At 41.3% G+C, this 144179-nt stretch overlaps 4 long non-coding RNA genes across 17 annotated transcripts; 3 read left to right on the top strand and 1 right to left on the bottom strand.

Annotated features, from left to right (window-relative positions):
- Nucleotides 1–1296: 1296 nt before the first annotated feature.
- Nucleotides 1297–6993, top strand: LOC111247298 (uncharacterized). 2 transcript variants are annotated; one of them, XR_002672072.2, is made up of 4 exons: nt 1297–1985; nt 4272–4542; nt 4915–5091; nt 6557–6993. It is a non-coding gene; the product is annotated as an uncharacterized LOC111247298 (long non-coding RNA). The 2 variants fall into 2 exon arrangements; XR_002672071.2 differs by lacking the exon at nt 6557–6993 and having other exon boundaries at nt 1300–1985; nt 4915–5240.
- A 16439-nt stretch (nt 6994–23432) lies between these two features.
- Nucleotides 23433–25006, top strand: LOC147756668 (uncharacterized). Its single transcript, XR_015324023.1, has 3 exons — nt 23433–23564; nt 24197–24405; nt 24758–25006. It is a non-coding gene; the product is annotated as an uncharacterized LOC147756668 (long non-coding RNA).
- A 26646-nt stretch (nt 25007–51652) lies between these two features.
- Nucleotides 51653–53933, top strand: LOC111247415 (uncharacterized). The gene is made up of 3 exons (XR_002672115.2): nt 51653–51793; nt 52230–52295; nt 53107–53933. It is a non-coding gene; the product is annotated as an uncharacterized LOC111247415 (long non-coding RNA).
- A 10685-nt stretch (nt 53934–64618) lies between these two features.
- Nucleotides 64619–124026, bottom strand: LOC147756667 (uncharacterized). Of its 13 annotated transcripts, XR_015323146.1 has the most exons (8): nt 111505–111830; nt 109625–109890; nt 107342–107420; nt 103201–103331; nt 85864–86162; nt 85088–85485; nt 82811–82876; nt 64619–65909 (listed from the first exon to the last, which is right to left on the bottom strand). It is a non-coding gene; the product is annotated as an uncharacterized LOC147756667 (long non-coding RNA). The 13 variants fall into 13 exon arrangements; XR_015323147.1 differs by lacking the exon at nt 111505–111830 and adding an exon at nt 123896–124026 and having other exon boundaries at nt 85088–86162; XR_015323151.1 differs by lacking the exons at nt 85088–85485; nt 85864–86162.
- Between the last annotated feature and the right edge of the window lie 20153 nt (nt 124027–144179).

The raw sequence follows: 144179 nt of genomic DNA, 5'->3' as shown, positions 1-144179 counted from the left end.
TCGTCTCGAACACGAAGATAAAGTGAACGAGAAGGCCACGAAGTCAGAAGTCCGATATCCCGGGACTCGGTTGCTGTGTCGTCAGCTCGGATTGTGCGACTGTATCAGATTGAAAGGCGCTCTTCGTTTCTTTTTCATTGGTACGATCCTTGTTACACTTCTCGCAATAGCAGATGACCTGAGAAGGTCATCAATTTCGACCCTCGTTAACGCAATTGTCTGTCTGTATGGTGAAACTTGTCGCCTTGAAATGTTCGAGCTTTCCCGGTCCCTACTTTGCAGAAAAGCGCATTGCGAGAATTCAGAAGTGAGACAAAAAAGTAGTACAAACAGAAAAAAGCGATAAAACACTAACTATCTGGGTCACACTTTTGAGTATACCAACCAGTTTAGAACGAAACACATAATTTGAAGCAGTGAGAACTAGAAAGAGTGAAAGCTACAAAGAACGATACTTGCCTTATTATGAATTATGATGAAGGAAAGATGCACATACGAGACGTTCATTTAATCATGTATATATCAGCATTAAAAACAAATTAATAAAAAAAAAAAACACGTATATGAAAAAGCACAGCAAAACTTTACTAAGCGTGAATGCAGCTTCCAGACTGGGCACAAGTATTGCGTAGTCCATTGAGTTCTTGGTTTTTTTAAACAACCTTCTCCTATATTTCAACCAAATGGTTCAGGCAATAAATATTCATTTTTGACAGCAGCTAGTACTGAACAAATAAATCTCGTACCAAACCAACTGCTAGTAATGTTTTCACCAATCTAACACTCATGGAGATTTTGGCCTGCATTGACCTACTCTAGAAAGTCTCACAGCTGAATTTTTATAGATAATAATTGATATTTTTTCTAAACATTTTCAGAATAGAGACGACCTTTTTATGTTAATTATTACTCGCACTTAAATTTCCTCCCCTATGTAGGTACTCGACATAGTTTGAACTGGTTCCAAGAAACAAAATCTGAGCCACTGATTTCTCATACTTTGAAGGACATCTTACTGCCTCGATGAATCACCACTTTTTCTCTTGCGAGTTGGATGCCTTTGACGATCGCTTTGATATGTTCAAAGAAATGTAAAATTGTTCCCGTATCTAGTGCTTATAGTTCACTGTTATGTTTTCTCTCTTTTGACAAAGCCTCTCTAAAAACATATAATTATGTACAGCATAAACCAAATAGCTCCTGCGTGAGCATGTAGTCGCGATCCGGACAAGGCAGGCACTATTGCCAAGAACATATCCCTATCCTCATCAGAAGTAAGCGAAGTTTACCGTGTTCGTTTAGAAACAGACTTCAACCGAGATAGGCCTATGTTCCTAGAATGTGCTCTGTATCTATTCCTGAACGAGATTTAATCGAATGTGTCTGATGTTTAGAGAAAACGAATCAGCTTTATCCTATGGGCTCTGTGTCGCACGCTCCCTATCTTACAGATTCGCATGCTACTCAATACGACAAGCTAGTTAAAGCTCTTCAAATGTTGAGGAAACCTCATTTTCCCGTGGCTGTTAGTTTTGTATAAGCCTAATATTCGTTGTAGCAAATTGGAGCGTATTTAAAAATGCGTTCAGACCGCAACGGCCGCTGCACGTGTTCACCCACTAAGGTAAACAAAGTCGCGATTCAAACTGCTATAGCGCACCACCACGACCCCCGCTTTGCAGGGAAGTGCAGTACTTACCCAGTAATCTTGCTGTAGACTACAGACACCAAATAAGATGATCCTACAGTGGGGTAGTACGACTATAGACGATGGCGCCATACTGAGGATTGATCCGTTTGTCCGTGGTTTGAAAGGATATTTTCGAGTGGACCTGCTAAAGCATGCTCATTGGCAAGAAAGGTGTTGTTCATTCCACTCGGTCTGCATCGGCTAAAGGGAGCAATGGGTTATTCTTCGTTGATTTTTTTGCATTCCTTGCTGATCTACTGCGTCATGCAGAGTGCCAACGCCAGCCACCTAAACAGTAAGTAGACAGGCCTTTCCTTCGTGTGACAATGTCCTTGTGTAGTGCATATACAGTGTAAAATAGGTAAACTGGGATATCTATCTTCATTTTAAAGAATGGAAAAATGCTTAAATTTGTTTGGCGAAAATCTTACAGTTATCAAGTGACGCTTGATTATGTTAGTGCCTCATGGCGCGGGCTTGTAAGTGCCCTGTCATGCCTTGTATATATATATATATATATATGTATGTATATTACAATTATAGAATATATTATAATTATATATGTATCCATATGAGCAGCGATAGTTTCAAATCCACCAGAAGGCAAATATGCACTTCTGCATTTTACTTGTCGCGATGCTATCGTAGGCTGTATAAAAGTCCATGTACAACTGGATGTGACATTAGACGAATTGATCTCAATGGGAGGCCACAATGAGTAAAATAGAACTATTTCTTTGACGGCTTGACGCGACTCTTAGTTTACCTTAAAGACCTATCTAGTTTGGGACGATAGTATGACCTATAAAGGTAAGTCATTCTAGCTGTAAAAATCCGCCTTGTTTTGCTAAATAGCTTTGGGTGTCTTCGAAAGTAGCGATTGACAACCGCCGCTGGAAAGCACTGTACGGATTTTTATGGTATTATCGTCTTATAAAAAGGTATTCTCAAGGTACCTGTTTGTTCGGTGCAGCTGCACAAGTTTCTTATCCCTATATCGTTTCAAATATGTACCTATCGTTATCGGTATAAAGGATAATATTACGGTCTGCAGCAATAACGCCAAGAAAGCAATTGCAAGAGCGTCCATTGTTTACCGTACGTTTGATTTTGGTAGCCCTTTCTATCCTTAATAGAGCTTAAGTTAATGTCACATTTACAGACGAACTCTTCCATCGTGTACGTTTCTTCCATCGTACACTTCGGCTAAAATGTCTACGAATGAATAATGAACGATTTAAAATCAATTAATCAACAGAAAAATCCCTCTGACAATCAGCTTAAGGTTAATGCTGCATCAGGGGGCGAGGCCGAGGGGTCGCATTTTGTTCCCTATTCGTAGCAGGCGTGAGGCAAGCGGCAGCCAAAAGACCTTGCTTGTACTAGAACCCTCCGTTCGCCAGTGGGATACACGAACCGTTACACCTAATTTAAATTTAATTGTTAAAAAGTAATTTTCTTTCTATTGAACAGTTGCTGAGTAATCTTACAACTGATTTACCGGTTTTTTTTTTCCTACACGAAACTCCGTCATGCGGTATTTTAAGCAGAAAACGAATGATTACTAGTAAGTCTATATGGCTAGTGACAGGTCTACGTCTCGGTCGAACACCTCTCTGCCTCTATCCCCCGTCCGGTTTGTCGCTTACGACTCGCCACGCGTTATGTACAAATTTAAAGCTTTTTTTTTTTTTTCCCGTAAAGCTGTTGCCAGTGGTTTGTTCGGCGTGCCACAATGATACGATTGTAGACGTCAACTACGCATATCTTGAGTGACAACGAGTAGTTTTTGTGATCTCCAATTCAAGCATCTGATGCCATGCTAGAATTTGCTAGAGTCAATGATGAAAATTAAGAAAAACAACAGAGGTACAACGAAAAAACAACCCGAATATTTTAGACAGAATCAGAAGTTTACAGATAGAATATCGAGCGTGAAAGAGGTCTAAAATTTCGCGGGAACTTTCCCCAACTCGGTACAAGTATGATCAATCCAGAACTCTGAAGTTTTAGACGTCTTCAGGCTGCAAAATTGCTCATTGAATACAATACACGTTGACTTCAAAAGACTTACGAGCTTAGAATTACAAGAGCGTAATTTTAATTTTACATATTTAAAATAGGGTGAGTTGCGGCTACTTAAATCGTGCTATTATCAATATATAGTTTCGCTAGAAATCTAGAGATTCTCCTAGAGAGCATTTTCGCCGCCATTTTGTGTAAACAATTATTTAAGGTGCTGCAAAAAGTGATTTTCTATATTTATGTAATAAAGCTACACAAATGCTCACGATTCATAAAAGTTCCGTACGGTACGAATCCCTTGATATACGACCTTTGTTACTTGTACAAATAAATATGTAGAGGTAACTGCCATAGTTGAATAGTAACACTTACTACTCATCTAAACATTTTTATATGGTCTATTTAGTCAACATTTGACCCTTAAATAGGTCATATATAATCTTCTAACAGCGTTAACCTGACATCGATTATTTACTAACGACAAACTCCTTCGGAGACCGCAAACATTGTATTAGTAAGTAAAGTGATAATCGGTTCGTCTGGGTTCCCATTCCAGTCGCAGCAAACAATAAGCCATTCTACTAACATTGGGAGATTATTAAGGCGTACGTTCCAAACGCCAGTATACTCAGTTCATGACCTTTGAAGAACGCCGGCGCCGAAGTCGTAAGACTATTTGACTGTCATATGTACCCATCTAAGTGCTTTGTTGGCATCGCTATTGTTCTCTAGTGCAAGAGCGCATGGTATAGGTCTCACGAGTAACTCGATGATCTGAAATTGCCATTCGAAGACCTGTGTCGAGATTTTTTTCTTTGACTGATCAAGTAAGTGGCCCGCGTACTTAGATTCCGTTTAGCGTAGATATTTATAGACATTGAAATAAAACAGTGGTTTTAAGCTCGGACTATTATATTTACTCGTCGAATGTGCTGTATTCACCACAGCAGAGCGGCCTGTACGGCTGGTCAGAGCTCGAACCTGGCATGGGTCGATCTTTCTGTGATTTTTTTTGTTGTATTTGGAGAGGACCAAAAGTGGACGTATCTTCTATGCATGAACTACAATCGAGCGTCGCATCTAATCAGTCTTTTTCCCAATAGCCTATTGTGTTTCAACGCTAGAATGCATGGTAAGGTGCAGCTCGAATCTAGATGACGTTGATTTAGGCTTTTCGGCGTGCCATTGTCTCATTACAGTTGAGGTAAAGCGGAGTTAGCTGTAGTCAGTCGACGAGGGATATGGGTTGGTGTTTACTGGATCACATCTTCGCAGTGCTATCGGCGGCGTAGTGACCTGAACTGCACCTGTGAACGGTTTGGGTAAAGCGACCCAACCCATTTTAGTGTTGGTCAGGGCTAATGCGCGTGCTATAGGTAACGTTGTGATCTCTTCTTTCGTTTCAAAGGAATAGTGCTAGCCAATTGCGTTAACTTTTTATTGAACAGCAATAGCATATTTATACTTCATTGTCGTGTAACGTTTCTTTTAAGTATGAACATATCGATGGCTAAGCAATAAAAACGAAGCTAAACTAACAGATGTGTACAATTTCCATGTATTTTAGAGTGACAAACATAGCTCAAACAGATTATACGCGAGCGTGCAAGTGGTAATTTATAATAACAATATATAATCAAATGTAAAACGAGCTATTATTTTGTAGAAAGTCAACATAGAACTCTTCTACTATTTCTTAGTTTGACGGGGAAAACGCTGCAAGTATTAACGAAGCTCTTGTCCGACCATGCGTCAAAAAAGTTTAGATGCCTCTTTTACCTAGACCGGTCCATGTTAGTCAGGTCAGAACAGGACTATTGGTAAGCAGCAATGTCTAAAATGCTATCGAATTGTACTGTCTTTGGCGGGATCGGGCCCAAAAAGGGGATGATCATTACCCATTTCAACGAATTCAGCTTCTCCGAAGCGACAAACAATCGATTGAACGAGTGTTCTTTACCCGTAACAGAAGGAGAAACTCGCGGCAAGTACGATTCCGATAGCTACTATATACCCTACAATCGATTTTACCGGTAGGAGCAGTAGATAAATTTATTTAAAATTTTCCGAATAACGCTCGTAACCAACCGTTCGATCATCAGCCATCGCGTAGAAAATAGTACTCCTGCAGACAGATGCAGTATGCGGCCGTGTGCAGTAGCTGCGTTGTCTGTATACGTAGTGTATATTTAGCGGCAATAAACGCTAAACCGTAGATACCATAAACATGCAATGATCAGGCTCCCTTAGCACACACACTACGAGCGGTACCGGTATATTTAGCCTAAAAATATTCAATGCACTGTCGAGGTCCAGTGAAAGATCCATCGATACATTCGAAACAAATTGCAATCTTTTATACTAGCATAGTTCACTTTCTTCCTCCGGAAAGGGTTAGGAACTATCGGATTATGCAGAGCAGATTCCACCGTTAAGATGCTGTGGAACTCCCACCCACCAAATCCTGCACTCCGCATCCCTGATTTTTGGCCATAAAACTGGTCCATATATTATAAACTTCATCCTACGTGTACATTTTTATAAAAAAAAACACGTCTACATTTCATTATCGTACCAGTAGATTTTCACGAACCTTATAAACAAAGAAAATAAGCAAGATGTAAAAAGAGTATAGCTTAAACGTATAATAAAGTATGCAACCTGAACATTTGTGTCACCTACAAGCTTCTTCGCAATGATTCGTTCGCGGCTTTGTCAGGGTATTATGTCAGCATACTGAACGTCAGCATTGTTCCTAAAAAAAAAAAATCCAGCCTACTTATCTTAATTTTCTATTTTGTTGTTCTGTGTATGTACGTTTTCAACCACAATTCGCTATAGCTATCTGCGAGTACGCGTGTCTAAATTCAGTCCATCACAGCGCATGTGACAACGTTTGCAAGACAAGTCACTGCGGCCTAACAAGGCTAGATGAGAGCGGCAGACTACCGTTTGACATTTGTTTATCCGAACGCGCCTTGATCATCTTTACCGATGTAGAGGCTTCTACGATTATAGTATCCATACTTTACGAGTCATGATCTCCACGACGCATAAACTTACGAGTTATGTTCATCGAAGATCAGCGGCCTGTACCGAAGCAGCAGCAGCTTATAGATGATATGCAACCGTACGGCCGTTCGGACGCTGTACCGGCGCCTAAATGCCCGCATGGCTCTGTTTTATCTGGGGCTAATTTCCGATTCTTGAGGGAAACGCAGCGACCTCATCAAGTCTTATTGACCGCGTTTCCGCTCCCATTCTTCTGAGTGTTATGTCTTAATTATTATTAACCTATGGGTCGTAAGCGTAATAGAATTAGCGATCGTAAGCATTCGAACAACACTCGTAACGGTGTTGTGTTCGATTCAGAAAAATAAAATGTATAGAGCTAAATTCGCTGAACGCAGAACTTACTAAACGTTTGTCTATATTTACATATGGCAAGTACTGTATATGAACCCCTATTTAGTACCGTAGTCTAACTTATTTTGGAGGGCAGTAGTCGCATGACAACGTGTGTGTGTTTGTATCGAATCGATTTGCACGATCAGGTCGGTGAGAGTATTTCGAAAACCCCCGCGTCAGGGACGAACGCTCGCGTTCTGAGCAACTCACGCCGGTATAATTATTCCGAATGGATCGAATAACGATATCCAATGCGCCAACCATTATATACTAACTAAAAGTATGTGTTTCTTCCGCCCTAAGCTGATCCGACGCTCGTCCTTCAAAGACTACTCGATTAGTGGATGCATACGTTTAGTACGATGTCTGCTCGGTTATATCGTCCAATACAGTTATGCTTTATTGTCGTATATATTTGCAGGGAAGATACGTTCGATTAATATGGCACATTCATCTTTATATGTACCCAGCGAAATGATTGTTTTGGCAAATAAAGTTAAGTTGTGTTGACCCTGTCGATTTAGGCGTCAGCGGCCTCGCTTGAGACCAGCGTCGTTCGGATCGGTAGATAATCAATTTCTCCAACTCAGATAAAATGTACCGCCCAACTGAACAGCAGTAGTATTTTGGAAGAGCTATACATATATATAATAATACACTGTTATTTCAAGTAAAACGTATACATTTGGTTACTGCTGTAACTTGCTCTTTATAACTTACAGTTCACAAGTTGGGCGAAAAGAAAAAAGGGCCTTACATTCCATACTTGGCCAAAAATAGGTGCTTCGACCGCTACTAATTGGAAGACATCTTTCTTCAACTGAACTTTCAATAAAAGACGCATAGTAACACATAAAAAGTCCTGTTAAAAGAAAAACAGAGGAATGTCTAGTACTAAATACTGTTGCGTCAATAAGCGAGGCATCGTATAAGCAATTTCAATTGTATAACAAACATAGATCACTTATTAAGTTAATAACACTAAGTAAGTAGATTAAACAGTTAACCCATCAATTATCGAGTAGATATTTACTAATTAGGTAAGGTAAAACACCGTTTATCCCAGTCCCAATAAGTCAGCCTATAGTCCGGTTGTGAGTTCACCCAAAACCTATCAAAAGTGTGTCCATCTATAGCTGATTCAGCAGAGTAGCTAGACTGTCTGTTGAAGTCGTGTCGTCTCTTGCCATAGAGCGTAGAGGCAAAAAGCTTCTTCAAGCCGATTTTTGGCACTTTCAGCACCAGCTGTCTTGAAGTATATTCAGTTGTGAAGAAAACAATCGAACCCAACGCATACTCCACACTTTGAGGTAGCACCGAATCTTAGTTTCAATCGCTGTGCTCGCTGTTCTGACGACTTGACGACGAGGCCAGGAAAAGATGCGGCCTGCGACAATTACCAGTTATCCTCTTTTGACTGGCGTACTACAATTGGCAGACAGTCAGACAAATACCAATGTACAAAAGATTCATACGCGCTCACAGATAACGAGCTGCTTCTGCCTGCAACCGTTTGCCGCTTAAGCACTCTATATATATCTACTCATAGCAGGATATATTTGTTGAAGGTCAGCATCGCAAACGGCGGACCTTTGAAAACGAGAACCTTTCGCCATCTCTCTACGGTGGGTACCGATGACCTAGCGCTTGAGCTGATGATTGCAAAGCCATCCGCCTCACAGAATCCTAATAGAGCTTCTAATATCTACCCGAAATTATTTGTTCGCCGGGATGACAATGCAGAGGCAGTCAGTAAGAGAAAACAAACAATATCAAAGAAACGCACTATGATTAATCACTTTGAAACCTGCCGGAACTATCTCTCTGTATATATATATATATATATATATTAGTAGACGAAATACTTTTCAAAGAAAAGCTATCAATATCTAATAAATAAGTCACAGTACAACGATACGTTCCTCGACACTATATACTGTTATGAATGCAGCAGCCTCGAATTGTGGTCAACTTGGCGCTCTCGACCCCAAGTTGACCACAATTATGCCTTAAACTCGATTCGTGTAACAATCCACAGTTTTCTTCACGACCCAGGTCGTTCATTTCAATTAATAATGGGAGATCAATTAGACAAGTCTCGGCTAGCTAAGTCGCCCACGTTGGTTAGGACCTGACCGCCGGAAGCAAACTGGGTCCAATAAACGATGTTCGTATTACTACTCATCTAAAAGGCAGTCCATTGGTCATCTCCATAGCACCAGACAACATCCCAGGGGAATCCGAATTAGCAAATCGGTCCCCTCCGCATTGACCTCATTCTAACAAATAGTCTCTAAAACTACCTCAGCAGCAAGCCGATGCCCCAATAAACTGACTTGACTACGGTAGCGTAACTGCAACCTGACCACATTATGGACACAAAGCAGGGAGCAACGGTCTACAGCGTCATTATTCATACCCCACATGAACACGACGAGATCAAATAAATCGACATAAAAATCTATGGACGAGGTGACAACTCTGTGAGGTTCATCGGAGAGTGCTCTGGGCTAGTTTGCTATACAACCTGGATAAAAGCGTCGGAAGTGATAATTATCATGGAGCCATGTATCCGAATAATCCCGATCCAGTCCATAACGGAGCATATCGTACTGAATTTTTTAATTGAATACTGAATGAAAAACTATTTACCCTGTTTTATCTTTACTTATTATTATATTGTTCCAATGATCGCCAAATTATCTTGGGCTTAGCTGACGCGCACTAAATTGAGTAAAAGAAGCCATTTTGTTAAGCTCTGGTGTTTTCAGTAAATCATTCCTTTTTTTTTTTTTATATGTCTTTTGACATTATTTAATGACAAGAAATGGGCGTGCTGTGTGCTTTAACTTTTTATCGATAGTACTCTCATGTTACCTGAGTATGTTAGTCCCATAAGCGTGACATACACCCTAAAAAAAAGTGAGTTTAAGCACCGCATAGACTATTCGGCGCTTCAACTCACTTTAGTTAGCAACATATTTGCATTTAGTCCCATACGAATAGGGCATCGTTCACACTGAGCGGGGATCCTCGGAAGCGGTAAGTTTACCTCAAGGAAATATGCGAAGCCTACTGGAACAGTTCTCTGCTGAAAACGTATCTCGTACAAAGCGCGTGGCCTAGATGACTCAAGTGACTTTGTCAGAACCTATTTCGTTTTGCGACAGCGGGCCTTGGCTAGTTTCCTATTAAAACTATGCGTTCCTAACTAGCCGGTTGCAAACAACGCAGTGATTGCTCTCTACAAAAAAGGGGAAAAGCAAACGAGTTTTGTGCATATTGAGCATCTATTGAGCATCCATTATATTTTCAAGTTCTCCGTATCTTTGTGTATACGCGCGCTCATATTTGTGCGAAGTGTCTGAGAACGCACGGCTCCTAGATCGACAAATATACCCTATCAGCCCAAGCTGATTTTCTCTATACGCCATCAGTCTAGCGTAATAACACACGTCATCAAGTGTATTAATAGGACAATGTTCGATTATCACTAGCGGCCTGCAACGTACGGGCACTACACCAACAGCTTTTGAATGAAATTTCTTATCAAGCAGATTTCGCAGTTCTAATCGTGTCAATATTCAATAAGTACATTTGTTTCTATTAGGTAAATGTAAAAGTCCGTAGTAATTTTTATCTTGATTGGGTTTACCTTTGACTGATACATCATAAGCGGCCAAGTCCACCTTAATTATTGGACGCAGAATCTCTTAGAATATAATCTTTGAAGTAACCGACCAGCCACTACGTGGACGATACGTTATAAGCGCTAACAAGGCCTGCGGATAGGAAGCCACGTTCTTCATGCCAAGAGATTGGTAGCGCGATGTACCTGACGTAATCGTTGGTCTCATTTGTGGGTCAAGGGATGCGTTAAAGTCTTTGAGTTTGGGTAACTTGTGGCCTAACTACTATTAGAAAATAAACTGCGGTAGTGATCAGAGGTGCCTTACAAGATAATGGAGATGAAAAGTTTCAGATATGTGTTGTCTAAGGAAAGGCGTAGTATTCGCTGTCACTTTCAAACAATGATGCGCTTTGACTCTGGTGCCATTGAAGTACTGCGATATAGTATGAGTTACTCCCGGATAAACTATTTCTGCGGCGAACACTACAAGAAGCACAACATTCTGAAGCAGTACTTAATGCTCAAAAAGCGTTAATGGATTGTACTAACCTGATGAACAGGTGAGCGGTAGCTACCTTTTTGGTAAAATCTTACCTCCGAAAAAACGCCGGTCGAAATGTTATGTCTAATCCAACTACCCTCTGTCAGACTATCACCTGCTTTGTTCCTTATCAAATCCACGCAAAATAATATTCGATGTCTTAAATAGTATAAAAACGTGTCTAGACGTACAATGCAGCTTTCGCTGGAAAGGTTGCTTAGAAAACAGTAGAGGCCCACTGATTTCCCTTCGTGTCACAGTGCATTCTTAACTGCTTCCCTGAACAAAAAATTCATAAAATTTCTGAAAAGCTGGCATTCTGAAATGTTTGTTCTATTCGCTTTGTGCACTCTTGCCCTAGGGCAAAAAAGAGCCGCGATTTCTTGCATCAGTTAATAGAGCTTTATTTTTTAGTGTTATAATTGCTTAAATCGCCTTAAATCCAATCTAAAGGTCAGGCCACTTTTGAACGTTCCATTGTTCTAAGCCTGGATTTTGTTTTTTTTTTCAACACTGAATAAGTGTGTGTTCGTTGGCCGATGCACGACCCTTGTCTTTCTTATACATTATCTATAGACAACTAATTAACACCCTCTTCTGTAGATACTTTCGGCTTCGACCGTAATAAACTCTTCGGCATACTATATAGCCATTTAACATTTATTTACCAAACACCATACAGTACTGTATATCAATTGTTAGCGCAAACGCTCATCATTAAATGTAACTTACTTAAATAAGGAAATTATTTCAAGTTGCACGTTCAGTCTAGTGGTATTTCTTTGATATTTACCTTCTTTGAAGGGCTCACGCAGATAATTGTATTTTGCAGGATATTTTTGGACAGTTTGTCAGGCAGCTCTTAGCAACAGACGCAATGCAAGCAAGACGCTAGAACTTGAAATAGAATTTCTATATAGACAAAAGGAGTAGTTTTGCAATGGTGCTGAATTGTCCTGTTACAGTTCGTAACGATATGGGCTGGAGGTTAAAGGAGAAGCAGCGCCACTTTACCGAATGGCTGGTTCTCACGCTCCAGAAAAGCCGATAGGAACTCTGGAAAGAGTATTCCTGTGTTCTATTGGTTTCCTTTCTCAGCTCTCATGCCAACAGGCGCTGCTGCTACTACCAGCGTCAGCTAGTCTATCTGTCTGCCAACTAAAACAAAGAGAGCGAGGGCAGAAAAAAAAGGGCAAAAAGCAGAAGTAATACCTTGGTACTGCTCTTCGTTCTCGGCTGCTACGTAGATATTCTACGCATTTTGGGGGGTTCGTTCCAGCGTACAATTAGTAAATTGCAACCCTACCTAAGCACGGCAATGAGCACGGTTGCGGTTAGCTTATACCAGCCGAATTCTATTTGCTTTGGGCAAAAACCCAGAGTGCACAGTGTAATCGAACTCGTTCCTTGCACCTCATATTCCCAAGGCCTGTTCCCATACAGTTGCAAATTCTTTCTAAGCTGCTGCTCGCTGCTGCTGCAACAGCAGCAGCGGCAGTTCTAAGTTTGAGGAACCGGCAGAGACGATTCCACGTCCCTGGTGGATAGTGGTTCCGCCAAAAAGTCCGTCGCTGCGTTTCGTCAGGTCGATAAGCTGCCTGCTGGCTGGCTTCCTGGCTGAATAGGTAGCGCACTAGCTGGGGGTTCTAACGGTGTTCCTCTTTCCGATGTGGACGACGCAGAATGCCAGGATTCTGGGGTCCCGTTTCGCCTTGAGAATGAAGTCTCGAAGACGATGATGCCCCACCGAATATTGACGAGCGCAGGTGATGGAAATCGAAAGTAAGACGCAGTAGCAGCACGCTCAGCCAATCAGTCAGTCAGCCAGCCAGCCAGCCAGCGTACGATCTCTAAACTTCAGTAGCAGACTCCAAGGACCCATTCGTCACGTGAAGCTGTGCCAAACTGTCTATCTATTAGCGCAACGAGATGCATTAATGGACTCGACTCGGCAACCAATCGGCTGAGACCTCTATAGCTTAGTAGAGTCCAAGGTTAAATATTGCACTAAAATTGTTAGAAAGTAGATTTTACAGCTACGGCAGCCTGTGCGTGTATACTCATTATTGGAACATATCTTGCGATCCTCTAAAAAGTTAGTGTCCAATTTTCTAAAGATCACTTATATAGAGACACAGGGTGTCAATTATTTAGAGTCGTCCTCAATTGTCCCCGAAGAGACACTGCCACAAGACTGACTAAAGGGATGTTGTGGATTGAAGTAGCGAGGTAAGCTAGGTGTCTTGAAGATGGACAAAGTTACGTGATATTCATAGGTAAAATCGCATGGTAATACTCCCTCAACAACAGCGTTGCGTAGGCGACAATCGGACGACTGTGTTTTGACTAATATTAGCATCTGTGTAACGGCGCAAGGGATTTGTTAGAGCTCAATTCAATGATTTACAATTTGCTTAAAGGATTATCATACATTGTAGTCGCACATAACAACTGAAAATGGACATTATTTTGTCCTTTTTATACATTATATCTATATATGCACAAGGTGATCCAGAAGTACAGTGTACATTTGTTAAGTTATAGCAAAAAAGCTGAAGCAGTTGCATTTTAGACGTACACTAACACTATGGAATTATGTTATGGAACAGAACAAAAGAACTGTTTATGTGGGAAATGATAATGGTATCTAATGAGTTTATCGGTAAAAGATGCTGCGAGAGCTGTCATAGAGGAATAATCAGGTATAAAAGTAACTGTTCCTTCTAAGTTATGGGCGCACGGTTCCATGTATACGTTCATGGAGTCAACTATCGCACGTTGGCATTACAGTTGGCAGTCCGGAAGTTACGGTGAATAGGTGAGGCATGTTTTCGATGCAATCTCTTAATGATGCTTCCTTTGTTATTTACTCCACCGACGGGTTCTTTATAATATAAGTTCATGTGTAAATTCATTAGTCAAGCGGTGCGCATCGAAGGCAGATGTCTATTGAAATAGAACAACGGAAAATAGCAACAAGCTTATAGTCAAGAATCTACAGGAGTTGTACAACACTCAAGCCCAACGAATCCGCTTTGGGCTAGATCGGAAACAGACATCGAAAAAAAAGCTTTGCGTAGTGAGGATTAGGTGCCCAACAGAGATAACTATTTTCAACCGCAACCATTACAGTTGCCTGATTTTTTTACAGCCATAAATCAGCTGGTAATAATCTGCTATGCTTCAGTAGAGCGATGGATGCATATAGTTCTGCTAGTCTAAGCTTTTATTCAAGCTTATACTTGGCGATTTTTCTAAGTCCACAGGACCATAGTCGAAGTTTATGTTGTTGTTGTTGTTGTTAAAGCGTTACTGCCTAGAACATCACTTCTCATCTCTAATTTGTCAGCTTTCGTCTACCGAAGCTGCTTTTACAAAGATAACATTGCTGTATATAATCTATATGGATGTTTTAATTTACGGTTTTTTTTTTTTATCTAGTGTCATATCTTAGTTACATTGCCATGTAAAAACATGTTAAAAATGCTTAGTCTCTAACACATACGTTAGTCGTACTCACATTTGATAACTTCGCCTGCGAAACTAGCGTAATACATTCATATGTTCGAATCTGATGCTATGAAGATTTGTTCCGAGATGAATCGGATCCGTTCTCCTGTTAGCTCCTAGTGTGTCAGCCAGTCACGCCATACGCAAGTGTACGCCATACGTCAGTAACTGTGCTTTCGGTGAAGATTAACAGTCGCTCTTGATTTAGATAATATATATATATATTATCTAAATATAAATTATTATACTATTAATATCTTATATATATATAAGACTTAGCCGTTTTCCTCTAGGTAAAGTCGTAAGCCAGACCCTTTATATAGGAGTTGGATGAAATGAAGTTATGTGTTCATTTTATGCAAGATACTGCTTAGGTTTAATTTGGTTTGTATCCACACCGCTTCGGTGGTCTTCATATCTTATGTGGAAAATTGGAATTGAGGATTGAAATCATGTATGAACGACTGCGAAGTAGAAACAGCGTCATAGGACTTTGGGATTGACTTGTAGTTGAACTTGAGATTCTCTGATTTGCTATAACTGGAATCTGACTGGAGAAATATAGATTAGAGTTAAATTTACGTACTTTCGTTACATTGGACTTCATAAAGAAGCGAGCAACGAAGATTATGCTTGGAGTCCGCACAAGTTTATTGGTACGAATGGTAAAATATTTTTTTGTAAACACGAGATCTCCGGATTTGAGAAATCGGGCTCTGGCTTCATAAAAGACTTTACGGATAGACATTCACATGAACAATGATGCCCTTTGCACCTGAAACCTGATTAATTAGTGCTGGTATCGGTGGTGTTTTTCGGGATAACCTTATTTGTTTTTTCTAAAAGTTAATTTTCTTATTTGTTTTTTTTTTTAAGATTCACTGGCTGTCCTATTGTATGAGAGAAACGGAAACGTTCCAGCATTCGATTTACGCTTCGATGTTGTTCCGACAGTCTGATCATTTCCTTTCCTATGAGGAACTCACGAGCGATGTAGCAGACATCATTCCCTTTTTGAACGTCTTACACTTCAGACCAGTATTAAATACTTCGTCTAATCAGACGAAATATTGACGATCTCTGCCATCTCATATCTTTTGTTCACGAGTCCAGCCATTCATCGAATGCAGCATCTTTGTTACTGGCACAACGAATTTGCAAAAACCTGCAACGTCAATACTCGTTACATCGTTGAGAAGATTTGTTAGGAACGCTAACGGTTTCATGAGCTGTTAACTCCGTTGGTTTCCGCAGTGCAATATGTGCTTCGAATCTGCTGTAGTACCTCTTAACGGGTTCGTCGATTATCATCCTTTTATCACCGACCGGCGTTAGAAAGGCACAATCAACGATTGAACGTAAGACCATCCTCTGAAGCGTAGCTAGATTGCGAATCCGATCTGCAGGGCTTGCTGCTGTCTAATTTTCACTTTGCTATACGACAGATCTCGTTATTGACTCCATAATAGCCTCCTTTTTTTAAACAATGCTGAGATTTGGGTTGGCGAAGGAGGTTATTCAATGTTGTCAGAAACTTAGTCAAATGAGTGTGATTGAATTGTGTTAGAACAGTCAATTGAATATTCATAAGTTTCTTAGGAGTTCTTTAGACTTTTTGCCTACTCTCATCGCCAATTGTTCTGACCTAAATAATATCCTTTATGCATAAGGAAACAGATTAAGACCCAGTATTTCCCCCCGGGGGGTATCACCATAGATTAATGCTATTCGAACCAGAACCAAACCTGAATCATATATATATATGATTCAGACGCAATGATATACTATTATTGTATATACCTATTCGTGGGATATAACATAAGCACGAACCAAAGCTATGCTATAAAAACAGCATTTTTGTACTGCTAAAGCCCATATTGACTCCACTAACTGGTTGTCGAAGTGACGATTTCTACATGCTAACTTATAGCTGAGGTAAAAAGTTCAATTGCCAAATTATCCTTCTATATAGTGCTTCGGAAGAAAGGCTGTCCCCCATGAAACGCTTTTTCTATATTGTACAATGCTGTAGATTTAGTTAGGTAGCACTAAAGGGGTATCGCAGTAGTCTCAGTTAGTTATGATGCTTTTCTTAAAAATTCAATTGTTTTTATTTTATGAACCCATCGTTCGGAACTATCGGATCGTGCGCATTGTGCTAAACGTACGTGTAATAACCTATGTGCAATACGAAAGGTAGCATGGCATAACAATCATTATTTCCTGTGTTTTGTATTGGCTAGTAACATGCTCAATACTAAAGGAATCGTCGTTGCTGCCGTCAAAAAGCAAGAGATGCTCTTGGCAATAACGATTAGTTAACGATCGTTGTCAAGCTTCTTGAACAGAGCGCGTAAAAATTGGATTTCCTATGACACTCAGTATCTTTTCCGAGGGATATTACGTCGACTAGGGCAATCAAGGCTATCTACCGGTATGCATGTCTTATAATAACACTCAATTACTGACAAAGTCTCTAGCCGTTAGAGAAATATTTATATCGATTACGCCATTTGTTTGAGGCGCACTGTGTTTTCTTTAATGACTTACTGCAACGGCACTAACAACCATGTCACATTAGATATCTTCAAAACGACTTCGTTTTCCAGTGTTAAACTCATGTCGCAGTAATTTATTAAATTGAGACCGTCCAAATAAAAACCCGCCATTTTTGGCGTGCGTAACATTTTACCAGCGGAATATAGGGACACTCCTATCTTGTCCATGATTTTCGAACTGACACCCAAAGGGCCTCTAAATAATACAAGATTTCGTGTCGCTCCCCAAAATGTTTGAGTCGTATTCCAGTCTGAATTTGATAAAAAAAAAAAAAAAAGAAAAAACGCGGTAGCGAGAATTACCATACGCATAAACATTTCGTTTCTCTTTATGGTAATGTTTTTTTTTCACGATATTCATCGTTTCAACAATGGTGCTTAGCTATATATTGGCTTCTTGCAAGATAGCACGTCCACCCTGTACCAACCCACTGCCAGAGTCTTTGTAGCATATGCTGGTAAAATTCCTCTCCGAGAACAACCTCGTAGCGATGCTTATTATCGGCTTCGCTCTTGCGTCTTTTTCGACTATTTGTTCCTAATGAACACAAAGCTGTTGTAATTACGGAGCTCTTACAATCAGCTAGAAGTCCAAGTTATTTAAATCTCTATGGGCTAATCACGTTTTTTACCATTCCATTTACCTGAGTAGTCCATAAGAGAATTAGTATAAAGACACCCATTTCGTGCTTTGCTAACGGGCCATACGTCCCAGCGGCTATTCAAAATAGACTTTGTGTACCACTTAAAGCGTTGGGTAGGTTCGTGGTTCTATACGGGATTTCCCACGGTAAGAGCTTACTATAAGTGACCTCCTAAGGCCCGAGAGAATTCTCTTGATTATACGCAAGCATAACCTTATGCCCATGGTACTAAGTTACTTGGCTGCCTCAAACGAACAGAACATGCCTGACCTGAGGATGAGGTGTAAAAACAGTTATTATAAAAATGTTTTTTCGAGGTCACATACTCACCGATAAAGCACCGAGGAACCTTGGAAAACTGTTTTAGTTAGGCCAAGGGCAAGCTAGACTGATATTTTCTCGGGGGTAATCAGAAAGTGATTCCGATGTGAAATATGGTTTTAATCTCCAACAATCACGGCCAGCAGTTCTATTCTGTATGATATTGCTATTGCGTACACACTAGTTACCCTAGGACAAGAAATTTTAAGGCATGTAGCTTCCGCACTTGGCATAGACATAGACTACAAACTGCGCCTGTAACTTCTGATGACCAGCAAGTCGAAGTTCCGTAAAGCAGTAAACACTATTAACACTGCCCTCTCTCAATCGAAGAAGACGTGAAGTGATTATACAAAATGGGGCATCAATCACTCAATGTTTGCACTTATACTATTTTGGGGTTGCGGTAAAAGGATATAAATGTTGTAGTAGCACACAGTGGATATAACAGAATCCTTAAGTGAGCTTTAGCTATGCTTTACATAGAAAGAAAGTTTCAAAAAAGTCCGCTCCAACTAATTTCAGCATAGGAAATACCGTACTCGAACGTTCAAAAATCTTGGTATTTTTGGTGATAGAATCTGTGATAGCAAATAATTGTAGAGGACTAACGGATCAGCGGTAGCACTAATTGCAGCGAGATGACGAGAAAGTGGGTGCAAGACTATCTGGTACCCTGGTACGGAGTTGGTGTGATCGAAAAGCCGAAACAGGAATGCTGAATAAAAGGAAACAAAATGCAGTGTCTTTGCTGAGGCGGGCAGATGAAAGGACTGCAGCGGGAAAGCTGTGTTATGACCATATACATTGCTGAGACGCGCCGCAGCGAGACAATATTGTAACTACAATAATTTCGAGTTCAGATATCGGAGTTGGTTTACGTTCGACTGAAAACACAATCAGTGTATATCTGATGAAGATAGGTAAGCAAGTTTCAGTGGTCATGGATAAAGGTAATCCGATGCTGTACATTTCTCGTGATATTTATTGCCACGCAGGTCGAGTAGCAACGCTTCAAATGATATTGAATTGTCTCTATATTGCCATCTATTATTGTTTGTAAACTTGAACAAAGGCCTCTATGCAAAGCCACTTCACATAGTAAATTAAACGCACCTCTCAAGCCACTTGGATTAACGGTTACTTACCCTAAATACCTACAAAGTTCGTGTAGATAAAAGTCGTGGTCCTGCATTACGTAGACGTTTTTCCGAACAAAATAAATGTACAATTTTATTTCAAATTTTCATTCGAAGTAAATTGTGCGACTTTTCTCACAGCCCCAAGAAACGCGTTCACACACTTGAAAAGTTCCAGACGCGACATTTCTTTTCGAGCGAGTGTTATGCGTTTGGCAAAATAGGATCTTCACACAACGTACATTTTCGGGTAACTCCTTCTCTCTTCTGTATCTCAATTTCGATATGGCTTCAACATCGCAACGAGTAAAAGCAAGATGAGTTTGAGACCGATACCCCCAGAGATTAACTCTTTCGGGAGTGTTCCATCACGACACGTCAGTCTGGCATCTCGGTTTTTGCCGACGAGCCGCCGTCAAGCCAGTCAGAAGCTACTTGGCTAAAAGGCGCAATAAATAGCGATTTTGGGAGACGTTGTAGTAGCATAAAGCAATTTAAAGGTAAACTCCAACCAAGCGCTATGATTGGGAGTCTTGGTCGGGTTGGGATATATTTAAAACTAGGGGAAATAGCCAGGAATAGGATATGCGACTGGAGACATACACAGACACATACGACAGACATGGTTCTGTTGAAGGTTTCGCGCCGGCAGCGGCGGCGGCGGCAGCAGCAGCAGCAGCAGCAGCATTTTCAAGTTGATAAGACCTGCTACCACTTTCCCTAGAAAACCCACGAAAATAAGGATAATGGTGAAGTCCATGAAGCACTGAGGTCCTAACACGATCGAGCACGCAGCCGTCAGCGCACGCTTGAGAAGAGAGCCGAGAGCAGAACAGCTACGAAGCAAGCGAATGAAGCTAGATTCGAAAAAGAAGAAAAAAAAAAAGTCAAATTTCGTTACGCTCGAAGTTCGAGCGATATGCAGTACAGACGTTCTATGACTACGATGGAGGAGCACCGTATCTATGTCCGTTAGAATGAGTCGATGTAGTTAGAAATCGAAGTAGCGCTAAATGACAATGCGAATATTTGGTAAAACACAACGTTACTTTGATTGGAACATAAATTGCTATACATTGACTTATACCGCCACCTAACCTACCACTTTTTACACTATTGATCGACTAGATCGTCCTATTGGGCTAACAGCAAGACTCGGTAATGGGGCTGAAAAGAAATGAAAATTGATCGCAAGAAGCGTGTGGGTTCCACAAGTTGTAAACGACTATTCTAAATAGGGGAAAGGAGAAAGTGGGCTGATGTTTTAATCTCAATTGTGCATAGGAAGCGAAAACAGATCAACAAATATTTATGCACTCTCTAATTCCCAGAGGAATTGATTGGCCACACCAGGCGTATATAAAAAAAAAAAAAAACAAAAACAAAAAAGTAATATTATTGTAAGGGAAATAGATCGTCGTTTGATTCAGCTGACCGATATGAAACAACGGATTATTAGCCTGTATTGTTGTACCCCAGAAGCGGTATTTAACAAATTCGGAATGACCAAGATTTTGATCCATGTTTGTTTCAATTCACGGTTTACAATGGAGACAAATGTATCTACAGAAAGTACTATAAAATGTGTTGACTCAACCTTTATGAACTGATCGTTTTTTACTGATTGTTTACATCTGAGTAGCTCCACGTATGTGCTATGTCGGCACGAGAAAAAACGCCGACAAACATTTTTCCCTCTATTTTCAGCCCAAAGACAGGCACTATCAACCTTAAATCCAATAACTTGCATTTTTAGCACCAACTTGCTAATAGTATTTGAGTTCAAAGCAAGCTTACCTCAACGCATCTTCCCCCACCGCGAGGAAGATCCCTCTGGAATTAGCGGTAACACACAATATCGCTGCATTTCAGAGCAATGGCGAAAACCGGAATTTCCAATAAGCTATTGCTGCGGACCCGATTGCTGCTAGCTCGCTCTTTCCTGACTAGACTAGGCCTTTTATTTGAGAATGTATTCAGGCAGCGAAGACGCACCGGGTCAATACCTACACGCGCAAGCGTCTGGCGACTATTGCTTTAATGTTTTTATTCAGATATATTGTAATTTTCAATTTCATATTCCTGATTCTAATAAAACTTATCGCTACTGAATTGTCTACACATTTTAAATGTCGGTGGATCTATTTGGGCTTTGTCAGTGCAGAGGAACTCAGCGAAGTCCATCATGATTATTCAAGGTAATAGGAAAAGCATTGCGTTTGACTTCTCAATAACTTGGCGGTCATTGTTGACATCTCAGTATGTGTTGTATCGTAGTTAAATGAAGTAATTTCGCTGTTAATATGAGTACCGACTTAGTTTTCGGAAGCTTAGTGAATAGTAATTATTCATCAGTGTTACAGAGTGACATATTCATAAGGAAATAAAAAGTACTAACTTCTATTGTAAAGCACTGGCGTTGGCAAAAGATACTAAGTTTAATGAAGGTTACTATTGAATGAAAACTTTACTGAAATGCGTTGGACATTTATAAATTTACTTAGGTACATCGTTAGTTAGTTAGGTACATCGGCTATTAATCTATTGGCGTCTGTTACATTGGATTAGGTATTACGAGATAAAAATGAGATTTCATGAAAGCTGGCAATGATAAGTAAAACGAAATACTCTGTATATTGTCGGAACCTCATCATGAAATACATTCAAATACTTCGACGTTAAGCAGTAGTTTGTCAGTAGTAGGTTGCCAAACTCCATATCCTGTAGGGGCATAACCTTATTAGAGCACTTCCTTATCGCCAAAGTAGCAGTTGCCTCATGAAAAATTTTATAATAAGCAAATCCAGCCTCTGTATCGAGCTTTTTAGCCAATAATGGGGAGTTTTAGTTTTTCGTCAATTTTATACTATTGCGTGATTTTGGTAAGCAATGATATCTCAGCATATTTTGTAAAACGTTTTCAGTGGAGAGTATGATGAGGCGGTTACCAAGTGATCTCAATGCATGAAAGTCTTGAATGATAGCGCTACACTGGCGGTGCCTTAATAACTACTACGAGGTCTCACGGGCACTTGGATCGCATCAGAATCATTTAGATAATAATAATGCAGCCTGCAACTAGATAAAAATGTTTGCACGCTTCTTAAGTCATTCGCAGGCAGGCAGGCACTCATACATGTGGGACCCCCTACGTCGTTAATTGTTGTCTAAACTTTTTTATGCTCGGTGATTACAGTAAACACGTGTTTTCTAGAGAATTTCATATAACACAAATATTTCTAAATTTTCTAAATCTAGCAGCTTAAATTTTCTTTATATACATTTGTCCTGTGCTGCACATCTTTGCTATACCTCAATATCTACTTTCCGTTATTTACATACTTCTACAGCATTTTCAGGGTTTACCACGACGTCGACTGCCTACATATTGGACAGATGACAATATAGTTGGTCTGGGTCCCGATCAGACACTTCGTTTCGGTGGAGTAGAACGTAACGATGTAATGCTGACATAAATTTTAAAACCTATACTTTGTATCACATACTATTGCGACTAATACATCTTGGAAGTTCGAACTATATTTTTCAAACGCTATAGCACGGCAATGTGTGCGCGCGCTGTTAAAGAGTAAAATAACCCGTGGAACGAAGTTAATGTTTTGAGGGATCTTCTCAGTCAATTCATGCACTGGCCTGACGTCCGTACCTTTAATCTACATCCTCGATGCGCTTAAGCATCCAAAAACACTAGAAAAGTGCAACTGCGAATCTCTGCGTTGCTTTTAACCATCCGAAAAACGTATCTATCGCCGTTTTCAAGTCCGTCTGCTGTTACAACTACTATACACGACTGGTTTCAGTAAACGCTACCGCTGGTCGATATTGTGTCGTCCCATTTCTTACGTGCTTGCCTGGTGTTAATCTAAAACGTTCCTATTTTATATTTATCCTTTAGGAAGCTCCGGAGTGCGGATGTCGATCATGGCGTCACCCGAGGCAGCAGACGTAAATCTTGACGTTACGCCCACACATTGAGATTATGGACGATCGCTGGCGACAAAGCCTTCCTAAAGCAATGGAAAGCCAGAAGAGCGACACGCTTAATGCGAACAGCAGAATAATAATAGCCTTCTAAGGTTAATAAGTAATATCCATATATTATATATATATATATAACGGTAAGAAGATTAGCAAGAGCTACCAGCAGTTTTACATCAACAAATTTGCTATAATGGACCAATTTTCATCGAAAATCATGCATCTAATACGATAATGATAGATATCACCTGAAATATCTTGCCACGCTTTGCCTCTATATCGGAAGGTGCGGTTTGAAGCAGGCTAGGACCCCAGTTGTTCATTTTTCTATTATATTAAACTTTATTATTTGCTTACTTTGGTAAAAACATTGGTCGAGATTTTCGGAAATATAAATCTATCGCATCACCCAAAGCGGACTCATTGAACAACCAGCCAAATTAACCGTGTCAACAATGTTCCAGTGCTTTGAAACTAAAAATGGCGAAGTCTGCTATTACCGTTCAACTAGAATTATAACTATTAGAGTGTAACGGTATACAACACGATGTTGAGAAATATGGATAATATTTTTGGGCAACAGTTATGTTACATTTTAAAACGGATAGAATTAGTTTGATTTGTGTACAATAGAAATGTATATTGCAGTTGCTCCCTAGCCCCATTTTCGAAGGCAACCTAAATAATAATTCAACCAACTAATAAATAAGTTCCTATATCTATCTAATAGTAAACGTCGTCTTTACGTACCGGCCCTGCGAACGACGTACGTTTTGTAAATGACCCAGTTTGTGGTACTGGTGGGGCCCTATTCGAAACCAAATGCTCCTGTCACCATCGACGACTGCGGCGAACCTGAAGAGCAAAACGAGTGACCACACCTTTCTTCCCCGCACCTCTTTCTGAGCCGAGACACAGAGAAGCACCCTAGCATCAAAGGTAGATGATTCAGAATCACGAAAAGAAAAAAATATCGTTTTCTATTTGAAGTCAATAGGCCGGCTGTACAACAAACAGGGAATTAGATGACTTAACACTCAAGTAGCTTGAAGATCACAGTCATGACCGTTATGCTTTTCTATCGTACTTCTAGTATTTCTAGCGTACGCCAAGCCGGCGTATGCTCGCCGGAAACAGCATAAGGCATGAAATAAGAACATACTAGTTTTTTTTTTTTAGCGCCAATAAGATATAGAAACTATTGATACATTATTTTCATTCGGAAGAAGCTACACGCCGTTATATAGGTTAGTTTTGGATGACTGATAGCTCGATTTTGTCGTATCCTCAGCTTTCGCTTCAATTTTTCGAGATCAGCGATTTGATAGCGACGTTAAGGGAAGAGGCGCGGTTGTATGGACTCGAGGTATTATTACAGGTGACAGATTTCTGAATTACTAGCATTTACAATAACTCGTTTGATATACGCTTCAGTCGTTGTGGATTCGTAGTTAGCTATTGGCCTTACGTCAACAAACGAATGAAGTCCTTCATTTTTTGCATTATTGCTATTTTTCCTAGAATCTACATATTTCCTAGAATGAATGAATGCAAATACGAAGTCCTTTAAAAAATCAGAATAAGGCAAAATCAATTAATAATTGTAGACAAATAATGCTTCTTCGAAAAGTTACACTAAAAATAAATGGGTTACCCCTTTTGTTGTAAACTTTCGGAACTAGCACTTATTAATTCCGATCCATTCGACCAGAAAATATGTAACAGTCAAGCACCTCGAGCAACCTGATGTCACAGAATCGGTTCTCCTCTGCCTCTATAATATGTATGTTCGACTCTTAAGCAAGGAATCTGAAATGAGCGTCTGTTTTTGCCGTGCTTAATATGCCTAAGGACAATATTTGCTGAGTGTTTCTATTAAATTTTTGATTCATGGCAAACATTGCGCATTGGCGTGTGTATCGTATCAATAATTTCGTTGATTACGGTGCGATTTTTTGGTTTGCAAAGACACCTAAGAGGGAAAACTCAGCAAATATGCCAGTTATTTCGACGACATATCGCCAGGCGAGACGGAGCATAAGGAGACAATTACGTCACCAACCCCCAGGGCAATGCTGCCAATGATGACCAGAGTCATCACTACAGCTGCCGCTACCGAGAATGAATGTTTTGCATTGATGAAGAGGCACATCGTGGAAAGAATTCGATTTATTCTGATTCACTCACTTTACTGGATCAACGACGGCGAACCGATCGAAAACAAAAGAGAAATGCTTGGGTTGGGCACTTAAGAACTCCGATAGGCCGAAAAAGACTGAAGCAGATCAAGCACAAATCTCAAAGCGAACAAAGAAGGACGGCACAACGGTAGAACAGCAGAATCGTGTCAACGAACGATTTCTATCATTGCCGATAGTGCGCGAAGTGATAAAAGCTTTTCGTCGAATAACGCTTGGTAGACTTACTTGCCTCTGTAAACTCGGTAGGCCACCTATCGGAAGCGTACGCAACTACGTTCAGACAGTCGTACAGTCCCACAGACACATTTCGAGGGCTCAACAATGAGAAAAATAGCTTTAATGTCTAGCGCCAAAAGACCGACTTCAATGCGTCTAAGGATCGAAGGTGCGAACACGTTGACGTTTATCGCTATTACTACCGCCGTCGCCAATAGAAGCCTTGACTATGATGTCTCATCAAAAGCTACCGCTTTTGTATTTGTTTCATTCGTACGGGTAGCACAGATCGTGTCACTAGTTGGCTGAGTCTTCTTTTTCCGTTGATTTGTTTTTACTTTGGTGTGTGTTTTTTTTTTTTATTATTTGGATCCTTGTTTCCTCTGTCGCTGTATATGAACGTAGCTATGCGATTCAATAGAGTTCTCCTTTCTCCTTCCTACTATTTTCTTGATTAATCTGGCACCCGCTTTGCAGAAGCACTGAGGAGCTCGCCGGCAACCGTTTGACCACACCCTCACCGTAGCAGTTCGAAGAGTGTAGCAGCAGGAGTTCCTTGGATAGATGAATAACTTTGACCTGAGACAAATGTCGGCGCACGCCCTCTCAGCACGATCGAAAACTGATGTATAATCTGCAGATATTTTCCGTTTTTATTGTAACATCCCTGCGTTGATAACCCTTATCAAAGGAGAAAGAAGCAAAACAATTGTTTCGGGCCACCGTGCCGAATTTGGTGACAAATAAAACGCAATGGGAACCTCTCGCCTGACTATGCAGCTAAAATAGATAGGTGCATCTATACGTGCGTCGACTTACTGTTGTACTGTTTGGTATGAAACACAAACGGGATAGAATACCGGAGCGTTGTTCATTAAAGTTACCCGTCCGAAAATGGTTTGATCCGAAGCTAGAAAATGGCGTTGACGTTAAAAGAGAAAAAATCAACGGATGGATCTAAATCCTATGAGGCCGGGAGTTATAGGCTGGTACTGCTTGAAAGATGCTATGCTACAGCGCAATTAGCGGCTGCAACTGAATGTTTCTATATAACCTTTTATTTATCTTCTATGCCTGAAAGCATATCGTCATGTATGATTATATATTCGACCTGATGTATACAATTAGCAAATTTAGGAATTAAGCACTCCGGGGTATCAGAAAGTCGACTTGACACACATCTTCGGAACCACACGTGGTAGTCAGCTTAGGACCTACAGAAAGCACCTATTTTTAGTAACGCTAACTCTCACAAAGAAAAGAACATTTGTGGAAAGTCTATAATATTACGTGCGTTTGATTCGCAGATTGAGCCTGGGACACCCTGTACAATCTCTACTAGCGTAAAGGTTAATTGTTACAGATTTTTTTAGTCAATATGATCATTTTGCTCCCTGTACTATGGGCTGTACTTACCTGTGCCCTTAACTTATTTCTAGAATTTGTCCAGATCTAGTTATTGGAAGTATTAAGGAAGTAATTTCATCCTTTCACTTATATTTAGTCTCGCCGAGAAAGAAAATGCCAAGCCTGAATAGCAGTGTATAATGCTAGAGAATATTCCAGCGGAGATCAAGGCAAACCAATTGACATAAGAGTAATCTGCATAACGGCAGAGCGAACGACGTTAACGCGAGCCGTTGAGCGTTCCTAAAAGCGCGTTCCTGAGCGCACATAAAAATTTAGCGCAGAGGAAGCTCTATTCTAAACAGCAGAAGCTGTGCGCAATTGGAAATCACGTCTGTTTAAGCTTTAAAATAGGTATAATCAAGTGGCCGCTAACAATTTAGATATAAATAATAGTGCATTACACAAATGGCAACCGTATGGAAAATGTTTGTCAGGAAAAATCCGGTTTTTCATTTTCCACTAGGAAAATGAACATGAAATCTAAAACATTTTCCACATCACATTTACCATGAAGTTTAGAATCCGCTATGGCGGCAAATTTAAAATATTGGACCTTCCATATTTTCTATTCTATGATCAGGTCAGTTTGACTCGACGTTTGCAGGTAATCGAAGTGCTGATCTAGACTGCTTTTGGCAGCGTATTTATTAATCGTCCCGTTAGCTATTTAAAATAAATTTTATGTGTGAACATCTACTCCGGTGCCTTTTGTACTCATAGTGCCTCGAACCAGTCAGTATACTGCCGTAAAAGGTTTATCGAAAAATGCTAACACATCAAAGATGTGCCAAAACACACCTTAAGCTAGCCATTGTTTACAGAGCTGATTACCAGAGGTTGTAAAGTCTGGGTATAGAATTGGTAAACACTTAAAAATTTCACATTGAGGATAAAAACGATTTTCAGACTCGTTCGGTCTAGGCGCATCGAAATGACAGACGATCGTATCACAGTCACGCTTCAGCTTGAATCTACAATCTCTGAAGCTCTTGTCGATTTTCTTCTAACAGTGATAGACAGCTCTCCGACAGCATTATATGTTTTTAAATTTAAATCCAATTAGTCACTTCTCTTCACATTTTGTCGGCTCACAAACGAGCAGTTATTATCGGGATTATATCGGACGCTCGTCACGAGGGCTAACTGAACCTGGTATCCTAAGTGTAGGCGAGATACTTCAGCTTCCTATTTTTTTTTTTGTTTCTATTGGCGACGATAGCCAACGAAATCTGCCACCAGAAGCCGCATTTACCGCATCAGCAAATACTCTACAGGTACGACGGTGCCAGCAGTAGATCTCGCATCGGCCAGTGATTAATGAGTTTGATCTAATGATTATTATCTTCATAGCTGATTATACACGAGTATAGCAACAACTACTATTCTACTAATAATAGTAGTGGAACTGAAATGATTGAGATAATCCGCCCCGTATCGATAGCAATAAAAGCGCGAAAATGTGAGGTAATTATCATATTTCGATCATTCCGTTGGCTCGTTCAGTTGCTTATTGAAAAAAGGAAAATGTACGCGTGTTATACGGGCCATACATGAAGTTATAATAGGCGGCTATGTAAGAATAGGTGCGGTCTTCAAGTCACGCTCAACGTGGCAAACGACGAGCTCAGGAGCAGCATCAACACACGCATCTTCAGCTCACCTTTTTCGTACATGAGGGATTCTATATTGTAGATGTCCGTACGAAGAATGCAGATCCAAGACTATTTATAGTGTAATAATATATAAAAAAAAAAAAAAGAAGAAGAAAAAGCACAGCGTTACTGCACCTGCTGTTTGGCTTTACAGATAGTTGCAGAAGTAGTGATGTACTACGGTACGACTGCTGTACGCCATTGAAATGATCCCTCAGAAACTTCGGGCGTTCTATTCTTCCTTGTGCGTACGGCTCCGCCCTCTTTCTTTATCAGTGTAAGAGTTCTACTACGTATACAGTAACAAACGGAACGCAATTGGTCTCCTCACGGACTACACATTGCTCTGTGTATGTACATACACAATGTCCGTATGAAACAACCTTCCATTCGCATATCGAGCGCGACAAACCAGTCAATCGGTGTCTACCCATAAATAAAAATGAGAATAAAAAGGGCAAGGAGAAGATTTTGAACGGTAGTGGTGTTAGCAGTATTTCCGAACTCTATTGAAGGTTCTCGGCAGGACGTTTTTGCACGTCGTTTCAACACTTGTGGTGCGCCCGAAGGCCAAGCGAGAGCAATTTAGCCTCTATTAAGAGTTAGACATCGTGTTTTTTTGCGATGATTTGTTGTATGGTTAGTTATGAGCCTTCTGCATATTTGTCCGCTGCTTTAAAACCGAAGATTAGGTTCAACAAGAAGAACCTGAACGATTCATTGCTATCGTATCGACAGCGTCAGGTGAAAGAGTTAGCTAACACCTGGCGGGTTGTTGGCGATTTTGGTTCTGTTGAGAAAAAATTTTTACGCCAAAATGCCGCAGTGTAAAATTGATCGATCGGCTGACAAGTGCAGTGATGTCAGCGAAAGTAGCATTTTCTTGAAACTAAAATCATTTTGGTTAAAAATATCATTTACATTTAGTTTAAATAAAGAACTCGCGCTTTTCGAATACCTTTAGATCAGAGAATAATCAAATTTCACTAATGGCATTACTTACGCAGGTAGGAGGTGCATGCTGAATTACGTGTCTACCCTCCAGATTACACCTTAGAAAGTCGCACGCATGTAACGTTGATGATGTACGAGGGGGGGCTGGATGGGGGGAGTGCGAATGAAAGGACACGAAACTGCATGGTCGTTCAGACTCATAGGAATAAAAATCTTATTAGCTATTAAGCCAAAGATCCTACCTTTCCAGCCAAACGAAACTTCGGAGAAGTGCCTAGTCTGCAGCACCTAACTGTACACGGCGGAAAGGATTTGGCAGATCCATTCAAGAGCCGCGTTCCTGATTAACGGCGATGTCGCATTGATAAGCAAAATGACTGAACGATATAAAGAATCTACAAGAAGCAAAGAACAGACTTCCTTTCTCCTGATATGTGATGGTTAATTTCATTACCCTGATACAGTTACAACGGTGGTCGGGCATACAGTTAGCTGAACGGCGCACCAAAGAGTTCGACCAGAGCTTAAGCATTCATAGCTAGTATGTTCGTGCTTAGAAATCCGAAGGTCTGTATGAGGGACGTTGCAGCAACGAGAAATTAGTATGCAAATGAAGATGGACGCTGTAACGGCATGATGTATAGAATGCTTCACACAATGTCGCTAATTAATTAAAAGTATTTATGTCCAAGCATGCTTTTATCTGACCTTTTTTTATATAATACGTTTTATCATCAATTTGTTTTGTTCACATTTGAATTGCCGACGTCACAAGATGGTCCAACGACAATGTGACACGCCGCACTAATAAACAGCTACCGAAACATCACATTCGTTTAAAATAGGCAATTAAATCATTAATTTCAATGAACGCCGTTGCCATGAAGTGAGCCAGCTGAGGTGTCTTTTGTTTACTCTGACAGGTATTTATGAGCACATTTCTTTCAGAATTTCTCACCAGCTGTTTTCCATAAAGCCTCGTGTAAATGACCTGCGCGCTTCGGATCTTTCGACAGATAATCAGATTTAGTAGACGAAAGAACAAGTTAAAACTGTGTGAAATAGGCAATTATATTAGTTGTTTTTATGTGAAACGTTCTAGGTGCAACAATCCAAAGATATTTCCATAAATACCATATTGTGAGTTATAAAGAGAGGCTCCATAGTAAAAGAATACAATCACAGAAATCACGCCATATGGCTCCTCAGCAGCCAGAATGAAAAGAAGAAGTTACCTATCTTTAAATCATTAAAGGTATTCTGCATATAGCCAAGCTCTATGCCGAAAACCAAATTAAGGAATGCATAAAGGATGGCTAGTGTCCCATAGGCTAGTGGGCCTATGGAGTATATGATAAACTTGCTAGAATGGCGCACATTTTAGTTTCGTATGTCTCGTCGCAGTGTAATATCAACGTTGTTATGCTATTGATTTAAAAGTGAAGCATAATCTTTGAAATGTATCTAATGGCATGAGCATTCAGCACGTACTCTCTTTGTGATCTGGCATGTTAACTTTTTTTTGTTACTTTTTAATGTTAACTTTTTGGGACCTTTCAAATGTATTCAAAAAGACGCTCGTATTACTAAAGAAAGCCAGTCGTCAGTTGCGCACCGTTTCCAATAGATGGCGCTACCGGCTCCACCTACCGGCTCGCAGAAAAGCCGTTCTTTCCAGCAGTTACCTATCACACATGCTTAAATGTTTATTCCGCTCAAATTATTAAAACACTTTTAGTGCTGATGCCCTTGTCGATGCGAGATACATATCTGGGTTATTTGATTCTACTTACCATAGGATCATAGTGCTTATGATTGTTATGAAAGTGATGCAATGAGACACGATGCGCAATATTATGCGAATTCTACTATACTATCAACCAACCTTCTTGGTATTTCACCTTTATTCTGAGACTGCATTCGATTACTACCCTATGAACATTTTCAATAAAACTAGCATCTAGAAGCAGAACAGAAGTTAGGAAATAAAGTCACTAAGTTATATTTTTCTCTGTTAAGTGTAGTCGCTAGTGAAATATATAGCACATCACTCTAACAATCAGTTGACCACGGTTCGAGCTGAAACGGCAGACAAAAGGTCGAAGGAAGAGACCCGACTTCTACTAGTGGGGTGCTACTCCCCTAATGACAGATAGCTGGCTAACAATTCACACCGAGAGTAGGCGACATCAACAGCGAGAGTAGTTTTGCTCCTCGCTCTTTCGCATCGATGTCTCTAAAGTGCACATCGATGTCCCGCAAAGAGCTGCCGAGAGACGAACTGCGACCAGTTTAATCCTGTGATTTATAAAACGGTGAAGCAAGCCTAAGGGCGCGGATATCTCATGATGACACAAAATGTTTCAGGTATATGTAATACTATAATCGAAAGCTATGACTCCCTCGAGAAAGGTATCACACCAGTTGACACTAACTTTCAGTTCTGCTGATGTACGCTCTGAAAGACATGTACTAAAATACCTATCTATATATATTTAGATTAGTAAAACTGATTTACCTTTGATCGCTAAAACTATATTTCTTATAAATATTATATACATACGTAATATATACGCTGTGGCGTCTAAATCTGGCGAAACTTTGGCGGGCTGTTTATCTGAGTAAGTATGCGTTCATCCGCTACTCTTGGTATCAGAAGAAAGTCAGGTCGAGAGAACTGAACAGAGAGAATAGAAAGAACAGAACAATAAGGTCGCCATAGGGAAAAACAGTATGTCGTTTTAAGAATTTGCACTAAGATTAGAAAGAGAAGATTAGCTATTACCCAATGTCCTCATTCGAGGCGAATCGGTAAACAAAACCAAAAACTATCTTTTTCGCCCGAAATTGATGGTCTACGTTATTGTCAGCTTTTGCGTGATTTTTAAAAAATGGCTGAAAAATTTCCATAAGGCAAACCGGAAATACACAATAAGGTTTCGATTTGAAGGCCAAAGAATCCCTCAAAAGGGGCTCAGGAAGCCATTTTTGAGACACCTGGATAAAACCACCATTCTGAAGAGTAAAATATTAGCTACCAATTGGGCCAACGGTTAGCTTTTTTAAGACTTTTCGCGGGTTTTGATCCCTTGCATTTTCACCGTTTTGGCTTGCCTTCAACACAAAATTTAATTACGTTACAATTTTTTATGTGTAGTGTATTTGAGCGGCACCTGCGTATGCATATACCTAGCAGTACCATTTTACTGTTTACTGTACCATTTTACAAATTACTGTTCAAAAGTAATTTGCAAATTAAAGGAGGAATATTACAAAAACAACTAGTGAGTGACTTGGATCTAGTATTGAAGCTGTAACCGCGGTGCATGGTAGTTGTACCAAATACACACGACCGCTAAAAAATACCGCTTTTAGTACATACTAAAAACTGCGAATTAAAAAATATAAACAGGAATAATAAGCAATTTCCTACGCGTTCAATACTGCTGGAACAAACGGTATGATAAAGCCGCATTAAGGCGGCCCAAAAATACAGTGATCGCGCGATCCATGTAATGCTCTTTTAAAATCTATTTATATAAAAGCATTTTTGTGTTCATTTAATCCGAAAAACATGCTTTGGCTAGATATATCTATCTCGTTTATGTCTGGTTCTAGAAAATCAATACTGGAAACAGGTGTGGTTAATGTAGAACAAAATGTATCGCATGGCAATTAAGAGTCAGACTGCTTTATACACGTAAGCATAAACGATATACAGATAGGTTGATAGAGTAGTTAAGGCCGGCTTGGGCGTTCGTTCAGACTTGTTCGTCTTTACTTATGTCGAAATAAGCTTGATGACGCCTGCTGTAACTTGTCCGACATACGTACGCCCGCCCAATCTAGCTGATCTGATTTGTTCGATTAAGCAATACAGATATGCTTCATTTTACTTATCTTCTAACTGGGTGTATAAAGACAATACAAATTCAATAGGCGGACACCGGTAACAACACATGTATCCATGTAAGGCGACATCATCGACAAAATTAGTATCCAGCGTTGTCCACTGGCACACGTTTGCTTCTAATACTTCGACTGTTCTCCTTCGCAGATATAAATACATTTGTTGACACATGTCGTTATACTTCTTATTTAATAGGATAAGTATGATAGACATATACACATACAGATATACATAGAACAAGGTAGGTTAGGAAGAGGATAGTCTCTTGGAAGGGATGGATAGGCTAAGTTTGAGAACATATGGTAGTCTATATGGATTTGAAACATTTCGGTTACGAAGAGGATGATACAGCGAGGCGCATATCCTTTGTTTATACTGATTAAAGATCCGCGCTCAACGCCAATTAAGTGTGAGGTCACAACAGAGTAAGTCGTTTATGCCTATGCTTATGGCATTTACATTTTCAAGCTTGCCGTCCACAATTGCGAATCAGCTGATAGGGTACGCTGTTTTTTTTAGCTAAAGCTACTAAACGCATCAACCAACGTGACGATTTTATGCCACTACCCGGTTTGTCTCTATATTAGGGTCCTTGACTGGCCAAAACAGCCAAAGGTACTTTTGAGAAGGTTGTAGGCGAATGCTGTATACAGACCGCGCTTTACCGCTAAAGTGGGCCCCTAGTGAGACGCTCACCCACTATATTTAGGACCACGTATACTTAGGCCGTGATTCGTAACTGGTTCAAATATTACCTCAAACACAGCAGCACAAGATTTGGATACAATGAAGCGAATATTTTCAATGCCATATCCTAAAAACAGCTCCATTATCCACATAAGTCTCAAAATGAGCATGTCATAAGAACAAAGATGAAATAAATAACCCCTTCTATTCAAACAATAGTACATCCAACGGTGCCATGGCTTGAGGTTTATTGCCGATGTGTGTGTCTATGCTACAATGTGCGATGTCGTTTCAAAGTTTATCATTATTAGTGTAGGAATGTCCTCTAATTTAATATTTTCTCACGTTACGTTTGAACAGTATGTAAGCACGGCCAGTACGCGAAATGCTCTAGTCGTATAATTGAACGAACATATTATATTAACATCTATTTTGTGAATTTTCCGTCTCATGAGAGAAAATCAGTCGGGAGTCGATCATTAACAAAATCCGTAGCTCAAGTCACAGAGGATTCAACCACAAAATACCTACGAACCCATTCATGCGGGCAGGCGTTTGCTGTTCCTTAAACAATTCCAGGAGGAACCCAGCAACCCACGAGATCCAAGGTTGGGCTATTAACCCCTCTGGCAAAGAAATTGACTGCTTCATACCGTTTAACCCCAGCGGTTTTTAAAGAAATTGTTCTCATCTTGATCCCCACTTAGGCCGTGTTTGGTTGGGAACTCGTGACGGCTGCCGTCTCCTTACACGGTCTATTTTCAAGGCTGCTTTGTTCTTTTGTAACTTGGAAACGATAGTTTGACAGTTTGCTTTAAACACTGGTTAAGGCCTAAGCGAGCCTCAGATCCGTCGGACCACGAAGCACTAGCGCTATATCCTCCCTATTCGCAGACCTCCGGCGCTTCAACCGGACCTACGCTATCCGCAAGACTTTCGGCTCCTCATGTATTCGACGACTACTTTACGTAGGAGCCATAAGCACGGCAATGAGATAATAGCTATGGGAGTGGTTATACCGCGCCTACGTCGGTAGATGGCTTGCCTATAGTATAATGTATCTGACGCAAGGGTACTGATCGCAGTCATTGTTGTCGTTGAAGACGAAAATAGATCCTTAAAGGGGCCTCAGTTTGTCTCCAATGTGATGCGACTCACTGAAGATTACTATCAAGGATTTCACAATGTGGTAATATAGACAAGGTGGATGACATTTAGTCGTGTTATTCGTATATGTATAATTAACCCAATTAGATTGGATATGATTCAGTGAAAAACTTCGCTGAACACAAAAATACTTGGCTAATACTTAGAAATAATGTCACTATTTCGAAAAACACTAACTACCTAAGATTAATTGAATAATGTCGAATCATATCACATATAGATGTCGGTGCAGTGTCTTGGACGGCTGAATTTCTAGTTGAGCCAGGGATACTGCTAGACCTAGACCTGTTAATTATATATACTACATGACATGTGTGGTTAAATGAAAAGAAGCAGATATTAGAATATTGTATATAAATTGTATAACAACTTGTTGGCAATAACTGCTAACTGATAAAAACCGATAAGAGCAGAACTGTCACATGTTTCGTGCACTCGTTTTTTTTCCGCATTTGCTGATTATCAAAGATATATGAGCTGCAGACACCTAAAAAAATAAGGCCGAAACACACAGCACTGAATAATGTATGCATAGAAAAAGAAGACACTGCTTTCGAAAAGAGCCTAAACATGAACTAAAAAGTTAAGCTTGTACGGGGTTTATGGTGAAGAACTATAGAACTTTCCTTTTGCTTATGACAGGCCGTATCTTGTTGGGTTACATTACCTCTAGGCTGGTGCAAGTAAGGTTATGATGGTAAAGTTTTCTTGAGATGAACGTTATTTAATTAAAAACTGAGAAGAGTATAGATTCTATATTGAAGTATTACTGATACACTTTATTTAGTTGTACAAATAACGCAGTTACATTTTAAGGTCAGAATACGCCCATCCTTACATTTGTTGAGGAGCTTCAAAAAACTTTTCAGGTTTACTCACCTCTCCCGGCGATTAGCATATAAAAAAAACACACACTTTGAAGGCAGTTCTTATCAATATAACGATATCCTTTCTTCACATGGCCTTTAGATTCGTCTGTGGCCTTCCATTCCAACGACCCTCCGTACCGCGACACCATGCCCAGCCAGCGTACAGTGTAACTAAAAGGAACTTACTATACGCTCGCTTACATACACGATAGCACTAAATATTTGACGTGCCTTGCCCAATAGCAAATTATCGCGTTCAATATCATGGCAGTCCGTCCACACCAAAACCTTTTTCCCTCCTCTTTGGTGTGTTGAGCCATGCTTTATCGTAGTCATCCATTATGTAGCAGTCATCGATCAACCAGTGGGCCGACCTCTGCCGTTCAGGTCTCTATAACGGCCGTTCAGACAACAACGACGGCAATTCACTTGTTGTTCTTATGCCCCACCTTGCAAAACTACCCAGCGATGCATTTCAACTAGCATGAGAGTGCCTGTATCTGTTGTGAATGTCAGCGTGTGTACTCGCGTACGGGCTATGCCGTTCTCATTTTTTTATTCTAATTCTTGGCTTTCTCAGTTGATCGCCAGTGTCTGAACTGACCGAATCTTCCCTTCGTCTACTCTTCTGCTACCATCTTACGTGCTTACGCGACCTGCGCAGAGAAAATAAGCATAGAGCATTATTGTGGCTGTCTATAGCATTGCAAAACAGCCAGTCAACAGTGGTTGGAGGATGTGATCACAACCGTATGTCATACGCCACTGGAACAACGACGAAGACGACTTATACGCGATCCTCGCTGCTAAACCGCCTCACAAATATCTCGTCCTTCGGCCCCTTAATAGCGGCCTCTATCAGCTACGAGAGCGCCGTCGAAGACATCGAAGCACTTGCTATCTATGGCTAATGTTAGCACCGGTCCAAGCTGTACCTAAGTCTGTCTAAGTGAGTCCTAGACGCGGTAGTGGATAAATTCGACTGACGTAAAACGGCAACGTATTGAGATGGTTCAAACCAATGGTCGGAATGATGCAAAGCGACCTGCCTTAAATTGGCCTTTTTTTCAACCGCCATTCAGAGGAAAGATCTTTGATAGGGTATGGTCACTTCATTCGTACTTTTCATTATCACAGGTTGTTAAGTACAAACGTTTACTGCCTTTATAACTGTCTCATGACTGAATACGACCATTTGAAAAGCCTACTCAGCCGCGCCCAGACTTCATGCACGAGTCAAATGCAGCAGCAGAAATAAAAAGCTGCAGGTAGGCAGACTTGCGGTAGCATCTAGAATTCATATACTACAGATGGAGTTGTGACGTTTTAGCAAAGACACAAATTTGGAGATTTAATACCCAAGTAATTATGCTTGTAGAGTTAGCAACTTAATGAAACAAAAAAACGCAAAGTCATTTGTGTATTTAATCTAAGGTAAATAGTTTTGGTGGAACAGCTTTTCCGAACCTGCTAAGGTTTTACTATCACGCAGCTTACTTACTATGTAGTTAGCAGTTTTGAAGACATGATTGTCCCAAGCAGTTTTAAACGTAAAATTATCAATTCTAAATAGAAAGTCCCTATTACACCATTGGCTAATCTAGTATAACGGCAAAAATGTCGCGCAGGTCATCATGTTTGTTTTATCTTTACCACCACCATACCAACACGCTGCAGGCTGATAGCGAATGCATTTTCATCGAGCAAATCTGAATAAAGGGCTTTTGTGCATTTTGAGTAAGATCAAACAATGGATTCCGAACTATTCTATTTCAACAATAAGTTTGAGGATAAGCCTTTCGATTGATTTAACTTGAGTTCAATAAAGGTGAAAAATTGTACAATCGCAATTCTCGGGCGTTATTGAAGATGGGCCTAGCTGGCAAAATCAGGCGCAACCCGGTAACCTCCTCTTCTTTTCTGTCTTTTTCACCTACCCCGCACCTAACGCCGAAGATTTCTGAGTATTTTTTCTGAGTATTTAACGCCTGAACCTGCTGCAGTGGTCGTGCACTCGCAGGCGTTGGAGCATCAATAGGAGTTGAGACGTTAACGAAGCAATTTGCTTCGTTTGTTGTCAGTGAATCGCATACAGAGCAAGAGTTTGCGAAAACCTCAGAAAGATCACCACGGCTCGCAAAAAAAAGCCGCAAAGGAACGAAGGAGAGGAAGAGCAGACGACACAAGACGCTGGAAAAAGAGGACGAAGTGATAAAGCAGGCAAACATAGCGACATACAATGGCACAGGGACGCTCACTGAGGAAACCCCAGTCTAAGCGGCAATTCCAACGCTGCTGCTGCTGCAGTAGGGGAACGCCCGAACGCCGCGTAGACATCGTGACGACCAAGAGCATTGCAATCCCGGCGCTACCCCGAACGGAGGCACAAGAGAGAATCGAGAGGGGTTTCGCGGCAGCAAGTGGATAGAAAAGTCTTTGACCCATCGTACCATTGAAACGAGAGTTGGGAATGAAGAGAAATCGGGAGCGGTTCTTTGAGCTGAGACCCGTAGTAAATACACGAAACGCCACTGCACGCATTGCAGCCTACTCGCACCGCTGAACAGGACTGGGAGAACCAGCGGGGAAGTTGAGAGATCTAGTCAGTTGATGTTCGGTGAAATATCACGGCAACGCGGCCTTTAGTGCTGATGGTGGCGGAGTCAAATAGTAGCCAACTGCTACAAAAGAGGCTTCAGCATCTTCGGTCGTCATCTGCGGTAGCAATAGGGTGTCGAAAGTCAGGGAAATTAATGAAGCAAATATTGTATTATACGGTATAATATAATATTTGCTTCCGTATAATAATATATTACATAGTAAGGAACATGCCCGCGTTGGCACATCTTTCTTGAGCGATGCGTATTTAGTGAATAACCATCGACAAGTAGATCGCATACATGGAGATATATATACATATAGTTATGATATGCACGAATGGTCAAATACTCTGCGCGTACACCATAGAAGTTAAAAGCAGTGGAAGTTGTCTCACACAATTCGCGGAAAGTAACTTTAAAGAGTGTCGCTAACAAGATAATAAAAAACCGTCCCAGTTCATATGCTGGAGTACGCAATTATTTCCAAATATTTCTGGTGATGAGAAAGAAAAAAATTTCTTGCTTTTGGCAAACCTTTCATCTCCTTTGAACTAGTTACAGGTATTCTGATGACTTTTTTTATAGGATGATTTCAAGGTGTAAATTACTAGAAAGCGCGTAGTGATTGCTAAACATGCTCATCGGTTCGTCCCAACTTGATCTACAACGTGTTTAATGCGGCCCGATACGAAGGTTTAACTCGAGGTTTCCTATAAGTAAGTTGAGTGGTGTTAGTTACTTACGGACAAAGTTAGCATTGGTAATTTGCCCCAATAATGTTGCGGCCGCTGGATGCCGAAAACGCGTGAAAGTGCAAGGATAACTGGAATACGATGTTCGCTGAGATAAACGACACTAATGACGATCCGTGCTTGAATATGAAATTTTAAACTGTATCCTACACTTTTCTTTCGGCAAACTTGATTTTTGGTGCAATAGAAGAAATTTCGACTCGAAAAGAAGGAAAGTGTCTACTGTTTGGGGCGGGTAAATGGGTGGGCGATTACCCACTATGACAGCGCCTGCTATTGAAAGAGGAGGGCTGCGCGATCTCATCGATATTCCTATCAGGACGGAAAGATCACATTGCCACAGGAGCGAGTAGAAGCTTATCAATCTCGATCGTCGTGGTAAAGGAAAGTAGGTAGACACCCAGTCAAGCAATTCGAGATCATTGTTGGATCGACCTGATTTAGGCTAGCGCGACCTCAGAAGTTGTCTTCTATATTTCTGTACTGCAGAAGCCTACTAGTAGGCATTGCTTTATGATAAATAACTTAGCTACCCGAATGGCTGTAAATATTACGCTAGCGATAGGGCCTGGTTGCCGATGTCCACTACTATTGAAAAGACCTTATTGTAGGTATACATAAAGTGCTGCTAAAAAAAAAAAAGACTAATCAGAAGTAACTTGTACTCCTAGGGGATTTTTAAGTGTAGCCTTAAATACAATTTTCAGTTTCGCAATTAGTTAAATCTCAATGTACGAAAGGATAGCAACGTGTGGCAGAATATAGCCAATGTTCCTTCTAACCCTCTCCTATATAGCAATAGAAGACAAACTGGACTGGAATACAATGGGCCGTATAATTTGCATCGCTTCTATACACTCAACCAATCAATAAGTTAAAGACAAAACCCTTAAGGAACTGTAGTTGTTAAAATTATGTTACCTTCTGGCAAGTTCTGGTGGACAAATGGATGTGCTACTGTCTTACATAGTACTCAGTCACAGCTTATCCTTAACCCCCACTCTCGCAAATCATCCGAACGGTTAACCGTTGGCGTTAACAACTGATAAAATTCTTTTTTCGGTTTTTATAAGCTTATAATTTACCATAACGCCTGAAATAGGTACAACGATCACAAATGGTTAGAGTGTTGATGTTAGCACTAGCCAACATTCAACGCAAAAAAAACAATGTCAAATACTAACTTTTAAAAAATAAGAATCTTTCCTTTGTTGGCTTGAGCTGTTTCTATTTTGCTGCCGCCCCTACTCGCAAAGTCTCTATTTCTCTATCGGGTACGAGTTTCTGCAGAGGTCTTCTTCCTTTTCGTTTGTCGGGATGGTCGCCATCTCGTCGATACGGAAACGGGCGAGCGGTCGTTTGAAGAACGTGCCACGGCTCAGTTGTGACAGTGCTGTCCAAGCAGTGGGACGGCGGACAAGAGCCAGCCTCTTCAGCCGTATCTAGCTGCCTTTATGGAGGTTTTCAGGTTCCAGTGCACGCACTCGAGCGCGGCAAAGAAGCTTAGGCTCAGCTAAAGCGATTGCGCGCTGGATTTGCATTCACGCCTTCTCATGACTATGGCCGTGACGCACCAAGGGCCACCAAACTGGTGACTCGACACTTCGCTATCTCACATGTCGCAGCAAAGGCTCGTTCTTAAAGTGGAAAATGGCGGCGGAAACGGACTCAAACATCTCTCTAAAAAAAAACTTCCAAATTGGTAACTCTCGATTTTGGAGCCGACACGAAAGACACTGGACGGCAGTCACACAAAACCGTTTCGAGGTCATGTGGGGCGAGGATGGGAAATAAGATTCTTAGAGAGCTGGGGCGGACCCAAGTCAACGCCGCCATATCTTCGACAACAGCATTTAAATTCCTCCACCAATAATACAATATGCTATCGTTTTGGTGTACCTTTGAGAAGTAATCCGTCACAAACCTTGTCATGTGCTATTAGCTTATGCAGAGAGATAGAAGGCAAGAAATGGGAAAATGATGTTGAAGCAAATTAGGTGACCTTGTTTTTGTTTGCGTTCAATAAAGCATAATTCCAAGTGGAACCACTATCGAATAAGTGATAGCGAATAATACGAAAGAAATCTGTAGCTGAAAGTTCTGAGATTATAGTACCATGTATTTTTGTTCTGGCTGAAGTGTGTTGTAAGAAGCTTATATATACCACCGGTAAATAGGGGTAGAATTTGTTTTTCAAGGACGGATTTAAACAGCTACCAGATTGACTTCAATATTGAATACATTTTTTTTCTCAATTCGTGTTTTTATAGTAGTTACGAAACGACGATGCTATGATAGAGGGCTGGTATAGAACAAAAGCTATCTGCTATATGTAACAGTGGCGCTGATTTCAATCACGTATCATTTTGACGGAACTATTAATCCACATAAAAAAGTATTTCCAGTGTTATGTCCAAAATTAAAGAAAATAAATAGAAGAAGGGAATTCAATTTGTACGAGTAACATTCTCCTTTTGGAAGTTACACAAAATGACATAAAACGTATCTTCGAAGACGTTTAATTCCATACCACCTATGAATGAATGGTTGTCACTCTAAATAGTCTGATTTCTTGACATTGAATAGATTAGAGTCTACTTGGTCAGAACATTTAGTTTTTCTTTTCTTTATGCGTCTAATTGAGTGCATGAAGAAAAGGAAAATAGACAAATGATACACTTTCTTTCCATACACTGCAAATGTGCCTTCACAGAAAGTGACGACCGACTGACATGACGGGCACAGACGTCACAATGGCCACGTGAATTCTATACCTTTAACCGAATACCTGGGATTCAACGGAAATGAACACGCTTCACTTTTTTACGTTCGGCAAAATATTGAAACGCAATGATGAAGTACCGTGTTCAAGCGGTGGTGCTTCATTACGTCGTCACCCTTAGGTAATACATGAAAGAAGTATTTAGCGATGACAAAGGCCAAGAGATCAATCCGCAAGTTGCATCACTCACTTTTGTTACCACGTGATATAAATGGGGAAACAACAGAATATGTAAAAGGTGCGAACAAGGCGATGACATCGTGGGAAACCATTGTCTGATTTATCAGAACTGTCTATTTTACGTCTTCGTAATTCACCTGCGAAAAGGCCAGAATTAATGGTATATTGGCAACACAGAAATGCAGGAATTGCTGATTGTATCGGCGCCTTTGGCATAACGTTGACACGTTTCTACATTTTTCTATATACGAGTCGGGGGTTTTCGAACATTAGAGTTGAACCTGAAGTTCCATGGCGCCGGACAATATTACAAAAGAACTAAGTGTTTATCAAGTCAAAGGAACGCTTATCTGAACTGAATGAACATGGACACTTGAGTGATAGTCGGAGCGGGGGTGACTCTACAAGTCTTCAGGTCGTTTATTCGATTGTCAAGATCGCCAGCACCGATGTCTGTATGTTTGAAATCTCAATGGTCTATGCTCATATCTTCATCTAGCTTCATTTATAGCGGTGTTCATTTACCAATGGCATGAAGTTCTTTATATTGCCTATCGTTAAAATAAGTAAAAAACATAGATTGTCGCACTCGGTATTTGCAAATTGCTTCCAGAATGATTTGGTGTTCTAAGAGCGTTCGACTGCACCAACACTCATTTTATGTATCTCACTCACTTTCGCTATTCTATTTATAGTCTCACAGGTTGCGTCTAAATTTCAAATTTTTCTCATTCTCTGCTTCTAAGACTGTAAGTAGACAAAAAAATACATTTCAACGTTTTTTTACATATGCTTACGGTAATATAGTCTATTATTTTGAGATTTATACCTGAAACACACGTTATTATGCATTCTATCGAGCAGTTGGATCTCAGCTTAGGCTCGAGCCTACATCGTCACGTATAACTAGGATTGTTATGCAGTTACACTACACACTAAGGGATTTTTTGGCGATAGGTAAACGGGAAAGCGAACGGATAACTAGGGCAGCCGTCGTTGACCGTAATTAAGTGCTCAGTTTTGGAACCAAACCAGTCGCAAGTCATTTTGAAAATATTCTTTCTTTAGTCCGCAGACAACTTTTTTTTCGTAGTAACCGTACGTCAAGGGATTCTCCCATTTTGGTATACAGCGGGCCAAACACCCCACAGTACAAAGACATAGAAAAGCCAAAGAGTCGAAAAGTTCAAGAAGTCTAACAGTTCGAGCTCGTCTGAACGACCCAATCGTTAATTGACATTCTTCTCGAATCGAGAAGATAGTTGGCTTTGCAATTGGTTTTTAAGCCATCTTGATGAATTTTTGGAGCGTTTAGATCTAAGTCTTATTGAGAGCTTTCCGGTTTGTATCATGGAAATCTTGCTTGGATTTTAAATAGCCGCATGAAAATTGGCCACGTAAACCCTCGGCGTCGAGTAAAAAGAAACCTTTTAATTACGTTGGAGGTTTATCCAAAACGCAAAGAGCTGGCTTTTGTGTTGTTTCAGGCGCAGCGGATGACGAAAACTAGGCTGCTAAGGTTTTCCCCGATCGGAACGTAGCATTCTGTATAAGTCGGCATCGGTGTCGGCAGACTTGGTTGTGGCAAATGTGTGCTAAAATTCAAATGCTCTTATTTTTTCGGACCTGAAATAAAGCCTCTCAAAGGAAAATTCGTTATACTTTATACGATAAAGGCACACATGCTGGCCAGGCCCTTAAAAAATGGGTGTTGTATGCAATTAAAATACGTTATCGGGAAATGGCTCAAAATGATGGGATTATGATCCGGGTCCAGAAAGATGGCAGAAAGCCATCGATCAAAATCTTGTATATTTAGTTTACGAACGTTATTTTAAAATACAAAAAATATATATAGGAACGCAAAAAACAAGAAGTTTCCTAAAGCGTCAAGCCAAGTTGGCCCGACTTTACCTACTTTGAACATATGGGAGTTGTATATCTCTTTATTTCATAATGCTTGAAATATAAACGTGTTTCAAAGCTGTAGCAATCCACTACGATTTGTGTCTCGGCGTCTACATGTAGCATGTCAAATTCCTTTTTCACCCAAAAATCTATCAATATCCTCTAGAGGACACTAAGTAATTTTGAATAATATATGAAAGACGCGACAGTTTTTTTTTTCTTCTATATTAAGCAATAGCTACACTTTCAAACGCTTACCAAGCCAACAAGGGATCGACTGCTAGCGTCGTATCGGTGAATTGCGGGAGAGTCTTTACTAGAGCAGGTAAATACGTGCATATAGCTTGAGTGCTACTCAATCTATAGGGTAGGCTCACTGCCGAATTTTACCATCGCTGTTTATATGTTGCCCGGAATCTATCAATTGGTTACGCAACGTGTCACGCTATGCCACTACTGATATTAACGTACCACGTTCGTTGATGCCGATGTAGAGGTGTCAGAGCACAGAAAATGTGAGCGGTACACAAGCACACGTGTACAGGGAGGTTGTAATAATAACAGTACTACGACTAATAGCGAAGGGAACGACCTATTATAAACAGTTGTAAAGATTTACAACAGTGTCACTAACACTCATAACAGATAGAAGATAGCTAGATAGGTATTCTCGCCAATCGGCCTAAATCAAACAAACACAGCGGGTCGGCGAAATAGAAACAGATATGAGAGGGAACAGAGTACGTGTGTGCGTCTGTGTGCATGTAGGTATGTATCTGTGTGTGCGTGCGCTTCGATATGGATCAGTAGGGAACATACTGACAAAAGGTTTAACGAGGGCGGACCAAGGCCAAAAACATCCATAGACGTTTGATGTGCTGATAAAAAAAGAAATGGCGAAATTCTGACTGCGAAGTTCATCTGTACGCGCAGTGGGCCATAGTGACGAATGCAAACGCCTCTGCTTACCGTTAATCACTATTTTGTTAACTGAACGTTAAGCGAATGCTTGTAACGTTAGTGCATAGGCTATCCACAATGTTCCCCGAATAGAGAACTAATGAGGCCTATGGGCCGGTATTGTTTTGCGGCGTCCACTTTTAAAGACGTCAAATAACTAATCCGCTCTATTATTCTATGATTTATTATTATCACTGTTTGTTTGCACGTTCTTCGTAATTGCAAGCGCAATTACGCTTGGTACGAGCTAAGAAATAGTGCTTTCCTCTAGTCTGTCCAATATGGCTGTTTCGAAGGAACAAAGAACAACTCCAACACAGCGGTGTCTTTTTTGTCTTTATTATCATATTAATATTGCTTAAGGCAGCGAATATTGATTCAGCTATTTCTTCATCAAACTTGTACTACAATTTTCGGTGGATGCAGTTTCGCTATCTGTGTGTACACATATCAGAGCCCGAAGCTTCTGCGTAAGTCGCCACGGAAAGTTATCTTCAGGACACTTTCTGCATAGATTCCAAACAGCTTTCAGGAGTGATGTTGTTGTGAGTCTCTTCATTGTTATCTTATTATGGTGAAGATTCGTTTTCTATTGCTATTGGCACATAACAGATATGTTCTCCATTCAAACGTCGTCAGGATCGAAGTGAATGCCTGAGCTAGTAATTTATTATCGAGACGTTTCTCTCTTTCGCGCGTGGACCTGCCTCGGAGAGGAAGCCATTCAGCCGTCGAACTAAGTGCAGAGACAAACGAAACTCGATTATCCCACTTTCACGTATACGATAATGTCCTATGATGCGCTACACGTGGGAAGTGTCTTACGTTCGAAGTACGAGTGTGTTTCGAAAATTCCTTCCATAATTTAGAAATCTGAGCGATTGTTTCGGACAGATAAACAAGAGATCCTACGACAAGCCATTGTGGAAGAACTTTTTGTCCCTCTTACCAGATATTTTGCATAATCAATACTTAATGCATTGCGCTTTCGTCGGCTCGTCAATGTGATAAACATAACCGGCAAAATGGCCTCGTACGCTTTGCGGACGTACTGCTCAAATGGTTCATTGTACCTTGCTAATTTTCGTGGTTCCGCCGTCAACCGTGACATCCACATGTGCAGGAACAGTACAACTTTGAAAATTCGAAAGGTGAAAGCTGGATTCGGAAGTATAAAGAGAGAATTATCTTGTACTGCCCCTTAGCATTATTATTGAGATTTTCACATTCATAAACGAAAAAGTACCTGAAAGAGAAAGAGAGGCACAGTAAATTATAATAGAAAAAAAAGTGGAGCAAAACTAGCACGAGGAGAAGCTCAAAGGACTCTGAGCAGATCACGATAATGAAGAGCAGATGCCCAAGCCCAACGGGAGACAGAAACCCAAGGGCGGGAAGCAGAACGAGACGGCAAGGCAAGGCGAAAGGAATCGTTGGAAAAATGCTTTGTCGTACCACTTCGCTACCTCGTGGTGGGCATTTGAATTTGGGGCGTCTTCGTCCGACTTAAAAATGATCTTCAACGCAGTGGCGCAAGTTGGCCAGGCTTAAGGTATTTTCAAGCCTCGAATCATTGTGGAGATTTGCGAGCGGTCCCGTGTATAAGCCGACCGCTGGTGACCACAAGGGTGTTCAAGAGCGAATGTTCCTTGTCGGCGGATGAAGTGCGAATTATGTAATATAGAGGAGAAAGAAGTCTGAACTGAGCGAGGCGGAAGGACTCCCTTTTCTTCGCTATGATACTGTTGCCGCGAATTTTACTGTTCATTAAACGGTTCACGCCATGGTGGTTACTCTGAATGGGCCACATGTCTAGAGCAGCAAGAGAGGACATGAAAAGGAATCTACCTTCCGCCGGACGAACTTATTTTTTTCGTTTACGCGTGCAAAGATTCTCGATTCAACTTAGCGAAAGTACACTCTATTTCTTTAGCAGACACGCTAGGCAGATAACCACTGCGGCTATTTATTTTTATGCTCTAACTGAGATTACATTTATAAAATATTTTGATTGAGCATACGGACCGTCTCTGAGTCATTTGGATATAACTGGAATTCGGCGTAGTCGACGCTCGCGTTCTTTAGAATCCAGTTTCTTAGGCGGCAATATTTTGCTAATAAATAAAGCTAGCACATTGCATCCGCTGTGGCGCGATGGCGACGTATTTTTCTATCAAATTTAGAGGCACCTGATGGAGAAAGCGGGCAACGTTCGATTTCGCCTCATGCTGGGAGCCAGCAGTCTCAAGCAATGCTTAACACACTGTATACAAAACTCGAAACGTTTCCCTTTAGAGGAAACGGTCACGACCAAAACGTATAGATTTGTCTGTTAATTATACAGCTAAGGTAGCCTGCTTCGGGTATGTGCTACCACTCATTGACGAATAACTATGCCAATTGTTTGCCCAGCTCGAAATAGATTCACTCCAAACTCCGAATAGCCCCAACGATAAAAGGGCGAAAAGCCTCCTGTTATGAAAACCTGAAGCATAAGGGATGTTCACGCCCTTTCTAATAATCTCAAGTTTTCAAACAAGTCTACTTCCTGTCTACATTTATTTCATGTCCTTCCTTTTTGTGTGATCAAATTAAAGTTTCCGTATCGATTGTGCTAGTATGTGTATTCTTAAAAATAAGGCACTTGCACGATTCGCTCTTTGATGTTCCAGTGATGTTGTCCTAAGGCAAACATGACAATATGCTCGTATTTTCGGTAGTGAGCTGATTTCGACTAATCACTGACGCTAATCCTGTGCTATTCGTAGAAAACAAGCTATTCACTACGAACGAAAAGCAGCGATTCAACGTTTTTTAGATAGTAGACAAGGTATCACGACGCACGATAAACCTCACGTTTGTGTAAGAATAACAGTATGTGCCATATATTACGGATAATACTTTATCACATGATACTCATCCTAGACCAAGGAGAACATACGAAAACATAAGACGCTTCTCACAAAATAGACGCGCTAATGTTAAATGTTGCGTTTCTGAGTGTGTGGTACTCTTCGAATCGCGGCCTAAGCAAAAAAACGCAGAACAGCGGAAACAAGCCCGGAACAGTGCACTGTAAAATGGAAGGAATGCAGGGGGATTCGTTGGCCGACTGGACAGAAGGTGAAAGCTCGCTGGCCCTCCGATTCGGTAGTGGACGTCGTCGCTATCATTGCTGCCGTGTTCGCCCCCCTCCAGTTTATGTGATACTGTCTGTATGTATAATTCGTCCAGTGTGTTTTCTTCAGCGGTTCGTTCATACATATTAATGAAGCTGCAAAACGACTTCTATACTTAACACAAACGCTGACACTTTCACGGGACGACAGAAAAGGGACCGAGCGAGCGGGTACAGTTCCATGCACTACTGCTACATCTGCTGTTAATCGTGTTCAGTCGTCGTACCGCTAATTGTCTTTACCATCTAACGGTAGAAAACAATCTTCTCAGACGTCGCGATACCAATACGTAGGTTAAAATCTACCAGGCAGCTCTCCAGCGTGTGCTGCTATGCGACGGGCGTTTAGGTATCATCCAAACGTTGCAGGACTCGAATACACGAAACCATCCCATAGATAGCCCATACGAAAGTATGTGATTCAACTTCTTTGTACACGGACGGTCTGTCGGTATCTGCACCGTCTGCTCTGTAGACGCTTCTCAATACTGTAATGTAGTTTCTAGCTTACCTCTCGACATGTACTACACATTGCTTACCTCGTGTGTTATTACAATGTTTCTATTGCTTACAGACGAAACACATGCGCTTACCTATGATTTGCTTGCGTGCGTGTGTGTGTATAAATATTTATCTATGTGTAATAATAGTAGTAATACACTCCATGCGCTGCGCCGTCTCTGTAATCCTGACGAAGATGAAGAATTGTTGTCGTAGGGCGTTGAACAGCTTATCTATTACGTGTGTGTACAGGTATAATATAGTTACTATGTCTCAGCCGGTTTGTGTTATGCTCGCGTTGGCGCCGACAGAATAGAAGCAAAGTATCGTCGGACATGTTGTTTTTGTATGGCTCCATCTATTTTTTGTCTGTGTTTTAATTTGACGTCTTATTCTATGAGTTCGTATAAAGATTTGAGAAAAAAATCCTGCAGTTGCTCTCCTGGTAGGTGTTGGATTTGATCCTCGTGCGAGCTGTATCGCTGATATAGGCCCAGTCATGGACAACGGAGTAATGGGAAGCATTTTTTGTTATCTGCTGTGAAATGGAGAGGTTTTCATCTGTTCTGCCCTACGAATAAGTTACCCCTTAAACCCTCTCTACGTTGAATTTTACCCAATATGCTCATTTGATTTGGCAGACTTTGTAATTTTTAGGCTTTGTTCTCAATCAAACCACGTGTCGATAAAGATTGCGACGAATTAGGTCATCGACACATGGTCCCAGTTACCGTGAGAAGCGCTAAAATGTCGGAAACTCCGGTGCGTTTTAAAAAAAGAAGTACTATTTTGGCTAAATCCGATCTATATGCCCTTACAGCAATGTGAGACTCTGTGATGCATCTAAAATTTATTTTTTTCAAAGCTTATAATAAGATGGTCGCGCACGGACTTAATCTCCTAGCATTATTTAGGCCAGATTCATGCAATGTGCACACAAGGTATTGTATGCCGTATGATTCAATAAAGATGAGTTTTGTAAAAAAGATCCGTACGCACTGCGAATGATCCCCAGTAAGGACTTTCTTCATCAAACATGCTAACACATGTTCGTGTGTATTTCACCTTATGTAAACAGCGTTTCGGAGATCTGATTTCTGTCAGAAGAGAGGGGGTAAAATGATATATCAAATGACTCGTTCCCTACTACGGTGAACCTCGCCAAAGGACCAAAAAGGACTACAATTAAATTTCCTTCTCGTTTGATGGCCAAATTAAACAAGACTGTCATTGTGTTCAAGAGAAATAACTGAACTCTTAAGCTCACACAATCCTCGACATCTTTGTGCAGCGGAGATTAATCTATTCTGAGCAAAACTAGTTAGATCTTTTCAAATCAGTATCATACAACAGAAGCAAATAGCGGGACAGAAGTTTTGATAAATGTTTGAAGAAAAAACTAGCAAGCAGTGAATAATTGTGGTAACTTATTGTTGGCCGCTTCTTAACCAAATATTAACAGTCTCCAAGTGATACCTGAAGGACTGACTTATCCGAGTAGGTGATATTAATGGAAATCTATTCTACCGAGCAGGAGATTGTCAATGTATGTTTCTCGCTGTCATAGTCTAGTGATATTTTTCTTTTAAAGAAGCTATTTTTCAGGGTGGCTAGCTAGCCACACTTCTCCGAACTGATCTTCTGGTCAAAGTTCCGTTTCGTTTACGAGGCCGGCATTTCTAATTATGCGGAACAAAAAGCGTGCAAATCGCCAGTGATCAATGTCGTATCCGCAACAGCTTTTCAATAGATTCTGGGGTAAGTGGATGCGCAAGATGTATGCGGGCATGGTAAACACATGGACGCACGTGACGTTTATGAATTTTCATGAAGAACTACCGCTTTATCGAGGATGTCGGCATTTATTTATTTTTCTTAGCGATAATGACAATTTGGCGGACGTCAAGCTCTTACAACTAGGCTGCTTATCTAATTATACATTTGTGTAAATGCAGTAAGCCCTCTGTAAATATTTATAGTCTGTAGTCGCGAACAACACGCCCTTACTGCAGGAAAAAGGGAAGATTAACGTGCTGGTAATTTTGCTAAGGCCATTCGAAAAATTCTACTATATATCTTTTAGGCGAATGTTGCTGATACCAAACTGCTTTCTATGCATCACTATATGCACAGCAAAACGATATACAAATAAATTGATAATAATTAGATTTAAAATGTACCCCGAAAATTTTCTTCACACAGTTTATACAATTATAAATATGGCGCGTATAATTTTAGAAGTCTTCGTATGCTTTGTTTCTATGGTTGTATCTAATCAAAAACGAATATTTCAACCGAATCTTCTTGCATCCGCCAGAAGTGCCGTTTAGCGACGGTCAAGGGTGCTCAATATGGTGACGATTCGTCACGATTACAGCTTCGACTCAGAATTGCCGACCGGTAAGAAGCTCCTTTAAAAAATACTCCTTTTTTAATCCACAAATTACATTTTGGCAACGAGCATATGTCAGGTGAAATTCGCTCCATCGTTCTGCGTAGAAGAAATAAATCTTGGTTGATGGCAGGCCACGAGTCTCAGAAAAAATGCAAAAAAAGTTAAAAGGTGCAAAAGGCCAATTTGCCATTGATATTCTTTTCTCTAAAACAGCCGTTAAATGCCATATTAAAAATAGCTTTTTAAGCCATTTTTACGAATATACTCTCTCAAATCGGCTTACTAGGATTAATTCATTTTGGAAGAAATATTAACCTTGGTCGTTGGTCTATATAATCCCGCAGAACAGGATTATATGGTCCAGACATGGGTCTATATTATTATTTCATGCTAAGAAGTGTCAGTAAAATTAATTGATTGATTGGTGAATTTGCTTTCTAGAACGGGCTGTGACTATGGCTAGGAGAGACGTTTCAAGAGACGACTAGAAGAACCATTTACTCTCAAGTAAGGTTCGCCGAAAATTTGACTTTGTCTAGCGTAGGTCCACATGCAGGTCCCTTGCGAAGTATGAAGCTAAGCCTGAATCGCTCAGGTATTGGCATACAAAGCTGCAATTTATTCGAAAAGTGAAGAGGCATTGTTGCGAACTTCACATCAACATCAAAGCCTGTGTGGCTATTGTGATCTTGCATAATTTTAGTATAGATAACTGTGCTTGCTTAATTCTAACTCATGATCGTGTTGGTTGTCATGTGTTGACTCGTTCCTTAGAACGATACGCTATGCCAACAGCGTCGTCCGACTTTTTCTAACCACATGTGACGCGCTATTGACGACAACGACATGTGGTACAATGGGTACGAAAGTATGATGCTGTAATTTAACTTGACACATATATGCATTCGAACTAAGTTAAGCTGTAGTCTGAGGCCACTTATATCTTGCAGCTTCTTGGTAAAATTAGCATAGACAATATCGGGTCTCGAATAACTTGAAATGTCGTGATCTATATAACCTCAACTTCACTCTGTCCCGTATTGTCCTCAGAACGATGATGTAAATATGACTCGATATAAAAACTTTTATAAAACGTAACTTGCTCTGAATCTGCTATTGAAGAGGTGCTTTTTGGGATAGGGAAAATGACAGACGAGCTGGTTATCTCGCTGCTCTATTGTCAAATAAAGGTTCAGTCAAATTGGAAAAAAAATTCGTTGTGTGAACATATATATACATATATATATATATATATATATATATATAATGTCTGTTCCCTTGTAGGCTGTCACAAATCACAAAACACGGTTCTTTGCAGCCTATGGCACTACCGAGCTTTCTCCCATATCATCTCTTCGCTGTGACGATACGTTTCTCACCTTAGATTCATTGGAGTTTCGGAGACAGACGGAGTAACAGATGGACAGAACAGACGAACGGACACGTCGGAGATTGGGTGTATCCGAGGGATTTCCTTTCTCAAGCTCGCAAATGTTATGGTATTCTGTGCATGTTTATGGGAGTGTATATTCAATCGTATATCTTTGTACGGACACCATCGTTTCTACATAGCGTTACGGCCACCGGCGTACTGCTATATTGTAAATTTGTTCAATGTATTGTCACATATTCTTATGCTGGGTCGCGTCGGACTCTCTGGCACGTTATCGTATCGCATCACGCTTCTTGACGATGATGATGCCTCCCCGTTGGGATGCGCGGAACGTGCTGCAGACGCGGAAGCCACCGATCCTACCAGTACAGGAGCCTACAGTCGGCATCCGGCAGAGACGCCCAGCGGCGACGCTATTGTGTCGTAAGTCAGTAGTTGATTCGGCTACTTGACGGTAACGTCGCGCCATTGATTGAAGCCGTCTCTCTGCCTAACTGCCACAGCCATTTCTTTGCAACGCTACCGGCTGCCGCGGGGATATGAGTACTATGACGTACATACACAGTGAAAAGGAGTTCCTCGGATCGAACGCAATTGGCAGACTAACATGCACCGTGTTACATACAATGAAGCTGGCATAACTAATTAAAAAACGTTTTTTGACTTGTTTTTTCGTAGCGAAAAGAAAGTTTTTTCTCCCTTTTTTTGGTGCTCCTGACGAGAGTTAATGGATGCAGTGTATTGAAGGGAATATTAATATCTAAATAAAAAGGTGTTTTAAGGATGGAAGTTACGTCGGACTTTAATATAATATAAATAGCCGGATAGGCTATTTATGATTAGACTTAACATTTTTCTCCTACTGCTATTTATTGAGCAGTGGATAACCAGTGTATGGCGTCGCTGTGTGGCTACGTAAAAATGTCTTAACGTATGTCATTTTAATCCTGATAAGGCACTCTAATTAATGCGAACGGAACACTTCACAACGTACTGAGGTCTTAGCTCATTTAGCAGCTAAACCAGCTGCCGGCCTCATGGAGCGGGTCGACATTGGAATTTTGTATTTGGTACATTTAATTTTATACCTAAAAGTCGATCTGTGCATGCTTAATAAGCAGAGTTTTTCAGGGGGTCCGGATAGCCTCCGGTGCCTTCATAAATTGCTCAATAGACCACCCCTGAAGATTCGTCTGATACATTACTCAGTGAAAAGCTGAGTTGTTCCCTTTCTTCTTTGAGGAACTGACGCTTATATGCAAACGCTTCTGCTCTATAGCAATGTCTACGTTTTAACGATTCTATCGAAAACTCCGTACGCCTCAAATAATTCACGACATGTATGAATTTAAAAATGCCGTACTTTTGCTTATTACACCTATTCTATTCTATTCTCTCTCTATTACAAAGCTTCTCCCTAGATTAGCACTTCCACACATGTAAGAAGTCGATTTTTCTTAGTATAGTTTTAATATTAAAATGTGCTTTTCGATAAAATAGCTCTTAAGTTAACACCTGAGATGGTGCTATGTCATACAGGTATCTTTCAATTAAATAACCTATATTATCTAGAATTGAATAGGTAACAATTGCCGATCATGCTCCTAAATTCAGGAATGTTCATTTTACACTGAAATGTTCGTTTATATATGAAAGGCAAGCAATCCTACGTGTTGACCACAAACAAAACGTTTTTGTCAATGGTTCGGTGTTTCTCCAAACGCTGATCATCCTTATATAAAGCTTAATTTTGTTGGTGTTTTTTTTTACAGTTTAAATTTTATTAATCATGTACAGCCTTTGCCGGCAATAGATTCCAAGATGCAAACGACATTGAAATATCTAATGCTTGGTAAATTATCAACCATGTCTGTTATTACAGTAACGTTAGTTCGGTTTAATGTTAGTTGGGCAAATGGGTATTTGTAGTTTTTTTTTGGCTGTATTTCAAATAAAATCGCGAAATCAGGACCAACTGCATTTGTTTTGAGCTACGTTTATTTATCATTATCACTAGACTTAAGACTTTTATTGCTAAAAATGGATCGATCGACCAAACGTCAATTGAACATGCCCTCCAGCGGGTACGACATTCATTATTAGTAGACTATTGCCTTTTTTTACGTTGCAACTGTCGTAGGATCTGTGTCTAGCAGGTATATTTTGGGCAAGTACGACATTCTCCGGGATCTGATTATCCTCATATTACGCATAACATTTTCCGTAGACTCTTTCTGCTGTCAGGTTTTTTTTGTCTACGTTCTAACACTTCATAATATGACGTACTAGGCTGGACAATAATATCGTACATATCCATTGGCATCCACTTTAAAAATTGTCCTATTACAATATAAATTTTTGTACACCCCCTACCCCTGAGCTACTAACCGCGCGCGATCGGTACCTTTAAATTTTCTCTGCTTAATTTAATGGCACGCTTCATCCGACTCGAAATTCTTTAACGGCAAACATCGAACCAAGCGTCAAATTATTCTGTCGTCTGCTTTTCTTTTTTTTTTTTTTTTTCTATGTAACCCCGTAGAACATCACGGCAAAGTGTGATTCCTCGATAGCGTGTTTGCCTTTCATGTGGGATTCGCGTATAACAACACTCATTTTGTTAAGTCAATCCAACGGTCAATGGATAACTCTACAGTGGACCAGTCGGAACGTCAGACGTGGTTATTGCTGCAAAGCTTTGTCACTTAACGTATATGCGCATCCCAACGGCTCTTTTGTGATTAGCGGCGTCACGCCTTTCGCAGTCGCAGGACAGTTTCTATAGGCACGTGACACGCATAGAGTTATTCAATATTATGATTACAGCTTTTTCTTCCACTGGTAACGCTGCCTTTATCATCACTGTGGGCAGTGCTGGCAGTAGTATTCGAATCGCTACCCAGAATGTACCCATATATGCTGGTCGGTCAACAATTGCGTTCTGAGGCCGCCGCGGCATATCTCTTCGACCCGTCCGGTTCAGTTTGGTCTGTTCCGGCGTCATCTAACATCTAAAAGCCTGCCGATCCTCAGCTTTAAGAAGCATTGCTAAAACGAAGCTCTTAGCACTTCGCAGCGTCGAAAGCCTCGTGATTTCTCGAACTTCTCCTTATTATTCGTGCCACCTTTCATTTCTTTGCTATTGTGTCTGTCTTTGACTCCGATTCTGCTTCAGTCTCGATTTAAGCTTTTTTCGCATTTACGTCTACAGCGAACAAAAAAGGATCGAGCGACAGAAACAGAAGAAGCCTAAGCGGGAACATAAATGTGCGCCATAGATAAATTGGCAAAACGATCCAATCCGCCTCTTTGCCTGCCCAACCCAAATGTTTTGCTGCTTCGTACTTCTGTGCCGTTTGTTGTCATCCCACTCTAGGTCGAATTAACGCAAATCGAATTTCCTTTGGTCCTATCACGTTATGTTGTTGGCCTCGTTCATCCGAGTACCTGACCTACCTGATTCATACTTCGATAAGAAAGGCAGGAAGGTCAATTCATAGTCGACGCTACCTTTCGGTAGAGGACGCAGTCCAGTCATATCTTTGTATAGCACAGACACGCATTCTATCACAACAGTTTACACTAACATCGTTTGTATGCAACCTGTAATAGGTTAGCGGCTATATGAAATACTACAACCAGTGAATCTTCAGCCTGGCAATCGAAATGTATTTTACGTGTATAAATTAATTTAACATGCAAATAAAATAATTAAACTCAGGCAATGCAATAGCATGCCTTTGTGGTTAATTTTTTGTCTAGCTTTTAGGATCATAGAAGCGAGCACGCACACCTGTCATAGTCTGACGGAGCCTACCGAATTTTATTTCAACATTTCCGAAAATTTCTTGCCTCTTGTCAAAGGATGGCAAAATCAATAGCGCCGAATCACGATGGGGCACTAACTGTTTGACACTGAACGAAAGCTTTGTGGCAGAGACAACAATCACGATTAGAAGCTGAAGGAATCAGCTACTTTTCTCCGGTGCGTTCAGCCCTCACAGGCTTCCGCCACCTGACGCCTATCGACCAACTTCGGTTAAGAGCTATCCAGGTAACTGGTCCAGCCAAATCCGCCTTGAATCGCTCGTCCGTTGTTGGTAGCGGAGGCGAAGACAGACTTGGTGATGAATCATCGTAAATATATGCTATTTCTCGCGTGATGAGATGAACGAGCTGAACGCTGATGCTAGATCGTTTAGCGTTGCAGTATCGTTTCAGCGTTTTGCCCATTATTAAGCGTACGTATAGACGCGAACGAAACGATGAGCTGAACAAGCGCGTCGCAAAGAGTGACAATCGTCCACTTCGCTGTATGATGGCGTGGCAACATCTTGAAAAAGACCAACAACAGAAAGGCACCAAGAATATCATACTTAGTCCTCGTTTTTCGAGGACAAAGCCGATGGACACAATGATGAATCCAGGGTACGTGCGGTACGGTGGAGCCAGTTAGTAAAATTTCGACCTTTCTGTATACTCGATATAGCATAGTGCAGAATGGTTAAACGTTTTTGCGTTGATGTCGCGGATCGTTCTGTCTGTTGCAGAAATTATTACAGAAAAATATGATGACGCTAACGTTTACTCCATTCGACATCGGCTGATGAAAAAAGTTCAGACGGTTTGTATGCACTCATATACGAATGGCCATATCAACGCATACATTCGTAAACAAACGGTATGGGTTCGTTCTTCAGTCAATGCCCTATTCGACAACAGTAACAATGAGCGGGCGTTATATGGTGAATTTTCACTGCCCAAACACTTCCCGATGTTACGTCTTCACCATGTTTTCTACATCAAATAGCTTCTGCTTTCCTCTTCACGTCTCCACAGTGGCTGTTAGATCCTTTCTTTGTCAGTTCTTCTATATCAATGTTAATCGTTGCCTAATTTCGGCTTCGCTCTCAACCTAGAGCAGGTGGCGCCCATTGTAGCCTCTGCTACCTTTAGGATGCCAGATGTTGCATAGTTTACAGCTAATAATATTTAGAGTTCGGCATTTCTTCTACACATAAAAGTATCTACACGTATGAGGTTTCAGTTGAGACGATTTCTTTAGCGATGGCAGCGGCAAGATCGCCATAATTTGCTACGAAAGTCTTTAGACAGGCTTTCTGTAAGAACTACTGTTCCTCGACTGAAAACAAGATATTGATTTGAGGAAATCTTTATTGTCACTTCAACAGATATTCATATGCTGCGCAGGTCGTTAAAAAATTGGCTACCAGCTTTTGTGCAAGGAAGTCTATTGCACTTATTCGTCCTCAAGACAAACGATTTATCGGACACAATTTACCAAATACACAGCTTTTCTTCACAGTATCGTCACGAACACATACAGATCTTCACTGAACATGTTTGCATACATAGAATGCAGTATAACTGCTTGATCGTATGAGTTTTATAGACAAAATATTATGTTAGATAACTGTGTGCATAGCTTCTGGACTTACAAGGCTGTCTAATCTCTGGGCTTTCGTCACAGGAAGGTTCCAAATCTGTAGATTTAATTTATTGTGGTAACAATCATCAACCATCTCCTACCTTTTTTAAGTACTGAAAAATAATGCTTTGAGCGCTTATTTAGTATTTCATTTTGTTAACTTTATTGTTCGCATGATTATTGCAGTAAGACACACACACACACACATATATATATCGTGTTAGTCTAATTTCTTTAATTAAAACCTGATAGCATTACGATACGTTGCTTTACTTTTATCATCGATTGTTTGCTTGCCCCCTTTATTCTATGCGCATTGCTCCGTTAGAGCTATTTTTAGTGTCTAGACAAGAGGCCTGACGCTTGTGATTCATTCAGACAAGACAATACTACTCAACGGTCCTGGATTTATTCAGGTGAATGGCTAATACAATTTTTTGGACCGTACAGACCTTATATTTCGTTCAACAGCCTCTACCACCGGCTGCCATGGCGGATGTCATTTTTATAGCAGAAAAGGATGCTAGACACAGCCACTGCTACGAGGATTGCACGAGAAGCATAAAGGAGAAAAAAATGTGAGGGTACCAAGAAAGAGAAAGGAGACTGGTGCAAATCTAAGGAAAAACGAGGACAATTTCTTATGAGGCTCGGCCTGGCTGCCTCTAAGCTTTAGTTAGATAGGGGATGATAAACGCGTAAGCGGTGAATAGAGGGAGCGAGGAGCCACACTTCTATTCCTATTCTAAGCGCTGCTTATGTTGACTTCCTACTCGGCCGTTGTTCAGGTCACAATCAAAAAAAGGATGCATTTTTTGTTCGCTTATCGGACAGGGCCTTACCCAAGCATAGGTATGCCAGACAGTATAACTGCGTATATTATAAATCAAAATGTGACGTTTACCACAGATTGCCATTAAATGTTTTTTCTCAACTAAAATTTACTCACTAATTAGAAGGAACTAGGAACTCTGAAAGCAGATAACTTGAGAATATATATGACATTTATGGTCAAGTATAATAATTATAAACTTGGCGTAGTTCAAGGCCCTCAGATAAATTAACAGTCTTTAGGATAATGGAATGTATAGTTGCTTTATATCAATGTTTATAGCTGAGGAAACTCAGGAACTGGATTCTACAACGAAATAAAATTTACCAAATTCTTACACTGTTTTACCTTGAAATATAATCGATTTCGTAGCACCCAAAACGTCCTAGAACAAAGAGTGAACAAGCAATAATCTGCACATACTATGCAATCTATTACTTGACTGTATGTATACAAAGTAAAAAAAATGTTCAAAATAAAACGACAATCGTAGACCCTACAAAAACGTGACGTAAAAAAGTGTAGCTACCTCTAAATTTGGCTTTATTTCCTTGTCTGTTTGGCTAGTCTGTCTATTTCGCTCAGATATTTCGTAGAGGTTCATAGAGGCGTTCAGCTCCACCGGTGGCCGAAGCAAGCAAACGTCGATATCGTGCGTGCCAATCTAGAACAATTAACAGACAATAAGTATGCCTGCAAAACACACGTACCGAGTAGCGTGGCACGATAAATATCAGCCTACCGGCACAGATGTAGCGAGAGGTTTAACGGTCATATAAACAAGATTAGCAAACCTATCCGTAAATATATCCGCGACATTTTTAATCGCGTCCCACCTTCCCTCCGTGCTAACCATGACAAGCGGGTCGACATACACGACCATTTATGTACTCCTATGCATCAAATGCTGAACGTGCAGATGCATTGTACGATTCGTCCCGTGGAGATTCATATATCCACGTAACTATGCACTATACATAATATTCGGGGATTTCTCAAGAGCGTTGATAAATGTTGGCCACTAGTCTAGCTAAATTACAGAGAGGTCACAGCTGCTAGCTGTCAACTAAAAACCTATTTTAACAAAATTCACAGAAAAACTATTCTGGCAATGTTGTACGGGAAGTCAACTACTTCGTTTAATTAACTGATCCGTAAATAGGTAAATATAAATTCGTGAATAAATAAATCCATCTGACGGTTGGCCGAATGTCTATATTGTGCTAAATCGATTTGAAAGTTACACAAAACTATTAGTAAGCGGTGCGCGAGTTATTTTGTACCGGTACTTGTTGGTGAGAGCTTTTTTTTTTTATACTCCTCCACTTACATGTCCTAGCATGTGTTCATCGGCTGCTCTTGATACCAATTCTTTTTATCAACAAAATAACAATAAAACTCGTACTGGGGAAGGTAGGTCATCATTTTGGGATTTTAGCAGGGATCAGCTAGTACTCGATTTCGCCGTGCTGGCAAACTTAAAAATTCATCAAGACACTTCAGAACGCATTTTAGATACACACATAAATTAAGCGTCGTTTCCAAACAAGCTCCAACACTTGGTCTATTTGAAATTTTTTCTACCGTTTTGCATCTTTTGCAATTTTTAGCAGCTTTGAATCCTTGTCTTTTTGGTCTGCTATCAGCCCAAAACATTTATTTGCGAAATAAAGAAGAAATCTTTCAAAACTTAGTGGGTGGTTTAGGCTCAATTGCTACGATTGTGGCGACCCTGGTGGCTGTATTGGGTAGTCGTGACTGTCGGAACGCGAAAAAAAATATTCGTTGACATATCTCTTTTTGTTTAGATACACTGTTAGAAATAAAGCATTAAAGCACTTGAATGTAGGCGGTGCATTATATATATATACATGTGAAGAAATATTTAAGCAGTTTTGTGCAAAGATGTGTTTTCAGGCCAAAGTTATGAGTAAACTGACAGAGGAATCTAAATACAAACGCTATCGTTGTGGTGAACCTTATAGTTACAGCGGTGCAGTTGACGGATTTGCATCACAACTGCGAGCAACACCTCTGAAATGTGACCGATGGCCGAGATGTGCCGAGCCTCTATTTTAATGTCTCGTTGGGAAAACCTGCCATTTGTTGAGAGGGTATTGCAAATCAATGATGGAAATCCATTCTGAACCCATTATTTCTATTCGATGATCAAGCGGTATGTCTCTTAGCTCTTAGATTTATTTTCTTAGAGTAGAGTCCGTCTCTAATCGCATCTGCGTCAACGTCCGTTCTCCCGATGAACACATCGAAACAATACGCATAAGCTGTTTGGCCATTTTTGCGGTTAAGAACGCCTACGAAGCATATAACAACCTTGGAAACCTCTTAATTTCTCTCTTTACTCTTGCAGATTGCTTCTGCTGCCTGTATCGAAATTAGGAGAGCAGTTTACTCAGTCGCTCTATTTTGATGGCCGTATGTATGTCTATACTGTCAAATCGTAAAATCTGCCTCTTTTTATCTGTAAAAGATTGAAAGCAGCGAGAGCAAGTGGCGTCTCTGGCCTGTGAGGTGATAGTGCGAAGAGAGGAATGAAACGCTTAGGGATACGGGGGTTAATCGTTTTAGCTGTATTGTATCGTCTTGCAACTCGCGGTGTTTTCTTGTCAGTTATTCGCCCTGTTGATTGGCGGCCGGTTCATCCCGGTTACTCGGACCGAAAAGCCAGGTGTGAGGTCTTTATTTCTAGGTTAGGACCAGTTTAACAATTGGCAGCTACCGGACGCCGATTCCGCATTATAGAAACGGATTAGCGATTATTTCTAACAAGGGAAGGCCTTAGGTGTCAATAGAAAGCCATATATGTTCTAGGCTAATCTCCAGATATGTTTCTGAACGAATGAGTGGGTTCGAAATGCTTTATTAAATCATTTAAATTACAGTAACATATTAACACATGATAATTGACCGACAATGCGCACTGACGAAGCTTCCAATATGCTAACCATGAAATTCTACATGAGAGTAGTAAAAGTCGCCAACGATTGAATTATAGTATCCAGAGTTCTTGACAAATGTTTATCTAGGACATTGATACTTGCCGTTGACTTGATACGTTTAGTGCCACATTATAACGCCGTTTCGCATAATCGTATCACACCATAATAAACTCCGGGAGTCACTCTGAGCGGATGAAGAGGGACTTGCGAGAGGTGGACAAGGGATGATAAATATCAGCCTCCGTTCTATACCTAGGTCAGGCCGAGCGTTGAAGTTTAGTCTCAGTCCATTATGAAAAGTTGCGTCGGAGGATGCCGCTTTTATTCGAAGCCACCAGCGGTGATAGGCAGGCGACAAGGATAAGTTATATTGGTGTCTCTGTGGCCTCCGATCCAGCAGGAGCCTGACTGGCGTGTTCTTTAGACAAGACGAACAATAGACGGTACTATTGTTACCCACCGTATCCTTACGTCTGCTCAACCAGTACGAATGTTCATTTGCCTCTACGCTACGAAAAGAACATTGTGCCATCTTTTTTCTATATAAGCACTGCTCAGTATAAAGGCATTATATTGAATTAAATAACAAATAATAGATGAACAAAAAGAGTGTGGTTTGATATTAACAGAACCAGCAGGTAATTAATTAGATATAACTTGAGTTGTATTCAAATATTTACAGTCGAAGTATGATCAAGATCGGCACATGCGTATTTTGTCACGGGCACCAACTTCATGGTCGCTTAATAATCGAACTAGGTTATTCGAACTTATCCCGTTATGAAACAAGATAATATATCTTGTTTTATAACGAGATAACTTTTCACCCATTTTTATTAGGTTTTTGTCGCCGTTAGCCCAGTTGGTTAAGTTCTAAAAAGATTAATTTTCGATTGTGAGAACGACTGCTGTACACACTGTTAGCGGTCGTTCTCACAATCGTTCTATTGTAGAAAAATAAGATTATCATAATTAGTCGACCTATCTGTCTCAGCAAGTTGTTTCTGCGCTAAAGAAAAATATTATTTACCGTATGCATAATAAACACCTCACTTCAGTGCTTCGCGTCCGATCCTCGGGAATTAAACGTAGAGAGTTGAAATTTACTGCTTCGGTAATTTCAGACGATACGTGATTTAAAACAGTTGTGAGCAACAGTTTTTCTGCCGACTTCTGCATAGACTTTGGAACGGATATCTAGGATTAGCGTTTGCATCCTGGCAGCATGCAGTATCCATTATCGGATAATATACGAATTGCATAGTAATTACAAGGTATAGACGAGACTGTTAGAAGGGGATCGTAATTTCAATCGTTGTGTCCTTAAACCACTATGTCACTCCAGCTGGTGGAATCACTCAGTATATATATGTTAGTATATGTTCAATAAGGGCTGCAATAAATTGCGAAAAGTCTATTTTCTCGTGCTGATTGATGACTGTCGATATAAGAAGATGCCATAATCCTGCAGTGATTTCTCTTTGGTAGCCTCTGTTTCTTGTACTTGTGCCACAAATACGGAAACTGCTAAGAAAATGCGAAATAACTGAGTTAAACTTGTCGTCGCTGAATGCTTCGATTCCAACGTAATGAAGTTTCACGCACTAGTCAAGCACTTCATTTGATATTCGAATTCGCTTTGCTATCGATAAGGGTTAGACTTATATTGTTCAATCCAGGTCAGATGTAACTTCCCTCTGTCTCTCTCTCAAGGGCTTTGCTGGTCCTTCCGGCTTTGACTCATCCACTCGATTTTCTGCGCATGTCTGCTTTTATACTTATGTTGAGGGGGCGTACAGTGGGGGTGGCAGGAGGGGAAATGGATGAACAAGGTGTTTCAGGAAATCGACGATTCGGGACACCTTTTGCCCATAGCCGTCCTACAGTCCCATTTTTCGTCTGGTCGTCGGATAATTTTCCAGTTGTAGGTCTCCGGGCCACTTTGGACGCCATCGAACGTTGCGACGTTAACCGATCTCAAACTCGACATAAAACGAGGCACCAGGGAAGGCAGGAATAGCACATTTACCGATGAAATGTGACGAGAAAAACCATGCTTTCTAAGCAAGCATGGTTTTTTTTATGGTTTATGGAAAAGAGATGTTTTGAGCGAAAAATTAGCTATGACTGGAGATGCGAGGCCCGTCGGTAATCAGCAACTGTCTACTCGTCAGGGAATAGTAATGCAAAAGCAAATGAAGCACAGCAAGTTTATTTGCGTTACCATTCTGGGAGTTTCTTTTTCAGATAGATACACTATAAACATCTATGAAACTATTAAGGTGCGAACACCGGAAGGTGACATCCGAAATGAATGTTCATAGCTGTTTCAGCCGGGCGAAGGCTAGGATATTTAGACAGATTCACAATGTAACTATTACGCAGGCAAGCAAATATAACAATTAATATAGATTTCACGTTGTTTCGGCTTTTTGTCAGTTTCGCCTCGCCAATCTCAATGTGGATCGATAAATTTGGACATAAATATCAAATAAGCTGATAACGTTTGGCAGATTTATGGAGATGCTATTGTAACAGTCGACGTATGTACTTCCTGTGAAATTTCAAGCAAGAAAAAGGCAAGTACTGATTTGGTGCAAGGTCGCGTACTAGTGCCAACTTATCAAAGGCAACTATCTTAGCTCGTACAACGAAAACAGTATTTTAATCCAACATAGCAGATTTTTCTCGTATCTCTTATCAGCCGTCATGTGACTATGATGTAGAAACGGAATGAAGAGTTAACGCTTTTCACACTATTTCCTGCTATGGAGACACTGAAGAGTGATAATTACACGCCGCTCTATCGAATCTTCTATTTCCACATTACAAGCCACACCATAAATCAAAATATCAACTGATCTAGTAAATACGTTATTATTACGGGACGCCGATGGTTCCATGCACGATAGAATGAACCAAACATGACCGTGGTGCAAAACAAAATATATTCCGGCTACTTCCAGAGTCCATTGTTAGGAATGTGGGCCATAATTAGTGCATCACTCATGTTACCGAAATCTGGTTTTTCGGTTCGATATAATTTAGCGTTCTTCTTAGAGCATTTTTTGCAAACCGTCTGTAACAAAGTAACATTTTATTTCTATGTTTAACTGTGATTAGAACTTGTATTGTGCAGCCGTAGTGTACATCGAAGCTTGTACAACTTGAACCATTTTTACAATGCATCTTTTTAGAGGGCTGAGTATTTAGCCAGGTCGGTACCGACGAAGAAAAATAAGCGAAAGAAAATGACTATGCGACACGCCCTTCAGTTAAACTAAACAAACGCGTACTTTGACCATCTGCGAAATTCAGCCGTAGCCAGTTGGTCTCCAAACCGTTCACAAACACGATGCTGCCATACGGCGCTGTTACAAAGAGCTGAACATCGGCGTTCAAGGCGAGGGTTCGAATGCTGCAGATGACGTTATCACATCATACTCGTGGGGACTGCGTGAGATTTAGCCGTCGATTCTGGTGGCCACTGGAAACACAGATAACAACAAACAGCTCCAGTAACAGATAAAAGCGTGCACATGTATACATCTACGTCTGTTAAAAGAGGTGAGTCTTACTTGCTTTATCATATCCAAAAGAGCAATAGCATAGAACAGCCATACGGCATCGACGAAAGCGCTGATTAAATTTGTAGTCTAGCCAATTTAAATGATCTGTAATAAGGTTCCCGCAAGATCCTTCTTCCTTAGGTTAGGATCGGCTGCAATCTCGATTCGATGCAACGATTTTTTAAAATTGAGCTAGGGACACCAGTTAGAGAGGCGAAAAGAAGTGTGTGCTTAGGGTGACAGCGGGTTTTGCACCCCTTATCAGATACAGTTCACACAGCAAGCACAAGGGACAAGTGCCAGATACCCCCGCCAAAATCATATTTGCTCGCTGGGTGACAATTTCCCATGCGGTGAGTGGCTACTAGTCACAATGCGTAGGAAGGATATGTGTCGCGGGCTCAACTATCTGTGGCACCTGGGTTACTTCAACAGTTAATACAAACACAAAGTTGACACGAAGTCCGATAACTAGTCCCAATTCTATAATTGGGAATACCATCTAATGCGTGATATCTAGGCCGTCCGCTCTGGTTCATTGCTGCAGACATGGCTGAATGACGTTAGAGCATACTGAGATAATCAGCGCCCAGATGCCATTAAGTGGGTGAGCCGATAAAGGCACCTCTGTAGTGAAGTCTGCTTGTACATATTGCTTATCATTTCTAAATCATTTCTGCAAATCTTGCCAACACAGATAGAACGTTAGGAAAGCGAATTTCCTCCTTCAAAATAAACCCCACCTAATAAAACAGAACGCGTGAAGATGAGCAACAGAAGGGTTATTTTGCTATTTCTTATGTTATTTCAGTACGGGAACCTGTTATCAAATCAACTAAGTTGAAGACTATTACTTCATGCGCAAAGAATAAGAGATCGCGCTATAAGAAGAAAACAGTCTAATCTTACGTTAAAATATATTGGACATTTGGATGCTTTTGTCCAACTGTGTGGGCAGTGTTCTCCCAACATTCAGATGCTGTCATTTGTACATATATTCATAACCCATTAAATACATCAGCTGGCGAATCGCACGATTGAGGTTAATTGCCCGAGTAAAAGGTATGGTCTAATAGTAGATCGAGTGATTATTCAAGCAGTAGGACACAGGTGCATCACAAGGCCGGTTGCATTCATTCCAGAATCCCTGTTTTGTTCAATTGTTCGATTTGGATCAATTAATCGAAAGCCTTTTTCTGACGACTTACCCAGACGGTAGGCTTTATTTCAACTTACGATTTGATAACAAATAAATGAAATTTACCGTTTGATACTTGTACGCGGATTTGCTCGGTACTAGTTCGATGCGCTGTGGCCGAACTACGGCTGATATATTTATAATAGACAATTCGCATGCACAGAATGCAATACATCAGTTAGCGAGGTAGAAAGAAGTGTGACTTTCGTACGAAGACGTCGGTATTCTTCAGGTTATAATGGCAATGGTTACTTCGACGTGTGCGAAATGATAAACGTTATGTCGAATTGGGTTAAGCTTGTAAGAATCCGGCCACGAACGTCCCACTTTTGTATTGTAACTAACGCTACCCTCGATCGACACGATCAGTGTAAAACGTGTCTGCTGATGGGGGATGCCCCGAAACTTTTACGCTGTATACGTAAGGTGTGACGGCCAGCGATAATCGTGTGCGTACACGTGTCTCGGTTTAGTGTCTACTTGCCGAATGGCCTTCGGGTCTCTTTTAAATGTCCATATTGATGCTGGAGTAGCTTTGAAACGCGTTAACCATATAAGCCGTAACTGATAAACTGTACTATTAATGTAAGTAACGGGGTATATAAATCGCTAAATCTGAAATTTACCTCTATCAGCTTTCCGGCAGGTAATATCATCTATAATTCCTACCAGAAACGCATGCGTCAATAACATGGTAATTTCTACCCAGTCAGAATATCTATTTCAGATTCTGTCCAAGATAAAAATAAAACTCCTTAATACTAATGCTTGATTGTTAAATGGTTTTGTGTACGTTATGGCTCCATACACCATTCAGTCAACCGCACAAGTTTCTAGATGAAGAATTAGTCGTTTGTGTTCTAATGAAAATGCGAATCTAAATACAGTGTGAGTGTACAGACTTTTCAATAACTGCCCCTAACCGAAGGAAGAAGACTGACTCTAGTTAGGGTCTGCTTGCATCAGAAATAGTGGTTAACTAGCATTGATCAGCCTCGACTGACTAGCGTTGTAGAATACTGAGAGGGTGTAAACAAAACCGAGTCGAGCTTCCTACGGGCGGGGAGCTTGGATCATTACTTCAAGGATGAGAATATGATGGAAAATATTGTCTTCGGGACGGCGAAGAGCTAGGCTCGCGTAAAAGCGACCTAGCATAGGCAGCCACGCGTACATGATTTGACTAAGACTCACAATGTAGGAGCGGAGTGCTCATATAGCTAAGATAAGACTTGGAAAGGAGCCGTATCTTGAAACCGGTCCGGCTGGGCGTAACGAGTCACGTTTATCTCCTCAAAATGAAATAGACCCATCATTTGTGAATCGCTTTTATTTAAAAAAGCGACTATCTAGCATTCTCTCTCAGTTTATCGATTGCGACTCTGGGTCACATATCGTGGTTACTGCTATTGGTGTATTCTAACCTACGTCATATTGGAATACATCACTCGTCAAGTGTCATTTCTTGCCCGAAGAAGCATCATCGAAACCAACAGATCGACTAGAACTGCCTGCTCCAAATTTGAAATGCACAAGCCTAATGAAAGTTACCCGTGATTTCCCGCTCAATTGCTTGCCCCCTGTCTCGCCTGTTCCGCTACCGTACCTTGCGGGGAACAATAAGATAATTATCATAATTAGACAATATCTGAGATACGTGTGCATGGCTGATGCACTAAGAACGATAGAACTGAGTGGACACCAGCATTCAGCTGCATGGTACAGCAGTGGAGCCAATAGGAGAAAAGCCATAATACGAATTGATGTACATGCACACCCGCGTACAAATACATGGGTTATGTCGCGAACTATAAAGAAGTAGTCACTATGTCCGCCTTCCATTTTTCTCTCGAAAACAAGCGGAGCTTCCCTTTAAGCCGCAATTGAAAAAACGCACATAGGCACCAGTTAAACCAATGCGGTGTGCGTGAATACTATTTCCAAGAGCTTTCCTTAATAATACTGCATTCACTTTTGTCGACCAAAAAACTGACCGACTAGGGGGCAAGGCCCAAGGGTAACCTTTGAGTGCATAAAGGGTCGGTGAGTGCTATGTACGTGCATACTTGCAATGCATCACGTGATGGTGGGCGATATTTTTTTAGTGAATTTATTGGAAAAATATTGGAAAGGAAGTTTCAATTTTAGGAACAGCGTACGAAGGCCACCCAAAGCTCCTACTTTTCGAAGAAGTAAATTTAGTATTTGTTTATTCGATTCAAGAAACATGAGTCCACGTCCTGTCGAACGAGCTGGCTATTTTACTGTAACACAAGACTGGATTTCAGTAGAGAAAATCATTGTTTTTCATACGTTATTTCTATACTTTGTTAAAACAGCAGCATACGATTCATATTAGGTAAACGCAACGGGATATGCACCTGTTTCGGTTGCTTGAATAAATTCGTGTTTCTACATGCCATGTTGCTAGTACACAGAATGTCCTCGCTTCGCACTATCTGGCACTGGAAGTCGACGTTGTTATTGGATCTGCACAAAAACGTCTACGTGCTAAAAGTTCCCACGTAAAAAATATGCCATCGTGGTTCCAAACGATTCAAAATGTGCTAGATAAGTAAAAACAAAGTAGTTGCTTAAGGTTTGTCTTCTATATACAATGTAAGGCAGCAGACTTAACAACTTAAACTTCAGGAGCAACTTTTAGCCCAAGCAAAAGCAATCTAATTTTTATAGGTTAGTTGCTCCCTATTCAAAAAGAACCGACCATGCTAGGAAGAGAGCATGAGGCAGGGTACAAAAATGAGTTCTGATTACTGCTGCTACAATAATATAATGCCAAATTTTACAGGTTGACGAAAAGTACGTTATTACACATGTTCTTTTAAAGGTATGCAGTCCTTTTTGACATGTCTTTTTAATAGTACTTTCGTTAAGGCAACACTCAACCATCCAAGGCATATTAACTGACAAATGCCAAATCGTCTAGTCAGGAATCAGGCCTATTTAACTGCGATCTGTCAACTGAAGCAGGTTCTTCTATAGATTTGCCTCTGTTCGTGAGTATCATTTGTGTTCAGAACGTTGAAAGCTGCCAAGCACAAACATACATTTCTGTTACTTTCTCATTTGCTTCATGTTCTATTTTCACAATCGGGATAAAACCAGACGAGCCGTGCGCCGACCCCGCTTATATTACACTACTGAAACACAAAGCGTTCGACTCTAACAGTAGGTCTACGCACAGCTTTTAAGGATCTCATTCTAAACAGTCACGTAGAATCCTCTCTGTTCTATCCATCAACAGTGAACAACAGCCGGCACTTGGTCATCACGTACAGCGCAGACAGGCTTACTTGGCAGGGGTTGAGATTGTGGGATGGTCTAGCCGCTCCGAACGACGTGGGCTCTTTATTGTTTGTTGGCCCTATTAGAGAACAAATGAATATACACTTAGATAGCTAACTCTGCTAAAACTACATACAATGATCCTGTTAGGCTATTTGGCCGAAATACGAAGACAACCTATTTGGCCTTGAATAATCTATGAGCAATTCAAATTCAAGCAATGCTCATTATGCAATGCATTAGATATTACATAAAACATTGCTAAAGCTGTAAACTATGCCATGTGACTGTTTTTTACAGCAACGACATCGTGTATCGTATAAAATAGAACGCTAGTCTGCATGTGACAGTATGATCCGCAAATCTAGTAAGACTATTGAACGGTTTCTCGTATTTGATCGTATTCATTATGGATTCGCCTAGTAATAAATCACCGCAATATATGAGTATTGTGAAATTGTTAGACCATATTTAGCTGCTCCTATCAGCCGAAAAGTTTTCTGATACAGTTTCATAAAAGAGAATTATAATACTACACGAGTAAGTAATCTTTATAATCGAGTGGTGATTCTCTGGCCTTATTATGTAAGTAATCTTTGCTAGGAAAGAAGGCCAGTGCGCCGGTGTTCGCGAACGGGTAAACGTCCACGGCCGGCCTAATGTATTGGCGTGTAAATACTGATTTGAACGACGTATGGAGTGCGTATTTCTACCTTCATTCGGGTGGATGTTTTGCTATCATCATTTACGCAGGCCGTTCCCGGAGGGGCCCTTAAACTTGCATCTATTTGGCTCGGTGCATTTGGTAAACCCTGGCAAGCTGCAGATGTTTGCGCATCGTAATTTCATAGGATGTTGTGATACCTCAGGGATGCAATTTTAGAGTATGTTTCAACATGAAAAATGCCCATGTTGTATGTAAACGAATCAGACACGTTATTTGCGTATTGTATACAGAGGTCAAGAGATAGCTACGAGAACGAGAAACGCCTGCGTTGGATTTCGACGGATCTTTACTATCCGCATAATGTGTCGTCGTTAGCTGAGTTAACAAGTATCTGCGTTAAGCTCATATCGACGATTAAAAAAAGGTCATGTTTCTAAACAGCGCTAAACTCTACTCCAATATTTTTATGTTCGTTTTTTTTTTTTGTCATTTCATTAGTTAGAGTCCGATAGAGGAAATTCCAAGATGCAATCAATTGCTGTTTATTAGAGGAAAATAAATGTTGCAAAGCTCAGCCCTACCGTGCCGCATGTCGCATATACAAGTACATCTGCATTGCAAATGGAATCCTTCATGTAAAAAATATCTAGACCGTGTTTTCGTGTAATAGTTTTTTTAATTTAATTACATTTTTAATTTTACCAGCGATTACATAGGCTGAGTTACAGGCAGGTGGCCTCAGTGGCAAACGGCGATTTTTCTAAGTTCCGCAAAATGAAGTGCGTTGTCTTCGGCCGAGCAGCAATATGCAATGTATATTAATCATATGGTTGTTTTCATTGAAAAATATAGAACCTCACCTTAACTCTATGCGGATAATCATCTCGGTCATTATGTGCTGATCAAAGGGGCATTATGCGGTGCCGAGACATGCAGCTTTCTACCCCACAGCAATAGTGTTTGATAACTAGCTTGATAAAGATACTTAGAACGACTTGTTCTCTGCGACAAATATACCGTCTGCGTATCCAGTGACAAGATGGACAGATACTTAAAGGTAGCTCGTTTTTTGTCGAAAGGTATATATACCTACGACATTTTGCTTGCTTCAAGCACTTTATCTATAAGATACGTCTTCAGGTATGAGAACCACTCACATCTATTTTTCTGTCCGCTTGTTAACAATACGAATCGCGCTTGATGTAGATGAACGAGCGCTATCGGGTGTTTGCAATCCACTTTGTGACCATTGTGAGACCCTCCACTTGGCATCGTTCGCTTTAGGCCCCGCCTGAGCCCGAGCTTATGTATGTTCTGATAAAATGCCACGACATCTCATTATCGCTGAGTGCCTGGCGGATGATATTAACCAATTTAAACAAAACGATGTACAACACAAAACCATTCGTATCAAAGCCAGAAAAAGTGTAGGAACGGATAGGGCTGACCCCTCGCAACGCCAGCTCCTCACAACCCGCACCTCCTCGAATGGTCTCGTTTATAATCCTCCTTGGATGGAATCTGGATCAGAACTGATCGTAGATAAGAATCATATCTGTAGATGTACGATATCGCTCCGCGTCCTCTTTGCTTCGCTACTAGCTTAGTTAGTGTACTTTGAACGTAGTCGATGGTTCGCTTGCGTTCTTCAAGCCGAAAGAAACCAAGGGTAAATTTGTATGATAACAAAGAGAAATGTGGAGACAAGTAGATTTCAATAGCTGTCCTCCCTCCTTTGATGGCAACCTTATGTCTGTACATGTGAGCTTTGCTGAGTTGATGTTTACCGCGTTTCAAGGCAGCGAGACATCCAAGTCATGCGACTTTGTTGTCGTTGGTCACTTCTATGTAAGTTGGCAGCTTGATTCAACCCAACCTATTTGACTTGATTCGGCTAGAGCAGGATGCCAGCTCGTTCCTATTCTCTCTAAGGCCCAAAAACGAGAGGAAGCATTGAGAATCCTTCGGTTGAGCAGTCGGCCGGTTGAGCCCGTACAAAGCAAGGCGTGGGGGCTGGAGACGTTAGCGCCACTGCGGTTCCATTTGTACTATGGATTAACACTAATCTCGCATAGCAGATAGTGCAGCGACCCACCCACGGGCTGATTTGAGAGCAGTCATGCGCCATGGCGGTGTGTGTCGAGTGCTTCGAGTTCAAGCAGCAGAGATACAGCTAGAGGGTCTCGGACTGTCCTCTCAGTGTGTTCAGCCGCGACGAGCGGCTTAGCGTTAGATGGATCCTTGGATGGAAGAAAGAACGGACCAACGGACGGCATCTTATGGGGGGAGAGGCAGTCATCTGATAAACTCCTTCCTCTTCGGGAGCCACCGCTACCGTCGCCACCGCCATCAGTATTGCCACTTCAAGTTGGTTAGTTACTTCGTCGTCGTTGTCGTCATGCTCCAGCTCGCCGACGCTACAGCGTCTCGTTCGCTTTTAGTGTGTACTGCTCGTTGAACTCACCATTGCCTCTCCATCGGACGCACTTTATCTACAGTACACAGATGTCTGGACGGACGGACGGACGGACGGACGGACGGGCGGGCGGGCGGAGCGAAGCGGAGCACTGCTCCCGCCCGCTGGCAGGGTTTCATCTAGGCCATTGTCGAACGGGAGAGAAAATAGGAGAACTCTGCGGGCGAGCACCGACGGCGAGGGTTGGATTAGAGCATCGATGAGCAGCCTCCACCCACTGACGAAACGCGGTGCGTCGTCAATCCGCTAAAGACAGACGGAACAGGCTGACAACTCTGACAATATACCCTATTAGATAGCCATAGATATCTGTAGAAGTGGGTAAAGGCCAGTGAACGGAGAATGGCGAGTGAGCTGTAGTGTTAAGTCACTGTGGCGATATGATGATGAACATAGTAGTAATAGAGTAAGTATGGTGTGTGTTTACGTCTGTGTCAGGCTTTTATCTCTAACTGAGGCCATTCGGACTTGTTTCGGATCTTTAAAAGGACAGAGAACTGAATGGAGCTCTGGGGTAGGAATAGAACCTCGCACTTGTCAGGAAGAACGGATAAAGAGATGCGATTTCAGAAAACGAAATGAAAGATGCGATTTTTCCAGATGTGCTTAGGATCTTCTGAACCGCTGATGCTGTGAAGCTGAAAGATTTGATAACCATGCTATCAAACCATGGCCAGCTGTGTCATATGCGACAGGATTACACTGCATAGCTGAAACAATTCAGTGGTCACACGCAAGGAAATAGCGACCTGTGGGGGTCTTTTCGAACATCGAGCATGATTAGCTCAGAGAAAAACTAGTATTGATAAAACAGGGGGATCGTGAGGTAACATGCTATTCATCTGCCGAAGAAAATCCTAGGTGGCTTTAGACCCATGATGACTTTTGCAGTTCAGAATATCCTGGACGATTTGTATCAAGTTACCAACGATTTTGACTATCTGCCTTTGCTGAACAGTCAGTTCTTGTCTGACGTTTGCAACGGATTTTGAGTTTCTGCTAGTTATAGCGTCACCATTCGACAGTGATGAAGCACCTACGTTATATCACGAATAGGACGCAGCGGCGGTCGGTGGTTCAATGTTGAACTCTTATTGTCCAGGTTGTGTTTCTGCAACGTAAAACGCTATTTTTCAAGGAGCGAAGACTTGAAGCTTCGTTATGCTGATATGAAAACGAAAAATAACATAATGTTTATGCAAATAAAATATCCCAACAAAAAATTAATCAGTTGGGATAGTGTTTACCAAAATCGCGTGGACAACTTGAAATAGTGTGCTATTACACATGGCAATGATATCGTACTGGGATTCAGTTCAGACTGAATCAAAATTCTATAGAAGGAGCGAAAACGTAGCCAGTTTCAATAAACGTACCTTTTTATACGTATTGTTCTTTCTCAGGGGTAGCATCTGCAAAATGACTGAACAAACTTGCAAATTTCGCTAATTTCGTAAGGCAAACGAAACAAATAGCTGAAACAAATGAGACAAATAGCTCGCTAGCAACGAACACTCGGAGCTGTAGTGTCTACAAAAAACAGAGCAATATTAGTCTAATAGTGGCAAGAATTTATAAAGGTTAGCACTGAATGGCCACGTGCAGGAGAATTCAATTATGACGATATTTTCGGTCCTTTCCGATTGCGTCTGCGTTGGTGGGTTTCCATTTCCATCCATTCTCAGTTCAGTCATTCACCTGCCGGCCTGGTTTCCGGGCACCGATTCGTGCTGAAGATCGTCACGGCAAAACTTGAGTTAATCCTGCAGTAATACTCTATTCTGTGGGTTCTCATTCCATTAAGCTATCCTAGAGCTCCGGTTGTGCTGTCGCCATTAATTAGAATAAATGAAATATCCCCTTGGCCTTTAGGCCGTTTCGATTTGAACCCATGAAGAGGTACGCCCATGGGGAGTACCTGCAATACGAAAAATTCTCGGCGTCTACTGGCCGGTAGTTCTCGACGTTCTCTAAGAGACTATAGTGTGGTTGAGCATTATCTCCGTCAACAGCGGCACCGTTTGTCCTTCCTTCTGTCCCAAAGTTAATCTCTGCCACTAACATCGACTGCAGCGGCTAGGTAAGCTATGAACGCGGCTAAAAATGGAGTTACCGGCCGCAATGCCAAACGTTGGCCACGAACCGTTGTACGATACCGTAGTACGAAATAGCCAAATGCGAAAATTTGAATCAAATTATGCCCTTATACCTCTAACCGCGTGAACTGGCAGTTATTCCGCTGGCTCAGATCTACCTCCGTCGTGGTCCTCTCTCTAAAAGGAAATCGTAGTAGAAGAACCCACTGGCCTCTGTCTGACCCTGCCCCTCACATGATCATCTCTCGAGAGCTTTTGGTGCGTGCGTTCTATTTTTGCAAAGGGAAAAGAACGCCGAAGCACGATTGGTTGAATTGAAGTGGAGACGTTTTCCATGCGGTTTCCCCACGTCTCGTTCATACGTTTTCGGAATTCTACCATTACGGCTGGCATACTTCGACGTGCAGGCGGAAATAGGAAGGATGGGACATAGGAAATAAGGGAGAGATTTTTAGGTGTTTAGGTAGCGCCATCCCGGTGTATTTGGAGAGGAAGAAAACTGTAGGCTGTTTTTTGTTTGCTGAAGAGCTCCACTTTGTTCGAGACCATACAGGCTCTTGCGCTAAAACCCCTAAAGAGGAGTATCATGATTATGGGCTGTACGATAAAAAGATAGAACTCGGCTGCGTACATCCCTACAAGAGATAGAGAATTTCGTGGCTGATCATAAAGTGATATTTGATGCAGCGCACATCCGTCGTATACAGAAGTTTTTATTTGTTGCTGGAAGCCTAGGTTGTTGCGGTATTGTAGCAAAATATACAAGAGACAGATTAAAATAGCCGTAGACCATGCTAGGCCACAAGCTGCTTTTTTAGCGATTAGTAGTAACTAAATTTACTTTGTGAAATCCTAATTTTTTTTTTCAAATTAGGCACTTGTTTCAGATTTTAGTATTCATCCATTTTTTTAATAGTAAATTTGGTTAAGGTGACGATTTTAATAGGTCCTAAAAGACAATTCGCTTTCTGTTCTAACTTTGTGTTCATCCAAAAGATTAGAAGTTAAAGTGATAGGTATTGAACGCTTACCATTCAACTTTTCGACACATTTTCGTTCGATTTTAAAATTACATTTTCTAATTTACTGTTCTAATCATTCGTTCGTAGCTCTCTGAGAACGTGATTTCTGGCTACCGCCGCTGTGAACAATTAGCTCATATAGCGAGCGATTTTATTAGAAGAATCGATCTTTTCTCTGTTCCTTATCTCACGCGCTATTATTAGGGTGCAGTGGAAGGTAATAATAGAAATGTCCATGGGGTAGATATTATTATTTTCAAATCAATAAATACAAGACTTAGTTCGTTAATTGCCCGCATATGCAATAGCATATAATTTGATGCATATATATGGTGCAACTGTGCACCAAATTTCAACTGTAAAGAAAGATCTTGGATACAAAAAGCATTCTTGCGGCTGGTTAAACCAATAAAACCGAATCACTAGAATAAAAAAAAAAAGCTTTATAGATGGGCTTCGAAGTACAGGGTTTTTGTCTGATGTTCTGTTTGACCTGTATGAGATCTGGATAATTTTATTTTAACAAGATAAAGTAACGACCAAATTCAGGATGGCTAGTACCTGAAAGGTTAGATTAAAATGTTTTCCTATGGCTTATCGTGTGCTCGACATTCGTAGATGAGGAACACGGACCACTGCACGTTCACGGCGGCGATACGATTCTGTTTTCCTAACTAACTTGGCCGGGCCGTACATAATTCCGTGGCCATCGTCCATTCCTGTTTAGAGTTACCACCACTAGGAAAATGGTTCGGTAGAGGCAGCTCAATGTCTCTGTTTCCGACATTCGGAGAACGCATATGACCATGTCGGAGGTGGTATCTTAAACATGGTAAGTCATAGGGACTCTTACGACAAAAATGCGAACCATAAGTTTGGTAAAGGTCGGTTACTGAAATAATATTAATCAAATTAGGCTGTGATTTATTTAGATTTGACATTTTATGCTATATGTTTTTTTAGGGAATTTACTTATAGCATATGTATAAAAAAAAAAAAAAGTACACTACTCTTCAATAGCTTATTATGAGTGTGGTTATTTCTTGGACATTGGGCAATCATTCAAAGAATTTCTTTCTCAGAAATTTAATTCCTGAATTAAATTTTGAAAACTTCCTGAAAAAACATGATATTGGCGACGCGGAGTTTGGAAGCTGAAAGTGTATATTGGAAACATTGTGCGAGCACAGGCAGCTGACATTTGGCCTTATCACACCTTTTCATATTGGCAAAAATGCACCGGACTATAACAATATAAAAACGGAAGCTACTTTGACTTTGTTGGTCGGCTTCTATTTCTAGATCATTATCATACATCCCAAGGGTTAATACATATATATATATATTAAACTATATAGTCAAGTACATCATCAGTGGGCTTACGTTAACTATACACTTGTAGGTCAAATAAATACAGTGCGGTCCGGTGTTTTTTATCCATACAATTCGTAATAGTTAGCAGAGTCTTTGTTGCTTAACTCGAACGACTGAATGAAGCTTACCTACAATTTAGGGCTGCGATCTGTCCACGGCTCGCTGCACACAATTGCAATCCTTTCCTTCAGTAATATATGTGGCAGTCTGCGCTGGTGCCATGTATGGGTTATTGAGATTGAAAAGCGCCGAAGGAGACGAGTCTCGAGTTTAGCATTTTAAGAGGCGCTGGACAGCCGTTGCTGTTTCCGCCATCAGCAGCGACCCCCTACTCTAACTGCTCCAAAGGTATGTAGCGAGCAGGCCGAACTGTAGCCGTTCGCCTGCTCGTTCAGCCCATGCAAGTTGAGACTTCGGGGGATACAGCTCACTATTGAGTGCGCAATGCGTCTTCAAAAAGAATAGGGCTGCGACGAAACAGGATGATGGTACGGGAAAAGGTGGCAAGGGAGATGTCGCAGCGAGCAGTAAGACCGAGCTGGCTAACAATGCGTCGTCGTAGCTGCTCCCTCGGGACTCGAAAGCTTAGGCGACTCGCCGCTTCTTGCCACTATGAGACCGCTACGCAATGTACAACAATGCGCACTCAAATATAGCTTCTGTCTCATCCCATGTATCCCAGAACCATGTATTGCTGCCGGCCAGGTAAAATAGCTTTGTCTTGCTCGCTCTCCCCCTTTTTCTCCGGCATCTTTTCACTTGAGCTGTTTGTGCAGATATTACATAGGCGAAACCGTTGGGCCGTGATCTCCGGTAACTAGCTACAACCTGGGCCGATTTGGTTGAATATGGCCGGTATCTCTGTCAGTGCGCGACGGTCTGTGAATATGTCTTGTGTGTGTGAGTTTGTGTGAGCCAATGTATATTTCTATGGCTCTTTGCATGTATTTGTATGTCTATGAGTATGCGAACAGAAAATATTGGTCCTTGTGAAAAAAAGACGCCTGTCCACCAGGAGAATGCTGTATTGCGGCAATAGGACACAAGCTAGGCAGGTAGCTTGAACCAGCTTCAGCTTAAGGCTTAAACACAAAACCGAACTATTCCCGCGGGGCAGCTCGACCCTGCTGGCGCAGTCTGTTTCGAAGGGTCGCGCAAGACCCAAAAGGCAGCGGACGGTGAGGGGTGCCGCCGATATGTCGAAACACTGCTGTGTAAAGATGGAATAGAGTAGTGCTTTCTAAGGGTGCATGATTAATTCCATGAGGGAGACATCTCAGGGACGACGACCACGACAGGAATGATGTTTTCAGGGCAGTAAGTTAGAACAGCGATCGAGGCGGCAAGACTTTGGTGTCCTGTTCGTCCTACTCGTTCCGCTACCTCGGACGAGACCAGCGCCCAGACCAGGACGGCGCGGATACTGTACAGTCGATCTCTATTTGTCGAAAACAATAACCTGCTAGATGGAACATAGCCCCTGTCATTATTGATATTACCCCAACCTGTTGAACAGTTATTTCGAATTGAGTTATCGTACAGATACGGATTTATCTATGAGTGGTCGTATTTATGTCACCTATGCTATTGTAGCCATATTCAGGTGACCTGCTGATCACAGGAGAAAACACGATTTATGTTACGTATAGTATACGATTTAAACAAAAATCGTACACGTATTAAATGTTTTGAAGCACTTTTCCCAGTACAATGGACATTGATTAATCCAGTTTCCTCGACGTAGATCAGATGGCACTTACAATGAACGCATCTCATTGAACATTGTGTTTAGAAGAAGAAATTTAGCATCAGCTTGATTTTCCGAAGTACGTTGCCTCGTTTAAAAAAAAAGAACAAAAAACATTTCAAACTGTGCCCTATAGCACTATTTCATTACCAATAAAACGAGTGGCTTTTTCTTCCATGTTGCTATGGGTAACTAATCTTAAAGAGAAGATCTTAATCGTAACCTGACATGCTATCACACTTAAATTCAAATTACATTCGCCTACGAAAAATTATATACATAGCGCCCGCTTAGTGAAAAGTACGGATGCAGACAAACTATTTATAGATAAGGCTCTTTAGATCTCATTCTGCTCTATTCTTTGTGTTACAGCTACAGGTCGACCATTTACATACTTGGACCAGCAGTTTTTCCTTCCCTCTTTAGCCATGTTTATATAGGAAAGTTTTTCTAGTCGTACCAACGATGTCAGCTACAAAGAGCTCGCTTAGCGAATCATGTACCCCATCACAAAACGCTGCGTAGGAGCCCACCATCTATCTCGAAACATTTACTACGGTTTTTGCAATATTATTATGCGTAGAAGTCGGAACCAATCTATTATAAGAATCTTTCTAACTACGGGCTCGTTTGGCATGCAGGTAAGCGCTTCAGCTCCTAGCACGACTTTTCAATGGTGTTCAGCGCAGAGCATTGTTACTATAGGTTACATAATCTGTTGCGAAATTGATGTCTAGGACGTTATTCGTTTAAGGTGTAGAAAAAAGTTGTAGTAGCAAATATCAGGTATACTTCGATATGCATTGCGAGTAGAAATATTCCCAAAAACACTCTAAAAGCTAATTTATTTTCGGGCTCAATTTTCCGCACGACGTCCCCGCATATCAGACCCAGAGTTTGGCCTACATGACATTTTCTAACTAATCACTATTTGTTATGGTCGAGGACCCGGCTTGAGTCAATTGTGTAAGCCACCTTCGATTTATATACAATTCTTTTACTATTACAGACCCTTATTCTTCGTGCAAACATTTTTATTAGCCCGTTTTCTCCAATACAAACAATGGCCATATAGCGCCCAGTAAACATTACAAAAATCATTTGTAAAAGACGATTGTAAGCGGTCATTTTGCAACGGTTCCGTGTGCAGCGGCGGTGTATATATGCTGCTCTCAGTTCTAGTTGACTCTTTGCCCTTGACTTTGTTCCAACCCATGAGATCAATAACTGTCGTGTAACTTCGTTTTGTTTGTTCGTGTGCCTATTGTTTGCGCAAAAACCAATATCGATTTTCCCTGTTATTTTCCCCTACAGATCGTCCATGAAGGGGTTCAAGGCTTCTTGCCGCCTATAGTCGAGTAATAACAACTCTCATCCCTATTGACACAACAGGGCAATGCTAGAACCTATTACTTGCCGAAAACGCCCACTTTCAAAAGAACGCGGCCAGACCTAAAGCAGGAAAAGGGGGTAGCGGCATGTTTTCGATAAAACTCGTTTTACAATCATGCACGATATGGTAGTTATCATGATACTACTCGACCTATCAGTATAAAACACTATCGTGATCATCACCACAGCCTGCTTTAAAAAGACGCCATCCTTTCAGGAGATAAAACTGAAAGCCGAAAGTACTAATAAATGTTTAAAATTCATCTAGTGGACTTATCGACCTGTTGCATTGGTTTCGGACGAAGCACCTGGCATCCGCGTCTCACTCATAAAGCTGAATTCCGACGTTCAGACAATGTATCCTAACAGGAGTACGATTTGCGTACCGAATGTGACTGGCCTTGCCCCCAACGTTTCTTCCCCTATAAGCTCTTCGAAGCTAGTCTGGTTTCGTAATGCCGTTCCATTATCTTCGAATGTTAGCTGCAATGAAATTATTATTATCTGCAATTTCCCCTCATTCAGAGGAGAAAGTATAACAACTGTGCTACCACTCCCATCACTCCAGCAAACGAACCCCACCTACGTAGCTGCCTACCTAGGTCGTGAGATTCTATGTCCAACTAGTGCACCAACTACTAACAACTGGTCAGAGAGTCATAGATACGCTTAGTGGTTAGTTCTTCCTGGCGCGGCACGAGAAGAGTACTCTCGTATAAAATACAAATGCTTCGTATGATCGCGCTTTCCGTCGTATGCGCACTGTCTAGTGCCATTTTAGCAATTCTGACGCGATATCATGCTACTTAGCCAGGTTCAGCAGCTGGAGGCCAGGTGTAGACCAAGTAATTTTCTCTGGTATTTGGTACGTTTGCAATTTTGCACCAAGAATGACTCAGAAATCTCTTCGTTAGTTAGAGGAGTGTAGTTCAAAGTGGAATTTAGTAGATCCAATGTCTTGTAAGCGGTGCTCTGCTAGAGGTAAACTCCAACCCGGACACATTGTAACAGGGAAAAGACGTTGTGCTTTACCTCTTCATGCTCGCAGTATTCAGAGTTCGGGGATATTAAGATTGCGATGCTACTAACGCTGGATGGTGGGACCTGCGAAGGTCGGCTAGGTCGTAAAGCTGATCTCGAGAGTAGAAAACTTACCTTGACCAGCCAATTTCGCTGCGGATTTCGCAGGACGTCACAATTACGAAGATTCTATTGTGTCGAGGCTAGACTCATCTACAGAGTAAAGGTAAGGATGCTCATATTCGTTGACGATTTCTATCAATATATTAAACGGAGCGTACGAAACGTTTGCCATATTGGTGAACAAGGAGCCACGAATAGCCACTGAGACTGTCGTTAGCATAATAATTGGATCTGTCTCCCTATATGCTTCGTAAATTATGTTTAAGGAATCCACAATGAATAAATAGAAATGAGAAACTAGTGTACTGCACATCCATATTATTGTAGGTCAGATTTCTGATCCCACTAAAATATAGGCCGCAGCTAACAACACTGTCCGTGATTGCCCCTTAACTGACCTTTCTATGGCACTCCTGTTGGCTGAATGCTTCAATGACTCGCCCGGATGGAAAAATCGACACGATCTGGAAAAACCCAGCAAAAGGACAAATCACAATGTCTATCGTCGTTTGAACTATTTAGTAAAGAAAAAAATATATTTACCTACACTCAGATTCGAACCTTGACAGCCTCTGAGTCTCTTCAATTACGCGTTATTGCTGCACCACCGCGGGGATATCATTCGTAACTCAGATAACATAAACGTATGTCAAGTTTCGCTCGTATGGGAAAATTGTTCTTTAAGTTTGTCATTGATCTTTCTTGCATGAGAGCGCATGAGCTAGACGCATGAAGCAGCAGGTAAGTTACTCGCCGTCTCTGCTGTGTTCTTGTCTAACAAGCCCAAAAAACGAATGAACCCACAGACCCATTTACTGCTGACACTGGGTTTCGTTTTGACCGAGTGATATATCATCATTTAAACTTGCAGAGCTCGAAGATCTCGACGAAACTCGAAATTGCCGAAGCGTATGTACTTTTGGGGCGGCATAGGCCGTACTTGGTTTCACTGCTTCCATAGTGTTATTAACCTGTCCCTATAGCAATAACCGCCTATGGCATCGCCAACTTGTGCTCTTTTACGAAGTTAATTTGAAACTTGTTACAACCAGCACTCGTAAGAAGACGAACGTGTAGCTGATAATGGTAAGAATTAAGGCGTGTGCCTCTTTTTGGGCATAGTCGCTCTCTATGTAGGCTAGTCTTTTGGTATTCGTATTGAAGGGACCCATTTTTTGCCCGCACTACCACTCAGACAGGGACAGAACGCTGCATTCATTTGAGAGATTTTGTTCGGAGGTCTTGACTGAATGAACTTGCTTAAGTATGAACATAGATTGATGAATCATTGTTCAAATGACTTAAGCAAAGTTGGCGCATGGACAAAAAAGCGGACGTTACGGTTTTTATGGTTTCTGATGACAGTGCTCTCGGTCATTGGCCCAGAGCGATCAGATTGTCATATGCACAAGTGTCAAGTGATTACGTAGGTAAAACATGCCCAAGTACGCAAACAGTAATAGCTCAAACAGGTTTCATAAATCTAATTAAAATAATCCAGCTAAAAACTGGATAATACTATATTTGTGATGTAATGATTAATCAATATTTTTGCTAGATTCCGAACCCCCCCCCCCTTCTGAACCCTGCATATTGATGTTCCACATGCCGCACAAAAAGTAAGCACATTTCTTAAATTATAGTAAAAAGTTCCTTTATAAAACAACAAAATTCTGCTCATTCAACGAGAAGACTAAGGAGGAAAGTTCAATACTGAACAAAAACGTGAAAAGCAGATTAAAGGTAATCAGATTCTAGGAAACTAAACCAAAATGTCATCTATAATCTGAAAATAAAATTATACAGAACTTTAATAGCACGCAGGACGTGCTCTGTCAAGCAAAATAAGAGACGGGCAGTTAAGTAGTTCTATTTCTATACTTCAGAAGAAGGATCGTTACTTATTGACTTCCTTCACATACGACCACAGTGGTCACCTCTATACACTACCTAAACTATTATAATTATATGAAAACAATAATTAAATAACTTACTTTTTATGTAGGATCATCATAGGATGTGGGTCAATCAACGTATTTACGTGGACATCAAAAAAATCAAGACAATTTTTGACACCAATAGGTGCGGGGGCAATTTTCATTATATCAAAATAACATTTAACAAATTCAATGTGACGGCTATTCGATAATTTCATGTTGCCGGGCCGCTTTTTATGGGAGGAAAGAATCGGCATGTATTAATCAGATTGTCCCTAGCTATTTTTTTAAGCGCTAGATTTTATTAAGGCATAAGGTCTAGTTTTTAAGTTAATATGAGTTTATGAAGGGAACTAACTGTTGTTAAAACGTATCATTTGAACAATGTGCGTTCAGTGTCGTATCATATGTATTATTTATAGAGCAGTTGCAATAGTAAATATTGTTCTTTGTTGCACATAGTTCAATGCTGCAATCTTTGTCTTGAATTAATAGGCTTGCGGGCCTATAAGCCGCGACTGCACATGTCGGAAACTACATTTCTCAAAGCCTTTGACAAAGTCAGCATTTACTTAGTCTGAGTAGTCTGATAAACTAATTCTTGTTGGACTGCTGAGGTTCAGAGAATAGAAAGAAAACGAAACGAAAAAGTCATAAAAGCTCAATGAAAACAATCCAAAAACAAATGTATCTTACCTAATAGATTAATTTGATCAAAATTAAAATAACAATACTCACTCGTCGATCACGCTAGATCAAACGTCTTGGGGGTTCACTCCCCCGACGGCTCGAAATATCCATCCATGATGAAGAGGGTGTCGGAGCAATTCGTTACATTACCTACTATACATACCTACGAAGCGCAAAATCGATAAATGATTCAATGCTGTGGCTAACACATCCCATCATCACTATTAGTTCGGTTCAACGGTTGGCATTGTTTCACCGCTGTCGCTGACAAGGTCGTCTGAGGCCTCGTTGAGTTCGATGGATTTTCCCAAGCTCCAAGTGTCACGCATCTCAAAGCGGTAGTCAAGTCATAACTGGGCAGTCGGTCCTTCGTTTAAATCGAATGAAGCCATTCTGACTCCATAAAATGACACTTCGTGTCGTGCTCGATTCGGCTGCCCATGCCGCTGGAGGATAAAACGGCATATCGTAAAACACATGCCATGAATATTGATTAAATAAACTTGTATGCAACACGGTGACGAATTCTCTGTCATTTTGCTCCTTTTACAGTTGGATTTTTAACGCAGTAATATTGACGTCGATAGGCTGTAGAGATGCCGCTAGTGTTTGTCGATATTGTCACTATGGTGGCAGCTGTCGCCAATGTAAATACCAGAAAATCTAGTATAGCTAACACGAGCTGTTTCAAAAGTGAGCGACTAATACGGATAGGCTGGGTATTGCGTGCGGCCAAGGAAACACACGAGTATTGCAACGAGCGTTTCGGTGACGTTATTCGTTGGGAGGTCTTCCTGGTAGTGTTTCGTGTCATCGGACTTTACCTTCCAATTGGTTTATCCTTCGACGATTTTAATTTGGTTTCGTTGTTTTGGCCTCAGTTACGGTGACGATTTCTGTCATTAGTTTTGAAGGTACGACTACTTCTGTTGCTGTTGGTCTAGAACCACGTCACAGCGTTTAGTTGAATGCAGGCACCATTTTTGTTTGTATCAATTCTTCTAGAAGCGGGCGTCACGCTCCAAAAAGGTCACTTTTTTTCTTGCTTTCATTGGCAAAGCTGCAATTGTTGATTTGTGTACCTCTCTGCATATCCCGAATGTCCGTCACAAATTCACATTGTCTGTAAAAGGAACAGGAGGAGTCTATGAAAGACGTCGCTGGCCAGATAAGTCAGCTGATTTCAAATGAGATACTTCACGTTTGCTGTTACAAAAGAACAGTGCTGTCATATAAAGTTAGCATTATAGAAATGGCTCTATTCTTATTATCAATTCATTATAGAGTAGATTTGGAACTATACTTTCTGCTTAGCGTCCGCTATCCTCTACAAACTACACCAGGCAAATCCATTGGTATCCAGCTGGTCATCCGATTGTTTAATAACCGGAAAATTCGTCTCATAGTTTATACTATAGCAAAGAACATTCTAGTAATGTTTTTAGTAGGCGACCATATTAGCAGTACACGATTTTAGATGCTCTTTTGAGCCGGAACCTGTTTCATTCAAACGCTCGACTTGTACGAAATTTTTCCTTTTGAGCGACTATCTAATTTCGAATAAATAACCATGTATAGTTAGGTCTAAGCTAGGAAAGTTTTTTACGAAAGAGAAAATTATAGGTGCAGTAGTTGATCAAGCCTAAACTTAGGTATGAATTCGCGCATTCCGCACAAGTGTTTTTGTTGACCCTCGGCTTTCAAAACGGCTAGCCAATTCTTTCTTCAACACTGTTTCCCTATCCTAAACTGAACCATGCCACTTTTGTGCGGGTGTGTGTGCGACTTCTTATCAGCTTTCGGCATCGTAAGTTGCAGAGTTTACGACAGTGGCAACTACGCCATTCCGGAAGGAAATCAGGTCGTGAAAGAGATCAGAAGCAGTGCTGCGCGGCCACTATGTCTCATGCTCTTTCCAGCAAGCACGTTCAGTAAACGTAATGTAGATTTGACGAGGTTAGGCGTTTCGGCCTGCCCCTTTCGTCGCTATTTTTTGCCACATCGTCGCCATCCATTCATACCCTTGGACGATAGTCAAAAAGGTGACGACCCACTACTGTTGTCAGTTATTTGTTTAACCTGAGATGATGACATCTTGGCAGTGGCAACGGTCGAAGGAATTGGCTTTCGAAGGTTATGTTCTCTCGGGGCATGTTATAGTATACTAAAAGGAATAACTAAAATCTTTTTGAGGAGGAAAAGTTAAATAGTAAGCACATCCGACAAATATTCGTGCTCACTTAAGACGTTTGTTGATCCAGTACCTGTTAGTGCATGTGTTCAATATGCTACATTCACTCTCATCATCCGTTTCTCTAAACAAACACGCGTTTCACTCGATCGAAAATTCCCGCCAGCCTTTATCTTTTTCTCTCTTATACACACTATTTTTCGTATTAGAAACGCGAAGAGCCGGGGTGGGAAACCTTGTGGAAGGGAGATCTTACTATGATACAGCGTGTGGTTCCACTTTGTCGCCTCCTGTTGTGAGATTGTTACCACAAATCCGCTCGTGGGTTAACTATCGAACCGTAAATCGACGCATGTAACCATGTGGCCTCCCCTCTATGTTTTCAAGTATTTCCTAGTGGATGTGAAGATGATGCGTATCGGTGACTCTCGCAATCTGCGAAAAGCTCGGAGGGTTTAAGTTTAATGTTTTAAGTCTTCCATTGTCTATTTCATAAACAGCGGAAATTTTGCTCGGCTTCCAAATATGCTTTTTCAATATTTTCACGAGATGATATTCTATGCGTAAGCATGATGAAACTGTGTAGCTAAGCCTATCGTATAGTGGAACGCCATACCGTGATATTATTATTTTGCTTGTTCTACCACATAACACTAATTGAGTACAGCGGTTTTGTTCGGGCTACGCTGCTGTTATCTGTGATAATCCGTCCTCGACTAAAACGCTCGAGTGGACTATACTGTGTGCTTTATTATATACGCAATTTGCTATGGACGATCGGTGAAAACGGCAAGGGCTTAACGGTACAGAGAAATTTATTATCACGAAAGCGTTGTCAGCATTCCTTACAAGGGGTTTCACTAGACGCTAGATAGGCCGTCTGGTAGATTGCATGATTAAGTTTAATAAGTTTAGGATTATAGCCAATAGTATTAGTGAGGAAATTTGCAGCTTAATTTTTTGTATACCAAAAAATATCAGATTTTTTCGATTTAACGGAAACTGAAATCATAATCGCAATTAAACTTAACAACAAAATAAATACAAGCAGCAGGAGAATCATTAAGTTGTTAACATGCGATACTATTGGCTCCGGACGACGATCTTTTGACAGGAACTGACATTGTGACGTTCAGTGGTCCAACCACCCAAGTCGCATACGCGCACCGCCCGCAAACCTAAGTATTTCAAAGTATACGTCATCGTCTAGCACTGAAGACCCTCTGTGCCCCACACTCTTTGAGCCACAGAACTATACATAGACCAATATGATAATGCTGTTTAAGCGGTACGTCTCGTACTTTGGCAACGTTTGTGGTTCGTATGATGTGGCTCACGTTGCTCGTCCATCAGCAACAACGGTAGTTTTTGATAAGCAAATCCAACACTACGTGCAGTCTCATGCCATATGCAGATACTGGGGCCGCATGCGTCCGGGATTCCGCTAATTGAATATTAATAAGTGATCTTTGGATCCTATAGGCAAAAGATATTGGCTAACGAAATACCGAGGTACGCACCTATTCAAGGCGTAACGTTAAAACGTCGTGAATAACAGATAGGACATTAAAAGCTGTATTAATGAACGACGACAAATAAATGCATATGTAAATCTTAAAAGGATTTCAATGATGATGATGATGATGATGATGATGATGAGGATTATACAAACACGAGAGTCACATCTGCTGTAGAATCCGTACACTCACTTCGACACCTTATATACTTATAAATAATACACTGTAATAAAATATATAGCTATTGCGTAATGGTTGAAATATTTAAAGAGATTGGTCGCGTGTGACAGCTAGTTCAGATGCTTGTCTATGAAAAAAATTTGTTCAAAACGACTGTTTCTTCTTTTAACATCGATGCCAGTTAGGAAGACGTTGAAGACTATTTTATCAATAATCGTTGTTTCCTATTGTCGTGACCGTGTCAGGCTCGTTCTGTTTGACGACTTCGCAGGCGAAATCAATCGCTGACTCACGATTAGACGTCAATTGAATTGCTAGCTCTTTTTAACCTCACAATGTAAATAGCTGATGCATCGCATGGGCTGCCCAGGGTTTGGTATTGCCGGTGGTCGGAATAAGTCAGAGTGAGTGAAAATTATAGACAGATACGGATATATCTAAAAGTGACTTCCATTCGGACAACGCTTTCGGTAACTGCGCGATAGATGCGGCCCCTTCCGATAGCAGGTCAAACAATTCGCTTACAGTTCGTTCATTTGACGCGATTTTCCGCTTCGAAGTGGCTATTCGCTGCCTGGTTTACCGCTAAAGATGGCAGTCGGAAGCGACGAGATCTTGAATCAGCCACGATTGGGTATGTCAGCTCCAGTGTTTAGAAAAGTGTCTTTTGGTGTTTGGGATGTTCTACTTAGCATGCTATGGTAGATTCCAACTAGTGATACCACCTACCTGAAAAAGCGAGGGAGAAACCAGGCGACAGACACGCTATCTGAGTGCCTGTGTCACGCAAACATAAGTCTAGCTAGCTAGTGAATTGGCTTGATATTTTCAGGCCATACATTCCACGACCCGAAATATGCGGCACTCTCAAGCTAAAGAGGGCGCAAAAGGAGCCGCGCCAATCCGGCGGCAGACGGCAGAATTGCCTCTCGGCGACAATATTGTCAGTTATCGCTCAGAGAAGGCAACTACGAGATTCGACCTGCCACCCCTATTGACTTTTTCATTCTCTTGCTGGGCGACTTATGCTATAAGCCACAAATGCACAGGCTGTGCTTTTTACAAATTGTCTATATATATATATATATATATATCTAGTTTTATAGGGATCTCGTCATTGCGTAGAGCAAGTGAAGTTCAACGGCGTCAGAAGTCAAGTTGACAAAAACTGTAACTGACAATTACAATAGCTTAATAAGGTAAAGCTTAAAAAGAAATAGGCGTTTTTAACGATTTTTACCTAATATTTGTCAGAAGAGGCAATAGTAGAACGTAATTTATTATTACTCAAAAGAACTTTCTGTAAAGTACATGTATATGGTGTCTAGAGCTATCGTTTATTTCAATATCAATGGACGAATACAAACGATTCAGATTGGATGAAATGACAACTTCCTACCAATGTTGCCTAGTCCGACGCTATCCTATAAAACCAAATGAGCTTTTTATAAAGTTGCTGTTTGAAAAGACAGAAAAAAAGTAGTTCTATTGCAATGTCATTCGCATCTGGTTCTTTACCTGCCATAGACGCGAGAGCCAGCAAAAAGGAACGTTACACGTACATGTAGCATTGATATGGACCGTACGAAAATGAGGTCCCACGTTGTGTTGAAAGTACGAAACATTACTAAGGGTAACTTGCAGAGATGGCTGACTGCTTGGCGGGCACAATGTGACCTGATGACTTCGTTTGTGCTAGCCTCCTCCAGGCTATAACTGGGTGGTGTTTAGAGCGCATTTGTCATTCACTAACTAAACGGTGTCGCAAGGATCCAGCTTGCTGTCTCATTGCCATCTTGCCCTCTGCCGTAATTTACGCTGTCGTTGCCATAAACTAGTTTAGCAGTCTTTCTGCTATCGGTGTCTTAGATTTGGCTGCAAATTTTTTTTCTCATTCAGAAGGACAAATTACATACCTGGCAGGAGCAACTTTCGCAAGATACGCGGAAGGGTCACGGGCAGGAACGAACATCTAATACAATACCTAAGATGGAAATGGCGATAGCTGACAACCTATCGAGCTTCCTTCAGGAAGGGAGATAGACGATCCTAGAGCCCCAGTACCTTAGCTAGCTGGGGCTACTCTGGAAAGTCGTCAACATCTCGTTGATTTCAAATTTTTCCGTTTTAAAGAACAAGGGACTTCGCCCTGATAAGGTAATTGTTCGCTTAAATCACGAATATAAAGAGAGGGGTCGACTGAATAGGATGGCCGATTTGTTTGCAATTCTGTCTAACTAAATTAACTAGAATTAATTAAATCGTTGCTGTTGTGTTTTATAATTCGTTCGAACAAAGTCTGAGCTAGCAACAAGTGGATACGAGCCAATTCTATCTTTGCATGTTTTTTGCTAACATGCGTATAACATACGATGGCTATAGGACATGTGTCTTAACATAATTTTCATAACATATTAGGTAAGTTGTGGCCATTTCATATTGCTAGCAGAACTAACTACCTGCTATTTATGTCATACCGTAGGGAATGATAAAAGCGCCCTCCGTTCCTGATCTGTCTATACCGCCTTCTGAACACATATCGCATATAATAATCGCTAGAATCAAGTTCGTTTTTGCATCAACCTATTTGAGTCATCATTGTATGCACATGGCCCATATGCAGACTCGATCTTTCTCGCACTTCCGTTATACGTTTGTAGTATAAATTTCAGCACTTTTAATCTCTGTTGCTATATATGACCAGATTAGATTGAATGTCTTTCGAGGCGGTTCTTTAATCTAAATCCTATCCTTTTTATTCGTGAGTTTTGCTTCATGATTTCTCTTCGAAAATCTAACGATAAGCGCTATCGAACTTATTGAATTTAAACATGATAATTAACAGAAGTTATAATGATTATTGATTATATTTTTGAAATATAGGATGTGCTATTTTCGTATCCGAAGGGAAGGTAACCTAAAGCTATCTTGAATGTGAAATTAAGAAATAATCTTTATGAATGTGATATGCTATGTATGTGGCTAATAGGTTTCTATTCTACAAAAGAAGGAAACTTTCCCAATTCTGACATGTATTTTATACTTCCTCTAGAAAATTCAAGCTTCGTATAGAAATAAAAGCAAGCTCCTTGCATTCATGCCAAACGGGTGTTTAGGAAAACTTTAGGATAAGCATAGGGTCTTTCACCACTGACTCACGAGATATTTACTGTTTCGGTTTACTGGTCTACAATAATTTATTAAAACAGACAGTATTGTATCAATGAAAGCTGGATTTAGACGCTGAATACAGCGTCAAACAAAACGCGAAGTAGTCGTATGGCAGGATATAACTGGCTGGTGGAACAGAGGAAAAGCACGTAGAGAAATGTGATGCAAAAAATTCCATAGGTGGAAAACGTGATTGATCCTCAAGGGACCCACCGCATACAATGCTAGTATTAGTGCATGCGAATGTCTCCAGTTCCTTTCTTTTTGCCCAGGGCGGATTGGTCAGGTCGGCTATTCAGGCAGCGTACGCTACGAGTAACACTGACGCCAAATGTTAGGGAACGGCAGCGTGTCCTTTTCCGTAAATCTTACGTTAGACGTGTGAGGGGTTAGAATTTGTTGTCGTGTGCGCGAAAGCCGTGTGCAGATATCAAGCGTCATGGTATCTATGTATGCCTTGTGGTTCCGTGATGTAGGATGCGAGAAACATAGAGGGGCATAAGCGTTCTGCTAGCGACTCTCTCTGCCAGCGGGACTTCTAGCAGAAAATAGCGCGGATCTTCCTTCCAGCCTGCCGAGTAGCCTGCCTACGAGGCAAAAGTCGATCCTAGTCACTAGCAGGCTTACACCGTATTTGTATGTAGGTGAAGAGTGTGTTGGTTGTCGTACGGGCCACAGGCCACACAGCCCTGCTCCCCTCGGACCAGTAATGGAATGACTCGAAGCGCGCTCGGTCTGCCGACTATTCGATAGTCAACAGCTGTGCTAGAGAAATTGAATGTTTATCCAACTCGAGCCCTTGGCTGCAGCAGATACAGCAGTGCCTCCACAGTACTAACACTGCTTTTGCTTCAGTCATCACATCTACGAAAGTCATTGGTTACTGGGCGCCCTTGTCGAGTCTGATAGCCAGCTGCAGGATATCTAAAAGCTTGAGAGGAACGACCACCCTTGATGATCAGGATGGCGGCAAAGGCCGGAATTGCATTGCTACTTGCAGAAATCGTTTTATGAGATGAGTGCCCCTGTATAGACACTTGCAGGTGCCGGATAAACACTTATGGGGAGAGAAATGTTCAGACAAAATAGCAACTGAGATTTTCGACAGAATATGGATAATCATGAAATAAAGGGGAACAATGGAAATTCTTGAAGCGACACGATGAAAACAAATCATGGTATTTCCGGCTATGATAGCATGGGCACCTGGCGTCCGAATTCCGGACCACGGTATCCTTCTCATTCGTAACCTCTCTATTAAGCGATAAAGCTACGAAAGGTTGTAGCTTAAATGAATGAACTAATTCTTTGCTTCGTTCAAGTTGGCTTAGATTTAGATTTTATGTACCTTGTGCACGACTTCCCTAATAAATAGATGGACTGCTTAACGGGATAATGAAGGTTAACCAGCTCAGTAGCCTTGAGTCAAAAACGCATGAATTCGCCGATTTTTTCACGACTATGTAGGCCAATGTCCAGCAAAAAGAAAGCCTCGTTTCTCACTTGCTTTTGCTACAAAATAAAATGGAAAAAGCTGTTTTGGCATTTTGGCTAATATCCGCTGAGTCGTATCAAATGTTCGGCTGTCATAATTATAGCATGTGATTTTCGCAAATTCGCGAAATCGTCACAAAGCAGAAAAGTTTTGGTGATACTTTCTAAGCGACAGTTTTGTGTGAACAGTAACAAGTAGGTGTGAGAACGTCAAACGAAAATACGCTACTTTTGCAATCAGAAGCCAGCAAATTGAAAAGGCTACAAAAATACTTGCATAAGCAACAATAGTATGACCATATTTTTAGCAATGTCTGGTTCGATTTAGTGCTGTATATTCGATAGAGGGTAAGACACGCCAGGTACGCTTCTGCGTGCATTCAAGTATTTGAGCAGGTGTCTGAACCGTTGCAAATGGCCGTGATTCTTACTATGGAAAAACAGGATGTGTCTTCATCTGAAGGGCCTTGTCGGTAACACATTAAATGAAACAAATATAGAGAAATTGCAACGGATTCTCATTTAGAAGATCTTATATTTCCGTATAAATATATATATATATATATATATATATATATATATATATATATATGCATGCGCATATACGAAAACGGAACGGATATTGAATTCGAATATTTTCCGACGTGAAAGCTCCTTGTGATCCAGTACCTGCTGCCAAACATCTGGCTGCGCGTGCAAGTCTATCCGAAAGAAGGAAAACCTGTAAAAAAAACTAGGCCAAATTCACAAAACATGAAGCATAGTAAGTGTATGTGCACATAACTTCGTTGGTAACTTTTAGAGTTACGTTGCGTTTGACCCGCAGCACAAAGACAACTTCTTCCTCATTAATATCCATCGGTAATTTCAAAGGGCCCGCCCTATTACCGATTTGCAAAGGTTGCAGGTTCCCTATCCCTGAGTGTTTATTCCGCAAGAAAAATTCTTGGTCAGGCCACTCCAGGTGAATTGAAAAGCTTTGCCTGAGTCACTAAGGAAGCCAGACTTGTTGAAGCGACATCTACAGTTGAGTCCAGCTGGTAGTTTAGTAACGCTTCTTAACTTGTTATGCAGCAGGTGTTGCGTGGATCGCCTGCCACGAACTTGGGCGAATCTCCAAGCTGGATCACCTTTCCCTCTCCCTAATAGAATAGTGAGTTGAGAATAGGGTTAATTCGTGCGTTCTCAGCAAGCGTGCCGCAAAAATAGACCCCTCGGTCACCTTCGATCGTAAAGCGTAAAGACATCAGCATAAAAGCATAGGTATATAACACTGTAATAAGTACGCTGGCTTGTATTCTAATGGGAGAGTTATTTGTGAAGAGCTTCTGAAGGATGGCCAATGGAATGTAGTGCCTGCTAATCTTAGGGAGATGTTGTGCTCTAGGTTCGAGTCCGAATATAGACATACAATTCGAATTCTGCTGGGAGCCATCCATCTGACGGAATATCTTCTGGCGACACCGGACATAAGATTCGAATCATGGAAGACGGCGTACCTAGCGGTTGCTTACTTGAAGTCTGTGATGCGGGTGCCGACTATGTCACAACGATAAACGGCGATACAAAATAGGACGGACAGCTGTTCCATATCTCTGTGTTGATGGAACACTCTTTGCATCAGGGCATAGGAAACTTGCCAATCAAACTGTAACTTCCTATATCTGTGGTGTAGCGGATAAGCACCAAGGAAATGCAAGTAAACTAAGGTACATTTTATAGAAATCATGGATCACATCTGCAATTCTTATTATGAATTCTGGGGGAGGGTGGGGGGTAGGGGGGGGGGTATAATATTATATCTAAGAATCTAGACTACATCTGATGGCTACTCGGGACAACCTTAACACCGGGGTATTTTCCAGAGATCCTACCAAGGCAGGGATTGATTTGTTAAGAAACTCTATTTCGAGCGCACAATATTTTGGAATCAGAATAACGCTACAACATGCAGGTGTCATGATACCATACAGTCGTTACAAATGAAAAAAGTGACAACACATATTGAAATACTAATTTTAGGTAACCGTTCCATAACTGTTACAAGCCTGCGTCAGAAGTGGGAAAATCTTGTTCCATGCTTCATACCGTTCCTTTCTTAAGTTTTTCCAATTCTCAAATAAATAATGTTGAACGGTGATTGATATCATAGTTGTTCTCTCCGCAGTTCATGTCTCTGGAAATTCGGCATATCATCAAAATACGCCCTCTTATTCTGTTCCCTCGTTTCTTCGGAACCTATAACAGAAAAATTCAAATTCGCCATTGTACGCGGACGTGAACGCTGAATCTTCAAAGCCGGACAAGAAGATCTGAGTTTTTGCAGACGCGCACTCAAAACGACAGCAGCATCTGAAATAGGCCCTTTTCAGGCCTTTTCGATGAGTAATGAGAAAAACGACAAAAATCAACTAAGATCATAGCACAAGTACGAGAAGGAATAACCTCAGAGGCCTCTCTTTATCGCCGTTTTATTTTTTCTTTTTGGTGTTTTCTGTGTCTATGTGTGTGTGCGTGTGTGTGTGTGTGTATGCGTGTGTCGTAGTGGCACGACTCTCTGTCCCGGCTATGTTCGGGATGACAACAGTCTCTATCTGCTGACGCCGCCTCTTCCATCTCTTACGACCGTTTCGTTTTGTGTTCGATGAGATGCTTCCTTGGCTGTTGTCAAACGATCCTGCTGCTATGGTCGGTTGGTAGCTACAACCGTCTTCGGCGGCGGCAGTAACCCAGCGTTTGACAAACAAAATCGTTTTCTTTGCGTCTAAAAGTTGCCCTTTTTCCCTAGCCTTCCGCATCAGCCAGCCGTAACCCCAATGTCGCACCCTGTTCTAGTGGACTGCAACTGGACGTATTTTTCTAATTTTTCAGTTTAATTGTGTCTATTGCCGTTTAAAAACGTAGCTTGGATCTCGGGAGAACTAGCGATCCCAAATCCACTTGCAGGTATCGCTTCATTTGCGTAAACCTTCCATATACATAGTTATTGCTTGCTTATGACAATGGATTGCTTAGACTGAAAATATTTGACATCCTCTGCGGTCAGAGCTACATGTAGTATATATAAGTCATTGAATACGTTAGCATCGTCCAGAGTATTTCTATTTTCTTCCAAATGGAACCGACCATCACCACTATGGCTACATGAAGATGAGGATAAGGATGAGGTACTTTTCTCTGAAGTTTGTAAGTAGGCTGTCGTTGGAGGCAGTCTCGCGAGGCTACGCGCCAGGTTTAGGCGAAGGATTAGATACGCTGACTGCAGCCAGCTCAGCCGGATAGCGGCTCAAGTGGGCCGATAACCGGAACAACTTCTACCGTAGTAATGTGGCCACGAGTGGACCTCGTCTTTTGCTTGCGCCAACGGCTAGGCACACACTATTTCGCTGCTATTTCAGGTCCCAGGAGAACAGCAACTTCTGTGTCGGATCCCCGCAGTTCTTTCGACATTTTGAAGTTTCTCTTCCTCATTTGCCTTGTGGGTATTAGTCTTCGCATCATAGGACTTTGCCGTTGTTTCTATCAAGTAGCTCCTGAAGATCGGCGGTCAACTCCAGATTCAACGGCACTGAATTGTTCGTGGTTCGAGCCTTCTTGCTCTGAAAAGGACAACGAGCTTGAAGCAGGTGCCTTTCTGGGATGGGGTATTTCACAGTTCAGATGTGCCAGCTCTATCATGTGCACGTTAGAGTGCTTCATGCTAACTTGGAAGTGGCGATAGCCACACGATGCCCCTGTACATATGTGCACTGCTCTATGTATAGCTGAAAAAATACAATATACTGTGCTTATCTCTAACACTCACTTCAGCAAATTGTTCGAAATGTAAACGAATGCGATGTTATCATCTGTCACCTATAAATCCGTTGATGGAGTGTTTCCTTCCTTTCGCCCGGTTCAACATATCTCTAAATAAAAGAGCTGTTTCAACTGCCTGGATTATACATTGCTATGATGAATAAGTGATTGCTACTTTTTACAAGTACTTAAAGCATTAAGCCCACGGAAAGATGTCGTCTCGATGAAGTCTGCATATTTGTCCCAGCAGATGGGGGAGCGCTGTAAAGACGGGATAACAAGGAATAGTCAACGAAATCCCGCTTTAACACGGAAGCCTCGAAAAGGAATTCGAGGAATGAGCGAATCGCGCCTTCTTCCGTCCTCCTGTACAGTCACGTAACCTCGGGAGTTACGAGACCAAAGTCGGCCAAACGTTACGAGTGCGGACAGAATAATCGAGCACCAGATTGGAACGACAGAGCGTTAGATCGAGTAAAATAGAAAGTGGTTTTTTGCCGTGCTGGCCGACCGACGTCATGCGTATAGTCATGTTAAAAACTATAACATTTTCGGAATTTAAATGAATAGCCTATTACTCGTTGACAAGTCGTCAGCGCCAACAGATTCGCGTGATTATAATAACTGAGCACGTTCATGGTAGGAATTGAGAACTGGGCGTTAGCGTCCCTGGTACAAGTTTGCTTTTTAGCAGAAACAGTCGAGCTAAATATTTAACATATGAGAGAACTAATCAGTGGCTGTCGATACCCTTATCCGTTGTTTTTCTTTGCCGCTTGTGTTAATCTGACAACAGTTTTGACAGTTTTACCACCGGCCACAGACGTATTTACAGCATGCGATATCTACAATTGGCTTCTCTTGCGTATATTGTTATCATGATATTTATGCCTTGGACTACTATAACCAGTAATATAACTAGGAAAGATAGGTAACGTTGTCGGTAACATAAACATATTACTTTCATATATGCGACGACTATTCGCATTGGGAATAAGCCGATTTTTCTGTCAGGGCTGAAGTTTCTTAACGCCAACATATCGCGATGGGCATAAACTCGACTATAGAACACGTAGAGAACACAACAATACGCACTCTGATCAGATGCTTTCTAGTCCGCACAGTCAGCTGCTATATGACAGCTGAAATAGCTTAGCATTTTAGCCTTCGGACCAAATCGCTCCATCAGAACAAAGTTCAAAGTCAGACCATCGAAGACCAATCGACGACGATTATCGTTTTCGTACATTCACATATTACTATTACCAGCAAAACTGATAGATTGATTAGGGGTGGAAGGGGTAAAAACAAAGATTTTTAATTGTATCCCCGTTATGTTGCCGCCAGCCGCTTTGTTTAAAGGGCTTTATACCGACTGCACTTAGTCAGGCGTAGTAGTTATAGCCGATCATCGTTCGCACTTCAGTCAAACTACGTTGTCTTGTATCGTTCCTCTGTCTCATTTTGCTTCGTATTCTGCCATAAGTATAGCACTGTTCTTCGTACTGGACAGCAATTTGATCGGAAGAGAAGTTGGTGCCTTAGAACTTTTCGAAACTGTCGTTTTGTCGCTATGCTACATATTTTCAGCAGTCAAATCCAGCTGGTCTGTTTCTGTCCTACGAGATTATGCCCCGCCCACCAGAGGTATGTTGATGATAATCATCGTAGCTAGCTAGGTGATTTATCACCAATTGATTTATTGCATGCTCGTTCTGTCCTTCAACAGATATTTTGTCACCAGGTTGACGACTCCATTGTTTATGCTCGCCTCCCCTTGTAGGTTTTCCTTGTTTTTTTCGTATACGCATTTACACTGAGGGCTGCTCGTACACACACGATCGCGAGTTTGGTTCGATCCCCCGCAAGCCGTCTCTATATTTGCTTGCTGATAACAAGCAACAGGTTATTTCTGTTTCTGTTCACTTTATTCGGTTCTCATTTGTACCATATGTTGTGGCAAATATTGTCTTAACGCAGCAGAGCGCTCTCCATCTTCGCGATGGAAAGCTAGCCGCGTCAATATGTGGTTACATATGGCTTAGCTAACGTGAGGCACCGAGTCGATATTTGTGCGGAGGCGACAAAAAAGAAGATTCTGTTCTACCCAAAGGGGGATCGAGCGAGAAAGCGTAAGTAGCGAATACACATAGAAGCACTACGCGCATAGTAAGCGTCAGATGCGAAGAAAAAGCAGTCCATTGTCAATAGCGATGGTGGCCACTGCGGCGGACCAACAAAGCTTCGATCGCGACGAGTAATCATTGCTGAGTGTTGACTCGATGCCGACAGAAGTGGCGCATGTCTCTATTGGGAAAGGCGAAAAGTAACCATGTGGAGAAGATTGCCATAACTGCAGACTGCTCAACGTAGACGTTGCCAACTAGGCCTAGCTGCAGACAGAACGTCAAACTTCATAAATGTCTAAGGAAAATTCAATACAAACAAAAATCGCCTTTGGCGGGCTGTGCTCACTATGACTTATAATATGGCCATGCTTTATCATTGGCTCGTTATAATATAGTAGACTATAAAGGACTGCTCTCTAACTTGAGACGTATGTTAAACCGGTTTAATTCAAAAAAAAAAAACAGGCCAATAGTGGTTCACGAATACCCCGTAGCCAATGCAATAATGTTAAGAGTTATTATACGAGGCAATAAGACTTACCGAATTGTTCATATGATTTAGTTACCGCCCCTTTATTTAAGTACGTAGTTAATTTTGCATGCGTATGCATTCATATCGATGTATAACTAAGAAAATGAACGGGCCGAAAATGTAAATATTTTGAGTTTTACGTCCGCTGCCCGGGTCCGCTAGGCGGTGCTGCCGCAAAGCACCGTTATGAAAGCTCAGATTAAAAGGAACGATTATCAAAAGACGTCAAGCTATAGATAGGAAAAAAAAAGCTATTCAACGATCTATTCTTCTAAATTAGCGGTAACCAGTTCTCTGTTTGCTAATGAAAAAAAATGCAGCTATGTGAACTTTAATAAGGGGCTATGTCACCATTGAGAGTAGAGAAACACAAGAATAATCAGTAATCTAATTATGCTTACTATGAAATTCCTCAGAGACATGCCCCTATATGTAAAAAATTTATGAATGGCAAGGGGATGGGAGGCGGGGACCAAGCATTGAACACAGCTAGACGTATCTAGAAAAAAGGGGAAAGAGAGGGGTAGGTACAATGGAATGAGAATGAACAGATGTTTACTCAGTATCACGAATGAAGGGCGGTCCTCGGGAGCATACGAGGGCGCAGACCCTCGTCCAGATAGTTTTTCTCAAAGTCACAAAGATAGATGCATCATGCTGTTTCTTGATTTGTTTGCTTTCGTTGGACTATCCCTTTAGACTGACAATGAAAATAATACACGACAACCTTCAACCGTGTATTACGTCTTACTAGGAAGCGGAAAGAGGAAGGTAAGTGGCGTTTGTTTGCTAGTGTATTTGAAATCGTATTGTATCTGTTGTATTTATTTGTGCTAATCTTCAGTTTTTGTTCCCTTAAAAATTACTCCGCAGTAAATAGTAAACGTGAGCATAAAGAGGCATAAAAGATTGATCCGCCTGTGCAACATATTGTCATGTCAGAGACTGTGCGCAAATATCCGCAGCCTAAGCAAAAAAACGTATCCTTAGCTGGACGCGGGTTAGCTTTAACGGACTTTATGTACACTTAAGTAATCCCAGATGATCTCATATGGCAAGAACGAAGGTTAGCGAGGCCATTTATCATCATCAGGAGAACAGTTTCTAAAAAAAAAAAATACAGCCAAGTCGAAACCTCCTAACTCGAGCATAATAGGTGCAAACGTGAGTTTGCTAGCCTATTACGCATAGTTGTGACATTGTACAAAGACAAGTGTTTGAAATTTATCATCCGGTTAGGTGTATGGGATAGGTGCCGCCCGGACGATGCCGATGCTAAGCCTTCGTTCGTCTGTTTATCTGCCAGCCCGCGTAGACACCAGTCTGTCATCCTTGTCATACACGCATCGTCTTGTATTCGGTCGCTGTTATTGTTGTTGTTGGGGAACAATGCCAGCAGTAGGAGTGGACTATGACAGTAGGAGAGATTCTGTTCCTAACTTCCTGCTACTCCTGACTATCTAGGCATTGTATGTCAAACTGTGTTTGTCTTCCAGATGCTGACTGCACGCGACTGTCGTCGCTAGGACGGCGAGAGGAGTAAATTGTCCCCTCAGCTCTAACTTGTCTGCTTGCATGGAGAAAATGGAATGTAGTATGTTTTGAACAGATACGAAATGTCGGAAAATATAAAGCGGAACATGAGCTTTAGCAGACCTAAGCAGATTCACTAAAGTACATCTGCTTTTGGTTGGCCTCTGCGGGAGGAGCGTGCTCTAGCGAGCAATTCGTAGCGAATATTGGTACCATGGTCGATCTTCTGTGAGAGAGGAGAGTTGGTTGGGATTGAAGACTTTACGAGGTTACATTTCACATTCGATCTATAGTTACTTCACATTAGTTGTCACACAGTGTCATCAATCAAACTGTGTACGTACGTGTTTAATAAGCTTCGTGTGAATGTGAGCTTGTTCTTACGAAGATATATCGTACATAGTCGTCGCTAGTCGTAATTTACTATTGTTAGTCCCGCACTGATATAGTATCAATAGTATAGAGGAATCTGTATTGCAATTAAGCCTATTCTTTCATCTGAATAATATAACACACAGCGAGCGAGTGCGAAAAAGCCAGGGAAAGATATCGCTCATCCTCGCTGGCCCTTTTCTCAGAGTTAGCATGTCCTGTCCGACCTAACTATAATTCTTCTTATCTGATACACTAAAGTAAAAACGACAAAAATTTAGATTTATAGCATACGAGAGTGTAACACTACCTATATGGGTGATGAAAGTAAGAAATATTCTATTGGCCCTAATCATTTAAAGCAGCCTCACTTTAGAAACTTTGAACTATGCGGCTGCGGGCTGTATTCGATCACGAAACTATTATTCCACTGTCATTACGGAGGTGGCTATCGTACTTCCTGTCTCCTATGTAGTCCTGGAACTATAGTGTCGAAATATAGATATAACTTTTTTACAAGGATATCCTAAGGCGTCCTACACTTGTAGATTGTCAGTGATGAAATTTCACTTGGGATGTATCTAGAGGTCATAGTAGAGGCTATTATTTGGGTACGTCACATTTCTTAATAAATAATTTATCCTCTTGAATAATTTACGTTCGAATCAATACGTAGCTAAGAACTGAACTTTTTGAAAAAAACATGGAATAATCCGGCTGCCTTGGACACGATTCTTGTTCGGACACACTGCCATCAGCAAAAACTAACGCGTTAGATGCGGTACAGAAACTTTCAAACATCGGGGATCTACACAAGCGTACGGATTTTCATTGTGACGGCCATAGTTTTACAATTTCACCACTATATGTATATTTTACAAATATATTTTTACCCTTATTTAACAGTTCCCAATACCAAATATCATTTATATTTGGGACGTTTATTTGTTTTTCGATAATTTTAAAGGGACAAATATGATCAGTTTAGAAACGAATCAGTTATCGCAGCCTCAACCCATGTCCGCTAAAGTATTTTGTCCGGTTCCGATAGAACAACGATAGGGCACAAAATACACGTTTGTGTCCTAACGTACAACGCGTTTGTTGCATGAAACCGAATTAAAAAGAATTTCACTATCGTTAGCGGACTTCCTCGGGCCTTTGTATTGTCTAATGAACTGCTTGCAAATAAAGACAGAGTATAATTATATTTTGTTGTTTGAATTAGTCATGTGTCAACTTACCACTATGAAGTCTGCTGACTCGATCGTCCGGGTTGTTTCCGCTATTAGAGTTTCCCCGTGCTACTTCTACACGATACGAGTGAGATGAGATCGAATTGTAACGTATCTCAGACCGATATTTCCACTCCTGACTGTAACAGAATCCCGTCGTTCATGGACTAATTAGAATATATCGGACAACGTCTGTCAACCTACTGCGAGTTCACGAAGGCTAAATCTGTGAACTGTGCGGACCCTACGAGGGATATTACACTAAGCGTGTAGACTTCCCCAGGGGACTCCATTTCATCCTTGCAGCCTCCACTCTCGGCCACCCCTCAAATTTCTCCGTCGTTAATTTTGCGCTCACAACGTCATCTGCAGACAGTGTATATATCCCTTTCCGAAATGTACTCTTTTTCTTTCCTACAATTTACTGTTATGCGTTAGCGCTAATTTTACGCTCAGATTTGCCTTCTGTGCAATATACCTAACAAAAAAAAAAAAAAAAAAAAACTAGAATCCTGCTTTAGATTAAGAACAGCATGTTGGTTGGGCTGTTTAGAACGAGCTGTTCAATTCCGCATCGAATTTTGCTTGGGAAAACTGAAATTGAACCAAAAGCCATAATCGTAAAATATACAGTTTACCGGGCAACGAAGTATGCCTAAAGCATCAAGCTTTCGTTACTAGGCGTCCGTATATTACTGTTATTATATATTAAACGTAGATGTGTGAAATCGTCGTCGATTCGACATGTGCAGAGAGGACGTTTTCGTATTGGCCGTTTGCAGCTACCCAGAGTTTCGTGCAAAGATATGTATATTATATTTAATAGTTCCTTCATAGACTTATTTTTTTTCGCCCTATTGAATCATTTTTTTTTATCGAGCGAAAACGTGACCAGACAAGTGCAGTAACTTATTATTATTATTATTATCGCTGTCAATGTACCACTTTACACATTTAAATCTACCAGTCTTTCTCTTGGAAAGCGTAAGAGCGGTAAACTTGTATTGCAGGAGCTCCAGGTTCGCAGGCGACGGCTCTTCGTTGACGAAATACATGAAAAGAACAAATACGCTTAATTTAACAAGCGTGAAGCTCGATCAAAGGCTTGCCTCGGATACGTATTCGTTTCTAAGTGTCGTGTGTTTGACTATGAGAACGTGTTAAATCTGTGCTGGTACTTCGCAAATTTCTCTCACGACTCGTAAACGATCACCGAAAAACATGGACCGTAACACAGCACAGCCGAAACGGAGCGTCGTTGTAACGCCTATTACAATTAAGCAACAATCGCTCAACGTTAAAGCAGGCGCTTATAATCTAACGCCATTAATCAATATTGATAGATTATTGCCGCATTTGTTTAACAATAGAATATGGTAGCTACAGTCGTATAGCTATTATATTCTCTCTACTATCAAGACGTGCATGCAACAATCGCCCTCGTACACCCCACATAGTTTGCTATCCACCGTTTGCCAAATATGGCATTTTCTCGCCTTTTTTTTTTTCTTTGTCTGCTTCTTGTTTCAGAGCCGACACAGTGTTCCGGTAATGTGATGTAGTTGGGAGAGGGCGAGCGGTAGGCAGCGCTTATCAGGACGACATAAACGCTTCAAATTTGTCACGTCTACGTGCGTACATATAGATTTACATAGTGGTGTCGCACGAGCGTATGAGTAGGTTTGCGCGTGATACGTTCGTTCACATGAATGTGTCAGCCGTATTAGACGCTTGTCGCTGCAGTCCCTCGTTCGGTTGTGCGCCCCCGAAGGGTCTCGTTCACTTTTTTCAGTTAACAAGTTTGTCTACTCATTTCTCGCTTAGTCAAACGAATGAGATAAAGGTTTTCCTCGTCGACAATTCCTTTTTTCGGCCTGCTCGGTCGACTATCAGCGCAGTGGAGGCCAGGATAGCTTTTGCAGCCGCTACCGCTGTTGGTCGATGCCATTGTTCGAGCATCTCTTCAACATCGGCCATTATTCTTTTGATAAATTTCGAAGGTGAAGCAAAAGACCGACTGCCGCGCATGGCTTCAGTGCGTCCGATAGTGGCTAAGTGTTGATGCTTTAGCAAACACAGCAGCAAATAGCTTCGAGAAAAACAAAAGGGAACATATGCGCTAGAAAAATCTGTACCAGCCATAAACATTAAGGAGACAAAAATACACACTGCTAAGTTATCTGGTACTGTTTAGTCTGAACGGTTACGCGTCACAGCGCATGCACTAGATAGACAAGTGCAAAAACAAGACAGGTAAGACTAGATAGCACTTTGATAACGCGGCCGAGATAATACAGCCATGGAGGTAACAACGTTTGACGGCGGAAGTACCAAGACGAATTCTAATTGGATTGTCCGTGTTGACAAACCTGCTAAGAATCATTGAGTCGATCATTGGCGCTTACATTTGTTTTGGGTTTGTCTTTTTCGAACTTCTGTGACTGGCAGGGCCAACGCGAAGGGCACTCGCGGAACTTCAAGGCTAAGGCGCATAGTGAAACGTGTGAGCGTTTATCCGAAATGATCATAATTTTCCATAATAGGATTATTATGAGCAATTTGTGAGCTGATGTTGTTAGGTTGTGAACAAGGCTCCGCACACGGAGTTCGGGGGGCTGGTTCTAAACGCAGTAGAGTTGAAAGGTAGAATGATTTGCTTCTCGTTTTGAGGTGAGTTGAATAGACTATCTATAGAGGGATAACAATTGTACGTGTGCGTCAGCTAACAATCAAGATAGGGCCTAATAAAGCCGTCAACCGAGCTAATCTTCAATCAACGCAGTGCTACGGTGTTCGCCATCATAAGTGTACGGAGTGTTCAGGCGAAAGGCGTCTACTGAACAGAAGAAAAAGAATTACGACGATCACAATTGCTGGTTAATAACGTATGCTTTATTTGGCAACCGGTTACAGTCTTACTTAAATCTTTAATCTGCACTGGTTAAATACGGCGACTATACAGTGCGGATGACCCAAGCTACTATTGAGTAAATGTTTGGGCTGAAGTCTATCTGATGTGCTTGGAAGCGACCCAAACGTTATTGAAGCCGTTTCTGATCGTTGTACCGTGCAGACATCTACTAACTGTACGTTAAACGTCGCAGTGCGCAGATTTCCAACTGGATATTATTCGTTCGCCTCTGCCGAATATATTCGAATAGGGCAATTGGTGAAATCAGTTATTTGCTGAACACTTACGCACCAGGGTTCTACGGTCTCAGCAATATTTTTCATTATTTCGTACCTTATCAGCCGTCGAGGCTCGTTCTGATCGGGATAAGCCGCTCACCAGCAGATGAACGAGCCATCGTTTTTTTTCGAAGCGTTGCCGCATCTTCTATCCGTTTTCTACATTCTATCTCAGTGTGTCGATCAGGTGAAGTTATCAGCCCCGTATTGGATAACAGCCACCATTAAATAGCCATGTGCCAGTTTGAAGCCTGCGAGATGTTATGCTCTGACGGATGACGGACTGTTATGTATGGTGGTGTCGTATTAAGTCAATGAAAGGCGTGTCTTAATTCTACTTTCCACCAAATACTTTGGCAGCTGTTATGTTACAGCAGGAGCGACGTGCGTAATTTGGCACTTGCTTGAAGCTTCTAGGGGCTTTTTAATGCAGATGATGCCAATACCACTGGCAGTAGTAAAGGCTGTCTCAAACCATATCCGTCAAATCACGAACGTGCTATGACGAAAAGTAAAAAAAACAATTTTTAGGGGAGGCTATCTAAAACGAATCAGCTGAATTGAATAGATGAACTAAATTATACCGATGTTCGCAAATACAGTCGACCGGTGGCTGGAACGCTGAAGTAAACAATTTGATGAATGGAGCTCGAAAAAAAAAATTCACGTTATCAAAGTGTTTTAATAGCTATTATTTTTTTAAATTTATCAAGGGTATGCTTCACGAGATGCACGGAGCAGGGCTCTTCTAAGTGATTTGCTTGCAAAAGGCTGCGTTCCCTTATCTCGTTAAAACAAAATTCTACTAACGGCATACAGCGAAGCAGAATGAGATCGTATAGGAATAGATTAGATCCACATGTATAGAAAACAAGTATTTGACAAAATATTCCGATTTGAATCTACAAACAACAATAGCGTTTATGTATTGCATTTTTGTTATTATTACTTCGTTACCTACCTCATTTGCGCCATCTTCAAGAGTATATCTTCAAAGGCTTTCTCTTAGCGTTGTCCAGTCGCTCGCCTATACAAATAACCTAAACAACAGTGACCGCAGTGAAAATAATAACCGTTTAGCTGATACCGGATTTCTAAAGGTAGGTACTTCAATACGAAAAAGTCAACACGTGGAGTAGCAATGTTAATTTACTCTCAAAGCGTGAGATTGTTGATTTAATGAAACAGAGTGTCTGGAAATTGATCTAGAATACCGAACAATTATTGCCGAGCTTTATTGCAAATCGTAAGGTTTCAGATCATCTACGAGATTGCTTGGTCCCTTCAATTCAGTACTGAACTGATATTATTAGTGTACCTTCTTCTTGATGGATGTCTATCTCTAAAACTGCCTGGCGTAACGTTTTATCTCATTGTTATTTTCTATACACTCGAGATGTTATTTCATTGAATTTTTATTATTGCCCCGAAGCTGCCGCTCTAACATTACACCGTACGATAAGTTATCATTATGCCGGAATAACTATCGAAAAAAATGTAATAATAGAAAAAACGTAAATTACTTAAAGAAGTGTAAATTTAAGTTATAGGTGGCCTATCATTTATATTCTCTAGCAACCACGCCGACATATTCAGCAAATGACGCAGCTCCGGCTGTCGCTAAGGGCCTCGTCCAAACAAGTTATCCTTTTCCTTGTTTTCATAATCTCGTTCATACATTGTCACGCGGATTCCTAGAAAGGGAACCACTGGCTCAATTCTTATTCAGGTTTGATGTCTGTATACGTTATACGTCTGTTAGGTCTCGCCGAGCTTAAGAGTGTCATCGCGATAGTTGCAGCGATCTGAATTGCGATATGGTAGCTTGTACTACATCTTTCCGTTTCTCCGTGTCGTCTTTGATCAATAAACACGCCCCAGCCGATGGTTTCACGCGGATGAGGTTACAAAATTGTCTTTGTTTTTCCTAACGGGCCTAGATTCTATGTCAAGTGGATTCTCAGGTTACGGGTCGAACGTTCTCTCTGTGCCAAAAGCTAAAAGCATTGGGTAGTACGAAGGATATGATTTGTAAATCTATACTCGTGCTATACTGTGTTGTCATTGAAGTCAATGTTGAATCTTCACAAACGGAACATCCCAGCGGAATAAGCAAGCCATCTGCCAAATTAGCAAGGCTTTTGATGAACAGTCCGAAGTAATTCCGGTCTACCGTACGAATAGCTATGATTAGAGCCATACAAACTGGCAAAATAGCTAGCCTCGATGCGTAATCAATTTTAAGAAAACAAACTTTTTAACCTGTCGATCATTAACGCTTCGATTACTTGTACCGTTATTGTTTCGATGAAAAAGTGTAAAAAAATCAAGCAAAAACAATAGAGAAATGGTTTTCACGCGATATCTCAATTAAGTGAAATGACTAAGTTAAACGCAAGATTATGTTGTTATCGATATGATCAGGCTTAACTTTATTCAATTGCATTGTGTACTCGTTGTTTGGGTCGTTGACATTGGCCGTTCGCGTTGAACGTAAGGATGCCTATAGGTATTTCTACGGCCCAGGCGTTTCGCCATGTATGTTACCTGTTATGGCACTAATTAGAAAACTTATTAACTACAGTACTAGCGGTCTAGCGGAAATGATTACTATCGCCCAATGGCACTCACTTCCATGTAGAACGTGTGCGAAAATTTTGTTTTCTCCCACCCACTGCTATGTATAATTACTTTCTGGGGAAATTAGAAATCAAACCCATACGGTTATGCTGTACCTTGCCACCTTTTTCATAGACTCACTTCGCATATACAGCGAACCGCAATGGTATGAATTGCGGGACTGAAATCGAATGATTGTGACTAGCGTGCCGGACTCAGACTGTGTGAAACACCTATCACCAAATGTGTAGACGCCTTTGAGGATGGCAAACCAAAAACAGGTACAGAGAAGCAGGGAGGGTTGGCTCCAAAATTACACATACAAAGATAGAATTTATACATATTATACTATGAATGATAAAGATACAAGATAGACATGTCTAGTGTAGAACTTCTACCGGTAACGATTCTGTCGCAAATTAGTTTGCTCTGTGTACCATTAATAAAAATCCTCCAAAGCACGATTAAGTAGCTGGAGTCGTTAAAAGCATAGGTTGTTCTACTGTCTCTACGGTGGGGTTACAAACACATACCGATCTTTGCTAGGGTTCCTCCATTCCCAGTTCAAAATGAGGTACAAGTGTTGAGAAAACGATTACAACAGATAAATAACAACTTCACTTACCTTACAGCTCCTGACGTCGTAATGTCTGCCTTAACGTTGTCCTAACAGTCGTTTGTTGTCTAAGAGTAAATCTACGAATCCCGACCAAACGTTCCGAGGAAACGTCAACGAGGACAAAGTCCGCATTTGACCGAGATTTAAGGGGTCCCCACGCTAATCCTATGTAATGTCACTTAGCTGAGAAGTAATGTCACTAGCAGCTCGGTGTCCGCTGTGAACCGCTTCAGGTCTTTACATATGTATGTGCGAAGGCAGATTCTTTGTACCTGTGCAGATCGAGTGTCAGAGTTAACCAGAGACTGCTGTCTTTTTTGTTCGTATGACTTGTTTACCAGTAGTCTCTCTGTTTTTTTTTATAAAAACCATTAGCCTGTGAAAATCAAATGAGGTAGAACACCTTTGTATATGTAGAGAGCTTTCGCTAGTGGTCACAGCGGCAGAGTAAATGACTCGCGCTGAGCACTGAGCTCAGATAGTGGATGACATGAACGCCGCAAATACCGTGACTGAAACGGTTCAGATGTACAATACAACTGTTCCTACAATCGGTGCTTAATAGCAGTCTCTGTAGCCTGCCGGACTTAGGGGTAGACCCCCCATGAAAGCAAGGTAGTCCAACTAACATCGTTTGCCGGGCAAAAGAGGTACAAACTGGGAAAAAACGAAGTTTAGCAGTACGAGGCGATGCGTCCTGCATAGGTAGTTACGACGCTTCGCACCGCACAAGAGTTGAACGGTAACTGCAATTAGTGGCTGCTCTACCCCGAGCGGATGCGGCATACACGGCGAAGTTTTATTATCTTGTAATGGTAGAAAGACGCCTAGGTTTCTGTTAATAGACTGTTAAGGACCTGATAATAGCGATATATATGTATTTAGTTTCTATTTAGAATGAATACGATTTGGACTTGCATAGGGACTAAGCAACCATTAGATACGAGCCTAACGTATGACTGCACGTCTAAACAAAAGAAATGGATCTTCCATTTTTTGGCTAGGTAGTATCTATCTTAAGTCAAATAAAAAGCGCGATTTAAGCAAACACACATATCAAGCATATATAATTGCTTGCTTGTGGGCCATGAGTAAACAAGTTCTGATGAGTTTTCATCTTTTCCATTCGTTGGTCAGGAAATTAACGGCGTTCGAAATTTTGCCGTTTACTTTAACACAGATCGCAAGCTCAAACCAAATGGTGGGAAACATTTTCCAAGACGACATTCGCTACCTTACGACGAGATGGGAAAGAGTCGTCGACAATGAATGACATAACAACTTTTGTTGTTACGAGACTTGTTTCCTGTTGTTAATGTTCCGCCGTGTGTTTTATAGCTAGGCCTTATCAACCCATATAAAATGGAACACATTTTTTTAAATTATTTTCCACATAAAGATTATAAAACGCAGAATATGCTCAAATACCTTAAGTTGATTTAAAAAAAAAAGGTCAACTTCCACCTCGCTGACATATGTACAAAAATCTACTTAGTAATACCACCAACTAGAAATAACCTATAATCATATGGAGATAGTCTCGACATAAAATTTACTGTTATGTTGTCGTACAGCTTTACCCGCGGTTTATTCACTTATATATATATATATATATATATATATATATATATATATATATATATATATATATATAGGTGAATAAACCGCGGGTATAACAGTAAATTTTGTGTCGAGACTATCTCCGTATGATTATAGGTGTTCCCACAGAAGGTCAAATACCAACGATAATTTAGTCAAGCACCATTAGTAGCTTTGCTCAAAAATAATAATTAGCGACAAAATCCAACCTATCAAAAGTCACATGACTGCTATTACTTTCTACGGCTCTCATTGTTTCTTTTTTAATCCGATTACTATGACGCTACCTTCAATTCATTTTCTCCGTTCCGCCGGCGACATTTCTATCGTTCCTCGAACGTCACTGTGCGTTCCGTATTAGGACATGACTCGCCTGTTGGAACATAGTTACTTTTTGCCCTTTTCGCGTCCATGTGTAAACCCACATCGTCTTCACGTTGGATGCCCAAACTCCACAGCCTGGCTACCAGTAATGACAACAGCAACGATCACCATCAGAAAGTTATAGGTCTGGGCGTTCTCTGGCGTGTATGTATAGGCATATACGTATATGGCGCCACTTTAAACGTTGGACGGCACCTGTGATGCTGCCACAGCGGTAGATCGAGATCAGTTTGGCCGTGTTATCTGTAGGGGATTAATGAGTGAACTATGCTTTGAATACCAGACAACGAATTGCTTTTACCTAATACAGATAGGTAAATTTTCATAACTTCAAACACTGGGCCTTTTTTGCTCAAATGTGTACTTCACTTTAACTATTGTAAGAAGTAATCGGCTTAGTCACTCTTAAATTTCATCTTCTCTATTGTTTCTATTACAATCTAATAATACATAGAACAGCTTGCCTCTAGAATGGTGAAGGTCCCCTCCGCGAAGTGCCATTGCCCGGTGCGTTGTTTTTTTCTTTACCTGTTTAACTCACAAGGGTCCTCATGAACCCTATTAAAAAAGAAACTAATAAAGCAATACATAGGTTTTTATAGTTTGTTATAACTTGATCGGTCTGCACTAATCTAGATTGAGTACTTGAGACTTAGAGTAGGGTAAAGAAATTCGTTAGTGTAAACGTTGAGTACTGCAGAACAAGGCGTAGCCGTTTTTAGCAATTCGAAAGTAAATATGTCGCCAAGTACAAAAGATCAGTGACGTCTGCTCATGAGATGAAACGAATCGGCACCCAATTCACAAGCCTGTTAAACCGGGATTACACTCATCTAACACTGATGTAATGGTTAAAACATCTAAGCATGCCTAAGTTCTGACGCTTTCGAATCTTTGAAATGTGTCTTGTCGTTCGTATAGGTTCCATATTTAATTCCATTCATCTTTCGCAAAACAAGGCCGTGTGAAGTGCTACTGCTAGCTCTTTGTGCATTCCACTAGAAAACGACAGACCCGGAGAATCTTTTAAAACAAGTAGTCCTTTGTTACACGGCAGGAAAGCTTCCACAGTCTAAGTGCAGAAAGTCATAGACGACAGAAAAGTTACAAGAGAACCTCCACTATCAACTTGTACTGTGTACGTTGTTGCTGATGCCGTTATCTTGCCTTACTTCCTGGTTGCCCTTCGCACGGTGGCGGCCCCCTCTTGTCCCTAGTGCTCAAGCATCCTTTGAAGCGAAGGCAGTTAAAGCAACGATGTCACAATGGCGAGCACACATGTGTTGAAGTTTGTCAACGTTCGCAGCCAGCTGCCCTTGGCACCACAACGTGTTCTATCTTTTGCTCTACTACCAGGGTCCGAAAAGGCTTTACTTCTGACCTACAAAAACTCCCGAGCTTGATCGAGGTAGATAATAGTGAAACAAGGCGCAACCAAATTACTATCATGGATATTAAACGTTTATCGTACAAGTTAGACGCATTTAGACTTTATAGACTTAGTTATTTGTATACTTAGATAAATACAGAGGGAATAGACTATTAAAAGGCTAAACGCGTCATTGTTATATACACAACTAAGGTGTAGAGTCTTAATGGTACATCAAGATTACTGAGGTTTCTTTACTTCTATTTCTAGTGCAGTCGCGACCTTTCACTGTGATTATTGTTACAGGCTCCACTCGTAGTTTGTTTGAAATAATCTTTACCCACGCCACGAGCAAGGCTTTAACAAAGGTGAAAATGTCGAAAGGTTTGAACTTTCGTGGAAAAATCTCTCAAAGTTTATTTATACACAGCTCTTAATAAACTTGTAAGTTCAGCTAATATAGGCCCTACAGCAATAAGGCTAGAATCACAATTATTTGAAGGTCCTAAAATTGAGCATTAAGCTTTATATTTACTCCTAAACTTAACATAAGCATAATGGCTAGCGTATTTGTCTGCGAATCTTAGGTGTATGTGGTAGTTTAAGTTCGAATCCAGACGTAGACTCACTTTATTTCGTGCTGAAAGCCAGCTGTTTGCCGTAAGACTCCAAACATACTGTTTAGTTCAGCTAGGCTCATGTCTTCAAACAAGCGACCTAGGAATCCCGTAAAATATACAGATGCATTCACACTTCCGTCAGATCGAATCGGGTTTTGACCGACATTTTATCAAGTTCCTAACGGGCTGATAGGTTACGAAGAACCTCGAGATGCTAATAATAATACCCTGTAGGTCTAAATGATGCAATTTTTATGTCCGGTACTGCCCTTAAACAGTACTTCGGGCGGCTGGCTCTCGGCACGGAACAAAGTGTATTTACGCTTACTTCCGAATCTAGACCACTTCATGCGTATCTAAGTTTAGCAAATTTACATTTGTAATGTTAGGCTCAGCCTGAAGCTCAAATATCAAGCTTTGTCAATCTCCTATTGACGTCATGTCCCATATGATCCTACGCAGGTTTTAATTTTAAATCTGGTGACAGCCTTCCATTCTATTTGTTGCTTAGTTTCAATACAACCTCAGATAACCTGCATGCGCTTAGTTCGTGGATAATATGGTCGGTATGGTTGTATTTAGAAAGCGCTTTTTGCCTTATATTCTCGTAGACTATATATATATATATATATATATATATATGTCGAGAGCATTGTCTATTCCTAGCAATGGGATAGCGTTTCTCTTTATGATTGTATTCAACTTGCGGTCATCAACACAAAATCGAATAAAACCGTCCTTTACCATAGCGACTGGAGAAGTCCTCGACTGGAGAAGGCACGTAGTAGCCTTATTATTTCCCGCCAGAACCTAATTGTATTCCGTCCGAGAATAGCATCGTGGGCCATGCTGTCGACTACGGCACGTATTTCCGCTTGGTCCCCTCCAATCTTGAGCTCCCCTCGCCCAGCGAAAACTATCGGTTGACGCTAGGCGCCGATAGGCCTGATAATCCGTCTAATAGTTTGAGTCAGAGGCCATACATCGGCATGTTACAGGAACCCAGCCAGCACGGCATTCATCTCGACGCCGGTGTCCAGCGCGACCCAAACTAGTTCAACTCTTTCTAATTCTACGTCGACTTCGAACACTAAAGGGGTGATGGCTCCAATGAATCGTGCGACAAGGCAACCGCGCCAGCGGAACTTGGTGTTCGACAGTCGAGCACGCAGGCAATTAACCTTAAAACAAGCTCGTTCCCGATCCCATTAGCAGATCGCATCGGTACAATGATCCGTGGAGCTAGGCCCAGCAGACGAAGCGCCTAGTCGGCCCGGATCAGGACGCCTGTGAGGTCGGATGAACTACGCGATGAAGCTGATAAAGGAAATTGACTTCAGTGTCGTTTTAACATTGGATAGGAAGACCGCATAGTCGTACTAAAGCTCAAGCCTGAGCTCGCCTATAAGAGCCCACTTGTTCCCGGTAAACCGGCCGAAGACATTTTCTAGTGGGGAAAACTGTTCGTGCAATTTCTGTTTGACAGCGTCCTAGTTGCTCGCTCCCGCTACGACTTCTACATCGTAATATGAAAGAGTGAGGCCACATAGATAACGCATCAATTTTTCTTGTAATCCGTGGCAAGACCTCTCATTTCCTTCGGTTGTTTAGCAAGACGGGTTCCATCGGAAATCTAAAAGCTGGTTCGATAGGCGCGTAGTAAGCTCTCTACGAAGTAGCGAATTAGGTTGTCTACGTTATTTTAAACCCCACCCCGTCCACTATTACTTGCAGTATATACAAGGTCTGATTGCTAGAAACTGGCGGTTAAGCAGCGGACCGAAAACTATTGTAAACCCAGAGCCGACGGGAAAAAGAAAGACATTCATTGTAATATATAATTTATACACACATTTTTATGTATATATATTTATTATCGAAGTGTCGATCCTCTAATATTTCACCTGGGTCTTAAGTATAACACGATTGTATCATCTTACCTTTTCAGTGAAATAGTTTTTTGTGCATTTGCAGTCCTACGTTCTGTTTCACTAGGCCATAAATATTTGAAAGCAGAATAATGCTCATTTTCTAGATGATTTTGCTTTATTTGGTTTACTTTGCAGGAACATTCCATTCGTCGTTCGCTTTGGTTGCTTCACGCATTTGGCCTCCTGAGACTAGCCGAACAGTTGTACGTAGCCTTAATCTGAAACCATCGCACATACATGTTTCGGTCTTTTCTTTGGCTAAATAAACATGGGTTTACCCTGCGGGCATTCCTAGTTCCTTTGTGTGGTGCTATTCCTCTGTTGTAGACGCACTCGTATTGAAGTGGGGAGAGTATCACTCGCAATCTTTGCCAGAAGCTTGATGACTACGCCCATAGTCCTAGCGAGACTGACTCAAGTCAGCCTCGACATGCAATGCAAAAATTAATTTCAAGAAAGGTAAATATAATGTGAAAGTGAATGATCAACAGTGTCATGCCTTATAATTCGTAAATCATTCTGTGAGCCAATACGTAACCGACCCTTACGATTCGGAAATTTTATAATTATCTTCAAGTTAACAGAGCAGATGTCTATATTTAGCTTATAGCACTCGTGGTGATAACGACGGCTCTGCCACTGAATAATGTTTGCTTAGGTATGTGATTGTCCACTAATTTCCACGAATGCCGCGGGCATCTTGAAATTCATTCAAAATGATGCGACTCTGAAGAAAGATGTTCGATTTAGAAGCAAAAGAGCGGATCTTCATAGCTCTCTGTAACCTCCAAACATCCTGCAATAGCTCTTGCTATATTTCTCATCAGATGGACTCCAATTTAGAAACGTAATGACTGCCACAAATGTAAACTGCAGATGAATGAGTCATTATAACGGTACTTAGAGGCTGCTAGTGTCACCTGCGTCAGCCACATATATACCACAGTAGGGCAGGCCTTCGCATTTAAATATCTCTAACTGTCCGTTTCAATCTCTACTGTCGATCCTGCGTAAGGCTATAATTGGCCTTACAGAAAAAGACATCTCATCTGACATCAACTGCAGTGACTGCAGTGCAGAATATGCAAATTGTGATCTACCGCCGATCAGTCGTCGGTACGTTCATCGGCGATGTCTACACGTAAATTCGTAATGAATTTGTACTCTCGAGCCCCATTCGTTTAGCCGATGCGTGTTCTCATAGTTTCCACATTCCAAGCGGGCGACCAGAAACGATGCGTACCATAGTCTTCCTTGTTTGTTGCCTGGGTTCTCTTGCTCACCGCAACCATCAGTCGACTCTGCGTGTAAGCCTATAAGCGTGCAACCATATACGTTCAGTCGAAATAAGTGCTCTAAGCAGACATGTAGGACAGAAGGAATAGAGGACGGGCGGTCGAAGGCCAAGGGTAGTGTGTTCGCCTATGGCAAGAAAATTTTTAGGGACAGTAATGCGGAGCGTTGCCGTGGAATCATTTATAGTAAAACAGAATTCCTCCAAAACATCAACGCCATCCACTTCCTGTATTGCTGCAGAAAGGGCGAAGACAAGCGTAACAACTAGAGCATTCGCCTGTTTAGCAGTAGAATCCTAATAATGAAACAATTATGCAGATAATTAATCACAATACCTAGATTTATATCCGCCAGCGGAACAATTTCTTCATGAAGGAAGAATTCTACACCGAATGGTACTTACTAATAATAACAATTGTAAAGGCACATGATCGTCTCTAGGCTAGCTAAATCTATTAAACTAAATACTACGTATCATTATATAGAAGTTAGGGTGAATTCTTCTGTAATGATGGATAAGTTAAGCATTATACACGAGAAAAATGCTCATAAGAATTAATTGTCTATGATCAACTATTAGGAGCCAGCAAAAAAAACTGGGAAGATATAATGTACTTCATGGTTTCCATGTATAGCTTTTGTAACAAGTAAAATAGCTGAGGATTTGCTCGTAGCGGAAATCAGTACCAGCTGTTGCACTTTAAAAGTTTAAATATTTTTGAATCATTTATCTTGCCTACGCCCAGTCGCATCACTATGGCATCATATCTATATATATATATCATAGCATGATACATTTTAAACATCTTTCCTTGAAGAGGGTATTATAAACCTAGCAATGAACTGTAGACATCTCTGTATACTGCAAAGCTTACATAAATATAGAACAAAATGCAGTATGTAGCCGGGCTCATTTTAAGGACTGATTGATTCATAGTTCGTTCGTGAATGTAAAATCAAAGTGACCCAAAATATGACCATAGAATCTATTTGTCGAGTGATCTCGATGTTTCTGTTGCGCTTCCGATATCTTGTTATTCTATTAAAACAGCCCGGATACTTTCAGAACATTTTCTATTATGTGTACTAGGCTTGATGAACGTTTAGTCAATACTCGTATTTTACGCTTCTTTGAGACTTTACACTTAGATTTTTTACACAGACTTTGAGGTCAGCTGTTCATTGTCTGTGAGAAAGTTTTTCTTAGCTTTCCCTTTCCGCCACCCTACTTTAGTCTAAGTTTTTTTTGTTCGTTTGTGACAATCATACACGTGTAAATTGGCGCGATTCAGCATTGACAGACTCTTAATTTACCTAATAAGAGGACAATAGCTTGCACAGGTAAGTGGTGTCGTAGCGTGCATACATTAACTCAGCTTTGGGTTATTTGCTTGGTAGAAGCAGTGGCCATAGGGTTATTCCCCCTCAAATGTGCTAACGGTGCGGGGAACACCGCAGAACAATTGAATCTCACTGACGAAATGAAGTAACACGATTCTATTGTTCAGTGTGTCTTTGCCAGTTTATAGAAGTTGATCATAAACGCGCTAAAAGGTGCCTCGTTTTTTTGGGGGTGGGCAAAGTGTAACCCTCCGCTGTATGAACTTCACCCTGTTCGACGAATATTCACTTCTCTAACAATTGTTTTTTTTTTCACGTTAAGGTCACGGGGTTTCGAATAGTGCAATTGCGGAATTTGAAGCATACACTTGTAACGAACACGTTTGAATTTTTAACCGACGCTCTTCAATAGAAAATTTCATTGCTACAATCAAACAGAGTCTCCTTCAATGTATTGTTCTTGCAGCAACAGCAAACAAAAGATATCAAGCTTCACTTGACAGATTGCAGTATGGAGCGCTCTTGGGTACCGTATCACTTATACAAAAATCATTGCAAGGCCACTTTTCCTGTTTGGAAACGGGCGCTATCCCGTATATTGCGGTAATTAGTTAATAAGGTGTCATCTACACAATTTGCACTTCTGACGATTTTTCCTATTAGAAAAATCAAGATCCATCATATAGACAAGACAATAACCTGCGAGTGCTTTTTATACTGTACCGCGAGGCTAGTTTTAGTCCTTAGCAGTGGCAGGATATCTGGCCCTTAGTAGTACTTCGTTTGAGTTTCTCCTGCTGTTTTTCTTCTACTGCCTCTTTTTTACACTCTGCTGGCAGCACATATCCCTGTCTTTTCCCACCGGCGCCGACGTGATCTGTGATACCAACTTTGGCCTGAACGAAAGAGGTATAGTTTCAATCAGGATGAGAGGAAAGTTCATTTCCAATGGTCATGAACCATTACACGCAGGCCTGCCTGCCTGCTTGCCCGCATACAGACTTTGCTTGGCTTGAATTATCTTTAAGTCTGGACTGGCGGTACAGTTGTTACTGTTGTCGCTATATTACTCCCGTAAACTAATTCCTTGTGGCATGCCTACCTTCAGGGGATCATTTCAACTACTCTACGCTATAGGAAGCGCTCCATTCTCTAGTGTCTCAACCCTTTTGCATATACCCTTATACGTTTTTGGAATGTAGAAACAGAAATTTTATTTTCTATTAGGATTTTTGTCATTCTGAGCATTAATAGTCTCGTAGCGAATGCTCAGAAATGAAATGTCTGAAGTTCTCTACGTCGGATTTTTACAACAACTATTAGATAAACTAATGCCGTTCTGAGTCACTAAACAGCTTCAGTCGATGATATTTACGAAGCATCTGTGCGCGCGATTGTCATGGTGAGCGGTACTGCAGTTATCTTCGAGATTGGCTTTACCGAACCTATCTCGTCTCAACACTAAGGATAGAGTTCCGTTTTCATTACAAGAAAACTATCTTGCCGAATTGCTTACAATAGTTTTGTTCTATACTGTCGCCTTTTTCGGCAACGTTCTAATAGACCACCAAATCGGTACCACATGTGCTCCACTGTAGGGTCTTCATGTTTATCCCAAATACATCCGGCAGCTTCATGCGTCATTATGTATCGAGGAATATCGTTATCTTCAAAGGACCCGCCGAACGGGCCGGAATCAGGTAAAAAAACACATGTGGCCTCGGTAGCTGCTACTGTGAGCGAACAATAAACCAGCGCTAAACGCATAAAGGCAGCGTGTGGTCGCCGGCTTTAGTGTATCGCCCAAGGTGCAAAACGTTGGTTACTTATCTGTAAGCTGCAGTATGTGCCCAGCAACGCCGAATAGCTACGGCAAAGAGAAGTCGATCCAAATGATTTGAGACCTACGGCATTTTACACCAGATAATGACGGCACCAACAGGGAAGTAACTTGGATTAGGTTGGCATTAATCCTAAAATGTCTCGATCTTCACGATTAAGTTTCGCTGTGCGTTTCGCCGGTTCGCCACCGCAATCGTCGCCAGCTTCAAACGTTCGCGGGCAGATGCTGCTTTCTCTCTCTCTCTCTCTCTCTCTCTATATATATATATATATATATATATCACTCGTCGTTTCGAGGCGCACGCTCATAACGGAAAAAATGTTGGATCAACGCTAGTGGTGGTATTGTTGCTAGGAAACGGAGGTCGGATCGATGCACTTGGCCTGTGCGCAGTGACGCTCGGGTTTACGTTCGTGTTCTTTTTTCTGTCTGCTAAATGTTGTCAGCCGATGCAGACCCGAGTGGATAAAAAAGGCAAACTGGAGGTGGCCCCAGATACCGTGGCGGCTTGTTGAATTTGAAAGGATACTGTGATGCCAACGCAACGTAGTCAAGAAGGGCCTGGTCGTTCTTTGACTACTGCTCTACGGTCAGGTTCCATCTACTGCATTTATAGAATATCAGATCAGGTTCGTTGTAGAATCTCAGCGATGGCCTCTTTTTACAAACATACAAGCGTACGATGTAGATACATATGTATCTGTGTGTATGAAAACGAACACGTTTGCAGTAGTGGTCGAAGTAGTTAGGTAACAAGAAAATAATGGCCGAAACGACAACAAGCCGAGACATTAAGCTGACAAGCTGAGTCGAGTACTTAGCGCCGCTCTAGATCTCCTACTATTTCTACTGGGCAGTGGCAAAGTATCGCCACTTGTCGATTTTATTATCACTGTCCGATCAATAGACACTGATTGCCTAACTCCTATCCAAGGTTTTTTGCTAGAAAAAGGTTGATAATTGATAACCAACCACTTTTGGCACCTCCTGCTAAAACCGCAATCGCGTTTTAACCTGATGGTTCTCCAATGTACACAAAAACTTCGACTTGTGACAAGTTTGTACCATAATACACATACACATATATATCGGACAGTAATCTCTCTCTAAAAATGTGAGTATATAATGCTATAATACATTTAAGACGTGTGTGGTTAAACTTAAGAAGAAAAAAATAACGAATTAGAGTTGACTCATTTTGGATTTTCTATCCGCGTCTGAAGTGCTTTCGTATTGCATACGCTTGATAAGTAATGTGGCGCAACAAGCTGCTTATATTACAGGTTATATGCATATACATCAGTATTATACATGAAGGCAGAAATCATCGATTTCACCTGAAAAATCAGGCTCCCCTTCATTGGGTTCGGAAGCAATTCCTTTTCCGCTTCTGATCACACTATTTGCTCTGTATCGGTGTCTTGGCCAACAGCGGCATCAAGATCTAATTGTTATCTAATAATGATTACAATTTAATAAACAAGTAGCTGAAATTATTTTTTCAAGCCGAACTCGAAGGAGATGCACATTATGCAATTAAACATTAATTATGATTGTAACCCTTGCGGGGCTTGGAAAGCTTGGCGAACAATGAATAATGTATCTTAAGCGCCAAACCGCGAGATCATATCAATGATAATTACGCCACGGCATCTTTGCACCCCCATCTGTGCAGCCCGACTAGTGTCATGAAGTGATGCGTATGTCAGTTAGCTACACCAACTGACAAACGTCGCGTCCAAAATTGAGGAAGGCGCGAACGCTAGACTACACGACGACGAAAGCGGTGTTACCCGTTAAGGATTCTACTGGTAATGATGATGGCTGCTGGTGTAGACCAAGTAGAATTCGAATCATCATTACCGGACCTTCGTTAGGATGTGTATGATTTGAATATAAACAGCTGTCGTCTGAACAAAGGTCAGCCAAAAACTTCAGAGAAAAACAAACTCAGAACCAAAAATAGGGGAGGCACAGTTAGAAAGGAAAGAGGAGAAAAAGTAGGATGAAGGAAATACTTTAATTGATGGTCAGTGATCGTTTTGAAAATGGAGACAGCGAGAATGACCCTGGTTGGTGGCGTGAAGCTGTCGATGGTAAAGGATGCCAAGAACTGGCACAGGCTGTAAATGGGGTAGGGATGTGTGCAGCCGCAAAAGTGGGCTCAACAAGTATTACGTCGGCTATTATACGTGTTCACGGTTCACGTTTCCTGAATTATCGAATGTGATGAGGCTTCGATGCGAAGGTACTGGTGTGTGTGCTTATTCGTCACCATTTGAGGGATTGCGAACCTGAAACGATTATGTAAAGTTCGATTGTTGTTATTATTATTATTACAATTTGTACGAGACGGTGAGCATCCCTCCTGTATGTACGTGTCCCCAAAAATCTTCGCTTGTTAATTCCGGGCGCACAGCCGCCCAGCTCTGGTAGAAGTTTACGCACCACTTACTTCCCAGGACTGGGCAGCGAATGCTGCATCCAGAAGCATATGCAATCGATTATTTTGTATTTAGCATGTATTCTATAGACGAGTAAAAAGACGATAAATATTCGAGTGTTTATTGGGTGATTACGAATGAATATGGATAGCTGTGACTAGAGAGGTACAATAGTAGGGGCTGGCAGCCTATGCGGGTTAGAGGATAAGCTCTGCGATTGCTAGCGACTTCATTATCATCTGTTCGTTGTTATCGCCATCAGCAACGTGGCACGCTTCATTTCTGGCGACGCAAAACGCGCGTATATATCGGAAGACAATGTGCCTTTCAACGGGAAGAAAGGCGTAGGCTGCGTGAGGTAAACGAGCCATCGATGGACTAGCGCATAGCTAAACTTGCTATCGGAGATCAAGCATGTCTCTAACGATAACGCGGCATTTCACTCCAAAGGTACTTTGCTGAGCTGCTTCTAGGCCAGACACGTTACAAGTATGTAATTTTGTCTATTATCAGCTTCGCGTTGCAAACAACAGTTGCACAACAGGCTTTCTAATGTGACGAGACCTTGTAAAAGCACTTAGACCCATTTAAGATTTGGAATTAGGCCGGTCAAAGTTAAAGCTATCAAATGAACCACCACATTATTTTACTATTACAATTATTTTAGTCCCTACTACTTTAGTTTCCTCTCATTTCCGAATGAGCCCTAGAGAAACAAGTGAACTTCAAATCAGGTTGAAATTCACTCGGTATCACCCGTTTAGGTAATTTTGTACACCACGATACAACATTGTTCCTATATGTCAGAACTACTACTCTCTGGCTACTCTTTGCTGTATATGCTGCATGCATGTAGGATATCATTTCGGAGGTTACTGAGCGCGGCCTCAAGCAGCAAATGTACACAAAGTCGAGTGTGTACATCCATCGAACTCTGTACGTAGAGAAGCCGTCGAAGTAACACTGACAATTACTAGATAAGCCGGCTAACCTATCAATCCTTTGTCCGCCTATCCATTTAGCGTACGCAGCACCAAAAGGCAACTACCTAACTTATGAACTTACGCCACAAGGCAGTGCAATTGGTCTCTGCCTATTCTGGTTGTGATATATATATGTATGTGCTTCTATTACTTTTGCAGTCCTTTAAGGCAGTTCGAGGCTACTGCACCTGCTTAGACAATTAAGCACACCACATCTATTTGTCATCTCCGTATGCACACACAGCACTCATTCATACACAGGGGAACATTCGAGAAAAATCATACGAGACACAGAATCATAGCAAAGCCCAGTCGGCTTGTTTCTAGCACCACTGTGTATGTAATACATGAATTTGTCGTCTGTCCATCCTTTCGAATGTTACCCAATGGGAGCAAACATCTTTTTATCACCGATACTTCACCACCTACTTATACCTACGAATCAATGAAAATACCTGATGTCATACCGCCAAAGACGGTGTCAGTGGACACGACAACTATGCAAGCGCACTACCTCGATGTGACTGAGGCTTGATTCCGCTGTCAAAGTTAGCGATACCCACGGTGACAATCGTGGAGGTGGCACGATGCATAAATGTGTTAGGGTGCAGTCAGTGGAACATCATCTATTGATGTTTAGATAAAGAAAAATCATTGTCAAACAAATATTCCCGCTGTATGATTAAACAAAGCTACCCGACAGTTAGTAGAGGAAATACGAACACGAGCATGATAGAGCTGTTGGAGAAGAATCAAGATGGAAAACAAAAAAATATATGGAATGCAATAACTCTTGGTTTATCGTGTTGTCTTGCCTAGCTTGGCATATCCTCGGCGCCCTTTCGCTGTGCATTCGGCATTTTTTTCCGTCCTGTTGTACAAATCAATGGGTCATAGATTTTTAAAGCCAGGACAGGTTCTTTTATTAAACTAAGAATTTAATTGGATAAGTTAAAATTAAGAGTTTACAAAAAAAGCACACACAATATATGTCAAATCGTTAACAATCTGTCATTGAGATACAACGCATGGACAACTAATAATTCGCTTTTTCTTAGTGTCTGTTGCTGTAAGTTACGGGATAACTTAATTTCAAATAACGTCAATAATAAGTATAGATGTGAAACATTAAATGTAGACAACGCCTGATTTGTCCCCTAATACGTACCGCAGCAGTAAGGGTGGTTTCAGAGTTTTTGTAACAATGTAATCCACTTCGTGCACGTCGTTAGAAGTGCACAGAGCCACATTCTGCCAGATAGATAATGACTTTCGGCATCATTGTACGGCTGTCAGTTAATAGGTGCTGAAAGATGGTCAACTCCATGCAAATAGATTGGTTTTCCTTACTGTGCCTAACTAGCCTCACCATAATCTTCGACTTCAAATTTCGTATTGTTTCATATGGGTACTTTAAGCACTATTTGCTTGGTTAGCTATGGAACCAATGTTAAAAGCGCCACTTTAGGAACACCACGTTAGATACTCAGAACGTTTTAGTAATACGAAAGCTAGGTACTATGACTATGGGGTAATATTAGAGCCGTCTAGGCGTTGTTCCTATTGTCACTGGGTAGTCATACGACATACGCCCGTCCATCAATAGTGAACAAAATCTTATTGAGGAAAATAAAGAAAAAAGGAACCTGTCCATCCCGCGCCCACCCTTTGTGCTACAGGGAAATGCCGAAAGGTAACGACGTCAATATGGAGCTCGTTATAACGTTTCGAACTGCATCCACGGAACTAGATCGCCTCTCGAGCAACAACGACGCCAGTGACAATACAGAAGCACGTAATCGTCATCGTAACGTCTGTGTATAACTTCATAAAAATATACTGAAGGGTGTGGCTAAGAGTCAGCAAGAAAACGAGAGAAAAGGATGGCAATGAAAAAAAATTATTAATGCAGTAAACCTAATGCATAGCTGTAAGACGTAGGAGAATAAGCTGCATTTTGACGAACCAATGCGTCGATTTACAATGGTCGCTACTTTGAAATGTTGTCTGATGGACGTTCACGTATGTGTGCGCGGACAGGGAAGACGGATTCGTCAAAAGAGTCGACATAAACGCGTACGGCGGTGCTTCCACGCAAAAATCAAGGTTCTAACAATGAATATGACGAAATCAACAATAGCGGCATTAGATAAAAGCAAAAAAGTTCCGGCTAGATGTATCGTATTCTAAATAAAAAAAAAAACATGCTCGAACATTGGTTGCTGAGAGGTATTTTTTCGGCGGACTTCATAAGGTGGATCAGCTTTAATTCGCAAGCTGAAGAGAAATCAGCCGACTATCTATTTCTTAGTTAAATAAAAACTAGGATTCCCTAAATTTGTTTTCATGATCTTTGTGCTGCTAGACGGGCTACAAATGGTATGATATTTTACGATGTCCTCTTGCAGGGCCATTGTTATCAAGGGGTTTCCGATTGTATACAAGGTGTATTATGCTGAACGTTGCACTACACTCAGTCTTTACACGTAATTGTAAACAACGTGCACTCCGTATCTAGGTAGCTTATAGCCGGTCAGAGCGTTCGGCTCGAATCCCGTGATGTAACCACTGCGACGACGAAATCCGATAGCAAATAGTAAAAGCATTGAAACTATGCAACCTACATTGCGCGGTCACTATATTGTTTGTTATACAGCCACTCAAGGTTTCTCAACTTCTGTTCTCTTGTTTGGATTCTTTCTTTTTAAAATCAGCCACACTGTTTGTTTTTTTTCGTGTTTAAAGACTTTTATAGGTTTTCTCGAACCAAGGATTTATAAGCTTCCGGCGTAAGTGTGAAAACATCATCTGCTTGTATAGAACGTTACAGCGTCAGGAGATTTTATGTTAGTGAGGAAATCGAGAAGACAACGCATGCAGGATGCAATTGGTTTGCAAGTAACATGGATCAAGTTCCTAGTGGTAAGATGGGTCAGGAAGGATTTCCCTGCAAGCGAGAGCAAACCCTCAGTTGGAACAACGAGGTGAGGCGGGACCAAGATAGCCGGGGCACCCTAAGGGGATTACCTGCCCCATGTTGTGGACAGAAAGGCGACCAGCAACCAATAAATCCAGCGATGGGCTAGCTGTAGTGGCGAAGCGGTTCCCACCAATAGTTTAACCAAACACTAGGGTCTGGCGAAAGAGAAGCATTTTGGTAAATCACAACGGATAGCGGGGTACAAGAAGATAGTCAAAGTCAGTTCAAGGTACAATTCACCAAATTATTTGCTCCAATGTGCGTCTCCCTTCAAAACATACCGACGCGTTTCTCGCCTACAAAGAACGAACCAGAAGCAGTCAACAGCAAATTTAGCGGGCGTTGTTATCCTGACAGATCCACTTGAGTGAACGCTACTGAATAAACTGAGGCAATATACATTTTCCTGTAGCTCTATATACGCATTGAGCCTCATCGGTCGGCTGACGAAAAGGCAAAGAAGCCTATTGCATTTAGCTATCCAAGTTATGAATACGATATTCTCTATTAAAAAACATTAGAAGGTACATCGATGTACTTATGACGGATGAGTGGCAGGTCTCTAGCCAACGTCTAACTGTGAGCCCACGAAGGAAACGAGTGGCGCAGGGGAAATGGCAGCCCAACCAACTGATATGTCGGTGACAGGAACAGGTCATCTAGCCTGAAACGTGTGGTAAGAAGGAGCGCCTGACACCGTCCCCGATGGAGACAAATTGACAGCAGAAGAATGTTTTTTGGTAGACAAGGGAGTAGGGCAGATCAATTACATCTCGATGTTGATGGGCTGCCCTGAAGCTTTTAGAAAACTGACACAAACGGTCACCGGAGCGATTTTTTCAAAGGTTGATATTCGACTAGATCGAATAAAGCGTGACCAAAATCGCTAAACAAAACCCAGTAATTAACAGTTGGGAACGTGCCCCCTACTGAAGTGCATAGACGAGTATGAAATATAGCTTCTTACTGATTGCCAAAAATAGATAAATTTGTGATTACTACTGTTATAATGTGGAGATTCAACGTGAGAGAAAGGTAATAGTTGAGTTTTTACTGATCCAAACGGACTATTTTTCTCACCTGAATTATTTTCTTGTGTCCCATTTGCATGGCAAATAAAACGAACCACGAGTCATTCAACAGAAGTATAACTAGATGTTTCTATCCCTAAATCCAGTAGTACGAGTGAGCGTTTCCTCGCATCAGTGATATATTGATATTAGCAGTGCTCAATTCGCACCGACTTCTAAAATTTGGATGGCAGCAGCTTCCCTCTATTTGAATGCCCAATACCCATTGTCCCTAGCAACGATTGCAATTTTGCCAGAATCGTTTCAAACGCAACACAACGCGTCCAAAGCTCAAAAACGTTACACTTTCCATTCATTCGCACTCAGGCCCAAAAGGGTCTTGTCCTACGTACGCCAATTGTGTATAACAGGGACGGGAAGAAAAAGCACCCAGTGGTGTACGCCAGCATCTGCGCTCCTGCGCGAGCGACCCGAACGAAGCAAATCACAACAACCCATTGCTGGAGTGCCGGTAAAAATCGACGTCAAGGCCGGTGGTTTAACCTTCGAACGCTCTATCTTTGTCCGTGTCATCTTTTGAAGTGCCTTTCTATCTGATGGCCATCAGGATGCGACTAACCAGTTTTGTATTTGGACAACACATAAGAAATCACCACCATTCACTTGGGATTCGCTGGGCAGAATGAACTATACAGTAGGGGCCAAAGACGCTCAGCTTTACCGGGTCGACAGTGGTGACGCTCAGCGAGGACGACTCTTATAGAATAGGCAATTGGAGGGCTACTTCTTTAGGAAGCATCCAAATAACAGAACCTTAATCTAGGACACAAACCCTATTTTTTTTTTAAATAGATGATCCAAATACAGAAGACCAACTCGAAAAATATCAACGTATAAACAGTCCAGCTATAAAGATTAGAACATAAACCAATCGTGTGACGAAACGCATTAAGTCGTTTAGACACTTAGGTCATACTGAACTGTTGTTTATTACGGAGAGTTCTATAAGTGCGTTATGCACGTATGAAGCTCAAACGCAGAGTTCTCGTTGATTTTTGGACGCTCATCATCTATGACGTATCACAGTTTTTCTAACAGCGTACGACTCATGTTCACAATAAATGTTTCAAATAATGAATTATAATTGATGTGTGGTGAAACATATTGTTTAGATGAAGAACTTATTGATCACTCAATACCGCTTGCTAGATATATGTTTCTCCCGGCCAATGTCCACAACAGCAAGATCCAATTCAACCCACGTAACCAAATCAATAAGTGTAATCGACAAATGTTTATATTCAAAAACTATTTCGATTTTTCGAGTACTGCATTTTGCGGCATTTCTTGCTTCTTTCGTCTACATCATTACGATTAAAACACGCACTTATTGATAGAAATTACCCAAAAAGTAAATCATCCCTGTTTTAAGCCATTCGATAAGTTTGGTGTAATATACAGTGGATATTTTCTTAAATATTATCACTGGCCGTTGGATACGCTTTGGTATAGAGGGGCATAGGTCGTCTACGAGGATACGTCATAACTTCGAAAGATGTATATTACGAAAGGGATTTAACAAGTCGATTGACTCAACATAAGCTCCGCAATAGTCTGTAGCATGTGCTCTCCATTCTGGCGGACGGAAGCTTGTCCATCTTCCGTCCGCCAAAAGAAGCTGGTCAGCGGGTAATGACTGGTGATGATGGTGATACACCAGCATTTCTTTCCCACGAAAGAAGCTTTGAGGCCATTAAATTGAGGCTAACAGGAAGAACATAGATTCTGTAAGGATATCGAGAGGGGCAGAGGGCTAGAAATACATGTTTGACAAGATCGACAGAGGACGAGAAATAGGGAAAATGAACGCAGATCATTCGTAAAGAGACCCTGTAGACGAACAATTTGGCCAAATGCATTATGATTTGCCAAAATCAGCTGATTTATATTTGAAAAAAATGCACGTAGGCTAAATAAAGGGTGCTGCCTTGAGCCATTTAGTTCGATGGTTGTTTGAATTTGCTGTACTATTTGCTATAAATATTAACTGGTATAGATTTTTATGTTTTGCATTGTCTCTAAAGATCCTAGCCAAAAGTTTCCGCAATACTAACTCTTGCCCCTTTTTGTCGGTCACCAGATTCTCCATACACACATGCTTTTCTGAATTGACTCTTCTATACATATTATATAGCAGCGTCTTATATATATACACATATAGAAAGTAGCGTCTTTATATTTGCTTTTAGGTAAATGTTGGGTTTGGTAAGTGGTACTTTGAATGAAATGAAAGTCTTCCAGGATGACCGGATTCGTAGTAACGGATAGTGCCGTACGAGAGGGGCCCTGTAAATATACTCAGGTCACTCTCTCTCCTGCAGCTTTAGAATATTTATGCTCGTGAAACCCTTTATCCTTAGGGGGGCCATTCTTTGTGTTTTGCATTGACCGCTGAGGGTGTGTGTGTCTCGCCTTGGTTTGAGGAGTAGGTGTGAGTGCATGATGCGTTCTGTGAGCCAACTGACAAGTCTATATATATTAAATGAGTAGTAACCTCCATCGTCGAAAAGTAAAAATAAGGAACAACTTTTGTCGGAACTGGCCAACACCAGTGAGCCATGGCGCCAGCACCCACAATGGCCATCAGCTTTTGCACTATATGATGATGTCATTTCTATTTCATTTTTGGTAGCCGTCCAGGATCTACAGGAATTTAAGCTTATTTCTTATGTCGTCATCGTTTTCTTCTTATTCGCATACAACCGTCTCCTCGAATGTTGTTCTCGTCGACGTCCTTCAGCTGCATGAACTCAGCGATATCCACGCTGTTCTTCTTAACGAAGCAGCCGAATCCAACCAACCCTCCGGAGTACCAAGCCATCTCGCGAATCAGTAGCCTCTTTACGTCACCAGCTGGCAGTGTTCAGGGTCTGCTTATACATTTCTGGTTTGCTAGACAGTAAATGAAACCTTAGGACAAAGCAGCTCTATTGCTGCTGCTAGAGCCACTTGTATTCTATTATATATTTTTCCCTATATATATCTGCCTAGATTGGCCTCATCCTATTCAGAAATTCCTCCATAAATAAGTACTGCGGCCACTGATCCCATAGACTACGACTCCATGCCTCGTTAATACTGTAGCCTGCCCCCGGGCTACGTTAGTGTCTGCCGCCCGCGGGTCTAAGGGGGTGAAGCTAGGCGCAGTCTTGAGAAAACTTGCTGCGAAGGTCCCCGTCTTTCGGCAGAACGTTAAAGGCTGGGCCCACCCTATGGTTAGCAATGGCACTCCTGTTATAGCTTGTTGCGTCCAATATTTTTATGCATTGCATTCTGCGTCTCCGTAGCCGACTTTTGAGAACAGCCATGGGATAATTGTTCATTCTTTTGAATATCTGCCCAGTCTGCCTATAGGATGGTAAACGTATTTCTTTTTTAGGGCATACTCTGACTAATTAGCGCTAGTGTATTTGAACGTTCATGGCTAAGAACTACCAAGGGATGAGGCCTGTGTATGGTACATTTATCCATTGCAAATCCAGTCCTTTTGGATTAAACAAACTTAGATTTTGCATGTAGTAGACTACCATGGCTAAACGGGTCCAAGTAGCTTATTAGCATATTGTATAGGTAGATACAAAGTAGCTGAATTTAGTATAGAGGCGGTTCCGCTATATTATCTAAAGTAAAGTCTAAACTAGAGTTAACATCTAATTCGTTGTAAATAAATATTGTTCTAATCTTTTTTTTTTTTTTTTTTTTCGCTAAATAGATAATTTATGTTATATTAAATAATGGAACCTCATTCTTCACTAGAATGGATCTCTTACAAATGTCTTAAAATATTAAGAACCATATGATTGAAAATGATATCTTCTTCATATCAATGATATTTTAATCTCTTTAAAGTCAAGTATTACACAAATTGATAATAGTAAAAACGCTGACTCAATCGCGGAAGCCGGAAATCAATGCTCACTTATTAAAACCTAACAAAGCTTCTGTTTCGTCGTCTATGAACTACTTACACGAAATACGTAGTATCTAAATGTCTGTTCTTTAAGCTAATTTAAGCTGTTTGTTAGGGATTATCGACTGTAACAAAGATGACAATACATGGATAAGCGAGCATATCAAAAAGTCTGGCACAGTTCCCCATCGACATAAAAAAAAACTGCAGCGAACGTAAAAAAAAACATGTCAAATATTATAATTTCCAAGGATTCGATTCGTCGACATCTTACGTATGTGTCTAATGTAGAACTCGAAAGCACTCAACTGCTACTAAATCCTCTGTACGAAATGCGTACGAGTTCATCCGAAGTGCTAGCAATGCAATATTTATAATATTTACTATCAGAGATACCGAGTCTCGGCAGCACAGACGTTATTTTCCCCTTGCATACATGGATCGTTTGGACCGATGGTAAACATTTAGAAGTATGAACAATATAAACAATAGCATCTTACAGTATCACCATAAGCTGAATTTGTTCTTATGGAATTCCACTTGTCGAAGACAATCTCTGTCAAAGGATGAAGAACAACAAAGCTTTTATTACAATTTGGAAGAACGAAATTTCTTTTTAAGAGAATGTATGGCCAAAATACAGCCAAAATTTAAAATATGTCTAATAGTTTTTCTTTCAAACGTATACAGAAATCATTGTTTGGCCAGCTAAATGCCACTTCTCTTACGCTTTTAAAGAAGGTAAGTATTCGCAATACTGCTAACAGACGACCATTTACCCCATACGTGATGAGAAATAACTACATAAAGCGGGCACAGCGTTTTGGATAAGGTTGCTCGTTCTTCTTTTCGTCTACCGATTTCTTTCAAGCGCCTACTTGTTCATACTTCTAAATGTTTACCATCGGTCCAAACGATCCATGTATGCAAGGGGAAAATAAGGTCTGTGCTGCCGAGACTCGGGATCTCTGATAGTAATACTGTCGTCACCAGCGGTTACAGTCGACGTTAAGCGAGGCATAAACGTCGCGATCTACCGAACGGGCACCAGTGGAAAAGTTGCCGCTTTGCTGCGACAAAAACTGGTAAACACAGGATGACGAGATGGAGCTGATTTGCGGCAATAGGCCTAAGAACTGCGTATAGCTTTTTCACAACTGTTTATCTTACCCATCCATTGCGGGCTTGTGAGGAAAAAGAAATAAATGTGTAAATACAGATCTTACCAACGAGGTCCATATGAACGAGAGGCATCATAGAAGTGTCACATGCAAGTTTACGTGCTCTCTCTGAGTGCCTCGGGGTGCGATATTAATCGATACGGCATTCGTGTGTCACTTTGACGCGTTTATTTTCTACTTTTAGAGTTACAGCCCGTTTTAAAAAAATATTAAACCAGGTCTTATACTAACTGGAAGGTATATGCGCTGATCAAATATCTGACCAGATGCGAGGTAGCCTAGGGGAGGCTAAATTAAAATTTGGTCGCAGTCTAGTCGTATGGGATCGTTGATTATAGCCTCAATAAAAAAAAACAGACAATTTTTGCGTTATGTAATTAGTCAATGTACTGGTACTACCCTGCAATCTCTAGTCGGTTTTATTTTCGCACTTCTTACTAAGCGTGAGGTTTCTTTGGCCATCGAGCGTTCGTCCATTGTTTTCCTGCTTATTGTGCTCCACATCCAACGGTATTGTTGATCGACGTATAGAAAGAAGATGTCATGGATAGAATTGAATTGAAAACTATAGTCATGCGGACGTCACGAATTGTGTGAGAAGACACCTTACCGTGATATCCCATTGAACTTTGCATCTCTCTGCGTGAAGCATCGACCAGTTTGTGGAGTCAGAGATCCACGGGGCCATCTCATCTAACCAAGGCAATGCTCACAAATCGATCGATATAAAGGAAGTCAACGAAAAAGAATAGCATAGAACCGCGAAGCAGCCGTTGCCTATCGGAAGGCACACAGCGAGATTATCGGCTACTAACCGAGGTCAGATCCTGTCGAAGAAAAAAGTCGATGAGGCGGTAGAGTTTTGTGATAGAAAAGCGAAGCTCTTTTTTCAGTACAGGGCACTCTTATATAGGATATTTATGAGAAACAGGTTATTTAAGAGAGCGACGCCGCAAATAGAGTCAGTATATCTGTGTTGACCGGTGAAGATAGAAAAATGTGAAAAGTACGAAATCTTGCTATACAAGTTTTCTGTAAAGGTAACAATTCTTTCAGGGAAGACTTTGTCTGAATTATTAAATTCAGGCACTGGGCGGCTAAATTTATCTAGGTATAAATAACAGATTAAGCTATTATCGTTATCTGAACAATGCTGGTGGTCGACAGGAGATCCCGAACGATGTAGGTTTATTGCTGGCCACGTATGGTTATAGAATAACTGGGAGCGCACACCACGTACTGATCAACATCTGATACTTTGCAAATAAGATGGTGTTAGTATATGGGTGTTTAAAGATAAGGATTAGTATTGACTATAATGCGCGGTAAGGTTCATATGTATATGTACGCGCCCGTCTTAATGAATACACGTCCATATGGTTGTCGTTCTCCTTTTCAAATAGCGTGAACCGGCTTAAAATAGATAGCACGATATTCGGTAACGATAAACTATAAAGCAGTCAAAATAAGCTGCAGGAGTCAATACGCGGGTTTAGGGGCAGAATTCTCCGCAACGTTGCATTTAACATCCCGACGCGTACGTAAAGATTAGCCAAAGGCGTCAGCGGTCCGTTCACTAGCAACTTGCGTGAGCAGGTCAAGCGGTTCCAGGCTCATAATAAGGCCCCTGGGAGTCTTCTCGGCACACAAAGCAGGGGTAGAAACGGGCCATACGGTCGTCTTTTACAATCGCATTGCTGCTTGTTTCCATATGAACGTGTTATTTAGGGCGGCCTATTTGACTAACTGTGGCACACAACTTGCTTCAAAACAATACCGAAAGAAGGGCATAAATTCAAAAACAACCTATCTATTATGGGTTGACACGAAAGTTAGTAGGCGTGAATGATGACGCTAGCTAAATTTGACTACCGTGCAAAAAAAAACAGTCGCCGATGTTAGCCGTTGTCCAGCGGGCGGAGGTCATTCCGCTTTCTGTAAAGCAGCGTCTCTCTGTGTGATCAATGATTTCCTTAAATGGGTGTCTGTTTTGCTGACCCAACGAATATCGAATACGGCGGTAGATATCTGTTGGAATGCTGCAGATGATCGCAATCGAAGGTCTTCACCACTTGTAATCGCGCTACACAGAGTTAGGAAGAATTCGGCATTTACTTTGGAACCTATCCCACGAAATAAAGCCAGCAGCTCAGATACCTGCATTAACCGCGGCTCATGCATGACGCAGTAAGTCGACTCGAAAGATTGGTCTCAGTACGACCTGTCGCAAACGGAAATTCCTTTAACTGCGTAATTTTTAAGCATTTCCGCATACCCGTACAACTATTACTAATACAGTCGTTTGTTGGACTGACTAGTAAAGCTTATTGTGTATTTATGAATATTGGCAAAAAAAAAAAAGAAAATCCGCAGATAGAACTCAGCTTATGAAGCAGCCATTATGAACCTTATAGCTAAACAAATTCTGAAATATGAGCTAAGAGACCTTCAGCGAACATAAACATTCCCAGCTGATCTTTCGGTTGGCTACGCTGTTGTTGGGAATATTAAGTGATATATAGATTTAAGACGCTTCTAGGAACGACCGTGTCATCGATACATTTCGACACATTTTCTGTTTGTAGACAAACTTGAACCGCACTTAAATGATTAGATCACTGTCGTTCAGTAAGTCTTCTCGGAGATGATGACTAAAATCACATCTAAATGTAAGTTCAACTTCATGCAATGTAAAATATCCATACCGAATTGCCGTTCTCCTTCTGAGACGGTCACCTGAGACGGTAGGTAATAGTTACTTATCGAACAACTGTGGAACGCTAGCCGTGTCTTTATTATTTTTGCATGCTTAAATATAACATAGTTTTAGACAATTCTTATTATCCTTTAAAGTGACTTTCACTTCTGTTGCCCCATCCCTCAGTCTTAAACTTCTAGCTCGGGAACAGCACTTTTAACGAGCAGTCAGCCATTATTAGAATAGAATCCGACCATAAATTCGAAACGATTTCCGCGAGAACATTTTATACGCGCCTTCACACGACGCCATCATCTCAGGATAGCGTCCGCATGTTTGAGGATTTCATGATCATGGTTGAACCAATCGGTAGATCAGTAACAGGTTTACCCGTGCCGGTACAACGGGCTGAAGTTTACAACCAATCTTTTGTAATCTACTGCGAGCACGGATAAGATATGAGTCAGACGGGAAATTTCTACGATAGGAAATCATTTTCAACCGCTCTCTGTTTTCCGGTTGTATCCGCGTTCGTTATGTCTACCAACAAAAATTTACTCCCGGCACACCTCGATTGTCGTGAAAGTAAATATATCTCTCTTTCTAGGAATATGTTTCCCAATCCTTTCATCGACCTCTATGAAACTACACCCCCACATTGCTTCCGGCCGGTAGACCAACCGAATCGCTATCATTCAGCTACTAACCATAAGGCAAACCAAAGACGAGCCGAAGTGGACACGGAACATTTTCCTTTACTAGAAGTTCTATATACGTACGTGTGTTTAGAAGATGCAATATAAGATAAGCAAACTGCAAAAACTCAAAAGAAGAAGTGAAACACCCATCAGCTACATGCAGATGCGCCTATTTTATGAGCGATTTTTTATCAATAAAACTATCGTCTTCCTCTTCGTTGTCGCCTCTCCTGTTGTAGTATCATTTCAGATTCGAATGCAACGGCGAGCCATAGATACAATCGCACAGAACGAAAAGATTTGAGCGCGGCCAAGTCGAACATTTTTGCAATGGTGGCAGTGCGACCATTGAACGACAGCACTGCCGCTTATTCGAGCCACCTCGACACGTTCATTCTATGACGTCGTGGAGCGGTCTCGTCGTCTCAATACCCGACGAATGATAAGTTCATATCGAAGCGACCCTTCCTCGCCACTGTATTGGCACCCTCCGTAGCAACTGCTGCCGCACCAATAGCAATCAACACCTCAGTCACACGACGGAGGGCTGCTGTGACGTTCTTAGTCGCGACATTGACGCCGCAATCATCGTCAGACCCAACAGCAGTCCAACGGGCGGGCTATGGCCTGCCGAACGATCTGTGCCATTCAAAAAACCTATTTGCTTTTACCAGTATCGCCACAACGCTGTCACAACCGCCTCTACCATGCTTACCACGATACTACCATCATTTTTGCGTCGTAGAACTAGTATAGGCTAGACCGGAGCGCCATAATCGAGCAGCGCTACACGAGCAAAGAATACGTAAGGGGCCCTGCGGTATGGGCGACCAGGATCTTAGTCAGGACATATCATAGTCTCTAACAAAGCGGTGCCGCGGGCCTGCTATTCGCTTCTGGCATCATAGCAAAGGACATCGAGACTATACACTCACGTGCACAGGCGTTGACTACACAACTCTATATCTATGCCCACAAACACTACTTCTATAGCTGCTAGCACTACTACGAGTATCCGGTGTATTGCACCAATGAGATGGCTACTGGTGCAGTCGCTACGTGTATGTACATAAGAAATGAGCGTGTGCCTCTGTAATTCTTTATTTTTCTCGTTTCTGTGTGTTTGCTCACGTGTTTCATGAATGAACGTGCCCCTCCATGTGCGTGTCTGTCTGGTATAGTGAACGGTGTGTCTTTCGATCCACTTTTCTGCCTTTATTCCTCGATTTTGCCCATCGTTTATTGACGGAAAACCGATTCGTAGATGAAGGGAGGTCTGCGGTGGAGCAAAAAATAAAAGAGATATAGACCGTATGGATAGTGAAAGTGTGGTGTCCTTCTTGAAGACGGTACTAACGGTGTCGTCGCTGTCGTCGCAGTTGCTGAGCCTGTCGCAGTACTATACAACCGCACACGGTCCTTTCGGCGCTGGTCGTATCGGGCGGGCTGGCTGGCAAGCGTGTGCTACTTTCTGTGTTCCACCTACCGTGTCCTTTTTGACGGCCCCTTTTCGCAGCCATTTGCCAATATGTCCTTGTGTATATATATATGGGTGGTTGTATAGACAGGCGTGTGTGCAGTTAGTGCCCTAGCAGAAGAGCCAGCAAGCCGCCCATGCAGCTGCCACCGCTATTGGCCTCAGGAGTCGGCACCAGAGAGCCGGCCAAATGGTGGCAAAGGAAGTACCGAGACCCCCGGCCACAGCCCCCGCGATTCCCGTTTCTACACCATCTTTGCTTGCAGCTTCTTCTTTTCCATTTTCAGCCTCGTCCGCCCTCCACCGGAGACATCACAGTCACCGTTAACGCAAATAAATGACATGTGCTGGTCGCTTGCCGCTGTTACGACTGCCACAACGATGTGTCGTGTACGGCTACCCTTTGTGTTGTAGCCTTTCGTTGTAGTCGCGTTGGTCCCGTTTTCGCTCCGGCCTTGTCGTCCTACCAGTTGTACAGCTATGGTCCTGACGTAATTATTCGGGCCGGGTTCATTCGGTGTCCGGAGGATACGGTGCTGAATCGGCGCCGTTCGTGCGACACGTCCATTCTATAAGGCAATGGGCGCTATGGAGGGTAAAGAATGAGAAAAAGACGTTCATTTATACGATTCGGTCTCGTGGCCGTTACGTCGAATGTGCACGGAATGATGCAACGTAAGGCCCTTGCGTTGCAGCATCACCTAAATTTTACCCACGGGTGGAGTAGAAGAAGCAATTTCGTATCTGTAATAACCTCCCAGCCGCACGATACGCTTAGCTATCCTGTACCTGCAATATGATCTTCGAAACAAATATCAAATCAAACTAGAAACAAATTATCGCGGGCTAAGTTGTATGTTATATTTGTCACTATGTACTCGTCGCTAATATTTTGTTAGTCCAAATTATCTATGCTGAAAAATTGTAATTGAATAGTGAATCATTAAGCGTAATTGAACAGGTGATATCTTGCATCTATTCCATTTATTCATGTAAATTTTAGCAGTCATTGATAATCCACTGAAGGACCCATTTGGTCCAGGATGGGCCGTTCTTATAGTCACCAATGCAGGAATCTTAGGGCAGTCGTCACCGAATACCCTAATTATTACGCTCTTAGACATTAAAGACGCTTATTGCTTTCTTTATCTACTTCATCCTTCGCTCTTACAATTGCTTTGGCCACGAGCCTTTTTTTGTACAGGCTTTCGTTATCTTGACCACACACTGAATAATGATACAAATTTTTTCCAAGTATTGGCCTATGATACTTACACTAAAATAATGTTTACATATACACAGGTTTTTTTGAAAAAGTACTTAGATAATATCTAAAAAAGTACCGTATAACACCATAATAAACTTGTTCTCCCTAACCATTCGCTGTCTTTTTCCTAACCCCTCAACCGACTATAAATACTTACTGCGCATATATATCGTACTCAGCTCTGTAAGGTACCAAACGTTGTAGAAAATTGAGAATTTGAAGTAAGCTTTGACTAACCCGCTCCTTTTGGAAAGATAGGTATTCGTATCTTTCACGCGTGCCAAGATGAAATTTTGCTGGAGCACTTCCTCAAAGCTTTCTCTCCCTAATTCGGGTGTCACATTATATTGGATATGGAGACTTGTGATAACCGCCGACAGGTCCTGGGCCCTGCGGTACCCCGAGGATGACGCAAGCGACGTCAGCTGATGGAAGACGGTCTGGCCCCAGGCGTTAAGCAAGACTACGAGAAAAGAGCTCGATTAACATAGAACTCGATACGATGACACAGAGTTGGCCAAAATGAGTGCATCAGTGAGAATGCAAGTAACTGGCAATGTAGCCTGCGTGTTTACTGATTTGGTGACCCCCTTCACAAGCGTTAGCGAAGCTGTCGAGCAGCGAGAATGCGTTGCTTATCTAAACCCCTGCCTGTTTCGGAACGCAACATCCTAAGAGATTTAACAGTTTGTTCGTCATAACGAGCTGACAGGTAGAGCATCACTTAAAAGAAACAAACTGGCTATTTAACGAATATGCTTACTTACATAATGATATATAGATTAAATTAAAGATCTATTGACTAAATTTCGAACGTCCATGATAGGTCTTGATGGTAAGTTGAGGTTAATCCTTTTTTCGTCCCATCCACAACTGGAAGCAGGTTCATGCGGAATTCTCGACATTTCCAGTAAACGCTGTTGCGCTACTAATGACACTATAGACCAGCTATAATGGCACATTCAGCGACTCGAGTGGAAAGTAAAGTAAGAGCGATTTCTGAAATTTCTTCATCTATTAGGAGGCATAGCTGCGGGAACGAATATTGAGGAATTAGTCAATGGATCATACTCTTTCTGGCCTTGAATAGTAAAGTGGTACATAAATATGTTTGTTCTTATACTTAAGGCCTTCATGTCTTTGCGTAACGTCTTCATATCTATCTGCACTGAAAACGGTTACTGATCAAGGAGCTAAGCCTTGGAGAGGAAAGCGGCAGTGGCCTGTAAAAAAAGAGCTAACTGACTAGCTCCATTGGTCTTACTTACTCTTCTCAGTCTGTCGCTTGCCGCTACTGCCGCAGCTATTTACGTTAGTTGGACTAGACTCTAAGCCTAGGGGATACAAGGCGCAGGACACAGGAGACGACAGGTGCTGTCTCAGCAACACGCGAGCCTATAAACCAAGAAACGTTGTCAGTTGGATGTGTTTGTTATACCTAGAAACCTATTGGCTGGCGTGGCTTAGTAGATAACAACATCTTGATTGAATCGGAATTGCGTGACGCGTTGGAGTGTACAAACGGCGCTTCACCACTGCAGAGGTAAATAGCAATGGCTTGGCAATAGCACGACTCTGTGGCCGCGAGGCAGGTGCCACCAACTGCGGCGGTTTGACAGTCCACCTGCCAGCTTCGTCGTTTTAGGCGTTGGCTTCATCCGTTCATGGTGGACGTTCAAACAGACCTGCTACCACTGCTGCTTGAAAAAAGTCTGTTTTTTGAAACGGCTTTAGTATAGTAAAGGGAATTGAGCTGGGGAAGTGGGATACACAGAGTCCGGCAGGTCGTTCAACTGAGCAACCTACAATACGAAGACGAACTGGCCTCTTCGGCCATTGCCAGTGCCAGGCATTATTGGCCTACTGGACCTGCGAAAACAGAGGCGGGGGAAATCAGCTGCTGGCGGTGACCAATGTGCTTTATTCAATTCGCCCTTCCGGTGGCGATCCTTCCTCTTTTTGGCTGATTCTACTTCCGCCGGCAGAGTTTTCGGCTTCTGGCGGTGCCCAGCTGCCCAACTAGCCTATGGGCCATGCCCTTTCATCGTCTGAGCAGCAATCGCCTGTGTGGGAATGAGCTTGAGCGACTTTTCGTTTCTTCTACTTGCTTTTGACTGCCTGTCTAGTGGCAACAACGCCAGTATTCGGTTGTAACGTAACTGACGATGGGTGAACGATAATAAGAGGAGCATCTGCTGCTTTGCCGTCTGTGTGTATTTTCAGCCGATATTAGAGTTCACAAACATGATAGAAGTCGACCCCAGTAGTAAAAACGGCATTTGGAGTGAATACGTAACAATCCAGCTACGAACTCACTTGACCTAAGGGACAGTACGAATGAAATTTAAGCTAGTCAGCTATAGCTTAATGAATGCTGGCTAAATAGATGAGCATAAGGAAAAAGATACGTTTTGAATCATTTCAGGAAAAGGATATGGGTATATATAGTATTTGCTCCGTTTAAAGAAGTTCATTAGCAGTGAGCAACTCTAACTAATTCTATAAGGGAATTTTCGACTCGACCTAAAAGACGACTACACTTAACCTACACGATATGAAGCTAAGTGACGTAAGTAGGTACGTTACGTTATTTCTGAGCCTTCACTTTGTTATTATTATTATTATTATTGTTTCTGGTTAATAGGGTTTTAGCACGATATTGTTTCGCTGTGGAATACAGTTAAGATTCGCGTATACTCGAATATGCTTGTTTGTATTATTATCATTCGCTACCTAAAACGTCCCACAATTTTTACAGTCCCGCATTTTACGGCTTTTTATTATTGCTTTGTCTTCATTTATCGGTCCATATCTTTTCTACAACCTGAGGAAGCTGCTTTATTAGCAACAGGCGGCCACAGTTTACGGCTACGTGACGTTAATGAAGTCCTTGATTGCCACATGTCTATGTGTGTGAGAAATGGAAATAAAACCATATCCCAGACTGTGCCTCTTTTGCACTCGTTTCTTCAACCACTGCGCCACTAGTAATAAACATAAACAGACATATCGTCACAAACGCTACATGTGTGTGCATGTGCACGTTATTATATGCAGATACTATTGTATATGTATGTGCAGTAAAACGACTAAGTAATTTCAGGTCTAGCGGTAAACGATAGTCATAAAAATATTTTTCTATCGCTTACTTTTCCTTTCAGAGAGGAAGTGAGCAGTTTGGACTTATAAGAGAAAAGCCTTATTTACCATCTGTACATGTAACGGTAGGCTTTCACTGGTCTGAATGAACAAATAGCATTTTGCAATTACTGCGTACCGAAACTTATTCAGTATAGAGAAAAGACATGGATTAGATCCCCTTGCGCGTTTGAGCTTTGCCGACAGCACGGCTTTCTGCTCCGTCTATACCGCGCATTTAGATGTTTAGGTTTTGCGTTCATAAGTCAGCATTTTCCAGCGTCTCCTATTTTAACGTCCATACTCGTATGGCTTGCCGCTGTTGTTAGATCATCCAGACAGGCGGAAAGCTACACTACGTACGTATGTGTCATCATGGTGGCTAGCTGAGCCGGTACCAGGCACGGTCGTGTAAAGGCGGATGCTCGCTTGGGATCTAGGAGGAAAAGTTAATTGGATGCCTACACTGGTCGTAGGCGGTGATAGTAGGCATCACTGAATGTAGTAGACAAACTGAGTCAGAGCAACACACCGTATGGCCGAGCTATGGGCACACCCAGTGGTTCGGGGTAAAGCAAGGTAGGTATGAAAGCCGAAGCGGGTAAAGGCAAAGCAGGACAAAGCATCGGTAGAACAGAAGCAGGCCAAAGGTGACAAAGCGATCCCAGAGTACAAACGCTCTCTTCTGTTGTATGCCCGATACTTCAGTCGGCACAACAGCTTCGTGTAAATGACTCGCAGGAAGAATTAAAATGCTCAGAGCTTTTTTTCTGCCGAAAATCTGCATGAGACCAACGGGGCAACGACAAAGTAATTGACTGGAAAAGTGATGACGGACCAAACGCAGTGAAGGCAATGAAAACCAAATTTAGAAGCAGTAAGCTTCTTGGAAGCAAGCAGAAGCTTCAGAATGCACTTATCCACGATATTTACATTCACGGATAGACGTACAATAGGATAATTACAGCGCAGTGTTTAGAATATAATAAATGCAGTTTAATGAGGCCGAACTATTTCTGCAAAACAGCTGGGCGCGTCTGTAGCAAATGTCAATTCTAGGAATACACTACATGTACGTACATACGTTATGGTATTTGAAGTCCGTCTTAGACAAGCGCGTCGTTTGAACGGCCGCCCTGTCGAAGCTCTTAAATATGCTTTTAGCTAACTTTTGAATAAACGGCCGGCAACGGTTGTTAACAAGGCTGGGAGTACCGGCTATATTCTCCTCGCCAACGTGCTGTTGTAGATACGGCTTGAAACAACTCCTTACACTTTAATTTTATCTAGCTTATGAAAACCAGCTTATTCTTGAGCAGTGTTCACCGGGTGCGTGCTGTGCGTGACAGTATGAGAACGACGAATACGCAGTTTGACGCAGCTTTAGCTTTTACCACCGCTTTCGGTTGCGACAATAGCGCCTCCGTCTTCACCGTCGTTGACGTCGTCGTCAACGAACCGTTAACGATCTGGCGTTCTGTTAGCAATACACTGCGTACGGCTCACGGATCACCATGATATTGCTCGACTTCAGGCCTTAACCAGATCCTACCCTGGTGAGGGTTTTATTGCTTTAAACTTTACAAACGTGTTACGTAACGTGCGTTTACAGATAATGACCGCAAGAACATATATGGTCATTCCTGTTTGTACTTGCGAGCCACGGGTCTGGACAAAACCCTCCATTTGCTTTTTTTTTCGTTTTAATAGTTTCCTTTCATTACAGATAATGCTCAAATGATGCTTTTCCTATTCTAGCACTTATACTAATGACTAATACCTGTCCTCATAGCTAAAAGCACCCGTGTTACGTTTCTATATTAGTACAACCAGGTCGTGTGTACAGTTCCTGCAACCTATTTTCGTACCTGTATTGGCCTTCCAGTAAATAGAATTCATGTCTGTAAAGTAACCCATATAAGGTTATTGCCAACAAATAGATGATTAAACGTCTACATAAAGACAGGTGTACATGTACATTTGAATATGACGGAATGACTGAGGGGAATGTGAAGGTATTTATTGTATGAGTAAATTATATATCGTTATCAGTATCGCGTTAGCTACCTCGCCTGTTAAAAAACAAGTTCTGAAAATATTGCATGTTTACATGCTACTATTGGCATAGCACTGCTCACTGTGCCATGCAATAGGTATGGACGAAACGGCATTTGAAAGAAAATTTCATGTTTTAGCATAAGCATCTGTACATAGACTAATCTTGACTGAAACGTACAATGGAGCCTTACTACAAGAAAAACTTATCCGTTCGTTTCCTAAAAATCTATCACACTTCACTGCCAATAGCAAA

This window comes from Varroa destructor, unplaced genomic scaffold (genome assembly GCF_002443255.2).
Source record: "Varroa destructor unplaced genomic scaffold, Vdes_3.0 BEIS01000003.1, whole genome shotgun sequence".
Lineage (NCBI taxonomy): Eukaryota > Metazoa > Arthropoda > Arachnida > Mesostigmata > Varroidae > Varroa > Varroa destructor.
Note: the sequence above shows the minus strand (reverse complement) of the source record. Positions and strands in the feature narration are given on the sequence as shown.